The following is a 144,179-nucleotide window of genomic DNA, read 5'->3' as shown; positions in this document are numbered from 1 at the left end:
TATCTCTAAGTTAAAAAAAAAAAAAAGCAGTCTTTCAAAGTCTAGGCCATTCTTAACATCTGGCACAGCTGGAAGGAGACAACCCAACAGCTGGTAATCTCATGTACTAGTATTCATGCCTCTACCTACTGAAATCCAGCTTCCATTTCCATTACTGTATTGAAACTGTTCTAGAAACATGGCCTTCTCATCTTCAGTTCCTTGGACTCTCTCCCCTCTGCCACTGGCTCTCCGCAGGGGTTCTGAGCGGACTCTGGCTTCTTTGCCCTCTGGGTGGTGTCTGGGTTGCTCCATTCTCTCTGGCTGCCCCTGTTCAACCCACACCACGCTCTCTCTCCTCCTCAGTCCTGCCTTTATCCCTCTTCTTTTCTGGATATTTTCTCCAGTGAAAATAAGAATTCATCATATGACTTCAATATTTACATCCACCCAGAAGACTAAGTCTCTACTTCTAATTCTGAAGTCCCACCTAAGCTCCAGCCTTACATTTTCAAACTTTCGTTAGGAAATCAACTGATATTTTGCTGGCTTCTCCAAATGAATGCACCCAAAATGAAACTCACCAGTCTTCCTCCCAAATTTGCTCATTCTCCTAAATTTTCCTACAAAACAATGTTCCCAGACACTCATACTCAATGGCTAATTGTTATTTATTCATTCACTGAGAAGAAAAACAAATACTAACTGAACATCTGCTATATGCCAGGCACTGGAGACTGTGACAACTGCTGGATACACATTCTTGCCACAGTCGCCTTTAATTCCTATTTTCTTTATTATCCAACTAGAGACCTGGTGCACAACATTCGTGCACTGGAGGGAGGGGTCTCCTCAGCCCGACCTGTGCCCTCTCCCAGTCCGGGACCCCTTGAGGGATGTCCGCCTGCAGTGGAGGTGGGAGAGGCTCCAGCCACTGCTGCTGCACTTGCCAGTCGAGAGCCTGGTTTCTGGCTGAGCAGGGCTCCCCCTGTGGGAGTGCACTGACCACCAGAGGCAGCTCCTGCGTTGAGCATCTGCTCCTTGGCGGTCAGTGCGCATCATAGCGACCGATTGTTCCGCCGTTCTGTCGATTTGCATATTAGGGTTTTATTATATAGGATTAATTGCTAAGTTCTAACAACTTTATATCTTTCAGATCCATCCTACCCTAGGATGCCAGTTTCCACTATTCAAACTCAGACCTTCATAATTTCTTTGATGGATCATTGTTATGGACTTCTGAATGGACTGTTTTTCTCCCTCCTTTCTAACTCATTTTACAATCCTTCATCAGGTTAACTTTCTCTCTTGAAGTACATTTGTCACTCTGTCACAAGACAACATAGTGAGGTAGAAAGTTAACTAGCTTTCATCATCTTAACTAGCTGTGTGAAACCTTGGCAAATAACTTACTATTCCTTCTCTTGTAAAATGATACCTTCCTCACTCGGGATGATGTCAGGATTAATGAAATGATAACATTATTCCAACCACTAATGCATATTCCTTCAATAAATCCTTGCAACAACATCATGAAGTATTATTCTTCTCTTCCTTTTGTAAGTAAAAAAACCGAAGCACAAAGAGAAAGTAACTCGCCCAAAGTCATAATACTAGGTAGTAGCAAAACCAGGATTGACACCTAGGTCATATTGCCTGAGCATAGTAGGCACACAAAATTTTAGCACCTGCCCTAACCATTTTGGCTCAGTGGATAGAGTGTTGGCTTGTAGACTCAAGGGTCCCAGGTTCGATTACGGTCAAGGGCATGTACCTTGGTTGCGGGTACATCCCCAGTAGGGGGTGTGCAGGAGGCAGCTGATTGATGTTTCTCTCTCATTGATGTTTCTAACTCTCGCTCCCTCTCCCTTCCTCTCTGTAAAAAATCAATAAAATATATTAAAAAAATTTTTAGCACCTGTCATCTTCTCAAATATATGCGCTAATTTTTCCCTCCTTGCCTAAACTAGGTAGAATTAGGTTTCTGGCCCGTGCAATGGAAGAGTCTTGATTAACAACTCTGCAACCTTCAATGAATATTAGGAGGCACAGGAGAGTCTCTACACAACAACAAATCTATCTTTTTATGAAAAAAAAAATGTCATTTTAAAGCATAGGAAGCTTAACAAAAGCCTATTTCTCAAGTACATGCTCTAAATAAACACTCCGATGTTAACTCAAAAATATAACCTTTCTTTTTTCTTTTAAAAAATAAGTTTATTGGGGTAACATTGGTTAATAACATGTATTTCAGATGTATAATTTTATAATATATCATCTGTATATTTCATGTGTGCTCACCACCCAAAGTCTAGTCTCCTTCCTCACCATATAAACAAAAAATTTCCTGGTAGGGATTCTTTATTTAGTACATATAGTATTGGCATATATTAGCAGATATAGTATGTCCGAAGGGTTAATTCCTAATAGTGGAATGAATGAGTCAAAAGGAGAGTACTTTTTTGATAATTCTTAACAAATTCCTCTCCAAAAAGACTATCCCAATTTTGATCCCCCTCCCTCCCACCCCCGAAGGTATATGGGAATGCCCAATAATCCATGCCCTGGTCAGAGCTAGATATTTTCTTTTCTTTTTTCTTTTTTATTAATTTCTTTATTAATTAAGGTATCACATATTTGTCCTCATCCTCCCATTCCCATCCCAAACCCCTCCCCACGCTTGCCCCCAACCCCCTGTTGTCCGTGACCACTGGTTAAAAATAATAATAATAATAATAAAAAATATATATATATATAAAACCTTTCTAATGATCAACTTTACAGTCTGCAGTGTGCAGTTTTGAATTTGAGCTTCTTCTCTAGCCTGCTATTGCTAATATGTCATCTGAAATGTCAACTGTCATTAAGCAAATAAACTTAAACTTTACAGGTATTTAATCTATACTTGCTCACCCACTCACCAGCCAGAGAGATGCTGATCATGCCCATGGCATCTTTGTATCATCAAATACGTACTTTATTCAGCAAGAGCTTTGTCTATTATTCTTCTAAAAACAGAATTGTGGGGAGGGAATAATGGCGGCGGAATAGACAGACGTGTTCCGAGCCTTGTCCCGGAGCAGAAAGAAAGAACAGCTGAGGGTCGCGCAAGGAGTGTTTGTTGGCTGGTTGGGAGACAGCTGAATTCCAGAAGGAGGTGGGGGACTGCTGAACGGGGTTCCCCTGACCTGGCAGCACGAACTGCGGCTGGGTCCCCTCCCGGAGCTGCGGGCTTGGACGCGGAGTCTGCGCCATCTTGATCCGGAAAGTGGAGCTTATCTGAAGCCTGAGAATCCACAACGGCGGCACCCCAGGAACAGCTGCGAGCCCCAGAACAACGCTCCCCAACTGGCGCAAGCACACGGGTTCAGAGAAGCTCTACACTCCACCACGGAAAGGTCAGATTTCGCCTGGGATAAGGTGAGGTCTCTGGTCCCGGCGGGAGAGAGGAACGCGCGTTTTGCGGGAGCTGGAGGACCAGGGAAGTCTGTGCCTAGAAAAATCCGTGGCTGTAGGGGCTGGCGTGATCTGTGACTGTGGAAAGGGGTCCTCAGAGCTGCTAAGAGAAGGGCACTCTAAAAAGCAACCCATTTTGATCTGAAGTGCAGGGACACCCTAAGAATTTCAGGCAGTCCAGACTTACGCGCAGCCCGTGCGCTCCCTGGGTGCCTGGGCTTACTCGCAGTCCCGGAATTCGCACACTTGGGCTTTTTCCTCTTCAAATCCTTGCATCTGATTACTAAGCCCAATACATAGGATCACCCAGTTGGGGACACCCTGGGAGACTGCAGGGGAAGGTTGTTTTTCTGGAACCTGGGGATCGGAGCAGGGAGTGACCATCAGAGAGCCAGCTCTGAGGCAGCCCACTCCCACAGGCCCGTGGCGAGTGCCACAGGGAAAGAAGGCTCTAACACTGCCTAGAGAGGCCATAGATAGACCCGGAAGTCAATCCAGAAACACTGCCACCCAGGGGCTGAATCACAAATTGACTCTTGTGTAATCAAAAATAAAGGAATACGAGAAATTAAGACACACCGCCTGCTTAAACTCAGGACTGGCTTACAACACCGAAGAGCAGTGGATCGCAGGGAACTGCAATACTGTCTGGACTGAGAAACAGGCGTGCCAAACAGAAAAACAGAGGAAGTGAATGACCTTCACTACTCCACATTTTATTTTTACCTTTTATTTTTTTTATTTTTTTATTTTTTTTAAATTTTCATTTTTTGCATCTTTTAATCAAGAAACTTTTTTTTCTTTTTTCATCACTTGATTTTACCTTTTTAATGATTACATTTTTATTTTCAATCCGTATTATTACTACTGCTATTTTATCTTTTTTTTTTTTTTTTTAAGTGTCATTTTATTTTCTCTTCATTTTATTTTGGGATTAGGGTTCTACATTCTATTTTTTATCCTTCCTTTAGCATCGTTTTACTCTATCTCAACTCTACCTTTAGGCCATTACTCTCTTCCTAACCTCCCCCTTTTCAGTGTCCTGTTTGTCTTACCCTTTTACTGCTTTAGATTTTCCCTATTCTTTCTGTTTACCCCTTGTTAAAATTTCACCCTACTTACATATCTAATCTCCAATCCCCTGCTCCAAGTCCACATACACCTTTCCCTTCGCTGTCTGAGTTATCCATAAACTTGTCCTTATCTCTGTCCTTTTGTTGTTGTTTGCTTGAATGTAGATTATATCCAATTTTTATGCTTTTTTTGTGAGATTGTTTTGCTTATTCTTCTTTTATTTATTTTTTTGTTTGTTTTGTGCTTCAGCTTTCCCTTGCCTCACTCCATATTAGTTGGTGTTGTAGTTTGTACTAATCCCCAGGCACTTGTTGCTGGCATTTGCTGGGATTAGTGATTGTTCTATTGGAGTTTTATCCCCAATATATATAGTCTGTTCCCCTTTCTCTCTTAGTCAATTTCTTGTCTCTCTTACTTTTTTTTTTTCTCTCTTTACTTTCCCTTTTCCCAATTTCATTTTCACACTCCTTTTTTCTTTTTTTTTTTCTTTCTTTCTTTTTTCCTCTTCTTCTTTCTCTTCTATCACCTAATTTGCCTTTCTCTGGTGGTCACCTTTATTGGAGGTTATTAATATCGTGAATACATTCCTGTTCAGTGCCTTGTGAGTTGTACCTGGTAGTGCTGTATTTTGTGCCTTTAAATCAACCCAGGAGAGAGAGAACTACATAACCAGACACCCAGAGAAGAGAGACCATGGGGAGACAAAGAAGCAGCCCGCATATGAAAGAAAAGCAGGCATCACCAGAAAAGGAAGTAAACGAAATGGAGGCAAGCAACCTTCCAGAAAAAGAATTCAGAGAAATGGTCATAAGGTGGCTGAAAAGAATAGAAGACAAATTCGACAATATGAGCAAGAACCAAGAGGAAATGAAGAAGAACCAAGAAGAAATGAAAAATGACATCGCTGCTGTAAAGAACTCAATAGAAAGCATCAAGAGTAGACTAGAAGAAGCAGAGGACCGCATCAGTGAGCTAGAAGACAAGATGGAAAAAAATACCCAAGAAAAGCAACTTCTAGAAAAAAAAATTAAAAGGCAGGAGGAGAGTCTAAGGGAACTTTGGGACAACACGAAACAAAACAACATCCGCATAATAGGGGTTCCAGAAGGAAAGGAAGCTGAGCAAGGAATAGAAAACCTCTTTGAAGAAATAATGACAGAAAATTTCCCAGATATAGGGAAGAAAAAACCCACACAAATCCAAGAAGCTCACAGAGTCCCAAGCAAAATGAACCCCAAAAGACCGACGCCAAGGCACATTATAATTAAATTGGCAAACACCAACGACAAAGTAAGAATCTTAAAAGCAGCAAGAGAGAGACAGAAAGTTACATACAAAGGAACCCCCATCAGACTAGCAACTGATTTCTCAACAGAAACTCATCAGGCTAGAAGGGAATGGAATGAAATATACAAAGTCATGCAAACGAAGGGGCTGAATCCAAGAATACTGTACCCAGCAAGGCTGTCAATCAAAATTGAAGGTGAAATCAGGAGCTTCACAGACAAAAAAGGACTAAGGGAATTTATTACCACCAAACCAGCAATGCAAGAAATGCTAAAGGGTCTACTGTAAAAAAAAAAAAAGAAAGAAAGAAAGAAAGAAAGAAACAGGAAGCGAAGAAGTAACACAGGGGTAAAGAATAGGAATGGCGACAAATAAGTACCTATCAATAATAACTTTAAATGTAAATGGATTAAATGCCCCAATCAAAAGACATAGGGTAACAGATTGGATAAGAAAACACGACCCATATATCTGCTGTCTACAAGAAACCCACCTCAGAAAAAAAGACGCACACAGACTGAGGGTGAAGGGATGGAAAAAGGTTTTCCAGGCAAATGGAACTGAAAAAAAAGCTGGGGTAGCAATACTTATTTCTGACAAATTAGATCTCAAACTGAAGGACATAACAAGAGATAAGGAAGGCCATTTCATAATACTAAAGGGAGCAATCCAACAAGAAGAAATAACTCTGGTAAACATATATGCACCCAATACAGGAGCACCCAAATACATAAAAAAACTCCTGGAAGATATCAAGGGAGACATTGACAGCAATACAATCATAGTAGGAGACTTTAATACCCCACTATCACCATTGGACAAATCCTCTAAACAAAACATCAGCAAAGAAACATCAATCCTAAATGACTCACTAGACCAGATGGAATTAATTGACATCTTCAGAACATTTCACCCCAAAGCCACAGAATATACATTCTTCTCAAGCGCACATGGGTCATTTTCAAAGATAGACCATATGTTGGGACATAGGCAAAGTCTCTTCAAATTCAAGAAGATAGAAATCATATCAAGCATCTTCTCAGACCACAGTGGCATAAAACTGGAAATCAACTACAATAAAAACAACCCAAAGAAATCAAACACATGGAGACTAAACAGCATGCTATTAAACCATGACTGGGTTACCAGAGAGATCAAAGAAGAAATAAAAAACATCATGACAACAAATGACAATGAAAACACTACAATCCAAAATCTATGGGACACAGCGAAAGCAGTCTTGAGAGGGAAGTTCATAGCTCTACAAGTCTACTGCAAAAAACAAGAAACAGGGGTAATAAATTACCTAACCCAACAACTCAAAGAGTTAGAAAAAGAGCAACAAGAAAAGCCCAGTGTAAGCAGAAGGAAGGAAATAATAAAGATCAGAGCACAGATAAACGACATAGAGACCAAAGAAACAATACAAAAGATCAACAAAACCAAGAGCTGGTTCTTTGAAAGGATAAACAAGATTGATGAACCTCTAGCCAGGCTCACCAAGAAGCAAAGGGAGAGGACCCAAATAAACAAGATCAGAAATGAAAGAGGTGAAATAACAACAGATCCCGCCGAAATACAAAGGATTGTTAAAAAATACTACGAACAACTCTATTCCAACAAACTGGACAACCTGGAGGAAATGGACATATTCCTAGAAAAATATAACCTTCCAAAACTCAATCAGGAAGAATCTAAACAGCTTAACATGCCAGTAACTATGGAAGAAATTGAAGCAGTCATCAAAGAGCTTCCGGCAAACAAAAGCCCGGGGCCAGACGTCTTCACAGGAGAGTTCTACCAAACATTCAAGGAAGAACTAAAACCTATCCTCCTCAGACTATTCCAAAAAATTCAAGAGGAAGGAACACTTCCAAGCTCCTTCTATGAAGCCAGCATCACCCTAATACCAAAACCAGATAAAGACAACACAATGAAAGAGAATTATAGGCCAATATCCCTCATGAATGTAGATGCCAAAATCCTCAACAAAATTCTAGCAAATAGGATCCAGCAGTACATCAGAAAGATCATACACCATGACCAAGTAGGGTTTATCCCAGGAATGCAAGGATGGTTCAATATCCGAAAATCAATAAATGTGATACATCACATAAACAAATTGAGAGATAAAAATCACATAGTCATATCAATTGATGCAGAAAAAGCATTTGACAAAATCCAACACCCTTTCTTGATAAAAACTCTCAACAAGGTGGGAATAGAAGGATCATACCTCAACATCATAAAAGCTATATATGATAAACCCACAGCTAACATCATACTCAATGGGCAAAAACTAAAACCATTTCCCCTAAGAACAGGAACAAGACAGGGATGCCCACTCTCACCACTCCTGTTTGACATAGTACTGGAAGTATTAGCCACTGCAATTAGACAAGAAGAAGAAATAAAAGGCATCCAAATTGGAAAAGAAGAAGTAAAGCTGTCCTTATTTGCAGATGACATGATATTGTACATAAAAAACCCGAAAGACTCCATCAAAAAACTAACAGACTTAATAAATGAATTCGGCAATGTAGCAGGATACAAAATTAACACCAAGAAATCTATGGCATTTCTATACACCAACAATGAACTTACAGAAAGAGAGACTAAAAAAGCAATCCCATTTTCCATCGCACCAAAAAAATTAAGATACTTAGGAATAAACCTAACCAAGGAGGTAAAAGACCTATATGCGGAAAACTACAGGACACTGAAAAAAGAGATAGAGGAAGATGTAAACAGATGGAAGAACATACCATGTTCATGGATTGGTAGAATCAACATCATTAAAATGTCCATACTACCCAAAGCAATCTATAGATTCAATGCACTCCCCATTAAAATACCAACGGCATATTTCACAGACCTAGAAAGAACTCTCCAAAAATTCATCTGGAATAAAAAAAGACCCCGAATAGCCACAGCAATCCTGAGAAAGAAGAATAAAGTAGGAGGGATCTCAATACCAGATTTCAAGCTGTATTACAAAGCCACTGTCATCAAAACAGCCTGGTACTGGCACAAGAACAGACATATAGATCAATGGAACAGAATAGAGAATCCAGATATCGACCCAAACCAATATGCGCATTTAATATTTGACAAAGGAGGCATGAGCATACAATGGAGTCAAGACAGTCTCTTTAATAAATGGTGTTGGGAAAATTGGACAGATACATGCAAAAAAATGAAACTAGATCACCAACTTACACCATACACAAAAATAAACTCAAAATGGGTACAGGACTTAAATATAAGACGGGAAACCATAAAAATACTAGAGGAATCCACAGGCAGCAAAATCTCAGACATATGCCAAAAGAACTTTTTCAGTGATACTGCCCCTAGGGCAATGGAAGCCAAACAGAAAATAAACAAATGGGACTACATCAAAATAAAAAGCTTTTGCACAGCAAAAGAAACCATCAACAAAACAACAAGAAACCCCACTGTATGGGAGAACATATTTGCAAATGGTATCACTGATAAAGGTTTAATTTCCAACATCTACAGGCAGCTTATACAACTTAATAAAAGGAAGATAAATGATCCAATAAAAAAATGGGCAACGGACCTAAATAGAAGCTTTTCGAAAGAAGACAGAAGGAAGGCCAAGAGACACATGAAAACATGCTCAAAGTCACTAATTATCCGAGAGATGCAAATCAAAACAACAATGCGATACCATCTCACACCTGTCAGAATGGCTATCATCAACAAATCAACAAACGACAAGTGTTGGCGAGGATGCGGAGAAAAAGGAACCCTCGTGCACTGCTGGTGGGAATGCAGACTGGTGCAGCCACTGTGGAGAACAGTATGGAGTTTCCTCAAAAAACTGAAAATGGAACTCCCATTTGACCCAGTAATCCCACTCCTAGGAATATATCCTAAGAAACCAGAAACACCAATCAGAAAGGATATATGCACCCCTATGTTCATAGCAGCACAATTTACAATAGCTAAGATTTGGAAACAGCCTAGGTGCCCATCAGCAGATGACTGGATCAGAAAACTATGGTACATCTACACAATGGAATACTATGCTGCCGTAAAAAAGAAGGAATTACTACCATTTGTAGGCACTTGGATGGAATTAGAGAACATTATGCTAAGTGAAATAAGCCAGTCAATGAAAGAAAAATACCACATGATCCCACTCATTTGGGGATAATGAAAAACATTATAAACTGATGAACAAAAAGATAGTTACAGAGGCAGTAAAGCATCAAACAGACTGTCAAATTACAGTGGTAAGGTTAGGGAGAGGTGGGGGAAATAAGAGATCAACTGAAGGACTTATATGCATGTATATAAGAGTAACCAACGGATGCAAAACATTGGGGGGTGAGGGCATGTATGGGAGTGGGGTGGGGGTGGGGGACAATGGTAAGATATGTACACATATAATACCTTAATAAAAATTTGAAAAAAAAATAAATAAATTAAAAAAAATAAATCTGTAAAAAAAAATAATAATAAATAAATAAATAATCTTAAAAAAATAAAAATAAAAATAAAAACAGAATTGTACTTTTACTTCTCAATTTTCCTTCTCCCATCATAGGAGGGACTGAAGGCTCAGCCCCAGGAGCCCTCTCAGCATGGGTCTTCACACAAGACCTTGGGAGCCATCACTTAGACTGCTCAGGCATGTCTTTATCTTTCCATCCTCAGGCTTTGCACTGAGCAGACAGAATTTCCTTTTGAAGCATACATTTTGTTAAGTAGTTTCAGCTCTGCTTGGCATTGTATGCAGAGAATCCAGCATAGGGGAAATGCCTTTTGAATTGTTTTGCATAGAGTTTCTGCATATATAAAGATAATAAGTGCTAGCTAGCTTTACAAAAAATATTGTATAAAAATAAACCACCAAAATGAATATAATACAAGTCAGATGGAACAAAAATACACTCGGCTGTATCTAATTTTACAGGGTATTGGGTTTTCAATGCTCAAGACAAAATAAATAAAAATAAATAAAAAGACGTGAAGTTTGAACACTGAATCAATGTCTTTCCATATCCACTGCTGCTATGAGTAGAGAATGCATAAAGCTGAGCTGGATGCATTGTCTGAATTAGAATTAGTCTTTGGGCTGGCAGATGGCTTTTTATTTTCACGAATTTTATTTGGATTTTTCTCATCTCTGAAGTCGCTTCATTAGGATGTATGAGCTTTGTAAATACCTCTACAGATTTTATTGCACCACAGAGGTGGCCTGTGGAACAGACAACCCCCGTTTTGGACAAACAGATGAACAGGTAACTTAGTCACTTCCACATAACCTGACAATGAGAGAGTTGTGCTATCAATGAATAAGCTCATTTTTGGGGGTCAGCAGCTGTTCATTAGTTTACCTATCTGTGGATGACAAAACTACATCATAAGGATAGAGTATTTCATTTAACAGTTCTCTTAAACCTCCCTTTTTGATTCATAGGAGATTCAGGCAAAGCTCAAGGGAAGACTTTTAAGTAATAATACTAATCTTTATTAACCATCAAAGGAATTGACTGCTTAAAATCCTTCCACTGGCTTTCAATAATCTAAAGCATATAATTCAAATCCCTCAGCCTAATAAATTATTGATGACCCACCATCTTCCTTACCACTCACCTCTCATGGCAGCCAACTTATGAATTTTAAAAAAAAAATAATTATTCTTCCAACTAATCCACCCACACCCAACAGAGAGAGCAATGTTCCCAGCTGTTTCCTTTCTGTGCCTTTGCTGCTGCTTCATTCACAATGCCTTCTCCCTCCTGTTAGCCCAGCAAATAACAAACACTTTCAGGAATTAGGACAGCTGGACAACGTAGAAAAAAAAACAAATAAATTCCTAGAACAGCTACCGGTCATGAAAAAGTGAAAATTCTAACAGACCAATAACAAATAAGGAGATTGAAGCAATAATTAAAACAAAACAAAATAAAAAACTAACCACAGAGAAAAGTCCAGGACCAAATGGCTTCACTGATGAATTCTACCAAACATTTAAAGAAGAATTAATACCAATTCTTCTCAAACTCTTAAAAAAAAAAAAAACTGAAGAGGAAAGAGCACTCTCAAACTCATTTTACAAGGCCAGCATACCCAGACTAGACAAGGCAACCATCAGGAAAAAAAATTAGAGGTCAATACCCCTGATGAACATAGATGCAAAAATTCTAAATAAAATACTAGCAAACTTAATTCAACTACACATTTAAAGGATCATAAATTATAAAATAAGAATTTATCCTTGGGGTGAAAGAAAGATTTAATATACACAAATCAATAAATGTGATACATCACATTTATAACAGAATGAAGGAAAAAAAAAACACATGATCATCTCAATAGATGCAAAAAAATAACAAAAGTCAGCATCCTTTCAAGATTAAAAAACCCTTAAAAACTGAGTATAGAAGGAATGTACTTCAACGTAATAAACGCCACATGCGACAAGCACACAACTAACATCATACTCAATGGTAAAAATGGAAAGCTTTTGCTGTACGATCAGGAACAAGACTAGCATGCCCATTCTCACCACTTCTATTCACCATAGTACTGGAAGTTCCACCAGAGCAATCAGGCAAGAAAAAAATAAATGGCATCCAAATCAGAAAGGAAGAAGCAAAATTGTTTGCGGATGACATGATCTTTTTTTTTTTTTTTTTTAATATATTTTATTGATATTTCACAGAGAGGAAGGGAGAGGGATAGAGAGCCAGAAACATCGATCAGCTGCCTCCTGCACACCTCCCACTGGGGATGTGCCCGCAACCAAGGTACATGCCCTTGACCGGAATCGAACCCGGGACCCTTGAGTCCGCAGGCCGACGCTCTATCCACTGAGCCAAACCGGTTTCGGCAGACATGATCTTATATACAGAAAACCCAAAAGACCCCACCAAAACAACTGTTAGAACTAATCAGTGAATTCAGTAAGTTTCAGGATACAAAATCAGCATACAAAAAGAAGTCGTGTTTCTATACACTAATAATGAGCTAACTACCTGAAAAAGAAAGAATCCCATTTACAATAGCATCAAACACAATAAAATACTTAGGAGTAAATTTTGTTGGCTTGTAAACTGACCCCTGCATACAGAGGGCAAAGAGAGATCAAGAAGCAGATCATTTCAGATTGATAGGTGGCAGGTTTAAAAGGCAAGGGAACTTACTTACAAAGCTTATCTTCAGTGGCTGCAAGATAAGTAGACCTCCGCAGACATCTACCAGAATCTTAAGTTTATGTAGCAGCCTTAACTGGGTTCAGTCACCTATTCAGTCTAGATGTCTAAACAACACATTGGTCTTTCAAGGTTGCTTTCTTTCTCTTTCTTTCTTTCTTTCTTTCTTTCTTTCTTTCTTTCTTTCTTTCTTTCTTTCTTTCTTTCTTTCTTTTTTCCTTCCTTCCTTCCTTCCTTCCTTCCTTCCTTCCTTCCTTCCTTCCTTCCTTCCTTCCTTCCTTCCTTCCTTCCTTCTTTCTTCTTTCTTTCTTTCTTTCTTTCTTTCTTTCTTTCTTTCTTTCTTTCTTTCTTTCTTTCTTTCTTTCTTTCCTCTTTCTTTTAATATATGTTTATTGATTTCAGAAAGGAAGGGAGAGGGAGAGAGATAGAGATAGAAACATCAATAATGAGAGAGGCCCTAACCGGTTTGGCTCAATGGATAGAGCGTCGGCCTGTGAACCAAAGGTCTGGGTTCGATTCAGTCAAGGGCATGTTGCAGGCACCTCCCCAGCCCGGACCCTTGGTTACAGGCACCTCCCCAGCCCAGACCCTGGTCAGGGCACATGCAGGAGGCAACCAATCGATGTGGTTCTCTCACATGGATGCTTCTCTCTGTCTTTCCCTCTCTCTCCCACTCTCTCTAAAACAACAACAACAAAAAATGATCAGAGAGAATCATTGATTGGCTGCCACCTGCATGCCCCACACTGGGGATCGAGCCCACAGCCTGGGCATATGCCCTGACCAGGAATCAAACAGTGACCTCCTAGTTCATAGGTCGACACCACACTGGTGAGCAAGGTTACATTCATAAAATGTTTTTGGCTGTGGGAATGGTGGACAGAATGTATGTACCAAGGGCAGGGAGTAGGTGAGGGCATTTTGATTGCTGGCTTTAGCTCAGGGGTCCACCAGCAGTCACATGCTCTCCGTAACTTCCTTCAGCGTTCCACCCCTATGAGCAGGTCTTACACTCTTACACGACCCCTCTTCCTCAATGTGGCCCAAGTGTGAGCAAGGGGTTTCACTAGCAGAAAGGTGGCTGTTTGGCAGCTATCTGGCTACACTGGAGGTAGATACACAGCAATACAGGCACATGTAATTCCTCTTAGGAATATACCCCCAAAAGTCAGAAATACCAATGAGAAAGAACATATGCATCCCTATGTTCATAGCAGCACAATTCACAATAGCTAAGATTTGGAAACAGCCTAAGTGCCCATCAACAGATGAGTGGATTAAAAAACTGTGGTACATCTACACAATGGAATACTACGCTGCTGTAAAAAAGAAGGAACTCTTACCTTTGTAACAGCATGGATGGACCTGGAGAGCATTATGCTAAGTAAAATAAGCCAGTCAGATAAAGATAAATATCATATAATCTCACTCATTTGTGGATTATAATGAACATGAACTGATGAACAAAAATAGAGCCAGAGGGAAAAAATATTTTAGCATATAATAGAAGTAATGCTGTTATTTGCAAATTTTTAATATTTCCTACAACTTTTGTGATATTATACTATGTTAGTATAGTTTTGGTAGTATTATATTTAAAATCTTTTTTTCTTGAAATATTAATGTTTATTGCATATAAATGGCTAATTATTTTGTATCTACAATCTGGTAATAGATTTATTTTGCATGTTGTAAATAAAATGAAATAAAATAAAGAGTAAAAAGTAAATAAGAAAAGTAGGACTACATTAAACTAAAAATTTTTTTATAGCAAAGGAAACCATCAACCTACAGAATGGGAGAAATATTTGCAAATCATATATCTGGTAAGGGGTTAATATTCAAAATATATAAAGAACTCATACAACTCAGTAGCAACTAAAAAAACCAAACTTATCCAATTTAAAATTGGGCAAAGGATGTGGTTAGACATTTTTCCAAAGAAGACATACACATGGCCAACAGGTCCATGAAACAGTGCTCAACATTACAAATAATCAAGGAAATGCAAATAAAAAATTATAATGAGATACTGCCTCACATCTGTTAGGATGCCTATTATGAAAAATTACAAGAGCTAATAAGTGTGGTAAGAATGTGGAGAAAAGGAAACCCTTGATAGAAATGTGAATTAGTAAAGCTGTTATGGAAAACAATATGAAGGTTCCACAAAATATTAAAAGTAGAATTCTCATATAATCTAGCAATTCCACGGTGGGTATATATCCAAAGGAAACAAAATCATTATCTCAAAGCTATATCTATCCATAGCCCCAGTCCACTTCTGCATTATTCCCAATAGCCAAAATATGGAAACAACCTAAATGTTCATTGACCGATAAAAAGATTAAAAAGATGTGAGTGCACTCTCCCTCCCAGAGCATGCCCCTGCCTTTCCCTCTGCCTCTTCTTCCCACAGGCATGCATCTCCTAAACTTGAATGGCCCCCACAAGACTTGCAACCAGGAGAGCAATGGGAAGTGGCAGCTCGTCCTAGGCTAACCCCCTGAATCTCCAAGGTCCCCTTTTCTCTTCCTATTCAACTAAAGCTCACTTCTTTCCTATAACATTTTTAAAGAAGTAAAGCAGCCTAACCTAGGCTCTCCTGTTGCTTTTTCAAAGCTAATCCCTTCCTTGTTTCACTGTCCCCTGCTTTAATAAATGTACCCTTAAAGTTTTAAAAAGTGATATACACATTCAGACATAAAAAGAAGGAAATTCTGCCATTTATGACAATATTGATGAAACTTGAGGACATTATGCTACATGAAATAAGTCTAACAGAGAAAGATAGCTGCATCAATCTTGAGAAAGATGAACAAAGTAGGAGGGATCACAATACCAGATATCAAACTATACTACAAAGCCATTGTAACCAAAACAGCCTGGTACTGGCACAAGAACAGGCATATAGACCATTGGGTCAGAACAGAGATCCCAGAAACTGACCCAAACCATTACGGTCAACTCATATTTGACAAAGGAGGCAAGGGCATGCAATGGAGTAAAGGTAGTCTCTTTAACAAATGGTGCTGGGAAAACTGGACAGATAGATGCAAAAAGATGAAACCAGACCACCAATACACCATACACAAGAATAAACTCAAGGTGGATCAAAGACTTAGATGTAAGGCATGAAACCATAAAAATCTTCAAGGAGAACACAGGCAGTAAAATCTCAGACATCTCACGTAGCAATATGTTTATGGATAGGGCAAAGGAAACTAAGGAGAAAATAAACAAATAGGACTACATCAAAATAAAAAGCTTCTGCACAGCAAAAGAAACCACCATCAAAATGAAAAGGGAGGGGGGCAATGGGGGAATAAGGACACATACGTAATATCTTAACCAATAAAAAAATAAAAAATTTAAAAAACGAAAAGGGAACCCACTGAATGGAAGAACATATTTGCCAATGATACATCTGATACAGGATTAATATCCAAAATATATAAAATACTCATACAACTCAACAAAAAGAAGACAAACAGTCCAATTAAAAAATGGGCAGGTGACTTGAATAAACATTTTTCCAAAGAGGACACACAAATGTCCAAGAGACACATGAAAAAATGCTCAAAGTCACTAATCATCAGAGATATGCAAATTTAAACCACAATGAAATATCACCTCACACCTGTCAGAATGGCTGTCATCTAAAAATCAACAAACAGCCCTGCTGTTGTGGCTCAGTGGTTGAGCATCAACCTATGAACCAGGAAATTCGGGTTTGATTCCTGGTCAGGGCACATGCCCGGCTTGAGGGCTCAATCCCCAGTGTGGGGGCATGCAGGAGGCAACCAATCAATGATTCTCTCTCATCATTGATGTTTCTCTCTCTTTCTCCCTCTCCCTTCCTCTCTGAAATAAATTAAAAATAAATAAATAAAAATCAACAAATAACAAATGCTGGTGAAGATGTGGGGAAAAGAGAACCCTAGTTCACTGCTGGTGGGAGTGCAGCCATTATGGAAAACAGTTATGGAGTTTCCTCAAAAAATTAAAAATGTAACTTCTATTTGATCCAGAGATCCAACTTCTTGGAATATATCCTAAGAATCCCCAAAAAACAATTAGAAAGAATATATGAACCCTTATGTTCATAGCAGTGTTATTTACAATAGCTAAGATTTGGAAACAGCCCAAGTGGCCATCAGTAGATGAGTGGATAAAAAAGCTGTGGGACATTTACACTATGGAATACTATGCAGCTCTAAATTCTTTGGGACAGCATGGGGTGGATCTGGAAAATATTATGCTAAGTGAAACAAGCCAAACTGAGAAAGACAAATATCACATGATCTCACTTATTTGTGGAATCTAATGAACAAAATGAATTGATCAACAAAATAAGACTTGAAACAGAGAGGCATGAAACAGACTGACATACCTCGATGTGGGGCTGAGGGGACAAAAAGAAATAAACCAAAGAACTCATATACTTATATGCATAACCCATGGACATGGGCTATAGGGTAATGAAGAGTGGGAGGGGGGGTTAGGTAGGGGCTGGGAGGAGGGGGGGAAGGAGGAGGAAATGCTAGATATCTATAAAACTATCAACAAAATATAGTATATTTAAAAATGAAAAAAAAATGTATAACAAGTAGCAATAACATTATAATCTAAAAGAGAAAGTATTCTTTGTCCATTCATATATTCATTCCTCATTCAATTATCAAGCATGTGTTGAGAGTCATGTTGTGTCAGGCACAGAAGTTTAAGGATATACAGATGAACAAGAAATGGTTCATACTCGAGAAAGGAGAAAAAGCCCAATTTGAGGGGGTTCTAGATGTAATGAATGAGAGAAACTGTAGATAATGAATGCATCATTTGTAGAAAACAGAAACAGAAACATGGGATAGTATCCAAGGGTGAGGGATGGGATCAAGAGAGGATCTTTTTTTAAAAAAAAATGGGAACAGAAAAAAAACATGTTTCTATGTTTGGAGGTATTGTGCAATTAAGATGGGGAAATTGACATGCCAAAGAGGTGAGAGTAACATCCTTAGTAAGAGAGAAGAAATAGAATTTAATGTACAGATGGAAGGGATGGTCTTAGGCAGGAGCATGGACAATTCCTCTCTGGTAGCAGGAAGGAAGGCAGAGTGAAGGGAAACAGATACAGTGAGGAAGGCAGATGTGGTGGATGGAGGCAGGCTGGGGAAGGTCTCTTCCAAGTGACTGCTTTTTCAGTGGAATCGAGAACAAAGTAATCAGCTGAGTAAAGATGAGGATGCTGTATTAGAGTTTGGAGGAGAGGGGAAGGTATGGAGTAGTCATCAGGGTGAGCAGACCAAAAACTGTAGCACGACTGCAGGGGCACACTACAACCCATTTAATGTTAGTGGTCATGAATTTAAATGAGGCAGGCAGCTGGAAAAAAGCAGAGATAAATGAGGAGCAGGTGTAGTGACAGAATAGTGTAGTGCCATACAGTAGAGAAATGAAGATCTGGAGGGGTTTGTGAGTGATGTTTTGTAAGCCATATTAAGAATTTCATACTTGAATCTACAAAATAAAAAGAACTAATCCTGCTTTTCAAGCGAGGCAATGATATAATTTAGTTTGGTTTGCCAGTGAGACAATTCTGGTAGGTATGAACCTGATGGGCTGAACGTTTATTAGTGAATATATGAACTTGGTGGTACTTAAAACTTCTTTTTATAACCAGAAAATATAGTTCACTCTATAAAACAAAACTAGTAAGTAGAAGATATCCTAACAGAATGTCGTTGAAAAATCTGAACCCATCATGAGCCCCCATCTAGATTTTCTTCTAAGTGGCTTTCTTAATTTCCCTAGATACCTTACATATGGGCCATGTTTTCTAAAATAAATCTCCTCTTGCCTCGCAACGAGGTTAATAGAAAGAAATATTCTCCTATGACTCAGCTTGTTAAAAAGAAAGAAAATAGGAAAGGAAATCTATTTGAAATAAATCAACTATTTCTAATGATGGAAAATCCCCAGGATTACTTTGGACATAATGTATTACATTTGTTTCTGACTCTAGATTAGTTAAGGTTTTAAATCATCAAACACTGCACATTTTCACTCACACACACACACACACACACACACACACAATAGTATTAAACACAAGTAACTTGGATATAACATAAATGAACTAAAAACCTAAAAGATTCATTTTCCTGTAAAATGTGAAATAACTGCTTTGGGAACACTTTTCTGTTTGTTTTTAATCTTTATTGTTGAAAGTGGGAACACTTTTCTATTTGATAACTTCACAAACACATTTATCTTGACTTATAATCTGTCAACTACTTTGATAAATACTGGTTTTAATGATAATTCTAAATACAGATGTGATTAAGGTCCAGGGAGAGGTAAACATTTTTTAAAATGAGTTAATCATGCCAAAGTTGAAAGGATGTCAGTTTAGCAAACAGGCAATTCCAACAGACAATGTATTTGATATTTGAACTGTAATTTCTGTGAAAGAAGATTCGTAAGGTTGTATCCTTCACCCCAAATCACATATTTTGGAACCCAGAAACCCTCTTCTACTTGATGATTATTATCCAAAAATTGTACTTAAAAAAAAAATTCATTCTAGAGAGAGGAGGGGGAGGGGAGAGAGAGAGAGAGAGAGAGAGAGAAAGAGAGAGAAAGAGAGAGATGAGAAACATCATTCAGTTGCCTCCCCAAACGAGGATCGAACCTACAATCTGAGTATGTGCCCTGCCTGGGAATCAAACCCATCACCTCTCGGTGTATGGGAGAAAGCTCCAACCAACTGAGCCACACCTGCCAGGGTTATACTTTTTCACTGAAGAAAAGGAATGTTCAAATTACCTTTATCAAGACTCCAGGATGTGGCTTTTCTAGTCTAGATAAGCTCTAAAATGGATTTAATTAATTTGTTTAATTAATTAATTTAGCTTAATCCTGAATATCCAAATATAAGAGATAGACCTCAAATTAATTATTTGATTATTAAAGAAAATATGCCTTCAGTAATGATACAAACCAAATTCTACTAAACAGTATGCTTATCTCTTCAAGTTACTAAAACATTAATGCTTTCATTAAACTTAATGGTCAACTGCATTCATTTATATATCAGGAATTCCTAGGAAAACAATAGGAATTTATGCTTGAAAATTCAGGCTATTTCTTTGTTTTGGTTTCCATTAATATTAAGAATTTAAATGTCTATGGGCTTATTGTAGACCTATTTTCAATCCCCAAAATATTATCAGATTTCAAGTGTATTGGTAATTATCTAAGTCTTTAGTTCATTTACAATGTACATTTGCTTTGAACAAAATTAAATTTATTTGAGTAAAATGATCTCGTCTTTCATTTTTAGGAGGTACACATACACAGAAAGAGAAAAATAATAAACAGCTTCCTCAAACACAGCTTAAGACTCATCTCCGCACCCCAGATGCCAATTTAAAAATGATCATTAAAGGCCCACTTGATCAACATCAATACAGTCAGAGCAGTGGTTTGGGAATGCCAAATGAAAACTAGAGTTCAACAGCTATTCGTCACACTGTGATTTATATTATTTCTGTCTACAGATCAAAAGAAAATATATTGACAGCTATTTTCCTGTCAATCAAATTATTGCTCAATTCATACTCAATGAAATTAAATTTTTCAATGCAAACATGAAATACATTTTATAGCAATGCTCATTTTAAAGTATAAAATCTATGGAGAAAAATTATAATTTTTATTTTAAATAAACACCTACACCCAGAGAATGATATTCTCCAAACGATAAATAATTTGAGTTTCAAAGCCTGCCATGGTTTTTCACATAGAGCTCTGGCTTGTCTTCAAGAACATATGTTAAAACTCTTATAACAAAAGCAATGACCTTTCCCTCTGTACCTTAGAATAAAATAACAGCATTGCTTTGACATTAAACATTCATTGTATAATTCTGACACTTTAATAAGGAAATGAACTCTCTTAATACCCTTAGTTGATACATTTTACAAAGGGAAGAATAATTTTGATGATCATCAAGGACAACAGAATTGCAGCATTAAAATAACATAAATATGAGATTCAAATTCAACCTGTGGGTGTAATTATTCAGATTCTGTACTTAAGTCTCCTTTTCTGAACCGTAAGACCTACTTCAAAGTTAGTCTCACTCACAATATGTAAGGCAGAAGTATAGCTTTTCCCCATTCATCTTGATTGCAGTGTGGTATAGAAAAGAGATGCCCTAGCCAGTTTGGCTCAGTGGATAGAGCATCGGCCTGCAGACGGAAGGGTTCTAGGTTTGATTCTGGCCACGGGCACGTGCCCAAGTTGCGGGCCTGATCCCCGGTAGGGGGCATGCAGGAGGCAGCTGATCAATGATTCTCTCTCATCATTGATGTTTTTATCTCTCTCCCTCTTCCTTCCTCTCTGAAATCAATAAAGAAATATATATTTAAAATAAAAATTTAAAAAAGAGGTGTTTGCCCTGACCAGTTTGGCTCAGTGGATAGAGCGTCGGCCTTCGGACTGAAGGGTCCCAGGTTTGATTCCAGTCAAGGGCATGTACCTTGGTTGCGGGCACATCCCCAGTGGGGGGTGTGCAGGAGGCAGCTGATGTATGTTTCTCTCTCATCGATGTTTCTAACTCTCTATCCTCTCCCTTCCTCTCTGTAAAAAATCAATAAAATATATTTTTTTAAAAAAGAGGTGTTTGAGTGAATTAAATTAAAATCACAATGACACCATCTACTAGTACTGTGATCTCAGAAACATTACCTAATCTCTTTTGAGCCTCAGTTTGTATACTCTTAAAATGAGAGTAATCATACAGACCTTGAAGGGAGGTTATGGTGTTCAAGTTAAGAATATAATTGAAGTTTTGTTTTTTGTTTTTTAGTTAATCCTCATCCGAGGATATTTTTTCATTGATTTTTAGAGAGAGAGGAAGGGAGAGGGAGACAGAGAAAAACATCGATGTAAGAGAGACCCACCGATTGGTTGCCTCCTGCACACGCCAGGGCAGGGCCTGGGACTCTGCAACCAAGGTGTGTACCCTTGACCGAAATTGAACCTGAAGCCCTTCAGTCCTTGGGCCAATGCTTTATCCACTGAGCCAAACTGGCTAGGGCAAGAATATAACTGAAGTTTAACACAATGTCAGGAACTGAGAATCCTGAATTAGAAGGAATACACAGACACTATACAAATAAATATATAGATATATAGTTACAAACTAGGATAAGGGCAAAGAAGGAAAGACATCAGCACCAAGTGAGTAAATAATGAGGGGACAGAAATAACCCATCTGAGGAAGTGATTAAAAGGTAATAGAGGGGTAGACTGGATGAAAGAAGGTGAAGGGAATAGCCAAAAGACATATATGCATAGCTAATGGACACAGACAACAGTGTGGTGAGGGCCAGAGGGAGGGGAGGGTGGGGTCTGGGTGGAGGTGGGCAAAGGGGGACGGAGGATGTGGAACATCTATAACAGTTTCAATAATATAACAAATTAATTAAATAAATAAAATATATTAAATATGCATAAAATATGCAATATAGATAGAAACATGTTATGGAATGAACTGTATATCCCCAAATTCATATGTTGAAGTCCCTAAACTCCTCATGTGACAGTATTTAGATACTGGGTCTTTAAAGATGTAATTAAGGTTAAATGAGGTCATTAGGATGGGCCCTAATCCATTATAACTGGTATCCTTTTATGGATAGACTAGGACACCAACACACACAGAGGAAGGACCATGTGAAGACACAGTGAGAAGGTGGTCGTCTACAAACCAGGAGAAAGGCCTCAGAAGGAACCAACCCTGCTGATACCCTGACCTTGACTTCCAGCTTCCAGGACTGGAATTTCTGTTGTTTAAGCCCCCCAGACTGAGGTACTTTATTAAGGCAGCTCTAATAAACTAATAGAAAATCCCAACATTCATTCATTCAACAAATATTTTCTGACCTTTTATATGAGTTAGAAACTGTTCTAGGTCCCTGAGAAACCCCAGCAGTAAACAAAACTAATTTAAATTCTTGTCCCCCATGGAGCTTACAGTCTTGCAGGGACTGGAGCAGGGCACAGATAGTAAACAAGAAAGGAAAATAAATAAGCGCCATGAAGAAAAATAAAGTAGGGAAGGGACATTAGAAGTGTTGGGGTGGGAGAAGGGGAAGTTTTCAATTCTAGTCAGAGTAGCTAGGAAAGGCCCCACAGAGGAGGTGACAGATTAAAGAGCTGAGGGAAATGAGGGAAGGAGTCTCTTGGATATGTGGGAGAAGAACACTCTAGACCAGGGGTGGGCAAACTTTTTGACTCGAGGGCCACAATGGGTTCTTAAACTGGACCGGAGGGCCGGAACAAAAGCATGGATGGAGTGTTTGTGTGAACTAATATAAATTCAAAGTAAACATCATTACATAAAAGGGTACGGTCTTTTTTTTTTTTATTTCAGTAGTTTTATTCATTTCAAACATTTTAACAAGAAGAATGTAAACACTAATTATTATCATTTGAAACTTCAAAAAATGGAGGAATCATAGTACAATAACATACCTTATATTGAAGATGGCAAAGGCAAAATAAAATTGCCTAACAAAGAAAGGTACAAAAGCCTTTCAAATTAAACTTAAATATAATAAAATAATTTAAAACTAAAACAAATAGAAAAGAACAAAATGTGTAAACACTAAATTAAACATTTTCTTTAGTGCAACTTCCAAATTATGCCCGGGACGTAGATGTACATGGCAATGTAGACTGGGTTGAAAGGTTTTTGGTCTTTAAAACATCAACTTCAGTGGGAACAGTGTTGTTGGTCTCCTTTTTAGCTAATGCTCTGATACTGTGCTCTCCAGGGGCATGTCTCCCTCCCTCACCACGATAACATGTCTACGCATTCCCAGGGTGATGTCGGGGGATGTGTCCGCGGGCATTACAAGGAGCCTCTGGAAGATTGAGAGGTTGTTCCTTCTACTGAATGGGCGGATATAAATCCGCCCACTCAGAAGAAGGAGCTGTGGCCATGTTTCCGGACGTTGCCATGTTAACACTGCTGCTGGTGAAGGAGCGGAGGGGAGAGCAAGAGAACCCTCCGCTCTTTCGGCTCCGCGGGCCAGATAGAACAGCCGAACGGGCCGGATCCGGCCCGCGGGCCGTAGTTTGCCCACGGCTGCTCTAGACAGAGGCAAAGCAAGTGCAAAGACCTGAAGCAGGAGTGTGCCTGACATTTAAGAAATGGGAGGAGGCTAGTGTACAGCAGAGTAAACATCCTCCTTCCTATAAATTAAAAGGCTAAAATGCAAATCAACCGAATGGCGGAACAACTGGTCACTATGACACGCACTGACCACCAGGGGGTAGACGCTCAATGCAGGAGCTGCCCCCTGGTGGTCAGTTCACTCCCACAGGGCGAGCACCATGCAGCCAGAAGCACAGCAGCGGTGGCAGGAGCCTCTCCCACCTCTGCTGTAGCACTAAGTCGTCAGTCACACATCCCCCAAGGGCTCCCGGACTGCGAGAGGGTGCAGGCTGGACTGAGGGACCCCCTGAGTGCACGAATTTCATGCACTGGGCCACTAGTGGGGAGAATAATTGGAGATGACATCAGAGAGGTAGCAGAGGCCAGTAGATGTGAAGTGGACAAGTTTAGTAGGCAGATGGAATTATGAGTTTGAAGACAGGTAAGAGGTCTGGATAGGTCTGGGCAGAATACAAAGATTTGGGAGGCACAGGCATGTCAGTAGATTTGAAGCCTGAGGTTGGATGGGTAGAAAAGAGCTGTGGTACAAGAACAAGATTCGGGCTGCTCTACATTTTAGGAAGAGGAGGAGGAACCCACATAGACAATGGTAAACAATGACAGGAGGGGTGGGAAGAGGAAACAAGTAACATACCACGTTCTTGAGGACTGGTGGGAGGAAGTATTTAAAGAAAGTAATTTAACTGTGTCTATAAAATGATGTCAATTAGAATGTGAATGTCACTCACAAATTAGTTAAGAACCGTTTCTATGGACAAGTGGGAGTGAAAATCTACTCAGAATTAGATTTAAGTGAGAATGAGAGAAGAGTTTGCAGTCACTGAGTATATACAATACCATAATGTAAAAAGAGAAATAGGGTGGTAGTAGGTGGGGGTTATTAACTTTAACAGGGAGAAACAACTGTAAGTTGGTATGCTGATGTGAATGATCCAGTTCAGAAGAAACAAGTGGTGATACAGAAGAGAGGGAAGAGCTGCCAGAGCCGCATTTTTTATTAATGAGAGGGGATGGGAAGTGGTTCACAGGTGCCTCAGTTAGGAGCATGACACATCCATAGTAACAGAAGAGACACCAGAGTTGTGGGAACAGAGGTAGGAAGGTGGGCTGATGAGATATTGCTGTGAGTTTATGGAAGTTCTCTTTTGATAGCTTCAAATTTTGTTCAGTGAAATAAGCAATGCCATCTGCTGAGAGCAATCCAGTGCAATGTCAGGGGTTTGAGAGAGGGAGGAGAGGTATGAAACAGAAATTTAGAAGAACAGTAGACTGAATGAATTATAGTAGGATGACTCATGGGGTGGCCGGCTTGTGGTCAATTATCATGAATTTAAACTGAGATCATGGAACCTAGTTTTCTCCAGCCAGGTTCAGTTATGTGAGTGCAGGCACAAAATAAACAGAGAGTGGGTTTAACCAGGTTTGTGGCTTACCCAAATGTTTAACAAAGAAAGGGAAATTAAGATACTATGCAAGGAATGTTTGATCATAGAATTTAAAATGATCAAGAAAGCAATTAAGGACATGAAGAGAATAAGAGATAGTAAAACTGTAACAGGATCAATGCATTGAAGAATCAGTGAGATTAAGATTACTGGAGTCCATTTAGCAGAGGATTCGAGTTAAAGAGATAGGAGGTGGTTGGAAAGCAGGATGTCTGAAAATGAGGTGATAGATAGGTTACTAAGGTCCAGGAATTGCTCATGGAAGAAAATAGCTGAGGTAAGATGAAGAATGTTGGACAAGAGGTCAAGAAGCTGACACGCTAGAATATTGGGCTGATCATCTACATGTACATTAGAGTCACCAAGAGTTTACTAGTAATGTAATGGAGAGAGAGCGCCAAGGAATAGGAACAAGTGCCTCAGGTCCATAGGCAACTGCAGTAAGAAGAGACAGATGGTATGTGGAACAGATTGATGACATAAGGAACAGGAGAAAGGAGGGGCTAGTCTGAAGGGTTCATTAAGGAACAAGATGAGAATCTATGCCACCTCCAGGTCCAGTGGTATTAGAACAGTTGGAATACAAACAGCCACATTTGGGAGGTCTGGAGGGGGAAATGGTGCCCTCAGAAGAGCCACATCTGAATTAGAGCAGGAGAGTGGAGGGAATGTCAGAGGAAAGGTTGAGGATAAAGAGGATTAGCTAATGATTGATCTTGCATTCCTGAGGGCACTATAAAAGGGTTTCAGTAGATGGTGAGGGGTGACAGATGGAAACATATGGGGACAGCCGCCAACCTTCTCAGGGATGAACCTAAAATCCTGAGCTCCCAGTGACTGAAATGGGCAAACACTGGTGGGAGATTATTAATTTGAGGTGGGGGTTATGTCAGTCTGGGTTCAGTCAGGAAAACAGAAACCCCTCATTATTTCAAGAATAAAGGAGGTTTCTAATTAAGCTCTTTGACATAATTGTAACTTCACACACAGCTATAAAATACTAGAGATATTCTATCCTTTGCATGCAAAACTGTGGAACAGTATCAACAATCAGGATTTTGATCAATCAAGATGACATTAGCATCTCCACAAAGATCTATGTCCCACAGCCATACCCACGTTCTTTTTGCCCCCATCCCCCTCCTTAATTCCTGGCAATCACGAATCTGCTCTCCATTCCTATAATTTTATCATGTTAAGGATGCTATATAAATAGAAGCATACAGTACATAACCTTTTAGGATTGACCTTTCCTCACTCAGCATAATTCTCTGGAGACCCACCCAGGTTGTAGATCCAGGTTGCTGAGTTAGTGCCCCAGGGTATGGATGTACCAGTTTGTTTAACCACTGACCTGTTGGACATATTGTAGTAGCCTAATTAATGGCCCTCCAAGATATCAAGTCCTAATCCCTGGAATCTGTGAATTTACCTTTATGGCAAAGAGAGCAAAGATGTGATTTAGGTAAAGATCTGAGTGGGCCCTAAATGTACTCACAAACATCTCAGAGTGAGATTAGACACAAGCAAAAAGGAGTCAAGGTGTCCATGATGACAAAGATTGGAGTGATGTGAACAAAAGCCAGGGGATGAAGGCAGCCACCAGAAGAGGCAAAGAACAGAGTGCTAGATCCTAAGCCTCTAGAGGGAGTACAGCCCTGCTGACACCATCTCAGCCCAGTGACATGAATTTGCTTCTGGCCTTCAGACCTGTGAGAACACATTTCTGTTTTTGTAAGCCACTGAGCTTTGTTTCCACACAACAGACCCACATTCCCATCTCCCTAGGACTTTGCCCTTTATAGCATGCCAGGAAAGTTCTGACATTTCAAACCAGTTGACTGTAGGCAGCCATTGAGTCATTGTTATCTCCACACCCAGGTTCCCAAGCCAACACATGGAATCGTGTTTCCTGTGAGTACACCCATATCAATGTGTCTGGCCTCTCTTATATCATCATTTTTGGTTTAATACCCTTAGAATTCATTCCTACAGCTATTCCCCAAACTCCTACCAATGCAAAGTGATAATATCCTGCAACCCTTCTGCATCAATGCCTTCCCTTTGATCTGATCTTGTACTTCTGTTTGGGATACACTGACATCTAATTTATTATTATCATTTTATTTTTTTAATCCTCATCTGAGGATATGTTTTCATTGATTTTTAGAGATTAAGAGGAACATCGATGTGAGACACCCCAACCTGGGATCAAACCCCTAACATAGATATGTGCCCTGAACAGGAATCAAACCCACCACCTTTTGGTATACAGAAAGATGTTCCAACCAACTGAGCCACCTGGCCAGGGCTAATTTATTATTTTCTAGTAAGTAAAGATGGATGGAAAATATGGATCTGAGAAGTGATATTCCCTTATGAGAGAACTGTCTTAGGTGCAGTCATTGACACTTTGTTTCTTGAGAGTGTAAGGGTAAGACGGGTTCCCTCAGAGAGGAGGAGTGCTTCAGTCAGCTACAAAAGATAAGATCCTCCTCTATAAGTTGACATAAGTTTTGTGAAGTTTCACCCTTGCTTTCAATTTACTTTTTTTTCTGTGTGTATACCCTGGCAGTCCAAAACAACTGCCTCAAAGGAATTACTTCTTCTACCTCTGTGATTTACCAAATAAATTTCCTCTTACAAAACAAACAAACAAACAAAAACACCTCAAAACAAAATTATCCCCACCAAGGCCATAGTGACTAACTGCTAAATGTTTGAGAAGTTTGGGTTTAAATGAGCTCATTATTGACACCATTGCCACTTTTAAGTGACAAAGATTCCCATTTTGATGTTTCAATCCTATTAGGAAAATATAGGAAATAACACTACCCACTGGCAATGGTTGCATACACATATGCATAAAACTATAAGTGATAGGTTACTCCTCGAAAGAGGAGAGGTTACTGGGGTTGGGAGGTCTTTTAACTGCATCTGAGGGGGGTAATTTTCAAACAAGTATGGCAAAAATAGCATTATGTGTTAAACCTAGGTATTGGTTACAAGTGTGGCATTACTCTACGAAGTCAGCAAAAGCCATAAATAAAGGCTCCCAGACCTCGTCATCCCTGCTCCAGGATGCTCCTTGTTAAATTTGCCAGCATGCCACTGAATTTAGTATGTTAGGGCCCTGGATTGAGGCTGTATGGTTTGAAAATCGAGTCCCCTATTCAACGACATATGATATATAGCAAGTTGCTTAATATCTCAAGACCTTATTTTCCCTACCTGCCGAATGGGGAAAATAGAACCTGCTCTATAAGCTTATGAGGACTGAATAGCTTCATGCATGTGAAGCACTTACAAAGGAAGACAGCTGTTCGATTCCTGGTCAGGACACATGCCTGGGCTGCAGGCTTGATCCTTACATGTGGGCATGCAGGAGGCAGCTGATCAGATTCTCTCTCATCATTGATGTTTCTCTCTCTCTCCCTTTCTGAAATCAATAAAAATATTTAAAAGTAAAAAAGGGGAGAATCAAGAATGATGCTAATTTTTAGAAAATTTATGCAAATCTATTTAATTCCTGAATTTCAAAAGCAAAAAAGGTATGTATGTGCACATGCACACATACACAGACCCATTCTGTTTATGTTTTTATTGATTTTTTTCTTGTTTAGAAAGAGGGAGAGGGATAGAGAAACACCAGTGAGAAAGAAACATCATTGACCAGCTGCCTCCTCCATGCCCCCTTCTGGAGATTGAGACTGCAACCTGGGCATGTACCCTGACGGGGAATCAAACCTCCATCTCTTGGTTCCTGGGTTGATGCTTAATAACTGAGCCACATGGGCCAGGCCACAGATATATTTTTAAAATCAGTTCATCAGAGTTCCTATGCAGCAAACTATAATAGACACCAATACTTATGCTCTGGGTAATGTGGTACAATACAAGGAATAGTTTTGGACATACTATGGTCTCAAAATGTATCTTCCATGTCCTCTTTGTTCTCAGGAAGTTACTCAAGAATATGATACACTGCTGGAAGCTATCCATTGTCAACACTATCATGAAAGTGCAACCGGGAATTTGGAAGGCTGATGGACCTGGAGCTTTAGCAAGGGCTAAAGCTATGCATGGATTGTTCTGTCGAGATAATGGTGGCTCAAGCAATTTCCTGACCTAATAGTCTCAAAGTAAATTTTTACTAATATTTACTGACCTTTAAGATAGTCTGTCTGCTACTGGATTGCCTGCCTAACTAAAGGCAAGATGTGTATTCTAAAATTGAATAAAAGTTACAGGGCCAGGGCTTCAGAGAGCCTCTCCCCTAGAGGGAAGATTTCTGCCTGGCCCCCATGCCTTCTAAATTCATATTTCTTATCTAATGTATTTGTTTGTGCACGGCCCCTTTTCCAGATCCTGAACCCTAGCTGCAAATGGATGCGGCACTCACATCACACACAAATGAAGGAGTAAATCTCAGACAGACATGAGATACTGGAAGTGAGAAGTCAGGGAATCCCACATAGGGGAGAGGCAAGCAATCCTGGGATGATGGTGAAAAGAAATTATGACAGCTGTGTACCAGCCACAGGAGGCAAGAAGTCCAGACGGAACAAAACAGGAACAATTTCTTCAAGAAGATGGATGAAAATGAAGAACAACTGATATGTCTGAACATATGAAAAAGATATTCATACTTCTAGTAGATGTTTGGGGTTAAATTAGCAGTAAGTACATGGAAACTTATGCAAACAAAGTCAATTATTAACTCAAGGAAATAAATTTGCAGTATAAGGGGGCTGGTGAAAAACATTAAGGGATTAAGCAAAAAACAAACAGAAAAAACAACCACACACAGACAACAGTATTGTGATAACCAGAGGGAAAAGGGTGTAGGGAGAGGTAGAAGGGGTAAACGAGGGGGGTAAGTGGTGATGGGAGGAGGGAGACTTCTTTGGGTGGTGAACACACAAAACAATATACAGATGATGTATTACAGAACTGTACACCTGAAACCTATATAATTTTATTAACCAATGTCACCCCAATGAAAATTTAAAAATAAATAAAATGGATTTACCTACATTTCAAAGGGACAGAGAAAAAAGTAAAATAAAAAAAAATGCAGTATGGGGGGTGAGAATAATACATTCAGCTGTGCAGAGCATTAGATAATCTTAATAACAAACATTCTTAATTCAGTTATTAATGTAAACAATGAATTACAATAATTATGCTGGGGAAAAGGAGCAAGGAAGGAAATATGTGATGGTTGGGAAGAAGAATAGCAACGCTTTATATTAGGAATTACAGAACTGCCTAACATTGAAAAACCAAGCAAAAGCAATATATGAATGTTATTTGAAGATATGGTTATAAATAACAACAACAAAAATCAGCTAAAAGAGTTGAAAGAGCTTGCTCTGGAGACAGGAAATGGGAAGAGGTCAAGGTAGTGGTGTTTTTCATTTAGAAAAAAACAATTATAGATCTATTTGACTCTTTATATGTGTAATGTGCCACTTTGTTTCAGAAAGAATAGAAAAACAAAAACAAAATCTAGCACAATATCTGGCTCATAAAAATTTAATGTTCATCATTTTATTATTATAATGACAAGACAGATGACAGTTTTTCATATTACCATTACATTCATGCTAAGGATAATGATGCCATTTCTCCTATTATAAATGCCATTTGATCCATTTAAAACACGTTATTTACTATTCTTGGACTATTTGGGCATGCTTAATAAAAATGTTATAAAACATTCCAAATTTTTTTTTACTAAGCAAAGCATCTAATTTCACACAACTTTCAATTTTAGTAATGGAAACAAACTTATTTCACTTTTTGATATTAAGCAATAACAAGACTAATTCCCCAAGACATGCACTACAACCATATCATAGATCTGTCATCAATATGATGGTCTTGGCACTTTATATATTATGTTCCCACTTGAAATTAAGTCCTATTTACTGAAATGAAAACAGGCAAAGACAATGAACAGGCAGTTCATTAAAGAAGGAATACAAACAGCCAATAACAACACTGACATACCAATCTTATTTGTAATGAAAGAAATAGAAATTTAAAAAATAAGGTACCATTTTCCACTTATATTGGCAAAGATTAAATTAAAAACAAACAAACTAGAGTTTACCAGGGAGTAATATGCAGGTGGAGGGTGAAAGGGTGGGTCACACATTTAAAACTAACTTGAAGTGCAAGTTGCACCACCGTTTTGGAGAGCAATTTGGCAATTTTTATCAAAGCTCTACAAAAGTGTAAACCCTTTTGAGCCAAATCATTCCACTTCCAGAAACTTTCTCAAGGACATAAGCACATAACTCAAAATGTGTTTACAAGGATATTCACTGCACCACTGCTTACAGTAAATCAAATGTCTAACAGAGGAAAAAATGAGTTAATTATGGTATACCCCCTACCACAGGCGGTAACTTTCCCTGGATGCCATTCTTGCACCTCACTTCAGCATCTTCTTTACCAGGTCTGTTTCCCAGAGTCCACATTGGCTTTCTCAGTGATCTGACCTGAGTCCAGGGAAATTGAGGGGAAATCTTCTGGGGACTCATGGGAAATGTACTCCTCACTGACAAAACTGAGAGGTGAGAAGAGAAACAGCCTTCCCTATTTTTAGATGCAATTTTATGACGTGAAAATGGAAGTTATAGCACAGCAGCTCTCATAAGCATGAGACAAGTCTAAGGCAAAACAAATTGAGGCTGAGGCAAAAAAAGTCTCTCTAATGACCCCTCAACTGTGTATTGTATGAGATAATAAATTATATTTAGACACTGTTACCTCTGGTCAAAGCATCCTAACTGATATTAGCCATTCAATAGAATACTTTAGAGCCAGGAAAAGTTTTGCCACATAAGTATTTATGAACAGTAGATGAACAGTTAAGAAAAAAAAAATAGCATGTTCCCATTTTTTATTAAAAAACAAATACATTAATATGGACTCACTTGCCAATAAAATGGTTTAGAAATAGTTAACTCTGATATAGTTATGTCTGAAAGACAGGAATTTAAATGTTTCCTTACTGCAAATTTGCATTTTCTGTTTTTCTACAATAAACATGTACAGGCATGCTTCAGACATTGCAGATGCAGTCCCAGATTACCATAATAATCGTTTTGCTGGTGGAGGGTCTTGCTAACCATTTGTAAAAACCCAACACCTGTGAAGCACAATAAAGTGAAGCACAATAAAGCAAAGTGCAGTGAACCAAGGGGTGCCTGTGTCACCTAAAGTTCTGCCTCCCTTTTCTATTTCTTCTGTCAATTCATGAGATTCTGGGGAGGGAGAAAAGGTAAACATGTATTCTACTAAGCCATTTTGAACTGGGAGTAAGCTTTATAATAGGAAAAGTTGTTTTTCTTTTTCAAACTGTTTTGTGCAATAAAATTTAATAGTATAATAGTATCAGCATTTATTTTTTAGTGAATACAGAATATTACAAACAGCTTTCACTTCCCTTTGTTACTTGTCATATCATGACGTTGTACCATTTCGTATCAGAATTTCTTCTGTGAAGCAAAAACAGTCCCAAAATGAAGGATCTTCAGGGGTCATAGGAACAGCAGATGAGATTAAATCATTATATGTAAGAATAGTAAACTGCTTCTGGGATGGTTTAGAATCATCTTGCGATGAAGCCTAAAAGGGAAAAATTGATTACCTGACAGTTATACTGCATGTTAATCTTATGATCAACTTTATAATTAGGAAAATAACAAATAAGACCAAATTACATTTCAGTAATATTAAAGTACAACATAGTAGGATTTCTAATTGTTTTTTACTCCTTATATGTTGCCAATATAGCAAATTCAGAAAAAATATGAAATAACCCAATTCTCACACTTCTTGTACATAGCAATAACTTGTGATATTTGTTTAAAATGTCGACTTACTGAGTCACACATCCAAAGATTCTAATTCAGGAGATGAGTTAAAAAAGGGATCCCAAAATATATAACAAGAAGGTGGGTTACTCTGATAGAGGGTGGGGGCCACCAGGCAAACTGGAGAAATACTCTAGACTCATAACCACAGAGATGCAAAACTTCTTTAGGAAATGATTCATCAACACTAAAACTATATCTTATTCTGGTAAGATATGGCCCTTTTTCTTATTCTGTGAGATAGGCCCCTTGTTTACAACTGAACCCCAGAGACCTCTTTTTTAACATTCTATACATTCTAGTAAAAATAATACTTGGATTTTATATAGTGTTTTAATTAACAAGGTCAGTACCTATTTGCTGATATGGTTGTTATCTCAATTTTATAGATGGAGAACTGCGGCTTGGGAAGATCAACAACTTTGCACAAGCTCACCACACAGGTTTAAACCGTCAGCCTGGGCCTAGAACCCAGGTCTTCTGAATAGTATTCTCATCCTTTTCCCACTATGTCAATGCTGCTGCCTAAATAGACTCTCTCCAGTGAAATAAAAAGTGCCACGTGTGCAAATGTTACAAAAATATAAAGCTCTATGAAAATATTTGCTATTCAGAGAGAGTGCAGAGTTGAGGTAAAATAGGGTAGGTAATAAGGACAGGTAAACTTGGTCAGAACATCTTCAGATAACAGGGGTCAATTTTAATATGCCACCCCTTTTTAAGGAAGATAATCTATGAGGAATTTTAATCCTTTGTTAATCTATCTAAGGCATGGTCTCTGGACTGAACTACTTTTCTGCAGGTAATGGTGTGTGTGTGTGTGTGTGTGTGTGTGTGTGTGTGTGTGTGTGTGTGTGTGTGTGTGTGTGTGTGTGGCATGCCACAGTCTCTCACATGGGTTCCTTAAAAATGATATGCATGTAGATTCAATTATTATAATATTACCAATAGTCCTTACATAAATACTACTGCAGAATCACAACTATATATAGGCTAAGCATCCTTGGCCCTAAGTGTGTGTTTTTTTAAACTTTCTCTACTTACCAATTAACAGACGTTTACAGACCGTAATAGGAAGAATTAAGACCATGTTATGCCACAATATGATACAAGGATTCTCACATGTTTGATAGTATAACTTGAAAATAATTGAGGATAGTACTACAAAAAGGGGAAGGGGTTCAATTTGCCAAATAATTCCATTACTCACCACCTGTCAACTGGGTACCCTTATCTTCAAGATATTCACCAGGAAATAAACTACTGTTATGATGACTAAGGTTGTGAAAAGGGCGATAATACTATTTAGAAGACCTGGGTTCTAGGCCCAGGCTGACCATTTAACTACCTTCTTAAATGTTCTGTAAAATCTCAGATGATCTTAGGGATTTGATAACAAAAACACTTCTAAATCTATAATCTAAAAATAAACAAACAAAAAAAATACCTCTAAAGCTGATGTAAACCAAATGATTATTTCTACTAATAAAGAAAAAACTCCTAGTTGATTCATGCTTTTAAAATAGAAGTCAGAGAAATCTTAAAATCTTACATCCTCATGTCTAGATCCATCGGGTTTCCTAAGAGCTACTGCAACAAAATGGTGTTCATCTATTTTGCTTTCCTAAAAAAAAGAAAAGGTAAGTAAAAAATACAGATTATTAAATGTAAACTTAGATATACTTTTGTTTACATATTTAAAATCTCAACCTTTCTCTCTCTCTCTACACACACACACACACACACACACACACACACACACACACACATTTTCCCTCACTTCCCCCAAACATTTAAGGAGAAGTCAAATACATTTTGACCCTTTAGTCTGAAATATTTCAATATGTATTTCCTAATAGGAATGTTCTCTCACATAACCATAGAAGTTAATACCTTTGGTTAACATACATGGAAGTAGTACTTGAATCTACCATCTATATTCCAAATTTTTGAACTAATCCAATAAATGTCTTTTATAGCATTCCCCCCACTCAAGTACAGGAGGTAGTCTAGGGTTAATTTTACATTCAGTTGCTATGTCATGCTAACCTTTCTTTTGACAATATTTTAAAATACAAACCCCATTTTTCCCCTTTTACTGTTCATTTGGCGTTTGCTATTTCTTAATGATTGAAATAATACATTCTAAACCAGAGTACTACATAGATGAAGTGTCCTATCTAGGTACAGCTAGAGAGAGAGCCCTCTGCCCTAATTGGTGATGCTAATTTTGTACATGCTTAAAATTAACATTAAAAAAAAAAATCAGATTGCAACAGTTGTGTATAAACATGTAGTTAACTATATACAATAGCCTATGGAAAATCATAGTGGAATTTTATAAAGAATATGCAACTTTTGCCCAGTCATTGTGGCTTGGTGGTTGAGCATCAACCTGTGAACCAAGAGGTGACAGGTTCGATTCCCAGTAGGGGCACATGCCTAGGTTGCAAGCTCCATCCCCAGTAGGGGGTGTGCAGGAGGCAGTGGATCAATTCTCTCACATTAATGTTTCTCTCCCCCTCTCCCTTCCTCTGTCTCCAAAAATCAATAAAATTTTTTAAAGAAGTAAATAAAAATACTCAACAAAATTTTCACTAAAAAGCAACTTTACTAAAGCAAACTACAATTAGAAACTGAATTACTTAGGGACTTTATATCCTTTACCCTGTTTCTCTTATCTTCATATTTTAAGATATCCAAATTAATAAAACCTAAAATTCAATAAGAATAAATTTAGGAAAATGCATTTAAAGAAGGAAAAAATATAACCAGTTAAGTATTAGAAAAGTTTTAATATTTTAAAGTTATTTTCCCTTTAGCTGAAAACAAGCTCACAATCCTATATAATAAAGAGGTAATATGCAAATTGACTCTCACACCCTCACAAGATGGCTGCCTACGACCAGGCCGGCAGGGGGGTTAGTGAGGGACTACCAAACGACTGAACAGCAGGCTGCGTGGGGTGACCAGGCTGGTGGTGGTGGTGGGGGGGGGGGGGCGTGAGGGGTGAGCAGGCTGGCAGGGGGGGACAGTTGGGGTGACCAGGCTGGCTGGACGGGGAGAGGGGGGAAGGCAGTTAGGGGCAACCAGGCCAGTGTGGGGGGGAGGGATTAGGAGCTAGAGGTCCAGGATTATGAGAGGGATGTCCGACTGCCGGTTTAGGCCCGATCTAGGATCGGGCCTAAACCGGCAGTCGGACATCCCCCAAGGGGTCCCAGGTTGGAGAGGGTGCAGGCTGGGCTGAGGGGAACCCCGCCCTGGTGTACAAATTTCATGCACCGGGCCTCTAGTATTTATTATAAACCAAACTATTCTTTTTAACACATGGTTGTCCTCCCATTCTTTACACTAAATATATTAATAATGTGAACATTATAACATACAGAGATGTTTTGGCTACAAAATTACTTTTGGAAAACTACTTAGATCAGCAGGTCTACAGTGTCTGCATCTTAGGTGTGTATCAGAGGTAATCATGGGCAAGAACCAGTTTTCTCATTCAGTCTGTCCACTAAAATGCTAAGCCTATTCTCTCCTTAAGGCTCCCATCTTCCATTTCAGATATGCTCTTTTCTTGAATGTCAGTAAAGTCACTAAGTAGATATTTTTAAGAATCTTTTTCTTCACGTAATTTTCACTGATAGTGTTCTTTTGGGTCTTCAAGGAAATAAATGCCCCCTTTCTTTCAGCATATAGCATTTTACATGTATCCTATGAGACACTGTCTTTTAGTTCTGCTTGGATGAGGATAGTATCCTTTGCCTTCTGCATCATTTACTTGAGTGTCAGCAGATACCTTCCAAATGTACACCTGGAGTTAAGGTTGCTACATATATGCAGCTTTGACTCCTGCAGGTATTCTTTTTTAAATATATTTTATTGATTTTTTAGAGAGGAAGGAAGAGGGATAGAGAGTTAGAAACATCAACGAGAGAGAAACATTGATCAGCTGCCTCCTGCACACCCCCTCCTGGGGATGTGCCCGCAACCGAGGTACATGCCCTTGACTGGAATCGAACCTGGCACCTTTCAGTCCACAGGCCGACGCTCTATCCACTGAGCCAAACCAGTTAGGGCCCTGCAGGTATTCTTTTAAGGCTGCCTGCAGAAATAGGACCTTTCCCCTCTCAGCTTAGCTAAATCAGTTTTCACACTATGAAGAGAATGTATGTCTACCTTAGTTCAGATATTCATACTCTATGCATTAATGAAAACTGTAGTCTCTTGACATGTACTTTTTACTAGGAATCTGTCCTGTGTCCAACCCAGGCGACAGTACTTCCTCAAATGGCCTGTGTACTTAAATTTAGTCACCAAATACATATGGGAAAAAACCTGGGCATGGGGCTAATGGTGTTTGGTCATGACTCTGGTGTTTCAGGAAGTAGTATCTACATAGTAGGGGAAGAGGAAAGCAGACTGCGGCCAAGTTAATCTGTGCAGATCTTTCATTTAGAGTTACATGTAAAAAGTGGGGAAGGGTTGAACTTTCTTCACACCTTGTTCTCCATTTACTAAAGGAGCTAGACAACATAGTGCATGAATAGAAGGCAACTTGTTCTCTGTCACCATTTCCCTTTAAACAAGTTCTGACAATTCATTTCTCTTTCTCTGGATGACAATTCCTGCCCTCAGCAACTAGCAGACTGCCCACTGCCTCTTCCTTTTGGAGTTCCTTTTGAGTACGGTCCTTTCTAGACACTTCAGGCCCAGTGGCCACCATTCTCCACAGCATCTATTTGGTCCTAAGGAACTCAGCCATCTTTACCACCCAAAAAGGTGAAGCTCATCTGGCCCAGTCACTGACTCTTCCCTCTTCACCTTGCTACTAGGCCTACTCTCTCTCTCCCCATGAGTGAAATGGCTAAGGTTTAACCTTGTAAGTACTAAAGGTTTTTACATAATTTTGGTTACAATTTTTAAAATTGTACTCTTAAAATATCCTAAATATAATTTACTGTTTAATTGATAAAATCCCTACCTTACTCGGTATGTTAGCAGTTTTAACCCAGCTCTCACTCTCAAAATACTTTTTACCCACCTTGGATCCCCTAACACTACTCTCTTGTTTATTTCTAACTATTTTTGTCATTCTTTTTGTCTCCTCCACTCTACTTTTAATTATTCGTATTCTCAGGATGCTGTCCAAGGGCCTTCCTCTCTTCAAATTTAGGTAACCTCACAGCGGCAACTTAACCCCTCTGGCTTCAACTACCATGCACATGTCAATGACCACGATTTTTGCCCCTATCCCAGCTCTTCATTCTATTCACCGACACCTTCACTTGGGTGTCTCTACGGCATCTCAAATTTTATCGACTTGCTCCCTAGTATTCATTTTTTCAATAGAGGGTCCCATGTAAGTCACAGAATTGATCATAACATCGTAACATCTTTGACATCTCACTTCCTTAACCTCCACCTAGACAGAACTGGGTCTTAAAAATACAAATCCGATCTTATCACTCTCTGTTAGCAAACACTTGTTAAATTCTTTTTGAGAAAACTGGTGAACACTTCTCATTTTATCTACTCATCTCTAATTCTTTATTCTGGGCACCCACCTACTCTGAACTCAATTCAGATGATTACTGCAGCAATAACCGCATTAGTATTCAACCCCTTTGCTGGGCTCTGAACACCTGATACAAGCGGGACCAATCACAGTAGACCACCACTTCCTTGGCTACAGTGACTAGTCAGAAGCATCAGATCCAAGCTAGGTCAGGGAGTCCCTTCTCCAGGACTCTTAGGACTTGGAACAGAAAGAGAGCTCAACAATCTCTGTGGGGTTTTAACCTGTAAACTGTTACAGGTAAGAGTGGTAGGCAGTCATTCCTGCTACACAGACCAGAAGCTAAGAAAGCCGATGTACAAGATGAGAAACAAGGGTGGGAGAAAACTAAAGCCAGGATATATAGAAAGGCAAAAGTAAAATAGAAAAAGAGTTCTGAGTTTTCGAGTCCTTAATTCTAGTGAATCCTGTGGGCCAGTTACATGAAGCACTCTAGTAGCCTATATAGTATCTTTCTGGATGAAATGAGTTTATGTTGGGTTTCTCTCCTAGCAACTAAGAATCAATTACAGAAAGAAAACATCTTTAACCTGATCCATAATGCCCTGTATGATATTACCAATCTAACATGGAAGCCCCTCAGCATGGCTTCTTTGGCTGTGCACACACAGAGCTCTTTCCATTCAGGGCCTCTTTTCCTTCTCATTTTACTTAACTCACTCTGACTAATCTTTCCAGTATCAGCTTGAATATTGCAGATTCTCAGTTTCCCTGACTTCATCTTCAGAGCACCAGGATTCAATTCCAGCTGTGTTTTGTTCCAATGACTAGCCTCCCCAAATTAATCTCACACAAATGCACAAAATTAGCAAGTCCTTCCAGTTATAGCAATCTGGCCAATTTCCTACCTCAAATGCCCATTCCTTTTCTTCTTTTCCATCCAGAAACAAACGTGTTTCTTTATAAACCTGCCCTAAATCCAGGTTTAATGGGGACATATCGAATTCAAGCCGTTGCAATTCAAATCCGAGTCCAACACCTATGGCTTTTATGAAGCTTTCTTTCAGAGCCTAAGATACAGAAAAACATTTCTCTTAGAGCTTTTAGTAGATAACATTTTTCATAAACTCTACAGGCCCCTAAACATCTGGATCTTTTAATGGATGCAATAAAGTAGGCCTGGAGACAAACCAGCTGTATAATCTTAAGGCAAATCATTTAAGTTCACTGTACCTCCACTTTCTCACGTGTAACATGCTACAATAATAGTACTTTCCTCATAGGTCTTTCATAATAATTAAATTAGCTAACTTATAAAACACTTAATGTCATTCAGCATATGCTAAATTTTATGTAAGTGTTTGTTAAATAAAGCCTCATCTGTATGAGTTCCTTTAGGACAGAAAACAATTCTAAAAAGTGATAAATGCCTTGTTTTAGCTCCAAAAGTAAACCTTCTAATTGAGCATTAAATATTTTCTTAAATGTCATTATAATGCAATAATGCATACATAAGAATCAAGTTCCCAAGTAATAACCTAAAATTTTCTGCTCCTACTTTTTGCAAAGATAATGAAGTAATTTCAGTCGTTTACTCTGAAAATTAGAAAGATATTATACCCAATTCCTATAAAACATATCCAGCTGAGTCCATTCATCCTTAAAGCTTCTGATTGTTTCCCATTCTTTATTCGTAAACTTTCTCTTCATAATATGGAAGAATTCTGAAATTGAACCACGACCTGTCAATTGAGAAAATAGTGAATTAAAAATAGCGATTCTATTACCAAAACTGTTAAAGACAGCACATAAAACTATAGCCCAATCTTACTTTTGAATAATCAGAATAATCTTAAGCAAAATTAAGTTGGGAATTAAAAGAATAACACACAGTGACAAGCTGGGTTTAGCCCCCCAAAAAGATAATAGCAATAATGAAAGTCCGTGAATTACTCAATATTTAAGGAGAGAAACCAGGTGGTTATATCAATAGATGCCCTTAAAATTTTGAAAAAATTTAGCAGCCAAACATGTTATACATTTTAGACAAGAGAAAATTCCTATATATAATAGAATATCATAAATCCATAAGAACTCTTAAAATAGAGCAAGTCTACCCTGGGGTTTAAATTTTATTTTGCTATATATATAACAGGAAAAAGGGGGAATGATTTCTTTATTATAATTTATTAGAAATGGGTTGAATGCTGAAAGTTGTTCTTTTATAAGTTATTACCATGACTGGAAAATGCACTTAGTTCATTCAAAATAACTGTTTTAACGTTTTGTAATATTACTTCTCCAAATAAAACAGATTTTAATTTCAGTTCTTTTGGGGATACTATGAATTAGGCTCATTTAAAAAATATTTGCAGTATATCCCTAACTCACCTACTTCCACAGACAACAAAATATTACATAGCATTCTAAAAATACATGACAAAAAGGACAGAACTCAAAGAATCTGATTCCTAGAGTAAAGGGCTAAGACACAAATTAAAATATACAGTATGCCTTTCACATTGTATTTTTCAAAATATTATAATTATGTGTCTGACTCTTTTTACTATTATTAGGCAGGAACTTTCTATTATCATCCATTTATTCTACAGGTATGTAAAACATGTGAAAATATTACACAAATATGTACTGAACTAATGGTTAAAACAAGTCAGTCACAGTTCTTGCCCTCACACACTCAGAAAACTGGGCCCAAGGCAAGGTAGGTAAACACAAATGTTTACTATTGAATAAATGAATGTTAACCATTATTTGGTAAGTTATTTCCTAAATGTGCCCCATTATTTTCCAGAAAACCTCTTGAATGTAGTCCCTCTGGAGATTCTGTCAAAGTAGCTTATCTACTCTGCCTCCCATTTCTAAAATATCAAACTCCAAAATCTGACATTCTTAACTGATAGACTACAATTCTTAAAAAATGACATTTGCCAACACAGCATGTCTGGAAAAAAGATGTCAAATCCCCTTACTTAATGCTTTACTGGCATGTAATAACTATCTCTCCCATGACAAATGAACAATTAGCACTCTTATGATTATTCACACTCAAGTGCCCAAGTGCTAGACGCTGGAACTATCATGATGAGGAAAACAGATGTGATCCTTATCTTCATAGGGAGCTTAAAATTTCTCCTACAGCAGCAATTTTCAACCATTTTCATCTCATGGCACACATAAACTATTTACTAAAGTTCTGCAGCACACCCAAAAATATGTATTTTTGATGATTTGACATATAAAAACAATAGGTATAATTTTGATTCATTCACACTGCAAGGCTATTGTTGTATTGGCTGTTGTCACCTTTAAATTTAACAGTCTAAGGGAAAAGACGTTAGTACCCCTGACTAAATAGGTACTGCATGCTTTAAGAATTCTTGTAGCACACTGGTTGAAAATCACTGTCCTACAGTAAAGAAGTACCTTTCCCATAGTTATTTTCTACTAAGAGCAGTTCTCCCCAAAATTAAGATTCCCCCACCATCCCCACTTCAAGACAGTCAAAAGTCTCCTCTTGTTTAGCCAGGAGATATTTCCAACAACCCTACAATAATACATGGTCCTTTAATTCAAGACAAAGATCCTCTTTTATTTTCAAGTTCATTAAACTCACTTAATTCATCTATGTATTCCTAGCCCTCTCATTTTCTCAAGAATAACATTACAATTCATTTTATGAATTCAACTGATGTCTAATGTTTGTTGATTTAAAACTATTATTTCCTAAAGGTAGCCCAGCAAAGTTATAAAATCATTTCATGTAATAGCATTGTTGAAGTATTAAACTGTGATCTTAGGAGCCCCAGGGCTATGAATCCCTTTGATAGTTATGCTTATTCCTTAAGGCCCTTAATAAGAACTATCTTGTTAAAATGCTAGCATCACTACTACATACTGGCTTGATAAATTACACACTAAAGAAAGTAAAGCAAGCAAACTTGCAAAAGTGATGGAAGTACATCCGAAGATTTTAACTAAAGGGAACACAATAGCTACATAAATCATGAACTGTTTCCTCCTGAATAGATTCTGGCACAAACAGGGTAAATAATAACAATGGGAAGCTAGCTACCTTGGATTTGGAAGACAGCATTATATAATTGGAGCGGAACTGTAGTTTAACAATACTATATAAAAGCCTAAAACTTTAAAAGATATACTTGTTGTCATATATAGAGTAATTTTATTTGTTGGTTTCTTCAAGTTACAATTTCATAATCTTCAAGCCCTCTGATTTTTAACTAGATATGATGGGGCAATCAAGAAAAAAAAAACACATTTAAATATGCATGCCAATAAAGCTGATTAACACAAAAAGCAACCTAGCACAATCGCTGGAAAGCAATCATAACTGATTATGTACAACTAAAAGTATCTGATATGAGTGCATTTTCATATACTTTTGAGAGCATCTTATTTATTCCACAAAATAAGAGATTTGACGGCAAAAGAAAAAGATGATTTTGTAAACATTCAGCCAAAGCACAACAGTGCCACCCTGTGGCATTGTGGTGGAAATACAAAGTGGGTGAGTACTCAAGGATTTTATTTAGAAAATTTGAACAAAACAAAACAAAAAATCAGTGGTTGAACATCAACCATGAACCAGCTGATCACAGTTCGATACCCGGTCAGGGTCAGGGTCAGGGCACATGCCCAGGTTGCAGGCTTGAGCTTGGTCGGGGGGCATGCAGGAGGCAGCTGATCAATGATTCTTATCATTGATGTTTCTATCTCTCCCTGTCCCCTCCTCCCTGAAATAAATTTATATATACACACGTGTGTGTGTGTGTGTGTGTGTGTGTGTGTGTGTGTGTGTATACACACACACAAACACATATATGTATATATACATATATATATATATATAATGAAGAAAACAGCTAGAGAAACTGGACAAAATATTTAATAAAAAAATCAGTAGGAAATACCACAATAGTAATTTGTCCTTCAAACTATCTGAAGACAGCACAATTATTGGACATACCAACTAGCAAACCTGCCTAATAATACCATCACATATTCATGTTTATTACAATCTTCATTTTTATCATTCTACTACTGCACATGTAGAAACAAGTATACACATAAGATAAAATTACTTAAAATTTATATAGAACTATTATTAACCAAGTTTTAAAAAACCAGAACCCCCATCTTCTAGTTTAATCTTGAAGGAAAGCAGTATTAGATATTAACAAAATGTTCACAATAATAACTAATCAAGGTCATACAGCAACTTGGAAGCTTATTAAACTCACAGTATTAACCTACAAACACGGTAATTTATAGTCAATTCCACAGGCTGCTATTGCAAACCTACGGAAAAAAGAATCCTACTAATACCAGAACCTCAAGACCAACCAACATCAATCTCTCCTCACAATAAAATCAGCATCTCAGTTAAAGTTTGACCCCCTATTTTAGGAGGAATTGAGCAATGTCCACATGTGTGCTTCAGAGTAATGAAATTTAGCATTAGATAATAAATTGTATTAGAAACTCTAGTAGTTTCATTTTCTAAGTACTGAATTACATGTAATCTTGCCTCCATGGGAAGTGACAGTCTTCTAAAATTTGAGTTAATATCTATAATAGTAAGAGTTATATGCTAATTAGACCGGACGTCCTTCCTGACAAAGCTGGGTTGGAGGGAAGCCAGCCAGGTCCCAGGTGTCTGCAGGCGGCCTGGGGTAAGCCAGCCCGGGTCCTAGGTGCTGGCAGCCCAGGTCCCAGGTGCCAGAGGAAAGCCGGTGCCAGCAGCTGGGGGAAGGAAGGCCTACTCTTGCACGAATTTTTGTGCATTGGGCCTCTAGTGTATACAATAATGCTTGACTTACCAGCTCACTTGTCTGGGAATTTATCCAGATATAAACTCAGAATAAAAGAAAAATGTCTAAGCTGCTAATATAGGTTTCATAAACTACCACAAAGCCTGTAGCATGCTATTGACAAAGGAGCTCTTAAGCCCTCCATACAAGTGGCTCAGCACAAAACACTAGATCGAAATACGATGACACAGGCTTGAAACTCTCCACCACTTAGGCAGGCCCAAACTGCAGTTGCTTTGGGCTACTTGGCTGCAAAGGTGTTATCCTTCAAGTAAAGGGAAGGACTCCAAAAGCCGGGTAGAAGGGCAAAGGGTGGGGCCACCCTGAGGAGCCAAAGGACAAAACAGGGAGCCACAAAGTATTAAACTTAGGCCTTGACACCTAATGCAATTTGCTCCCCTGGGTTTTGAACCTGGTTGAGACCCATGCATGACCCCTTTTTCCTTCCAATTTCTCCCTTTTAAAATGGAAATATCTACCATATGCCTGCCCTACCAATGTGTTTTAGAAGCAGATGATTTCTTCTGTTTTACAGATTCACTGATGAGAGAGGAATTTTGTCCCACATGGCATCATACAGAGTCTCACCCAGGCCTAATTTAGATGATTCAGATGAGATTTAGAACTTTTTGAGTTGATATTTAGATAAGACATAGGTTTTAAAGTTAATGTTGGAATAGTTCAAGACTTAAGGATGCTGGGATGGGATGAATTTACTTTCTTAAAGCTATAAATCAGTGACAAAAAGTTGGGCATATCTACCTTATCTATCTATCTATCTATCTATCTATCTATCTATCTATCTAAGAGCCTAAGCGACCATCCAACCGGTAGCTATGATGCACACTGACCACCAGGGGGCAGACGCTCAACACACAGGCATGGAAATATGGAACAGACTGATGAATCTCAGAGGGAAGGAGGAGGGCGGGAAAAGATTAACCAAAGATCTTATATGCATACTAGAGGCCCGGTGCACGGATTCGTGCACTGGTGGGGTCACTTGGCCTGGCCTGCGAGGATCAGGTGAAACCAACTCAGTGCATAGATCTGTGCACCGGTGGGGTCCCTCAGTCTGGCCTGTGGGGATCAGGCCAAAACCAGGTCTTAAACATCCCAAGGGGTCCTGGATTGTGAGAGGGTGCAGGCCAGACCAAGGGACCCCACCGGTGCACAAATCCGTGCACCGGGCCTCTAGTTAAGAAATAAAGATGTAAAGTGCCCAGAACTATTAAGTACTTAATAAATATTAATCTGAAGTTGTTGGGGTAGTTGTTATATATAATTCCTCTTTTGTGAATTGTTTTCTCGGGTTCTTTGTCCATTCATCAAGTAAGTCTTAAGTGATTTTCCTATCAATACTCACAAGCATTGTTTTTTAAATATAGTTTTATTGATTTCAGAGAGGAAGGAAGAGGGAAAGAGTGATAGAAACATCCATGATGAGAGAGAATCATGGATCGGCTGCCTCCTCCAAGTCTCTCACTGGGGATCGAGCCCACAACCCGGGCATGTGCCCTTGACTGGAATTGAACCTGGGACCCTTCAGTTCGCAGGCTGACGCTCTATTCACTGAGCCAAACCGGCTAGGGCCTCACAAGCATTTTATATATTAACAACATTAACCTTTGTCTGTCAGATTTTGCCACAAATATATTCCCTGGTTTGTGAGAGAAAAGATATAATATGAAATTAATCACATCTGCTAACTTTGTGGTTTCTTGCCTTTCTAAGCTTAAAAGACATCCTTTAAGAAGTCAGATCAAATATACAATTCTATTGTGTTCTATTGTTATTAAAACCTAACTCTAACCATATTGTTATACAGTGTGAAACAAAGATCTAAAAGGACTTTGATTATTTAAATGTTGGTTGTAATCATTTTCTTTGCTGACTCTGTAAATTACATCTAATATGTTGTCCAAACGTTAATATGTCTAACCTGGGAAATTATCTATAATGATAAAAGCGTAACATGCTAATTAGACTGGATAGCCAAATAACCTTACAGATGTCATTCCAGATATCCTTCTGCACGAAGCCGCGGCAGCGGGGGCCTAGGCAGAAGCGGTTAGGGCAATGAGGCAGGCAAGCAGAGTGGTTAGTGGTGATGAGGCAGGCAGGCGAGCAGTTAGGGGTGATGAGGCAGGCAGACAAAGGTAGTTAGGGGCGATCAGGCAGGCAGGCAAGCGGTTAGGGGCGATCAGGCAGGCAGGTGAGCAGTTAGGGGTAATAAGGCAGGTAGGCTAGCAGTTAGGGACATCAGGCAGGCAGGCAGGCAAGCGAGCAGTTAGGAGCCAGTGTCCTGGATTGCGAGAGGGCACAAGCTGGGCTGAGGGATTCCCTCCCCTGCCCCAGTGCACGAGTTTGGTGCACTGGGCCTCTAGTTTATATATAGAATCCTTAGTTACATCTCAGAAATTCTGGTTCAGTAAGCTAGGTAGTTTCAAAAAAAATTTGAATTTTTAATAAACATCCACACTGATTTTAATATTCTTACCACCATTCTAGAAACAACATTATATACACACCAGAGGGCCGCGCAAAAAATTCGTGCACTCGGGAGGGGCGGGGGGGTCCTCTCAGCCCGACCTGCATCCTCTCGCAGTCCGGGACCCCTCAGGGGATATCCGCTTGCCAGGGGGATCAGGCCTAAGCTGGCAGTCAGACATCCCTCTAGCAGTCCAGGGCTCTCACAGTCCAGGACCCCTTGCTCCTTACTGCCCACCTATAGCAGAAGTGGGAGAGGCTTGAGCCACCGCCACTGCGCTTGCCAGCACTGAGCCCAGCTTCTGGCTGAGTGGCGTTCCCCCTATGGGAGCACAATGGCCATCAAGGGGCAGCTCCTATGTTGAGCATCTGCCCCCTGGTGGTCAGTGCACATCATAGCGACCAGCTGTTCCACCGTTCTGGTTGATTTGCATATTAGGGTTTTATTATATAGGACTAGAGGCCCGGTGCACAAAATTCATGCATGGGGGGGGGGGGCCCTCAGCCCGAGCTGCACCCTCTTCAATCCAGGAGCCCTTGGGGGATGTCCAACTGCCAGTTTAGGCCTGATCCTGTGGCAGTTGGACATCCCTCTCAGAATCTAGGACAGCTGTGGGCAAACTACAGCCCGTGGGCCGGATCCGGCCCGTTCGGCTGTTCTATCCGGCCCACAGAGCCGAAAGAGCGGAGGGTTCTCTTGCTCTTCCCTCCGCTCCTTTACTTTGAATTTATATTAGTTCACACAAACACTCCATCCATGCTTTTGTTCCAGCCCTCCGGTCCAGTTTAAGAACCCATTGTGGCCCTCGAGTCAAAGAGTTTGCTCACCCCTGATCTAGGACCTCTGGCTCCTAATCGCTCACCTGCCTGCCTGCCTGCCTTAACCGCTCTACCTGCCTGCCTGATCCCCCTAACTGCCCTCCCCTGCCAGCCTGGTCGCCCCTATTAACTTTTTTTAAAAATCTTATTCCCTTAACACACAATTGTATTTGACTTCCTTACTAGCTTCACCCTCTCACACAATTTTTCTCTCTCCTTTATGTAATACTTTTTCCTGACTCATCATTTACAAACTTTTCTTCCTTCCTTATTTCCTCCTTCTGTTCCATCATCCTTCTTCCCATCTTTCTCCTACCCTCCTTCCCTCCTCACATTCCTTCTTTCCTTTATATTTACTACTGCCCTCACTCCCCCTTTCCTTCCTTCCCACCTTAAGTTTTTTCTTCACTTTCTCCCTTGGACCTGCTTTGCTCCCTCCCCCATTTCTCCCTTCTTCCCATTCTCCTTTTAAGCTCTACTGGCTTCCCTTTTAAACTTTTCTTCCCTCCCCCTTTCTCTCTCATCCTACCTTTCCCATACATTCTTCTATACTTACTCCCACTGTTTTAATATCTATCTACCTGCCTAATTATTCACTATCATTTATCTTTTTTCTTTTCTGACTCCTACTTCTAAAATCTGTCCCCAGTACACAACTATACTTGATTTTCATTATAGCTCCTATAGTTCACTCATACATCCTCTTTCCTTCTTTAACTCTGCTCTCTACTGAATCCTTTATAAAGTTCTTCCCTCCCTCCCTTCTTAAAGCTTCCGTTCGGGGGTGGGGGGTGGGGAGAAGGGTGCGTTAACCCCCAGCCCAGGGCTCAGCCCGGCCAGGTGTTCGCTGCCCCTCCTTCCCTGGCCTCCTCGCCGCCGTCCTGCTCCCATTCCTGGCCCGGAACGCACAGCCCAGCAAGGGTGGCCGAGGCCTGCACAGCCTGGGAGCTGCTGCCGCCGCTGCAAAATAGGAGCGCCTCCGCCCACAAGGTCTCGGACCATCCACCACTCTGGCCTGGACGCATGGGCGCCTCCCTGCCAACGGACCGCGCCAAGGGCTACCGCCCTCCTCCCGCCGGGTGCACCTGCTCCCCCGCACCCCCTCCTGCGTGCAGTCCCACATTTCCTTCCCTTTTCCATTCCTGCATCTTTTTCTTGTTCCCTTTCTGTATTTCTGTTTCTCCTCTAGGCCTGTCTGCATGCAGGCCTGCCTTCCTCTCCCTCTCCTTTCTTATCCTCTCCTATCATATCCTATCCTACCCCAGGCCTTGCAGCTGCCTGAGCAGAGGGTGGGAACCCAGCCTGCTGATCCGGTCGTGATGTGATGCTGTAACGGATAATTAGTATATTTCTCTATTATTAGTATAGATAACAGTAACAGCCACCACAACGATCTTAGAGCTAACTTTATCAAGTACTTAAGAATACCATTCACTTTACATGTTTTTTCCTATCTACCCAACTCTGATGTTGGTAGAATTGTTTAGCCATCAGGATCTAAAACATACTATGTACATACACACACAAATACTACAGGAATACAGTTAAATCTAGGAGACTATAACCTACGATTGGGAGTAAATCTTTTACCAATTTTTTTTTCCAAACAAGACAGAATTCAGAATTTATCAGGGAAAAGACAAGTATATTTAGTCAAGTAAAATTCATATGGCAAAAAATAAAACCCAATTCAAAAGATAATGTATAAATACTGGGCTCTAATTCTTCTCTCTCCAAGTTGTCTATTCTTTTGCTAACACCACACTCATGTTTATAATGCCTCTTTTAAAAATGGTAAGGCAAGTCTTCTTAGATATCAATTCCTCTATAAAAACTTTAAATTTAAATTTAACCTAGCTCCAGAGATTGTAAATTCTTAAACATTATCAATAAAGCCTGGTATTGAGAGGCCGAGTGTAGTGCCCAAATACACAGGTTTTGTAGTATGGGATCAAATCCATGATCTTCTCCTGTTTAAGTTACCTTGAGCAAGTGTCTTAATCTAGTCTATAAAATAATAACATTGCTGGCCCTTGAACAATGGAGGTTTCAACTGCGAAAGTCCACTTACATGTGGATTTTTTCCAATAAATATTGTCAGTCCACCATATCCCAGAGTTACACACCTGTGAATTCAACCAACCACAGACAAAATCCTATCTAATAAGGGAGTAATATGAAAATTGACCATACCTCCACTACACCCACAAGCCACGCCCACCAGCCAATCAGGAGCGAGTATGCAAATTAACCCAACCAAGATGGCTGCAGCCACAGAGCGGGCAGGAGGCTTGGGTTTCCCCGGTAGCCAAGCTTTCCGCACACCCTGGCCGGCCTAGGCCTCCACTCAAGGTTATAAAGTTTCAATTACAGAAGATAAATAAATCCCAACAAAAATGGCCACAGCCACAGAACAAGCAGGAGGCTTGGCTCCGCTCAAGGTTACAAAGTTTCAATTATAGAAGATAAATAAATCCCAGATGCCAGGGCCTCCGCTTGGGTCGCCAGGGTGCGTGGCCGGCCTGAAAACCACCACAGGACCCTCACCCAGGCCGCCTGACACCCCAAGGGAACCCCCACCCTGATCTGGTACACCCTTCAGGGCAAACCAGCTGGCCCCCACCCGTGCACCAGGCCTCTATCCTATATAATAAAAGAGTAATATGCAAATTGACCATCACTCCAACACACAAGATGGCTGCCCCCATGTGGACACAAGATGGCCAGCAGGGGAGTGCAGTTGGGAGGGACCAGGCCTGCAAGGGAGGGCAGTTGGGGGCAATCAAGCCTGCAGGGGAGGGCAGTTAGGGGTGACCAGGCCTGCAGGGGATGGCAGTTAGGGGCAATCAGGCTGGCAGGGGAGCAGTTAGGTATCAATCAGGCTGGCAGGGGAGTGGTTAGGGGGTGATCAGGCTGGCAGGCAGAAGTGGTTAGGGGCAATCAGGAAGGCAGGCAGGCGAGCAGTTGGGAGCCAGCAGTCCTGGATTGTGAAAGGGATCCCAGACTGGAGAGGGTGCAGGCTGGGCTGAGGGACACACACCCCTCGTGCACGAATTTCGTGCAGCGGGCCTCTAGTATATATATACTTTTGGTTAATCCTCACTCAAGGATATTTTTCATTGATATTTTAGAGAGTGGAAGGGAGGGGGTGAGACAGAAAGAGAAACACAGATGTAAGAGAGACACATTGACTGGCTGCCCCCAAAACGCGCCCAACTGGGACCAGGGATCGAGCCTGCAACCAAGGTATGTGCCCTTGACTGGAATCGAACCAGGCACCCTACAGTCCGAGGCTCACTGCTCTATCCACTGTTAAACCAGCCAGGGCTTGCAGACAGTATTTTTTTTTTTTTATTTTACCCCCACCCCAGGCCTTCAGCACCCTATTGGTTATTCATATATGCATACAAGGTCTTTGGTTGATTACCTCCCACCCACCCGCCCTCCCCCATCTTCACTCTGAGATTCCACACTCTGTCCCATGCTTCCAGTCTCGGGATCCACTCTGTTCATCAGTTTATTTTGTTACTTAGATTCCACATATGAGTGAGATCACGTGATACTTTTCTTTCTCTGACTGACTTATTTCACTTAGCATGATACTCACCAGGTCCCTCCATGTTGTCTCAAAGGGTAAGAGATTCTTTTTTAATGCTGCATAGTATTCCATGGTACCACAGTTTTTTAATCCACTCATCTACTGATGGGCACTTGGGTCTATTTCCAGATCTTAGCTATTGTAAACTGTGCTGCTATGAACATTCTTTCTAATTGGTACTTCAGGTTTCTTAGGATATATTCCTAGAAGTGGGATCACTGGGTCAAAAGGAGATCCATATTTAATTTTTTGAGGAAACTCCATACTATTTTCCATAATGGTTGCACCAGTCTGCATTCCCACCAGCAGTGCATGAGGGTTCCCTTTTCTCTACATCCTCACCAGCACTTGTTGTTTGATTTTTTGATGACAGCCATTCTGACAGGTGTGAGATGTGATATCTCACTGTGTTTTAAATTTAAATTTCTCTGATGATTAGTGACTTTGAGAATATATAAGGAACTCATACAACTTAACAAAAGAAAGACAGACAGTATTTTTGATGCAAGGTTGGAAATCCCCAGATGCAGAAAGCTGACTGTATGCATTTTTCTATGCCATTTTATGTAAGGGACTTGAGCACCTGCAGATTATGGTATCCGCAAGGGTTCCTAGTACCAGTGACCTGCAGATACCGAGGGATGACTGCAGTTAAGTCTTTGGGGAGCCCAAAGTTAGACATAGATTTTCAATTGCATGGAAGTTCAGTGCTCCTGAGCCCGGTGTTTGTTCAAGGGTCAACTGAACTTACATTCTAGGCTTAAGTGGATGAAACAAGATGATGCATACAAGGCATTTAACACAATGTCACACACATACGAGTTACTCAATAAATTCCAGTTCTACATTATGACCCCACTGTACTCTGGGATAGATCCATTCAATAACAGAAGGAGGAATACTCCCTGCCAGTGAAGACCTGGTTCTTCAATAAGAAGTTCAGAAGTTCAGAGTACAAAGGGAAGTGGAACTTATTTAAACTACTTACAGGCTCTAAATCTCCAAGCTTAAAAAAAAAAGTGCTTTAATTAAGCATATCCTGCAAAAAACAAATCTAGAAGAATGTAGATGAACCTAGATCAGGGGTGGGCAAACTTTTTTTACTCGAGGGCCACAATGGGTTCTTAAACTGGAATGGAGGGCCGGAACAAAAGCATGGATGGAGTGTTTGTGTGAACTAATATAAATTCAAAGTAAAGGAGCGGAGGGGAGAGCAAGAGAACCCTCCGCTCTTTCGGCTCCGCAGGCCGGATAGAACAGCCGAACGGGCCGGATCCAGCCCGCGGGCCGTAGTTTGCCCACGGCTGACCTAGATAGAAATGACAGTGGAATAGACTGCAGCAGGAACAAAGCTGAAAACTGAATCTAAGCAGGATGGAAATGCAAGAGAAAAAAGCTAGGGAGATAAATGGAGAGTGAGGAAGACTCAAAGAAAGAACTATTTTTAATCATGTCACTGATGAGAACAGTTCACATTCTAACTAGCATCTGATATGAATACCAATTTTCATTATGGTTGTGTAACCATTTTTTTCATTTCTCAACAACTTCAGTATTTTCAGCAAAAGTGAGAACTCATATCATTTGTACATTCAATACATATTGAGCACCTGCTCTGTGCTGGACACTTTTAAGTACTAGGTATACTGTGGCAAAAAGGAAACAAGCATGGTTCCTGAACTTACCTAATGAGGGACAACAGATAATAATCAAATAACTAAGTCATAGTTACAGCTGAGAGGGGCATGAAGGAGAAGATCAAGTAGTCAGGAAAAGCCCTGCTGAGGAGGCACTGGCTACTTCTCATCCTTCCAAGGTACCCAAGGAAAGCATAGGTGGAAGAACAACAGAGGCACCACGTTTTTTTGCCACCTTGAACAAGACAAAGTATGCTACATTCAAGGTAATAAAAGAGTGAAGACAGAAAATAGTGAGCAGAGAGAGCAGTTAGAAATGCAAATGGTGGTAAATGAGAATAAGATGATAGGGTTATGTTAAAGGGATTGGATTTTATTAAGAGCCAACCTTCGTCCCGCTGGCTCAGTGGTTGAGTGTCAACCTATGAACCAAGAGGTCATGGTTAGATTCCTGGTCAGGGCACGTGCCTGAGATGGGGGCTTGATCCCCAGTAGGGGGTAAGCAGGAGGCAGCTGATCAATGACTGTCTCTCATTGTTATTGATGTTTCTATCTCTCTCTCCCTTCCTCTCTGAAAGCAATAAAAATATATTAAAAAAAAAAAAGAACCAACCTAAGAATTTTAAGAAAACTGCTGTATGTTTGTTTAAAGACCACACCAACTCTGTATTAACGGGGTGAGTACAAAAGCAAATTGGAAATCAATTAAGAAGCCATTAAAATAGTATAGGAGATGCTACATTAGAAGGAGATAAGAAACAGGTCCTACCACAGTCCTAGCCATCATATATACCACAACTTACTTTATACTTATTATACTTAATTTATGTAACAGTTGTTCTAGAAAAGTCCTATGATAGTCATTTCAAAGCTATTAAATTAGTATTAAATCTCAAAACATTGAGTAATTTTGTGCCAATTAATATCCAAAAAAAGTTTATAATAAAAATGTGAAAACCTTGGGGAAAAAGTATCATAGTTGTGGGGAAGCATGAGAATTGGTTGGAAAATTTGTAAGGACATTCCGAGAAAAGGGAAGTGTGCAGAAGGCCCCCACCCTGTTTATCGAATTCTGACTTAGGGGAGTGCTGAAGGCGGTGCCCCTAATTATTCCTTGATCTTTCCAAACAAGTCTGTGCACGTGCAGACCCCTGGGTGTCTACTGGAATCCTTATGCTTAATTTCTGGGTGTCCTTTCTTAAAGGACACTACAAACACATGTGTCCTCCCAATATTACTTATCCTAAAAGATAAACTTTATCTCAAACTGCTGCTGCAATAAAAGCCTAACGAGGCAGGCAATTGAGGCTGTCTGGTTCCTTTAGCCAAGCAATCCCTTAGCCCTCTCTTTCATAGCAAACATTGTGTTGGAGTAATCCATTCATTCGTTGCTCAGGGTCTGCTCGTCAGCTCCGGCAACACTCTTTTCCCAAATTTAAATCATAGTTTTTATACTATATCTATCTTGCCTTATTTTGTAAATATGGGAACAAAACTGAACAATTCATAAAAGTATGCTTTTTATTAAGGTATTACATATGTGTCTTCTTCCCCCCATTGCCCCCCCACCCCACCAATCATGCCCTCACGCTCACCCCGTTGTCTGCATTCATTGATTATGCTTATAAACTATGCTTTCTTTTACTTATGATACATAAATTATGATGACTTACAAAACACTTCCCCCACAAGGGTTAAGAAAGTACTGCACTGCTAATTTATTTTACCGAGGTCCTGAATATCTTATAATTGTTTTTCTCTAGACCAGTGGTCGGCAAACTGTGGCTCATGAGCCACATGTGGCGAGCCACCGTTTGCCGCTCTGTTGACTAATGAGTTTGCCGACCACTGACCTAGACTCTCGACTCCAGTAATTACAGGCTGCTGTTGTTCCTTGTCATTAAGCCCCTATCCCAGTGGTCAGCAAACTCATTAGTCAACAGAGCGGCAAACGGCGGCTCGCGAGCCGCAGTTTGCTGACCACTGCTCTAGACATTCATTAAACAAATATTTACTGAGTACCAACTATACACCAGCTACTTTTTTATCAGGGTCCTTTCTCCATTAAGCAAATAAAGTAGTGCAAATAGTGCAATAATCTCGACTGTGGGCATCTGGCTAGAAGGAAGAAACCCATTACTAAATCCATTACTATATTTTCTCCTGCCCTGCCATAGAAGCAATGGGAGAACTGGGAGGAGGTGGAGGGAAATGATCTGCATCTAGTAGAAATGGCTAATGTGACAAGACTCCACAAGTTCCTACATATTTCCTGCAGATAAAATAGGAGTAATGAAAATGAGTCTTTCAAATACAAATGATGCCCACACAAAGAATGACTCCATCCATCTCGAGAGTTGACAATCTAATAACATGTCCAGTACAAACTACAATGTACTTGAGGCTGTCCTAAATTTTACCCTCCATCATTTAGTAACTTTTGGCAATGTCCCTTAGCACAATTTCTTTACTTACTCTGATGAGCAGTGTGATTCAAATGATTCTCCAGTGAAATAAACCACTCTCTACTACCCACCCTCAATGAGAAATAATGTCCATCATTGTTATCACTAGTAGAAATTACTGACATGATAACAATACTAGTGCCGACTGGAAAGTATCGTGTGTCTTATGACTTTTTTAATATATCATAGCTTTTTGGCAATGAACCAAAGAATAGGAGAAGGCATGGCTACTATGCTTAATCAAATAAAATAACAAAAGTTGGGGGTAAAAAAAGTCTTAATAAAATAAAATTATCAGGAAACTAGATCTTCAATTAATGCTCAATTATCATCCTATCATTTATTAAAAGTTTCAATTAGTAATTACCTACTTATTTAGTGTTGATCAAAGCCAACATTATCCATCAAGGCAACTGGTAATAAAATATGTGTCTTAGAGTAAAGCATAATTTCCAGGCAGATGTCAACCTGGTGAGCCAACCTTTCTATATAATTAAGCTGACTGCATTCTGAGGAGCAATGGCCTCTCTGGTAATTTCTGACTTTAGGAAAAGTTCATATAGAGACAACAGAAAATTATGAAAGCTTAAGGGCTCATTCCAAATCCTCTACAGAGGTGGTTCTTTCAGAATAAGCCTTTTATGACACTGCTGAAAAACAGATCCTCTCCTGAGAAAAATTCACACAAAATATAGCAAATAATTTCAGTAGGTTAAAATAAATGACTTGATGCTTATGCAGGGTCTCAGGTCAAGAATCCCTGTCATTACTAGCAGAGCCTCTTGCTGAGCAAAGTTAACAATAGAGTTGTAAAAGAAAGGTTTTCTGAGCAAGTCAGAGAACAAGTAGCTGGTGGGAAAATTCAAGGTAAAGACAATTACAGCAAAAGTGAGAGGTGAGCCAAAACCGGTTTGGCTCAGTGGATAGAGCGTTGGCCTGCGGACTGAAGGGTCCCGGGTTCGATTCCGGTCAAGGGCATGTACCTTGGTTGCGGGCACATCCCCAGTGGGAGGTGTGCAGGAGGCAGCTGATCGATGTTTCTCTCTCATCGATGTTTCTAGCTCTCTATCCCTCTCCCTTCCTCTCTGTAAAGTATCAATAAAATATATTTAAAAAAAAAAAAAAAAAAAGTGAGAGGTGAGGTTCATAGCCATACTCTGAATGAAACCTTACTATAGCAGCCCATTTGACAAATATTTATTGGGCATTATTGTAACCTAAGAGGGTGCTAAGAGATGTGATAGTGAACAAACTCAGATGTAGCTTAACATAGTTCCTGCTCTCATGTGGCTTATAAGAACCAGGGGAATGGCAATCAATCATCCTGATAAATAATTATAAACAGATACATTACCAGAATGCAGGAAATACATTTTACAAGAGAGCTTACAAGGAGAAAACCTAGCTTAGATTAAAAGTTCACAAAGGCTTCCCTAAAGTAAGACTGAGGTGAAAGGTAACCAGTCAATAAGTTATCTACACAGAAATTGGGGTGGGGGATAAAAGTAATACAAATCTTCCAGACGCAGGAAAACATAAGCAAAGATGCTGAGGTAGTGTGGAGATGAAGGAGTTGCACTATGAAATAAGGAAGATGTTGTTTCTATTAATAGCTTTCTGCTTTGCTACTTATCTTTTGATAAAAACAACAGTATATCCATTTTAGGGTGGATGGGACAATTAAATTGGAGAATATATGCAGAGCACTTAATAAAATGCCTTGGCACACAGTAAGTGCTCACTAAATGTTAATGATGATAAAAATTATAGTTAAGAAAACCCTTGTTATATAAAATTCCCTGGGCATATTCAACCCACAATAAATGTTAGCAGTTCCTACAGCCACTAATTACAAATTTCCAAGGCAAAATATAAGCAACTTAAATATTTTAATAATTGCTTGCTCTTCATTTTTACTTATATAAATGTGCTAAAAGAGTTGTAGATATAGTATCTTTTCCTAAGAACTGCAATAAACTTTATCACTGAGATTACCTTTTAAATAAACCAGTTTACTAATTAATTTTGAGACATGCTTAAGTGAAATGAAGTTCTTATAATTAATATTATGTTTTTTAATAGAACGCCACTGAAAATTAACTCAAGCCCAGTTCGATTTAACATCATTTAAATAAGATAATAAGAGCTATTGAAAAACTTTTCTTTACACATTTAAGTCTTCTAAAATAGTTTCAAATTTAGTCTTTCTTAACAAGCTGAAGTATAATTAAAAAATCTTTACATTTCACTTTGTCTCTGACAAAACATTACATGGAGAATCTATTCTTTTTTTTAAATATATTTTATTGATTTTTTTTACAGAGAGGAAGGGAAAGGGATACAGAGCTAGAAACACTGATGAGAGAGAAACATCGATGAGAGAGAAACATCGATCAGCTGCCTCCTGCACACCCCCTATTGGGGATGTGCCTGCAACCAAGGTACATGCCCTTGACTGGAATCGAACCTGGGACCTTTCAGTCCGCAGGCCAACGCTCTATCCACTGAGCCAAACAGGTTAGGGCTATTCTTTTTTTAAGATATATTTTTATTGATTTCAGAGGGAGAGGGAGAGAGATAAGAAACATCAAAGATGAGAGAGAATCATCGATCGGTTGCCTCCTGCAAGCCCTACATATGCCCTGACCCGGAATGGAACCATGACCTCCTAGTTCATAGGTCAATGCCCAACCATGGAGCCACACAGGCCAGGAGAGAATCTATTCTTTATGTAGAAGTCCATTAATATTCAAAGAAATATACCATATATATATGGTATGTATATATTCTCTCAGATAAACTACCTTTGAGTATTGATCATATTTTTCCTAAATTTAAGTATGTACATCTCCTGGCCTGATTACTCAATAGGTATGAATGGAGTCAAGGAGATACAAACTCTTGTACAACAAAAATGCAACATTACCTGGAAAACTAGTTTTCATTATATCAATTCCAACTTGTAGCTCAGGTTCAGCAGCAAGTACAGCATAGTCCCCTTGATGAGAGATGTTAAAGTTGAAATTGGGGTAAGGATTCAATGAGTCTTTTGCAAGAACTGGTTTTCCTTTTGCAGTTCTTTGCAAACGAATATTATTCCAAGGGATATTCAATTTCTCTGTAATTAATTTCCTTATCATCAGACGACCAGCCTGTTAAGTAAATAAAACATAAACATTTGATATGTGTAAGTACACTGCCTGTAAGATACAAAGTAAAGTATATTTTGGTGGTTTCTAAAATATTTTTTAGGTTTTTTAAAAATAGATTGCATTAAGATGTAAGCAATGCTTAAGAAGATAGGAGAAAAAGTCTCTCCTTAGCAATTCTCTCCCCTCAACAGGTAACCAATATTAACAAGTAGGCATCCTTCCAGTCTCTTTTTTTTTTTTAAATACCTAAATATAAGTTCTTATGCATATGATTTTGCTATCATCTATCTACACATCTGTGATCCTACTCTATGTAGTATTCAACCATGTATAATCTTTTTAACTTGTGCTGGGGATTATTCCATATCTGCCAATAACCATCTGTTCTGTACACGTTTTAACTATAGCATAGTGTTTCACAGTATAAGGAAGTATAAATAGATTGACTTACTCCATTATTGGACATTTTAGGCTGCCTCTAGTTTTGCTATTATAAAAAATTCCCCAGTGAGTAACGAACCCTGTTGTACATACATCTCTGTGCATATGTGCAAGCATTTCTAGATCCTACACACCAGCGATTTCCAAATGGTGTGATGCAAGAATTTTTAAAACATGCAATATCAGACTAGTCAGGGGCACTGACCTCTTTGCCCTTAGATTGTCAAATTATAAAATGACAACAGCCAACACAACAACAGCCACAGGTGTGAACAAATCAAAACTATGCCTATTTTTTGGTCAGATTGTCAAAAAAATTACGTTTTTTGGTGTGCCGCAGAATTTCATAAGTTTATGTGTGCCATGATATGAAAAAGGTTGAAATTCGCTGCTATATACCCATCACTCACTTTCAACAATTAGCTAGCTACACATGATCTATCTTCACGAAATACACTCCCTCCTACTCTCCCCCACCTCCACCTAATACTTAAGAAATTACTATAATCACACAAAAATACTCAGGGGTATAACAAAGTATACAATATTTTATAAGATACCTTTCGTTGTTGTGTTGTTTTTTTTTTTGCTTCAATCTAACAATGAGTTTTAGATACTGCAATACTTTGAACTTCACAATTTCTTACAATTGAAAAAAAGTATAAAAATATTCACCAATATGCCTTCAAAAGATTAATGAATTAGCCCAAATTTCAAGTGAAGAAGTGTTTCAATATAGGAACAATTTCAAGAAATGACTGTTTTTGAAGGGATGGCAATTGCAGGCTGTTTCAAACTGCGCTACATAGAAATAATTTTGAAATCCAATTTTCCATTTGTTGCTTAAAAATACATAACTAAAACAAGTAATTCTATTTAAAATGCTGTTTTCCAAGCTATGTGGTCAGGAAGGTATACATGGGGCCGCATCCTCCGTGGGCTTCAGTTTCACCGGTAAAGGAGGCTGGTCGAGGCCTCTTCCAGCTCCGTGGTGTGCAAAGATAAACGCAGTCACACCGCCAGTATTTTGGGGGGTCTATCACGTGCAGGGTGCCCTCAGACAGTGGAGGGATATTTAATAGGCAGACGCCCAAGCATGCGCCCAGGCAAAAAAAAATAAAAATAAAAAAGATAACAAATAGAAACATAAAAGCATTCATTACGAGGAAAGAAATCCAAGTACTCCGTAGGCCTTCCCTACACCTTTTCACGGTTTCGCAGGGTCTTCATTTCAATGACAACGTGCGAGGGGCTAATTTTTGCCGCGAGCGAGGCCTCGGAAGCGACTACAAAGGCCGTGGAGACCAGGCCGAGGCTCAGACTCGCAGCGCCCACCCGCCTAGCCCGGACCCGCCCCGAGTGTCGCCTGCCCGTCTCCCCCAACAGTTGCTCCCTCCGCTCAAAATACCCAAGACCCATAGTACCATGGCTGCCTTAGCGTCCCGGGCGAAGACGAACTGGCCAATGCGCTCCTTCTCCTCGGGCTGGATCGATCGCACCGCCAGCAGCCACTCGGCGCGGCTCGGCAGCCACGTGCCGCAGGGAAAGGCCCAGCGCACGCCCTCCATCGCGGGCACCGAGCAGAACCGCCGGGCGTGCGGAACCATCCACTGGAAAAGAACCTCGCCGCCACCTCGGGCCTGGTGGCACGGACGCTAACCCGGCTCCACCCCTCTTCCCGGCGTCCGTGCGGAAGAGGCGGGGCGTCGCACAAGTTCGCGGGCACGTTCCCACCTCGACCCCTTACTTCCCCGCCCCCAGCGCCGCGGCTGGGCGGAGACAGAGACACGCCTCTGCGCTCTGCGGCAGCGTGTGACGTCACGGGGCGGTGCTTCGGCGCGAGCGGAAGGCGGGACCAAGGCCAAGAGCCGGCGAGTTATGCCACTCACACGCGGATAAAAGCTAACGGGACAGCGGTGCAAGCCAATCGCAATCAGCCCTCTGGAGGCAGACTGGGGTGGAAACTTCGGATACCGCTGTTGCAGGTGGGTGATCTCTGGGGTCGGTACTGAGTGGGGTGATTTAGCATCTTGTTCCAGGAGACCCCCGTGACCCACCGAAGAGACGATCCCCTTGGCCTCGGCTGCCTCTGCCGCTCCTTCGTGTTCGGGACCGGGAGAGGTTTCCGCGTCTGGGAAGGGACTGCCTGGTGCCCGTTGCCTTCCTCCCCCAGCCCCTTGGGTTGGACCCCTCCGCTCACCTAGGACACTTCCTGCCCTGAGTAGCCCAGTGGGGCCGAGGCTGCCCGCGAGCCGCTGGGCTCCTGTTGACCCTTTGTTCTCACCATCAAGTGACTCATGCTGTTTTGCGATTGCCAAGCCTGGACCAAATCCCGGGGGAGAAAACTGAGGATTCTCTTGTTGAGGCACCGGTGGGTCCACCATATCACAGGTCCTTGCTCTAAAAGCAGCAGAACCAAGTTAAATGACTTCAGCAACCCTTCAGAGCTACTCTGTCTTTGCTCCGTTATTTTTACCGATGTCTCTGTTTCCACAGTTGTTCCAGGTAGACGACTGTCGGTGACTTTATGACAGCCCTAGTGATCAAAGCCCCTTCCGGGTTTTGGTCCAGGGAAAAGTTGATCTCTGCAGATGAATGTAAATGCCTAACTTTGTGGTTGGTTAAATGCTACACACACTGTGGGATTCAGATTCTCTTCTTCCTTTGGTTGCCAAGGAATGTCAATAAAAGGCCAGCAAGTCATTAACACAGTCATCCTCTTTAACGTGGGTTGTATTTCATCTGTGCTTGTTTCTATTAGCTTTTCGTGATATCATGAGCCCCCTTCAATACTTTGCAGATAAATGGGGTTTTGAACATACACATATACAAGTCTGCAAAGAGCTGTAAAATGATTTACTCGCTTGATATATGAGTTTAGCTAATACTATAAAAGTCCGTGTCAATGTGTTATATTTAAGGTCTGCTTACACCTTGCAGAGTTTACAATCAGGCAAAACAGATAAAGCATGTACAGAAATGCTACAATAAGAGAAAATGTAAAGATATGTAAAGTGTAAGACATTCTTACTAATACTTGGTTTAGTGGGGTGAAAGGACCTTGATTATAGTGGTTTCTGCTAACTGGAGGTGAAGTACTACAGACTGTTTTTTGTTTTTAAATATATTTTTATTGATTTCAGAGAGGAAGGGAGAGAGGTAGAAACATCAATGATGAGAAAGAATCATTGATCGGCTGCCTCCTGCACACCCCCTGCTGGGGACAGAGCCCGCAACCCCTTACATGTGCCCTTGACCAGAATCGAACCCAGAACCCTTCAATCCGTAGGCGGATGCTCTATCCATTGTGCCAAACCAGCTAGGGCACTATAGACTGTTCTTTAAAGAAGTTTTTTGTTTTTTTTTCAATTAGGGAGTAGCAAATGGGATGATAGCTAGAGGGGAATAAAAGGTCAAACGATATAGTTTTGTTTGATGTTTATTTAAAAATGGGAGGTACTAAAAATTTGTACACTGATAGAAAATGTCCAGTAGAGTGGAAGAAATTGTTGATGTAGAGGAAAGAGGTGTGTGTTGTGTGTGTGTGTATATGTGTGTGTGTGTGTGTGTGTGTACCACTCTAAAGTTTATTCCAGAGTGTAGGACTTTGTATTGTTTTTGCTGTATTTGCAGTACCTTGGAAAGAGCTTGCCACAATATTAGCTACTCGGTAAACTTTTTAATATTTGTTGAATAAATGAGTAACTTGGACTCGATTTCTCTTACCTTCTTAAAATTCATTCTTCAAACATCAGCCAGAATGATACTTAAAAATATAAATCAGATCCTATCACTGTTCAGTTCAAAATCTTCTGTGATTCCAATTGCACTTAGAAAAACATTTCAGGTTCTTGTGGCTTATGGGATCCTGCATGAGGTAGCACTGGCCTTCTGGAGTCCTATCTCACCTACCTCCTAGCTCTCATTAACTATATTCCAGCGATGAAAGTGATAGGGGTGACTTATAATCCAATAGATAGGGCACCTGCATTAATATGAGAAATACTCATTTTAAATCTTAGGACATATACTTATGTGAATAGGGGGGTTAAATTTTTTATATGTGAACTAGAAGTCTGGTGCATATTTGTGAACTGGGAAGGGGGGGGGAGGAGAGGGGGGGGGAGGAGAGGGGGTGCGGGAGGAGATCCCTGGGCCCTTTCGCAGTCCAGGAGCTCTTGGGGGATATCAGCCCAGCTTCTGGCTAAGTGGCACTCCCCCTATGGGAGCACATTGACCACCAGGGGGCAGCTCCTGCATTGAGCATCTGCCCCCTGGTGGTCAGTGCATGTCATAGCAACTGGTCGTTGTGCCAGTTGGTCTATTTGCATATTACCCTTTTATTATATAGGATAGGAGGGTAAGTTTTTCTTAACGTTTCCTTTTCAAGAGCTGTGTGAAGTGATTAGGGAGGATACTCAGCTGTGAATCCAGCAAGCAGAACCGATAAGCAGGTTCATACCGACCCACCAGGAGTCAAAACATCACCATCTCATCAACATCATTTCACCCCCTTGATGACTAATTACAAAAGCTGACGTCTGCAGACCCCCAGGCCTCACCTTAGCCCCTTCCCCTTTATAATCCTGTCCCCTACACCTTGCTGTAAGACAGGATTTGATGCTTGTAAGGGCCCTGTCTTCTTGGGACCCTTTCCCACTTTAGGGCTTTATACACAATTTTGTTCAGCAGCCCCTCCTTACCTTCTCATCATTCAGGTGTCAACTTAAATGACACTTTTCTCAGAAAGGCTCTCGCTAATGTTGTAGTGGATGAAAACAAGGACCTGGGATCAGACTGTGAGTTTACATGCCAGCTCCCTTATTTATTTGCTACATCATCTTGGGCAATTAAGTTAAATTCACAAAGCTTCCTTTTCCCTGTGTATAAAATGGGGACAATAGTGGTTTAGAAGATTAAAGAGTATATAAAGTCTGGAGTACAGAGCCTGACACATAGTAACACTATGTACGTGTTCACTATTACCATTTTTATCTGAAATTGAATACTTCCCCTCACAGTGTTCATTTTTATTTCCTTTTCTCAGGTGTTTCTTCACAGTATTTATAATAATTTATAATTTGTCAGTCTTTCTCACTAGATACTAAATACCAAGAAACCAGGGATCAGGTCTGACTTTATTCTCCATGCTATCTCTAATTCAGTACCTGGCAATGTAGTTAGTACTCTACAATAAATATGGAATAAAATAGGCCAGAAATCATGCTCTTCATTAAAACATCAGTGACCAAACTCAAACTAATATCACTGGGGGGAACCAATGAAATCAAAGCCTTGATTGAGTGACTTTTTTTTGTCATTATATCAAAGGCTTGGTCCTTAGGCTTGATCCTTGAACTTTTATTGATTCAATTATTTAAATAAAATGTTAATGGAAAACACCAAAAGAGAACAAGAACATAGTAGTTTTGAAAATTGATTCAATGTTTTGAGTAGAAAGGTGAGATGAAGCTGAGATGCAGTTCTATAACATATACCATTGTTTTATGTGCTACTAAGAAGGAAAAATGCCATTTTAACTATGGCAACTTTTTATCACTTGGAATTTTTCATACTTATGGAAAGTCCTTTTCTAAAAAAAAATTATATATCCCCCTAGTACCTATATAAAAATATATATAAGCAAAATTAGTTGAGATGCTCTTAAAACTTCTTCACATTAAGAATCTAAAACTCTTCTAATTCACTTTCAACTCAGAGTCTTGATGTCCATATTTTACCACATACCGTTCTATGTTATGAACATTAATGATGTATCATTTTTTAAATGAGTATCCATTATTATCTATCACCAGGGTTTTCTATATATATATATAATTGATTTTTACAGAGAGGAAGGGAGAGGGATAGAGAGTTAGAAACATCGATGAGAGAGGAATATCTATCAGCTGCCTCCTGCACACCCCCTACTAGGGATGTGCCCGCAACCAAGGTACATGCCCTTGACTGGAATCGAACCTGGGACCCTTCAGTCTGCAGGCCGACGCTCTATCCACTGAGCCAAACCAGTTAGGGCTCCAGGGTTTTCTTTAAGATGCTGATACCCATTCTTCACCGTCTGAGGTGTGTACACATAGTTACAAATATGGCATGACTGCTCCCTGACCAAAAGTGATTTTAAGATACCTATCAATTTTAGATATGTTAAATGTGGAAAAAAGTGTCAAAATTAATGAAATATGATATTGAATTTGCAGAATGTTTGGAGGGGAAAAGTGCCTTACAGATATTTTGCCAAGAATTAAAATAATGTTACTGGCTAAGTACATATCATTATTGATTTTAACCATTAATATTTGCATACCACTTGACAATATTTAATATTCATGATATCAATTAAGCATTACAATAGTACAGTGTAATTGGTGTGTTCACTTGGCAGATGGGCAAGCCAAACCCTCAGCCTCAATAGAAGTCACTAGTAATTGATGAGCCATTTAGGACCCTTACTCAAACCAAATTTAAGAAATAAAAATTTCAGCTTTATAGATTTGTCATTAGGATATACATGAAAGGCTTTAACTTTTAGCAACTTAATACAAGTGAATAGCTACGTATGAGATTTTATTTACTTATTTGTTTAGAGAGGAAGGGAGAGAGAGAGAAGCATTGATATGAGAGAGAAGCATCTGTAGGCTCCTCCCCTACACGTCCTGACAGGGATCAAACCAGCAACTTAGGTATGTGCCCTGACTGGGCTTTGAACCCACAACCTTTTGGCACATGGGGTCATGCTCCAACCAACCGAGCCACACAGGCCAGGACTGTGTGGGCTTTTTAAAATTGATATTCTTAAGATTTGTGCCACTAGGCAGAAATACCGCTTTTATCCTTTTGAAAGTTTCAGGTTTGGGTACCTTTTAGCTGTTTTGTCTTACATTCAACTTGTTTTTAAAAACTGAGGAACCACAAATGAATACCGAAAAAAAAAATGTTTTCTTTGCATTTTCTATGTGTTTTAAATTAGAACAAAACTGGGATATCAAAATAGTTTCTGAACTGAATTTATATTTTATTGTATTTTTCTTTCAATTTTTATTTTGAAACATTGCAGATACAGGAATTTATAAACATAGTATAGAGTGATCACATGTATCCTTCACTCAGTTTCTTTAGTGGTTATAACTTATATAAATTATTGACCAAAATCAAAACCAGGAATTTGTTATTGGTACATATAGTTCTGTTGTTTTATCACATATATAGATAGATCCCTGTAACTACCACCACAATCAAGTTACAGATTATAGATTACTACAAAGGTCTTCTTGTGCCTACCTCACCCCCCCCCCCACCTTGTGCATACCCACCTCCTCATCTTCCTCAATCACAACTGAGGATTGTGAGCCATAATCTCAATCCCTGGAAACCACTAATCTGTATTCCATGTCTCTAATTTTGTCATTTCAAGAATATTATAGATATGGAATCATATGGTATGTGATTTCTGTGATTGACTTTTTTCACTCATCATAATGCCCTTAAATTCATCTGAGTTGTAATATAAATAATTTATTTCTTTTTAAAGGTGAGTATATTCCATGGTATGGATGTACCATAGTTGTATACTCATTTATCTATTGAGCAACATTTTGGTTGCTTTCAGTTTAAAGCTGCTATAAAAAAATCATCTATAAATTTTTGGGATTGAGCCTGCACCCTGGCATATGCCCTGACTGGGCCGTAACCAAGAATCGAACCATGACCCCCTGGTTCATAGATTGATGTTCAACCACTGAGGCATGCCAGCCTGGCTGCCCGTTTTTATTTATATTTATTTATTTTAAAATATATTTTTATTGATTTCAGAGAGGAAGGTAGAGGGAGAGAGAGATAGAAACATCAATGATGAGAGAGAATCATTGATCAGCTGCCTCCTGCACGTCCCCCTCTTGGGGATTGAGCCCACAACCTAGGCATGTGCCCCGACCAGGATTGAACCCAGGATCCTTCAGTCTACAGGCGGATGCTCTATCCACTGAGCCAAACCAACTAGGGCAACTGCCCATTTTAATTGGATTAGTTGGAGTTTTTGTGCTACTGAGTTGTTGTTGTTAATCCTCACCTGAGGATATTTTTTCCATTGCTTTTCAGAGAGAGTGGAAGGGAGGGGAGATGGGGAGTGAAAGAAATACCGATGTGAGCTAGGCACATCAACTGATTGCCTTCTGCATGCACCCCATACAGGAATGGGGCGGGAACCTGCAACCCAGGTATGTGCCCTTGATCAGGAATCCAATCCAAGACCCTTTGGTCCGTGGGCTGACACTCTAACCACTGAGCAAACCGGTGAGGGCTGTATATTATATATTTTGGATAGTAACACCTTAGATATGTGATTGCAGAATATTTCCTTCCATTTTACACGTTGCCTTTTTATTTTGTTGTTTCTTTTACCGTACAGAAGCTTCTTACTTTGATGTAGTCCCATTGGTTATTTTTGTTTTTGTTGACTTTAGATGTCAGATCCAAAAAAATCATTGCTATTACTAATGGCAAGGAGCTTATTCTCTATTTTTCTTCTAAGACTTTTATGATTTCAGGTGTTACATTTACATCTTTTTTTTTTAATATATTTTATTGATTTTTTACAGAGAGGAAGGGAGAGGGATAGAGAGTTAGAAACATCGATGAGAGAGAAACATCGATCAGCTGCCTCCTGCACACCCCCCACTGGGGACATGCCCACAACCAAGGTACATGCCCTTGACCGGAATCGAACCTGGGACCTTTCAGTCTGCAGGCCGACACTCTATCCACTGAGCCAAACTGGTTTCAGTAACATTTACATCTTTAATTGATTTTGAGTTAATTTTTGTGAGTGGTATGAGATAGAGGTCTAATTTCACTTCTTTTGCATGTAATTATCCACTTTCCCAGCATTATTTACTAAAGACAATGTTTTCCCTCCAATGAGTATTTGTGGCTTCCTGTCAAATATTAGTTGACTCTGTATGTTTGCTTCCAGGCTTTTGATTCTTTTCCATTAGTCTGTTGTGTCTGTTTTTATGCCAGTGTCATATGGCTTTGATTGCTATACCTTTGTAATATAGTTTAAAATTAGGCAATGTGATGTGTCTGATGTTGTTTTTTTCTAAGGATTGTTTTGGCTATTTAGAGTCTTCATTTCCATATGAATTTTAGGATTGTTTTTTCTTTTTTTGTGTGTGTGAAAAATGTCTCAGAAATCTTTTTTTATTTTTTTTTAATTGATTTTAGAGAAAGAGAGAGAAACATCTTTTGGTTTCCTCTTACACGTGCCCTGGCCAGGATCAAACCTGAAACCCTTTTTGGTTTTCAGACATTCCAACCTACTGGGCCAGTGCATGCCTTGGGAATCTCGATACGGATTGCATTGAATCTACTGATGGCTGTAGTGTGGACATTTTAACAATATTAATTCTTCTGATCCATGAACACAGGTTATTTTTCCATTTATTTAACTTCTTTAATCAGTGTCTTTTAGTTTTCAGTGTATAAATCTTTCACCTACTTGGTTAAATTTATTCCTGTGTATTTTATTGGTTTTGATGCTATTGTAATTGGAATTGTTTTTATTATTTAATTTTTAGATAATTTGTTGTAGTACTACTAATTTTTGTATGTTAATTTTGTATCCTGCCACTTTACTGAATTCATTTATTAGTTCTAACACTTTTTTTGGTGGAGTCCTTAGGCTTTTCTATATAGAAAATCATGTGATCTGTACAAAAGACAGTTTGGGAACAACCAAGATGGCGGCATAGGTAAACACCTGTACTTGCTGCCTCTCACAACCACATCAAAACTCCATGCCGAAACCGGTTTGGCTCAGTGGATAGAGCGTCGGCCTGCGGACTGAAGGGTCCCAGGTTCGATTCCGGTCAAGGGCACGTACCTTGGTTGCAGGCACATCCCCAGTGGGAGGTGTGCAGGAGGCAGCTGATCGATGTTTCTCTCTCATCGATGTTTCTAACTCTCTATCCCTCTCCCTTCCTCTCTGTAAAAAATCAATAAAATATATTTAAAAAAAAAAAAAAACAACTCCAACTAAAAGTCAAAACAAATATCATCCAGAGCCACAGGAAAGCTGGTTGAGTGGAAGTTCTACAACTAGAAGGCAAGAAAAAAGTGCATTGCATTGAGACTGGTAGGAGGTGCAGAGGTGTGGAAGTGCAGACATATGGAGGCGTGCGTGAAACGGGCTGGCAACTGGGTGCATTGTTGTTTTTTCAATTGGGAGGGAGATACAAGCTCCCAATTGCTCTGAACTCCAGTTCTGGGTGAGACTCTGGGGACCCAGACTCATACAGAGAGAAACTGTTCTGCCTGGCATTGGGCCAGAACGCGAGGGTGGCTTTCTCTCGGAGGTGCTCGCAGCGATTGTTATTCCTGCACGGGGCTGCAGAACACAGAGATGCCTTTTATTTATTTTTCTTGCCTGATTACTCTGGCTAGACCTCTCCAGGGCAGGGCTGACTAGCAGACATTGTTATTTGTTCTGCCCTGGTGACTCCCTGAGACCCCGCCCCATCCAATTACAACCCCACCCAAGCTGTGTGCAGTGGCTTTTGCATATGAATGGCCTGGCCTTTTGCAACCTAAAACATAACAAACTGCAGCTGGGTCAGAGAGCTCCAAAGCTTCCAAAAGAAGGCCTAAGGCCCTGCAGCAGCAGCCTGCATTGCTTCACAGCTGGACTCATCTGGGCACTTCCAAACCCCAAACAAAGAGGAGGAATCTGAAGATCTCTCTGTAGCTCCTGCTGGGTGGCCTTAGGCAGTGGCCTACTTTGCACCTACTTGGAGATTCAAGAGCCAGAGTACCCAGTGGTCAGTGTGAAACCATATCAGATTACAACTCTTCACATCCATAAGCGACACACTCAAGGGGCAGACTCAGTGAGCACCAAAGCCCCACTGAAGCAAGTCCTGCCCCATAAGGGTGTCTCCAGCACAGCTGGTCTCCCATTGTAGACACAGCTGGTCCTCACAGCCAATTTTCCTGGAGGTCGATTCCTCCCAGTGATACCAACAGCAATCAAGGCTTAACTACAACAAGACTGTGCACACAGCCCACAAAGGGGTGCACCAAGAGTGTCCACCTCAGATAATTGGGGAGGCTGAGCCACTGGGCTCTATAGGACACCTAGCACACAAGGCCACTCTATCAACACAGGGAAGCAGCCAAAATGTGAAGACAAATATGTCACAAGTGAAAGAAATGGAGGAAAGCAAAATACTGGATATAGAGTTCAAAACCACGGTTATAAGGTTACTCAAGAATCTTCTAGAAACCTCTGAGAAATTTAGTGAGACCTTCAAGGATATGAAAAAGGAACAATCAGAAATTAAGCATACTGACTGAAATAAAGAATAATATACAGAGATCCAACAGCAGACTAGAGCATCCCAAGAATCCAGTCAAAGATTTGAAATACAAAGAAGCAAAAAACACCCAACCGGAAAAGCAAAAAGAAAAAAGGATCCAAAAATATGAAGACAGTGTAAGGAGCCTCTGGGACAACGTCAAGCATACCAACATCCGAATTATGGGGGTGCCAGAAGAAGAGAGAGAGCAAGATATTGAAAACCTATTTGAAGAAATGACTGAAAACTTCCCCTACCTGGTGAAAGAAATAGACTTACAAGTCCAGGAAGTGCAGAGAGCCCCAAACAAGAGGAATCCAAAGAGGACCACACCAAGACACATCATAATTAAAATGCCAAGGGCAAAAGACAAAGAGAGAATCTTAAAAGCAGCAAGAGAAAAACAGTTAGTTACCTACAAGGGAGTACCCATACGACTGTCAGCTGATTTCTCAACAGAACTATGCAGGCCAGAAGGGAGTGGCAAGAAATATTCAAAGTGATGAATAGTAAGAACCTACAACCAAGATTACTCTACCCAGCAAAGCTATCATTTAGAATTGAAGGTCAGATAAAGAGCTTCACAGATAAGAAAAAGCTAAAGGAGTTCATCACCACCAAATGCCAAACCAGTATTATATGAAATGCTGAAGGGTATTCTTTAAGAAGAGGAAGAAGAAGAAAAAGGTAAAGACAAAAATTATGAACAACAAAGTGACAACAAATACATATCTATCAACAAGTGAATCTAAAAATCAAGTGAATAAAAAAATCTGATGAACAGAATAAACTGGTGAATATAATAGAATCAGGAGCATAGAAAGGGAGTGGATTGACAATTCTCAGGGGGCAGGGGGTGTGAAGGGTGAGGGAAGAGATTGGACAAAAATCTTACACCTATGGACAGGGGGCGAGGGGTAAGGGTATGAGGTGGGGTGGGAACAGGGTGGAAGGGAGCTATGGGGGGGGGGGAAAGGGGAACAACTGTAATCTGAACAATAAAGATTTATTAAAAAAAAAAAAAGACAGAATTCCTTTCCACTTCTGATGCCTTTTATTTATTTTTCTTGCCTGATTACTCTGGCTAGCACTTCCAGTACTATGTTAAATAGTGGTGAGAGTGTGGTCACCCTTTTCTTAAACCCAATATTAGAGAAAAAGCCTTTAACTTTGCACAATTGAGTATGATGTTAGCTGTGGGCTTGTTATAGTTTGCCTTTATTATTGTGTTGAGATTTTTTTGGTCTTTATTATTGAGAGTATTATAGATGTCCCTCCTTTTATCCCCATTGCTCCTCCATCAGGTTCCCGTCCTACTTCAGGCCTTCACAGCGCTATTGTCTGTGGCCATGGGTAATGCGTATCTATATATATAATCTCTATAAATAAAACCCTAATATGCAAATAGACTGGACGGTGGAACAACCGAACAACTGAACAACCGGTCGCTGTAACATGCGCTAACCACCAGGGGGGCGCACACGGAACATGGTGGGCATCGGCAGCAGGTGGCAGAGTGCGGAACATGGCAGGCATTGGCCACGGCGGGATGGTAGAGAAGGTGAGCGGAAGCACCAGACCAAGGCAGGGCGCCGGTCGCTGTCATCGAGGTGAGCCTCTGGTGGTTACTGAAAATTCTTTGCTCCTGAGGGGTGATTGGGGCAGCAGCTGCCACTCACACCCACTGCTGGCACCGGCCCCAGTTGCTCTGCGCTGTAAGCGGATGCAAGCAGGGCTGGCACCATTAGCACGTGGGAGCGGCGGCGGCCAGAGCAGGGCTGCCAGAAGACAGGGGACCGGGGTCCATGGCGGGAGGGTTCGGGTAGGGACATGGTGGGCATTGGCTACGGTGGGATGGTGGAGGATGGGCCGAGACCCGCCCTTGTGCCCACCACAGCCTTGCGGCCCACAGTTCCTTTTAAGGTGCATGAATTCATGCCCCTAGTGTGCATATAAGTTCTTTGGTTAATCTCTTACTGCCCGCCTCTCCCCTTCTCTCCAAGATTCCTTAGTCTGTTGCATGCTTCTATGCCTCTGGATCAATTTAGTTTGTCAGTTTATTTTGTTCCTTAGATTCCACATATAAGTAATATCATGTGATATTTGTCTTTCTCTGACTGGCTTATTTTGCTTAACATAATAACCTCTAGGTCTAGTTTGTTGAGAATTTTTATGAATAGAGACTGAAATTTCAAATACTTTTTTTGGATCTATTGAGTGATCATATGATTTGTATCTTTATAATTAATGTAATGAATCACATTTACTGTTTTGTTTAAGTTGCATACCAGGGATGAATCATGGAATATAATCTTTTTATAATGTGCTGTTGAATTTGGCTTGCTTATATTTTGTTGAGATTTTTTTGCATCTATATTTATTAGGGATTGGCATCTAGTTTTATGTAATGGCTTTTTGTGGTTTGGTACTACAGTAATGCTGGCCTTGTAAAATGAGTTTATGTGATCCTTCCTCTTCAGTTGTTTTGGAAATGTTTGAGAAGGATTCACCTTAATTCTTTTTTATTAAGTGTTTGGTAAATTTTACCCATTAATTTATCTGCTCCTGGACTTTTCTTTGTTGGAAGGTTTCTGATTATTCATTCAGTCTTATAGTAATTGGTCAGATTTTCTATTTCTTCATGAGTCAGAGTTGGGAGGTTGTTTCTAGGAATTTATTCAATTCATCTAGGTAATCTGGTGTGATGTATAAATGTTCATAGTAGTTTCTTATGATCCTTTGTATTTCTGTGATATCAGTTATTATGTCTCCTCTTTTATTTATAATTTTATGCATTTGTGATCTCTCCACCTCTCCCTTTCTCTTAGTTAGTCTAGGTACAGTTTTGTCATCTATTCAAAGAACTATGTTCTAGTTTTGTCAATCTTTTTATTTTTTTCCTATTTCATTTATTTCTGCTCTAATCTTTATTATTTCCTTATTTTCCCTAGTTTCTTGAGATGTAAAATTAATTTGTTTAGTTGAGATCTTTTTCTTGATTTATGCATTTATTGCTATAAATTTTTCTCTTAGGACTGCTTTTGCTTCATTCCATAAGTTTTGGTATGTTGTAATTTCATTTTTATTTGTCTCAAGATACTTTTTATTTCCTGCTTAATTGCTTATTTGATACATTGGTTGTTCAAGAATGTGTTGTTTAATTTCCAAATATTTGCCAATTTTCTCATTTTCCTCCTGTTACTGATTTCTAGTTTCATATGATTATGGCAAGAAAACAGAGTTGATATGGTTTTAGTCTTCTGATATTTGCTAAGACTTGCTCTGTGGCCTAACATATGTCTGTCCTAGAAAATGTTCTGTTTATGCTTGAGAAGAATCATTATTCTGCTTTTGTTGGACAGAAGGTTCTGTAAACATTTGTTAGTTCTCTTTGGTCTATAATGCTGTTCAAATCCTCTGTTTCCTTATTGATTTTCTGTCTGGATGATCGATCCATGTTGAAAGTGGGGTGTTAAAGTCCCCAATTATTACTGTTTTGCTGTTTGTACCTCCTGATAGTTCTGTTAATATTTGCTTTATATATTTTGATGCTCTGATGTTGGGTGTATGAATATTTATAATTTTTATATCTTCTTGATGGATTGACCCCATTGTCATCTTTGTCTCTTTTGACCATTTTTAGCTTAAAATCTATTTTTTTATAAGTACAATTACCCCTTGCTTTCTTTTAATGACCATTTGTTTAAAATATCTTTCTCTACATCTTTACTCTCATTCTGTGTGTGTCTATTGCCAAAGTGAGTTTTATGTTGGCAGCTTTATGTTGCATATTTTATGTTTTGTTTTGTTTTTGTTTTTGTTTTTAAATATTTTTATTGATTTCAGAGAGGAAGGGAGAAGGATAGACAGATAGAAACATCAATGATGAGAGAATTATCTATCGGTTGCCTCCTGCATCGCCCCCTTCCCCCCCCAACTGGGGATCAAGCCAGCAACCCAGCATGTGCACTTGGCCGGAATTGAACTTGGGACCCTTCAGTCCGCAGGCCGATGTTCTATCCACTGATCCAAACCGGCTAGGGCTGGATTTTGTGTTTTATCCATTCGGTCATTCTGTCCTTTGATTGGAGACTTTAATCCATTTACATTTACTAGTAAAGGTATTATTGTTAGGTAAAATCTTGATATTGCCATGTTGTTAATTGTGTTCTGACAGTTTTGTATATCCTTTGTTCCTTGCTTTTTATCTTTCTGTCTTCTTTGTGATTTGATGACTTTTTTTTTTTTAAATATATTTTATTGATTTTTTACAGAGAGGAAGGAAGAGTGATAGATAGTCAGAAACATCGATGAGAGAGAAACATCGATCAGCTGCCTCCTGCACACCTCCCACTGGGGATGTGCCCGCAACCAAGCCACATGCCCTTGACCGGAATCGAACCTGGGACCTTTCAGTCCACAGGCTGACGCTCTTCCACTGAGCCAAACCAGTTTGATGACTTTTTGTAGCAATATTCTTAGACTCCTATATCACAATATTTTGTGTAATTACTACAGGTTTTTCCGTATTGGTTACCATGAGGCTTACATAAAATATAACACCCTTTAAGCTGATAACTTAATTTTGCTAACATATAAACTGGACATTTTTGCCCCCTCCCTCTCCTGGTATATTTTAGGTTATTGATGTTTCAATTTATATCAGTTTTATATTGTATATTCAGTAACAAATTATTGTATTTATAGTTATTTTTAATATGTTTGTTTTTTAACTTTTAAACTAGAGTTGTCATTCAATTATGTAGCACCATTACAGTATTAGAGAATTTGACTTTGACTGTATATTTACCATTACCAGTTAGTGTTACACTTAACATTCATATATCCTCATGATTTTAGTTAGCATCCTATTTCTGCTTGAGGAACTTACTTTAGTATTTTTTGTAAGGCAGGTGTAGTGGTAATGAACTCCCTCAGCTTTTGTTTTTTGGGGAAAGTTTTTACTTCTCATTTTTTCTGAGAGGCAGCTTTGCCAGGTATAGTATTCTTAGCTGATAATTTTTTTTCTTTCAATATTTTAAATATATCACCTCATTCTCTACTGGTCTGCAGAGTTTCTGCCCATAGTCTTATTGGGGGTGTGGTGGTGGGGGAGGGGGTTGTATGTAATGTTTTACTCTTGTGCTTCTTTCAATATCATTCTGTCTTTGACTTTTGACAATGTCATTATGATGTGTCTCTGTGTAGCACTATTTGGCATCCTTTGGGCCTCATGACTCTGGATGTCCATTTCTCTCTGCAGGTAGGGGAAGTTTTCAGCCATTATTGCTTTATGAATACTTTCTGTCCTTTCCTCTTTCTCTTCCTTCTGGCATTCTCATAATGCATATATTGTTCTTTTGATGGTATCCTATGAGTCCCATATGCTTTCTTCACTTTTTCATTTTTTATTTTCCTCTCTGCTCCTCCTTCTAGTAAACTGATTCTTTCTTCTGCTTGACTGAGTCTGATGTTTAAACTCTCCAATGAATTCTTCAGACCAGTCATATATTTCAACTTTAAAATTGCTGGATATTTTTAAATAATTTTTAATTCTTTGTTGAAATTCTCATTTTGTTCATGCATTATTTTGCTCATTTATATATATAAAAGCTTACGTGACCGAACGACTGAACAACTGAACGACTGGTTGACCGGTCACTATGATGCACACTGACCACCAGGGGGCAGATGCTCAACGCAGGAGCTGTCCCCTGGTGGTCAGTGCACTCCCACAGCAGGAGTGCTGCTCAGTTGACAGATGGCGCCAGATGCAGGGCTCAATGCTGGCCTCTGCAGCTCAGAGACCACAGCAGAGGGGCAGCGAGCCTACTGAGCCACAGCAGCGGCAGGCACAGTGGGGCGGGGATGAGCAGAAGCGGCAGGCGGTGTTGGACTGCCAGTTTCGGCCCAATCCCTGCAGGCTACACCGAGGGACCCCACCAGTGCACAAATCCCTGCACTGGGCCTCTAGTTTTACTTAACTGTCTGTGTTTTCTTGTAGTTCAGTCAATATTTATAAGAGGATCATCCTGAATTCTTCGCAGACAGTTCATAAATCTCCTTTTCTTTAGGGTAAGTTATTGGAGCTTTATTACTTTCCTTTAGTGGTGTCATGTTGGCTCAGCTCTCCATTCCAGTGCCATTGTAAGCGGAGCTGTAGGTTGGGCTCTGCAGCTACACAGGTATTCTGGTTAGGCTGCATGGTTTGGTAGGCCTGGAAGCTGTTTTCAGCTCTACACAGGGCTTCAAATTTGCTTCCCAAACTGGTCTGTGTAACAGGTGCCACAGTTGATATGGCTTGCTGGCTGGGAACCTGAATAAGACAAAACTGCTCCAACCTTCCTGGCTATATGGGGTCACCAGCTGGGTTTTGCAGATGGGCAGAATCACTGGTCGGGTGCTCTGCTTACGTACTACTGGCCTACTTAGTTTTCCAGGTGCTCTGGCCAGGTTTCTTGGTGGGGTGGGATTGGAGGCTGCACTCAGTAGTAGACAGCTAAGAATTGGCATCCCTGCCCAACTGGGCAGCATAACTGGCTCCCAAGCCAGCAAGGCTCGTTGTTTGAGGTCTTGAATCAGGCAAAACTGTGCATCGAGTTTCCTGGCCAGATGGGATCACTATCTTGTGTTCATATTCTTAAGAAACTGTCAAGTAATTTCCACTGGCAATGTATGAATGATCCAGTGTCTCTACATCCTCTTAAGCACTTGGTGTTATCACTATTCTTCCTATTAGCCATTCTAATAGATGAGTAGTGGTATTTCATTATGGTCTTAATTTTTCAATTTCATAGATTTCTGCTCTTTACATTTCTTTCTGCGTATCTTGAGTTTAATTTGCTTTTTTTTTCTAGTTTCTTGAGATGGGAGCTTATATCATATCATTGACTTGAGACCTTTATTCTTTTCTAATGTCAGTGCTTAGTGCTATCAATTTTTCTGTGTTGTTTTAGCTACATCACACACATTTTGATATGTTATATTTTCATTTTTATTCAGTCTAATGTGTTGTGTGTTTTTTTTTTTTTCATTCCTTTGAGACTTTCTCTGACTCATGGATTAATTACAAGTGTGTTATTTTGTTCCCAAGTGTGGACAATTTTATGTTATCTTTTTCTTATTTCTAGTTTGATTTCATTGTGGTCAAAGAACATAGACTGTGTGATTTCAGTTCTTTTAAATCATTTGAGGTTTGTTTTGTGGGTCAAGATACTGTCACTCTTGGTATACCACAGTCACTTGAAAATAATGTGTATTTTGTTGTTTGGTGGAGTTTTCTATAAAAGTTTATTAGGTTGTGTTGGTTGATGGTATTATTGAGTTCTATATCACTGCTGACTTACTAACTTGATTAATGTTAGAAAGAGGTATTAATTTCCAGCTTAGTAGTATATTTGTCTGTTATTCTTTTCAGCTCTATTAGTTTTTGCTTCACATATTTTGCAGCTCTTTTGTTTGGTACACACACCTTTAGGTTTTCTTCTTGGTGGATTGACATGATGTAATGTTACTCTCTGTCTCTGATAATTTCCCTTACTGAAGTCTACTTGATAGAGCCATACCTGTTTTCTTTTAATTAATGCTTGCATAGTCTGTCTTTTTCCATCCTTTTATTTTCAACCTACTTAAGTATATAATTCTATTTGGAACGAGTTGCTTGTAGGAAGTATAAAGTTGGTTCTTTTTTTTTTCAATCTACTCTGCTAATGTCTGTCTTTTAATTGGTGCGTATAGACCATTTACACTTATTGATTTACACGTATTACAATTATTGATATATTAGTATTTAAGTCTGCATTTTTTGTTTGGTTGTAACATTGATTGGTTGCCTCCCATTTGCACACTGACTGGGGCCAGGGATCAAGCCTGCAACCGAGGTATGTGCCTTTGACCAGGAATCAAATCCATGACCCTTTGGTCTGAGGGCCAATGCTCTAACCACTGAGCAAAGCAACCAGGTCCATACTATTCTTAATATCAACTATCCAGTGAAACTTTATTTGTGCTGTGAAAAATAATAGGCACTAACCACATGTTGTGGGTTCTCCAGAGAAATGAACCAATTGGAGGGAGGAAGGGAGGGAGGGAGGGAGGGAGGGAGGGAGGGAGATAGGTAGATAGATAGATTGATTGATTTACTATAAGGATTTGGCTTACATGTTTATGAAGGTAGAGAAGTCTCAGTCAGCAAGCTGGAGAGCTGATAGTAAAGTTGTAGTCTTTCGGAGTCTTAGTTCAAGGAGAAGCCTGATGTCCCAACTCAAAGACAGTCAGGCAGAGAGAAATTATTCTTTCCTACCTTTCTGTTTTCTTCAGGCTTTCAATGGATTGGGTGAGTCCCACTCACATTAAAGAGGGCAATTTGCTTTATTCAGTCTACTGATTCAAATGATAATCTCATCCAGAAACACCCTGGCAGACACACCTACAAATAATGGTTAGCCAAATAGTGAATTTGACACATAAAAGTAACCATCACATTACCAGTATATATGGCTACTGATCACTTAAAATATCACTAGAGCAACTAAGAAACTTTAAAAAAAAAATTTAAGTAATTAGAGAGCTAAACATGGCTCATGGTTACTGTCCACAGCAGTAGATTGTCTCAGTCCTCAAATGGAGCTTTGATGCTGTAGGACCATTCAGACTACTTCTCTAGTGTCTGGTTTCCACCTAGGCTAGAAACATCCCCTTTGGGAGGACCAGCTTGGTGCAGAGAAGTCCAAATACCACATATAGGGAAGTATAAACTAGCCACATGGAGAGATCTCAGAGAGGGAGGTGGGGAACCCCATGTGTTCTAGCAATCCATTTGAAGCATCAGAAATGTGAATGAAAAAGCCATATTGGACCTCTAACCCAGTCAGGCCTTCAGATTGAAACAGGCCAGTAAGCCAGGACAAGTGGAATAGGGAAACAGACAGAGAGATGAGCAAATTGGCAGAGCAATTGACAGTAGATACAGAAAGTTACCACTCTAGAGATAACATTAGGCCTCAGTTGTATTTCAGTTCCAGGTCCAGAAAAGCAGGAAAACCTCGTGGGCAACACCAGGACCAGCTGCAATGACTAAGGACCCCCTGCCCTGACACTGACCAATCAGTGAAGACCATGACCCTGAAGGAGCACACCTGGAAAACTGATGAATAATCTGCTGAAACCCTTCCCTGAGATCTCCACTAAGATTCCCACCCACAAGAGAAAGATAAATGCCTCAAGGCAGAGGACCCAGCTTGCGCATTCCCTGTGGGGAGCAGCCCCACCATCCCCTTACCTTCTTCCCTCTCTTGTTCCCCATAGGCAGCATCTCCTAACCTTAAAGGACCCGGTGAGACTTGCAGCCAGGGGAGCAATAGGCAGCAGCAGCTCCTCCCAGGCTAACCCCTGAACCTGTTCCAAAGGCTCCCTTTTCTCTGCCTTCCTAGAGAGCTAAGACAGCCCAGCCTAGGCTCTCCTGCTGCTGCTTCTATGCAAAGCCCTTTCTTGTTTTACTGTCCCCAGCTTTAATAAATGTTCCCTCAGAGTCATCTGGACTCACGTTGTGAAATTTTTCCTGCACTAAGTCAAGAACCCACACACTACTGGTGGATCCTAGGAGACCCACCAAGGGCTAGATCCCCTTTCCAGTAACAAGATGACTTCAGCCAGAGCTGATGACTTTAACCATATGAAAACCCCCAAGCAAGAAGCTTCAGCTAATCCCACAGAACCATAAGAGATTATAAATTTTTGTCTTAAGCCACTCAATTTTGGGGTGATTTGCAAAGCAATAGATAACCAAAACAGAAATATACTAAGAAATCGAGGTTCTATATTTCTTTGCCTACTCTCATTCCTAGTCATCGTTTCCTGTTTCCTACTTCCTTGCTTTTGGTGGTGTCAACTTTCATGCTTAGAACTGAGTTTGTAGTTTGGAACAGTCACAATTATCTGGCCTTCAACTACCCAAGATTTCTGACCTCATGTTTAAAAGGCCTTTAAAGTAAAGTTATTTGTTGTTTCTTTCTGCTTTCAAATAAGCCAACTTGGATCAATGCTTGCCTTTTTCTTCCTTAGTAAAGGCCATAAATAGTTAATACAATTTAACACAGATTCCACCTCCACCCCCAAACCCTCCCCCCTGATCAGTTGTCTTTTAAAAGTCTAAAGGCATATAACTGCAAGGAGTGTCTTGGTCATGACTGTAAGAACTCACTGTTTACATTGGGAATTCTGCTTACTTGTGTCAGAATCAAACTTATTTGTGTCAGAATCAAAATCAATATTTAACATCTGCTTTGTTACCAGAAGAAAATGAGTGGGTGGGGAGAGGAATGTGTTGGGTATATACCCAAATGATTACTATATAAATAATGGCTCTTACATAAAACAAGACTAGTCATGTAGTGAGGTCCTATATAAGCTATTTATACAATTTATAAATTGTGCTACTTAACACATTTATATATTTTGAACTTTATCCTTAATAATATAATTTTTATTCCAGTGAGCACATTTATACAAATTTAAAAGGAATTTATTTTTAAATGTCATGAAAACAAATGTTTAGAACAAGGATTACTATTTTGTCATTGTTCTTAGTGAGCATCCTAGCTAATAAAAGTAACATGCAAATTGACTGTACCTCCGCTACACCCACAAGCCACACCCACCAGCCAATCAGGAGCGAGTATGCAAATTAACCCAACCAAGATGGCTGCGGCCATGGAGAGAGCAGGAGGCTTGTGTTTCCCCGGCAATGGAGGAAGCCAAGTTTCTGCAGCCCTGGTCTGCCTTGGCCTCCACTGAAGGCTAAGTTTCAATTATAGAAGATAAATAAATCCCAAATACCAGGGCCTCTGCTTGGGTCGCCGGGGGGCGTGGCCAGCCTGCAAACTACCACAGGCCTCTCACCCAGGCTGCCCCACGCCCCAAGGGAACCCCCACCCTGATCTGGGACACCCTTCAGGGCAAACCAGCCAGCCCCCACTGGTGCACCAGGCCTCTATCGTATCTAATCCTCTTATCTAATAAAAGAATAATATGCAAATTGACCATCACTCCAACACACAAGATGGCTGCCCCCATGTGGTCAAAGATTACTGCCCCCATGTGGACACAAGATGGCCACCACAAGATGGCCAGCAGGGGAGGGCAGTTGGAAGGGACCAGGCCTGCAAGGGAGGGCAGTTGGGGGCAATCAAGCCTGCAGGGGAGGGCAGTTAGGGGTGACCAGGCCGGCAGAGGAGGGAAGTTGGGGGCGACCGGGCCTGCAGGGAAGGGCAGTTGTGGGGGACCCACGCCTGCAGGGAAGAGCAGTTGAGGGGGACCAGGCCTGCAAGGGAGGGCAGTTAAGAATGACCAGGCCTGCAGGGGAGGGCAGTTACGGGCAAACAGGCTGGCAGGGGAGCAGTTAGGCATCAATCAGGCTGGCAGGGGAGTGGTTAGGGGCTGATCAGGCTGGCAGGCAGAAGTGGTTAGGGGCAATCAGGATGGCAGGCAGGCGAGCAGTTGGGAGCCAGCAGTCCTGGATTGTGAGAGGGATGTCCGACTGCCCGTTTAGGCCTACCTGGATCGGGCCTAAACGGGCAGTCGGACATCCCTTGAGGGGTCCCAGATTGGAGAGGGTGCAGGCTGGGCTGAGGGAGACACACACCCCCCGCCCCTTGCATGAATTTTATGTATCAGGCCTCTAGTTTTTTATAATTGATAAGAGGGCAAATTTTGATCTGAAAATTTTATTAGGACTCTACTTCAGTGATTTTTTTTTTCATTTCAGTTCTAAGTACAAATAGAAATTGGATATGGATAATTCATATGATTTCAATCAACGAAGCTCATGTAATGGAATTCCATCTGAGAAAACAAACAACTTACTTGTGTCAGAAGATCATGGACAGAAAATCTTGAGTGTACTACAGAATTTTAGAGAACAAAATGTCTTTTATGATTTCAAAATAATCATGAACGATGAAATAATCCCATGTCATCGTTGTGTGTTAGCAGCGTGCAGTGACTTTTTCAGGTACTTTACCTTGTGTATGCCTCAGATTTTATGATATGGATAATTAAATTAGCTTTTTAAACTCTCCTCAATTTTCCATCCACAGGAGCATGCAACAATAATTTTTATTTCTTGAAAAGAGCTCATTAGAGCCTAGATTAACTAATAATTTTTGAGTATAAAAATTTAGGACTATCTTTTGTGATGTTTTATAGAACATTAGTCCCTTATAATGTTCATGGGAAAATTGTTTTCATCTACAGTCATTTTATTTAGGGGATCCCTGCACTGTTCTTTCCTCTTTTTAGAAAAAGAGGAAAGAACAGATTCATCCAAAATGAAAGCAAAGTTCAAAGAAAATGAGGCGTCTGAGAGGAAACCACATTTCAGTCATGTATTGATTGTATCAATGGATTATCAAGAAGAGAGGGACTCCAATCCAGAGGATTTCAAGATTTCTCCTCTCTGGAACCTCTCACTATACTAGTGAGAAGTTCCTCCAGAAGCATTTCTGAAGGGGACCCAGCTTGTTCCAATTTTGGCAACCTTCTGAATATAAGTTGGTTCCCATGTAGATCATCTTACAAGGAGTGTCTTAGTCATGACGCTGTAAGAACCCACTGTTTACATTGGGAATTCTGCAAGGGTTGGGGTCAAACACATGACCCTGTGAGGCCTCTTGGTGGCATCCTGGGCTTCAGCCGTCCTAGTCACTCTGCAGTAAACTTAAGTCCTCACTGCAATTTTTTACATTATGTTCAAGTTTTAAGCAATTTTTATTTGAAGTAAACAGGGTTTAAATCTCTAATAAACAATGAAAGAGTAAGATTTAAGACAAAAAAATACAACTTTTATTAGCTGTTTGCCTAACTACACTGTATGTTTTCATCTGTTTTTTTCAGTTCTTTTCTCAGATAACTTCTGTTATTTTTCTTTATACTTCCCTGGAGCCCTAACTGTTCTTATGCTCTGTCACTCTCAGGTTCCACCAGTTTCTTCCCCTCTATCCTAATCCAGTTTTTCTTCCAAGTAGTTCTTTTCTGCTCCCTTATCCTCACGTCACCTCTTCATCAGAGGAAGCTGTATAGTACAGTGCTGCAGCATTTGGCCTCTTAATACTCATACCCTAAATCTAAATCCCAGCTCTACCATTTATTAGATAGGTGACCATAGGTGTGGGACATGGTTGCTGTTTCATTTTTTGAAATCACTTTCCCTTTTTCCTAAAGTGCTGTATGAAATGTGTCCTTTTAGATGTTTTTATCTTATTTGGTGGATTTCCCCACACAGACAGATGCACTTGTAACATCTGATAACTCACTGTATTCCATTTTCATAGGTCTCAGTACTGCCAAATCAAAAATCAATTTTTTAATATATATATTGATTTTTTACAGAGAGAAAGGGAGAGGGATAGAGAGTTAGAAACATCGATGAGAGAGAAACATCGATCAGCTGCCTCCTGCACGCCCCTCCTGGGGATGTGCTCGCAACCAAGGTACATGCCCTTGACCGGAATCGAACCTGGGACCCTTCAGTCTGCAGGCCGACGCTCTATCCACTGAGCCAAACCGGTTAGGGCCAAAAATTAATTTGAAAAAGACTTTTAAATACTAAACGCAGAAGCATTATGTACCTTAAATAATTTTAGTTATTACCTGCAGAGTTGGTGCTAATTAACCAACCCATAAATAAATGAATTCAGCCATAAGAGAGAGATTTTATGAATAATACATAAGAACATCAAATCAGTGTACAAAATTTGAATCTTTTTATAGCCTTCTTTGGATTAGTTGCTATAGCTCAGTTATAATGAATACTTTGCAATATGGGAATTATGTAATATGTAAGTTTTGTAGATAAATAGTATTGTATGTATCTATTCAAGATTTTAAACTAATTTATTAGGATGCTTTGAAATATATGTTATAAATATATTTTAAATCAACTTAAGGGTGAAGGAAATCTTTTCAAGGTAATACTGAAAATTTTCATGGAATAGATTATTTCTGTTTACTTCTTCTATGTTCTTTATTTTTGTAGGGCTATGTTTGAAGTAAACATGAAAGAAAGAGATGGTGGGAGTGTTACCATTACCAATTTGTCCTCCGAAGCGGTGAAAGCCTTTCTTGATTACGCCTATACTGGAAAAGCAAAGATCACAGGGGATAACGTGGAAATGTTCTTCCAGGTGTCATCATTTCTTCAAGTTCCCTTCCTATCCAAAGCCTGCAGTGACTTCTTAATAAAAAGTATTGATATTGTCAATTGTTTACAGTTATTATCTATATCAGATAGCTATGGCTCACCCCGTTTGTTTGATCATGCATTATACTTTGTACAACATCACTTTTCCTTGTTATTTAAATCCAGTGATTTCTTAGAGATGAATTTTGGAGTAGTGCAGAAATGCCTGGAATCGGATGAATTAGATGTTCCTGAAGAAGAAACTGTACTGAAAGTTGTCCTTAATTGGACTAAATATAACTTAGAAGCGAGGCAAAAGCATCTGCCTTATTTGATTAAAAAAGTAAGATTACATCAATTACCTGAGGAGACACTTCAAGACTATCTGCTCAATGAAGAGTGTTTACTCAAAAACACCAACTGTTTTGACATAGTCATGGATGCAGTTAAGTGTGTGCAAGGTTCTGGTGGACTTTTCCCTGATGCGCGACCATCCACAACTGAAAAATACATATTTGTTCACAAAACTGAGGAAAATGGCGAAAATCAGCACACATTTTGCTATAATATTAAAACCGATTCGTGGAAAATACTGCCACAATCACACCTGATTGATTTGCCCGGATCTAGTCTGGCAAGTTATGGAGAAAAAATATTCTTGACCGGTGGTTGCAAGGGGCCGTGTTGTAGAACAGTTCGGCTTCATATTGCAGAGTCATATCATGACGCCACTGATCAAACCTGGTGCTATTGTCCAGTCAAAAATGATTTCTTCCCAGTATCGACTATGAAAACACCAAGAACCATGCATACATCGGTTATGGCTCTCAATAGATTGTTTGTCATAGGTGGAAAGACTACGGGATCTCAGGACATTAAAAGCCTCTTAGATGTTGAATCTTACAACCCTCTTTCCAAAGAATGGATGTCTGTTAGCCCGTTGCCCAGGGGCATCTACTACCCTGAAGCAAGTGCATGCCAAAGTGTAATTTATGTTCTCGGATCAGAGGTAGAGATTACAGATGCCTTTAACCCATCACTTGATTGCTTTTTCAGATACAACGCTACAACTGATCAGTGGTCGGAATTAGTAGCAGAGTTTGGGCAGTTTTTTCATGCCACACTCATCAAAGCTGTCCCAGTAAACTGCACGCTGTATATATGTGACCTTTCCACCTATAAGGTGTATAGTTTTTGTCCAGATACTTGTGTCTGGAAGGGTGAAGGATCTTTTGAATGTGCAGGCTTTAATGCAGGTGCAGTTGGAATTGAAGATAAAATTTACATATTAGGTGGTGATTACGCCCCCGATGAAATCACAGATGAAGTGCAGGTCTACCACAGCAGCAGGTCCGAGTGGGAAGAAGTGTCACCAATGCCAAGGGCCTTAACTGAATTTTATTGCCAGGTGATTCAGTTTAACAAATACCGGGACCCCTGGTTTTCTAATCATTTCTAAAAGTAGTGTGTGCTTAGACATTGTAAAACTATTCCGGTTCTAAAAACCTAGGGGAGGTTTGTTAAATAACAGTTGGTAAAAAGGTCTTTACATCTTAAATTAAAATTTACCTTCTATTAGAGAATTACTATGAATGTTCACTATGTAAGAATTAGCAGTTCCCAGAAACTTAAAATATAAAATGCATTTTACCAAAAATTATACTGAATATAATTTAATCTTGGAGAATCCAGAATACTTGTATTTCCTTCTGTAAATAAAACTCATAGGCTTGAATGTTTTAATTTTTAACAATGAAATACAAAAACAAATAGTAAAAACAATCAAAGTTGACAGATTTGTACTATGTAAATGGGAGAAATCTCTTTAGGTAGTAAAAATGAATTATGTACACTATATTTTATGAAGTGAAAAATCAATTAAAAGGTGAGAATCCTACCCTGTTACTACAGGTTTAAGAGTTGTTGAATTCCTATCCTTTCTGATCATAGTTAGCTTCTTTTAAGAACTTTTTTCTTTCACCATTATTTGGTCAGAAATTTTTCTAAAATGCAATGTGTTTCCCTAGCATCCTAAACTGTACACTAAACATGAACATTTTTTATAATTCAACTTTTTTATGACTCAACTCCTCATTAAGAGCATAATGTACCATATTATACTTTCATAATGCTACCAGCAGTTACTGAAATGTTTTTAAAATTGCTGTTCCTATTAGTTCTCAGTGTTAGTTGGCTTGGATGTCTAGCAGTATAATAGCTCCCTTATTTTCTGGCTCAAGCTCAGTAAATTAACATTCTTGATTTAATTATTAGTTCTAAGTTACACTGACCTGAACTTACTTAACATGTAACCCATTAGAGTGAAGTTCTCGGATTCTTGGATGGAAATGCTGAGATACTTTTTCTGTATCATTGCCAGGTTCCAACATAATTGGGGACCTCTGGCTAAGTGAATCATTATCATTGTATTTCTTAAACTATTAAATGTCCAATTTTGTGTTGCAAATAGGAATTTCAGCATTTAAATTAGTACCATATGAGTTTCCTGTGATGATATCCAAGTGTAAAGCACCATATTGGTTTATTACTTTAGTAAATTATTCATAGTGAATTATTTTCTAAATTTAGAACAAAATTTAAATTTAGAAAATGTTGGTATTGATAATAGTATTCACAACCAACATCTGTTTAGATGTTAAATCACCTTTAACCCAAACAGTGGAAGAGTATTGATCATCCTTGTTCTCAGGTAGGATGATTCTGGCTTTGCAAAAGGATATGTTTCTTTAATCAGTTTAAAAGATATAAGCCTTTTCGGTTTTAAGACCCCCTATTTACATCTCAGGCAATGTGTAGATTGGATTTCTCAAATGTAGTTCCCATACTCTGTAGTAAACGTTAATCTGTTGTAAATGTCCATATTCTTTAGAAGTATGTTCCAAAGTGGAAATATACCTAAGTGAAGGTTCTTTTATTTTACCATATAAATGTATACAATCATAAGTTCAAATGTATTTTTCAAAATACAATAGGATATTAGAACACATTATCATACACTTACAAAATCAGGGACTGGCCCTAATCAGATAGGAAGTATTCTGTAGAATTGGTGGCCTTCCTCCCTGCCTACCTTAGTTAGCTCCATCTCTCTCTCTCTCTCTCTCTCTCTCTCTCTCTCTCTCTCTCTCTCTCTCTCTCTCTCTTTCTCTCTCTCTCTCTGAAACAGAATTCAGGCCATAACAGTGGGTGGCCTATATGTATGTGGATTCACTGAACTCTATCACTCTTCTCATTAACCATTGATTAATGGTAATGTTTCTGGAAATAGCCTTGTAATCCAGGCCTGGGTGGCTCCCTCTGCATTTGGTATAATATATTTTCTAATGCACAAGGCTTCCTGCCTTAGTTTCTATAATTGCTGCAGGTTACTTAATCACTTTTCCTTATTGCCATCCCTTTACATCTGTACCTGAGTGCTCTTCATCGTTTATATCTGCCAGAAAAGCACTCTCTGTAGTCACAAATCCCCAAACTCTTCCTTTACTATTCCTTTTCCTTAGCACAATTGTAACCTGTGCTAGGCTTGTCCCTATTAGTAGTTGATGCTGTTCTAATTTTGTGCCTTCTTATAAGATAGCACTTTAATTTGATCTATCTGCGCTGGTTCTGTGTGTTCAAAAATCCTCAAGAACCCAACCACACAGACACATGGTCAGTGACTGAACTGGTTATATTTTTCTGATTTTGTCAATCACTGTGGCTTCACTGTCCAAGAACCATATATATATATAAATTCAGATCTCACTCTCCATTCTGGACCTCTGACGTGCAAGTTTCAGTGATCTCTTGTCTATGCAGTACCCCCAGAAGGAGCTATTTTTTCTGCCTATAAGATTAGGGAAGAGGGAATCGGTGACCTCTTTTTAAGTATTTTTTTTTCCTCCAAGTCTGATTTTCTTTCATTATCATTCTTCAGCCACTGCCGCAGTGTAAGAGACAAAATGATTGTGCTCATTATCCAGATTGCTTTCAATCTTGTGGAAGAACTCTATTTAACATTTTTAATCCTTTATCAATTTCTCTTGCTCCACTACATTTGGATTATGCACACACAAAAAATGCTGATATTGTAATATCTTCTAAAATTGAAAGTAGGTATATGGCATTATTAAATATAAAAAAGATTGCATTTTAACATTTTTTTGAAATAAATTCAAAGTTAATGGATATTCCTAGAGTGATCTTCAAACTTGATTTAAAATGTGGAGCACCTTTTGTTCATCTGTTGCCTGGGAGATGGAGCATATGAAGAATATTTGAATAATCAAAATTAACTACATTCCCGTAACACTCAACTCTAGTTTGGGGATGGAAAGAGGTCTTTATCACCACATCCTGCAACATAATTCCATTTTCCCCGGATACCAAGAAGAGCAACTGAGTATATGTTCAGTGTACCCAGTTCAAGTTACACGATTTGGGAATCGGAATCAAGTATAGAGGGAAGCATTTGTTTGCATTTTGAGATATGGAAGCAATAAATATAATGTAATGATTAAATATATTGTTGGCTATATAATGTTACTTTTAGATCACCATTCACAGTTTAGTTGGATCCAGTGTTTGGTATATCTTTTCTCATATTTAGAATAGAATTTGTAGACTCAAAAAATGTCTCCCAATAGGCAGCTTTAGAGAGCAACATAAAAACAAAGGCTAGAATTTGTAGGGAAGCAGATTTCTGTTCGACATAAGAAAAAACTTTACTCCAAATTATAAAGCCTTATTTATTTATTTATTTATTTATTTATTTATTTATTTATTTTTAAAGCCATATTTATAACAAGACAAATGATCAAAGACTGGGGCATGTGGCACACGATTAGTACAATAAATTCCTACACGGGAATGCACAACCAAAGATTTCTACATTCTATTTACATACACCTTTTTATCTTAATAGTTTTTTGACATGTGACTAATTGCTTTCTCCTCCAGTTTATTCAGGATTTTTGTAACGATTTCAATGGTTCTGCATACTTAAGATTTAAATAGGATTTGAGTCTTAAAACTACATCATTTCAAGAGCATTCCTATGAAAGAAAATTTGTTCTGTGTTCTTTAATTACTCAGGAAAAAGTCTGCAAATGGTGCTGACATTATATTAAGCTGCTAATAAGGATTTTTCCTTCTGCCTACCATAGGTGCACATTTGTTTTATATAAATAGAAACTGAAAGACCAGTACCTAACATTTTCTTCTGAATTATTGTTCTTATTTTGCTGCTAATATACCTATATATTTAAATGTAGTGATTCTCATTAAAGATTGTGTGATTTAAGAGAAATCTTTATATCTTAAAAATGTAGATGTATTTATAAATAATATTTGATGGCACTATGATGCTTAATCAAATTTAATATCTAAATAGGGGATATAATCAGAGGATGATGTTATTACATCAAAAGACAACTATTCTAAACCATATTGAAACTTCAAAATAACCAAAATAACCTTAGCATCTAATACAGCTTTCCACCTGTTATAGAAAGCCCCTCTAATTTTTAAAACATCCTTGAATGATGATTTTTTAAAATGTCTAAGTCAATGTTTTCAGTGGTAAAGAGCTCACCACCTCCATTTTTGAGCAGTTCTATTGGAAAGTTCTTCCTAACATTAAAAGCAATTCTGCCTCCTTGTAATAATTTCCAGCCCTTGGTCCTAGGTTGCTGTCTCCATAAGTGTCCCACTTCTCTAAGATCAAAGCCTCATTTCCCTTCTTATTTAAATGTTTAGCACTTCAAAACCTGCCACAATGGTCAGGATGGCATGCTTCTCCTTGTCTAATTGCCTCTATTTGGTGGGTTGCACCTGACCAGCATTGCAGACACTCTTGATAATTCAGGCATCTCTGTAGATCTTATTAATCCAATTTGAGCTGGAGCTTTCTCTCTCTCTCTCTCTCTCTCTCTCTCTCTCTCTCTCTCTCTCCCTCCCTCCCTCCCTCCCTCCCTCCCTCCCTCCCTCCCTCCCTTCTTCTACTCTTATTAACATAATCACATCATTTTCTGGGAGAGGAATTCTAAAACCAAATTTTAATGTCTTTAAATCATTTGTCATTGGATATGGTTTTCAGAATTTTAAAAACACATCTAAAACAAGACCCTAAAAAGTCTACAAAAAGAAGAAACCAAAGCAGTCACATCCTTGGTGGTTAATGAGGACAATTTACTTGCAAATTAATCAAGACCAGCCTTATGGTGATAACAATCTAAGTTTGGAGATTCATCTGTGCTGTTAACCAGTTGGGTAGAGTATATTTCCATAAAACAGTGCCATTATTATAAAAACTTTATGAGTCATGTAGCTTTATTCATTTCAATATCTTTGACCACATTCCCAACCATAACTGTCTAGCTCAACAAATTATGAATTTGGTTCCAAGAGTAACAAGGTTGCTGGAGTAATGAGAATAGTACAGTTCTCTGAGTATCATGATTGTGTAAATATTTCTTTAAATATGTCTTCCTCATTAAATTGGAAGCTCTTAGGAATAGGGACGTACATTCCTCATTTCTGGACCTAGTAATTAGCACAGTGTCTGCATATAATAAGTCATCCAATAAACTTTGATAATATATTGAGCCAATATGTGTAGTAAAATATATTTATTAGTTATATTGTTACTGAATGGGTTTGATATAATTGTATATTTTGCAACTTTTTTCATCTACAAAGGACATTAATTGGATTTACATTAAGATTTTATATTTTAGAATGCTATCTCATTGTACTTGAGTTATTTATGTGTTCTTTTAAAAATATTTGATATCTTTTTCATTTAAAGTCTGAGAAATTGGGTTAGGTAACTCATACAACTTCAATTTTTGTTAGTATATGAGAAAGTTAATAATGAAGCTTTTTTTTTTTTTTTTTTTTTTTGAGAGTGAAATTGCATTACCCAGTGCACTGCCCACCTTTGGAGAACATGTATAGTTGATTATATAACTGTATAGGATATGCATAGTAGGTTCTTGAAAGTGAAATTATAGATCAAAGTCATTTATCCACCTAATTTTTTAGTGCTTATAGCTTATTTATCCTCAGTGAATTTTATTTATATTAATTCTCTGTTTCCTTTCAAAGGCAATAATAGATAAGATGACTACAAATTTCATTATTAGTCAACTATTTCTCCTATAAAAGCATGATAGTTTTAGTGGCCTTTTTCCCATTTCTCAAAGCTACTTATATTGCATACACAAGTAATTTGCTTAATTTCTGTCAGTGGAATGTGGGCTTTTCTCATAGGCTGTGAGAAATAAAATCAGCATTTTTGCAGGTTCATGTTAACAAGATTAACGTAATAAAACATGTCAATTCTAGAAAACAATTATTTATTAAAATGTATCTCAGAAAAGAGTATGTTGTTTGTATTTGTTGTCATTAGAAACAAAAGGGGTAGATAAAGGTGGATATTAAGGCTCTTGTTTTCTTGACTCCCACTTCCCCAGATGCCCTGCAGGGCTGTGAAGAGTCAGAATTATTGAGTTTGCAATGATCAAGGTGGGGGGCTTCTGTAGCTCTGATGACATGTCCTGTAATATAGACTTCAGGTGGACACCCCGGTCTGAAAGAATGGAATACCTGTTAGAGTTCAGATGAGTCATGGGTGGGAAGAGGCCTCCAGCCCCTGACTGAGCTAAGAACAGACCTGATACTTATGAACCACAAATGATGGCTGCAGAAGCTAGCTGAAGATGCAGGACCAGGTCCTGGCCCACCCTGGACCAGACAGCTGCCAGGGTATAAGCCTTCTTACCTCATGTGCCCAAATGCTCATGGAGTAGAGCTAGTGATTGGGATCAAAGTCTGAGAGACTGTGGTACCATGAAAATGCTTTTTAAATGTTTACATTGAACAGGTGCTGTCAATTGCAGTTGCTATAATGTTTCCTCTTTCTGGACAAGCCCATTTTTTTGTTGTGTTCCTGGTTTTCCTAGGTGATGAGCTGTGATTTACTAAATGACCTTGGCTCCCATGTCACTCTCTGAAGACTACTGCCCAGGTAGAAATAGAGTTCCTCCTTGGAAACCCACCCCTTGAAAACCTAGCTCTGTTTTTATCCCACCTGGCTGCATAAGGTGTTTCCTTCCCTGAATTTCTGAGGCTCTCCGCTGCTCTCTTGTTAATCCTTGGTCCAATTTACCTGCTCCAGACTTTTTCCCTTATCATCTCCAAATCTCTGTGTGCCTCCAGATTTCTCCAGTGCACTTTGCCTTCAAACTTTGACTGATCTCCTTCTCTCTAATCCCCATAGGCAGAAGCCTTTAACAAAATTTACTAAAAATGTAAGACCTGGCCTGTTACCATGTTGTTGGGGATGCCCCCTCAAATCGGGGGTATCCTCTCTCAGTCAACATTTTCACTCGCAGGCCCCCAGTGAAGCTGTCCTCTTGAGTCACTAATCAGAATGGTTAATCACCGCAGTCTGATGCTTTGGCATTTGAAGTTCTTTCCCTGAATTCCAACCCTGCCCGTACTTCTCCCTTTCCCCCCACTACAGGACAAAAAAAGGTAAAAGCCCCTTTTTAAAATTTTATCTCCATACTTACAGAAAATAAATTGCAAGGAGCATATAAACTAGCGATTTGTCCCTTTCAAATCACCAAGATTTACTTAAAATTGTGCTGCAGGCACTTATGCATGCAATATGTTACAAAATATGTTTTGTCAAAAGCTATTTGTAGCAATTAGCCAATATAGAGATTTTAATTAATTTATATATATATATATGTGTGTGTGTGTGTGTGTGTATATTTTTTTTTTCCAGAGAAAATAATCCTTAAAGAGTAATACTCTTGGGGGGAGAAAAAATGGCGGCGGAATAGACAGACGTGTTCCGAGCCTTGTCCCGGAGCTGAAAGAAAGAACAGCTGAGGGTCGCACTAGGAGTGTTTGTTGGCAAGTTGGGGGACAGCTGAACTCCAGAAGAAGGTGGGAGACTGCTAGACGGGGTTCCCCTGACCTAGCAGCTCCCACTGCGGCTGGGTCCCCTCCCGGAGCTGCGGGCTTGGACGCGGAGTCTGTGCCATCTTGATCCGGAAAGTGGAGCTTATCTGAAGCCTGAGAATCCACAACTGCGGCACCCCAGGAACAGCTGCGAGCCCCAGAACAACGCTCCCCAATTGGCGCAAACACACGGGTTCAGAGGAGCTCTACACTCCACCACGGAAAGGTCAGATTTCGCCTAGGATAAGGTGAGGTCTCTGGTCCCGGCGCGAGAGAGGAACGCGCGTTTTGCGGGAGCTGGAGGACCAGGGAAGTCTGTGCCTAGAAAAATCGGTGGCTGCTGGGGCTGGCGTGATCTGTGAATGTGGAAGGGGGTCCTCAGAGCTGCTAACAGAAGGGCACTCTAAAAAGCAACCCATTTTGATCTGAAGTGCAGGGACACACTAAGAATTTCAGGGGTGTGCTAGACTTACGCGCAGCCACGGAGTGCGCACACTTGGGCTTTTTCCTCTTGAAATTATTGCTTCTGATTACTAAGCCCAATTCATAGGTTCACCCAGTTGGGGACACCCTGGGAGACTGCAGGGGAAAGTTGTTTTTCTGGAACCTGGGGATCAGAGCGGGGAGTGACCATCGGAGAGCCAGCTCTGAGGCAGTCACTCCCACAAACCAGTAGTGAGTGCCACAGGGAAAGAAGGCTCTAACACTCCCTAGAGAGGCCATAGATAAACCCGGAAGTCAATCCAGAAACACTGCCACCCAGGGGCTGAATCACAAATTGACTCTTGTGTAATCAAAAATAAAGGAATACGAATTAAGACACACCACCTGCTTAAAATCAGGACTGGCTTACATCACTGAAGAGCAGTGGAACGCAGGGAACTGCAATACTGTCCGGACTGAGAAACAGGCGTGCCAAACAGAACAACAGAGGAAGTGAATGACCTTCACTACTCCACATTTTATTTTTATTTTTTATTTTTTTATTTTCATTTTTTGCATCTTTTACTCAAGAAACTAATTTTTTTCCTCACTTGATTTTACCTTTTTAATTATTACATTTTTATTTTCAATCCGTATTATTACTACTGCTATTTTATCTTTTATTTTTTTTTTTAAGTGTCATTTTATTTTCTCTTCATTTTGTTTTGGGATTAATGTTCTACATTCTATTTTTATCTTTCCTTTAGCATCATTTCACTCTATCTCAAATCTACCTTTATGCCATCACTCTCTTCCTCACTTTTCCCTTTTCAGTGTCCTGTTTATCTTACCCCTTTCCTGCTTTAGATTTTCCCTATTCTTTCTGTTTACCCCCTTTTAAAATTTCACCCTACTTATATATCTAATCTCCAATCCCCTGCTCCAAGTCCATACACACCTCTCTCTTCACTGTCTTAACTATCCAAAAAATTGTTTTTCTCTCTGTCCTTTTGTTGTTGTTCGTTTGAATGTAGATTATATCGAATTTTTATGCTTTTTTGTGAGATTGTTTTGCTTATTCTTCTTTAGTTTATTTTTTTGTTTGTTTAGTGCTTCTGTTTTCCCTTGCCTCACTCAATATTAGTTGGTGTTGTAGTTTGTATTAATCCCCAGGTACTTGTTGCTGGCATTTGCTGGGATAAGTGATTGTTCTATTGGAGTTTTATCCCCTATATATATAGTCTGTTTCCCTTTCTGTCTTAGTCTCTTTCTTGTCTCTCTTACTTTTTTTTCTTCTTTTTTTCCCTTTTCCCAATTTCATTTTGACACCCCCTTTTTTTTTTCTTCTTTTTTCTTTCTTTTTCCTCTTCTTCTTTCTCTACTATCCCCTAATTTGCCTTTCTCTAGTGGTCACCTTTATTGGAGGTTGTTAATATCGTGAATACATTTCTGTTCAGTGCCTTGTGTGTTGTACCTGGTAGTGCTGTATTTTGTGCCTTTAAATCGACGCAGGAGAGAGAGAACTACATAACCAGACACCCAGAGAAGAGAGACCATGGGGAGACAAAGACACAGCCCGCATATGAAAGAAAAGCAGGCATCACCAGAAAAGGAAGTAAACGAAATGGAAGCAAGCAACCTTCCAGAAAAAGAATTCAGAAAAATGGTCATAAGGTGGCTGAAAAGAATGGAAGACAAATTCGACAATATGAGCAAGAACCAAGAGGAAATGAAGAAGAACCAAGAAGAAATGAAAAATGACATCGCTGCTGTAAAGAACTCAATAGAAAGCATCAAGAGTAGACTAGAAGAAGCAGAGGACCGCATCAGTGAGCTAGAAGACAAGATGGGAAAAAATACCCAAGTAGAGCAACTTCTAGAAAAAAAAATTAAAAGGCAGGAGGAGAGCCTAAGGGAACTTTGGGACAACACGAAACAAAACAACATCTGCATAATAGGGGTTCCAGAAGGAAAGGAAGCTGAGCAAGGAATAGAAAACCTCTTTGAAGAAATAATGACAGAAAATTTCCCTGATATAGAGAAGAAAAAACCCACACAAATCCAAGAAGCTCACAGAGTCCCAAGCAAAATGAACCCCAAAAGACCGACGCCAAGGCACATTATAATTAAATTGGCAAACACCAACGACAAAGTAAGAATCTTAAAAGCGGCCAGAGAGAGACAGAAAGTTACATACAAAGGAACCCCCATCAGACTAGCAACTGATTTCTCAACAGAAACTCATCAGGCCAGAAGGGAATGGAATGAAATATACAAAGTCATGCAAAGGAAGGGTCTGAATCCAAGAATACTGTACCTAGCAAGGCTGTCAATCAAAATTGAAGGTGAAATCAGGAGCTTCACAGACAAAAAAGGACTAAGGGAATTTATTACCACCAAACCAGCAATGCAAGAAATGCTAAAGGGTCTGCTGTAAAAAAAAAAAAGAAATAGGAAGCGAAGAAGGAACACAGGTGTAAAGAATAGGAATGGCGACAAATAAGTACCTATCAATAATAACTTTAAATGTAAACGGATTAAATGCCCCAATCAAAAGACATAGGGTAATGGATTGGATAAGAAAACATGACCCATATATCTGCTGTCTACAAGAAACCCACCTCAGAAAAAAAGACGCACACAGACTGAGGGTGAAGGGATGGAAAAAGGTTTTCCAGGCAAATGGAACTGAAAAAAAAGCTGGGGTAGCAATACTTATATCTGACAAATTAGATCTCAAACTGAAGGACATAACAAGAGATAAGGAAGGCCACTTCATAATACTAAAGGGAGCAATCCAACAAGAAGAAATAACTCTGGTAAACATATATGCACCCAATACAGGAGCACCCAAATACATAAAAAAACTCCTGGAGGATATCAAGGGAGAGATTGACAGCAATACAATCATAGTAGGAGACTTCAATACCCCACTATCACCATTGGACAAATCCTCCAAACAAAAAATCAGCAAAGAAACATCAATCCTAAATGACTCACTAGACCAGATGGAATTAATTGACATCTTCAGAACATTTCACCCCAAAGCCACAGAATATACATTCTTCTCAAGTGCACATGGGTCATTTTCAAAGATAGACCATATGTTGGGACATAGGCAAAGTCTCTTCAAATTCAAGAAGATAGAAATCATATCAAGCATCTTCTCAGACCACAGTGGCATAAAACTGGAAATCAACTACAATAAAAACAACCCAAAGAAATCAAACACATAGAGACTAAACAGCATGCTATTAAACCATAACTGGGTTACCAGAGAGATCAAAGAAGAAATAAAAAACATCATGACAACAAATGACAATGAAAACACTACAATCCAAAATCTATGGGACACAACGAAAGCAGTCTTGAGAGGGAAGTTCATAGCTCTACAAGCCTACTGCAAAAAACAAGAAACAGGGGTAATAAATTACCTAACCCAACAACTCAAAGAGTTAGAGAAAGAGCAACAAGAAAAGCCCAGTGTAAGCAGAAGGAAGGAAATAATAAAGATCAGAGCACAGATAAACGACATAGAGACCAAAGAAACAATACAAAAGATCAACAAAACCAAGAGCTGGTTCTTTGAAAGGATAAACAAGATTGATGAACCTCTAGCCAGGCTCACCAAGAAGCAAAGAGAGAGGACCCAAATAAACAAAATCAGAAATGAAAGAGGTGAAATAACAACAGATCCCGCCGAAATACAAAGGATTGTTAAAAAATACTACGAACAACTCTATTCCAACAAACTGGACAACCTGGAGGAAATGGACATATTCCTAGAAAAATATAACCTTCCAAAACTCAATCAGGAAGAATCTAAACAGCTCAATATGCCAGTAACTATGGAAGAAATTGAAGCAGTCATCAAAGAGCTTCCAGCAAACAAAAGCCCGGGGCCAGACGGCTTCACAGGAGAGTTTTACCAAACATTCAAGGAAGAACTAAAACCTATCCTCCTCAGACTATTCCAAAAAATTCAAGAGGAAGGAACACTTCCAAGCTCCTTCTATGAAGCCAGCATCACCCTAATACCAAAACCAGATAAAGACAACACAATGAAAGAGAATTACAGGCCAATATCCCTCATGAATGTAGATGCCAAAATCCTCAACAAAATTCTAGCAAATCGGATCCAGCAGTACATCAGAAAGATCATACACCATGACCAAGTAGGGTTTATCCCAGGAATGCAAGGATGGTTCAATATCCGAAAATCAATAAATGTGATACATCACATAAACAAATTGAAAGATAAAAATCACATAGTCATATCAATTGATGCAGAAAAAGCATTTGACAAAATCCAACACCCTTTCTTGATAAAAACTCTCAACAAGGTGGGAATAGAAGGATCATACCTCAACATAATAAAAGCTATATATGATAAACCCACAGCTAACATCATACTCAATGGGCAAAAACTAAAACCATTTCCCCTAAGAACAGGAACAAGACAGGGATGCCCACTCTCACCACTCCTGTTTGACATAGTACTGGAAGTATTAGCCATTGCAATTAGACAAGAAGAAGAAATAAAAGGCATCCAAATTGGAAAAGAAGAAGTAAAGCTGTCCTTATTTGCAGATGACATGATATTGTACATAAAAAACCCGAAAGACTCTATCAAAAAACTAACAGACTTAATAAATGAATTTGGCAAGGTAGCAGGATACAAAATTAACTCCAAGAAATCTATGGCATTTCTATACACCAACAGTGAACTTACAGAAAGAGAGACTAAAAAAGCAATCCCATTTTCCATCGCACCAAAAAAATTAAGATACTTAGGAATAAACCTAACCAAGGAGGTAAAAGACCTATATGCGGAAAACTACAGGACACTGAAAAAAGAGATAGAGGAAGATGTAAACAGATGGAAGAACATACCATGTTCATGGATTGGTAGAATCAACATCATCAAAATGTCCATACTACCCAAAGCAATCTATAGATTCAATGCACTCCCCATTAAAATACCAACAGCATATTTCACAGACCTAGAAAGAACTCTCCAAAAATTCATCTGGAATAAAAAAAGACCCCGAATAGCCACAGCAATCCTGAGAAAGAAGAATAAAGTAGGAGGGATCTCAATACCAGATTTCAAGCTGTATTACAAAGCCACTGTCCTCAAAACAGCCTGGTACTGGCACAAGAACAGACATATAGATCAATGGAATAGAATAGAGAATCCAGATATCGACCCAAACCAATATGCGCAATTAATATTTGACAAAGGAGGCATGAGCATACAATGGAGTCAAGACAGTCTCTTCAATAAATGGTGTTGGGAAAATTGGACAGATACATGCAAAAAAATGAAACTAGATCACCAACTTACACCATACACAAAAATAAACTCAAAATGGATACAGGACTTAAATATAAGACGGGAAACCATAAAAATACTAGAGGAATCCACAGGCAGCAAAATCTCAGACATATGCCAAAAGAACTTTTTCAGTGATATTGCCCCTAGGGCAATGGAAGCCAAAGAGAAAATAAACAAATGGGACTACATCAAAATAAAAAGCTTTTGCACAGCAAAAGAAACCATCAACAAAACAACAAGAAACCCCACTGTATGGGAGAACATATTTGCAAATGGTATCACTGATAAAGGTTTAATTTCCAACATCTACAGGCAGCTTATACAACTTAATAAAAGGAAGATAAATGATCCAATAAAAAAATGGGCAATGGACCTAAATAGAATCTTTTCGAAAGAAGACAGAAGGAAGGCCAAGAGACACATGAAAACATGCTCAAAGTCACTTATTATCCGAGAGATGCAAATCAAAACGACAATGCGATACCATCTCACACCTGTCAGAATGGCTATCATCAACAAATCAACAAACGACAAGTGTTGGCGAGGATGCGGAGAAAAAGGAACCCTCGTGCACTGCTGGTGGGAATGCAGACTGGTGCAGCCACTGTGGAGAACAGTATGGAGTTTCCTCAAAAAACTGAAAATGGAACTCCCATTTTACCCAGTAATCCCACTCCTAGGAATATATCCTAAGAAACCAGAAACACCAATCAGAAAGGATATATGCACCCCTATGTTCATAGCAGCACAATTTACAATAGCTAAGATTTGGAAACAGCCTAGGTGCCCGTCAGCAGATGACTGGATCAGAAAACTATGGTACATCTACACAATGGAATACTATGCTGCCATAAAAAAGAAGGAATTACTACCATTTGTAGACACCTGGATGGAATTAGAGAACATTATGCTAAGTGAAATAAGCCAGTCAATGAAAGAAAAATACCACATGATCTCACTCATTTAGGGATAATGAAAAACATTATAAACTGATGAACCAAAAGATAGTTACAGAGGCAGTAAAGCATCAAACAGAGTGTCTAATTACAGCGGTAAGTTTAGGGAGAGGTGGGGGAAATAAGAGATCAACTGAAAGACTTGTATGCATGCATATAAGAGTAACCAACGGATGCAAAACATTGGGGGGTGAGGGCAGGTATGGGAGTGGGGTGGGGGTGGGGGCAATGGTAAGATATGTACATATATAATACCTTAATAAAAATTTGAAAAAAAAAAAGAGTAATACTCTTCACTGTGAATATAGGGTTCAAGATCATGTTTATTTTTTATTTATTTATTTTTATTTCTAGCTCTGTTTTTATCCCACCTGGCTGCATAAGGAGCCTCAGGATCCAAAGAGGAGTTTTACCATCTCTTCTCTGGGTTTTATGGAGACTTGCTTTATTTACCCTTCTGTGTTAGCCTCTTCAAGATCATGTTTATAAAGTGTTTTGAGGTTTTTGAAACTACAAAATATTGAATTTTTCAGCAATGCAGCACTAAATCTACCTAATGAACATTAATTAATTAAAACTACAGACTATATTTTTAAATATTTGTATAAAATCCATGTTTCCAGGATAAAGTTTCTTTGTACTTATTGGCTTTTGTAATTTTAAAACTTCCAGAGGGTTAATGAAACTAAACTTAAGGTAGCAAATTAATTATTCATGAAAAAAAAAATCAAGATATCTGTGGGACCAATCTTAAAATGGGGGATCTAGGCATACATATTAAACAGCTCATCCTAGTATTTACAGAGTTAGATTCCACTGCACCTGATAAATACTTTTGCATTTCTTCCGAGTTCAGGGCTTGTTGAACCTGATTTTGCTCTAGTGGTAATTAGTGAATCTTCCACGGGAAGTTAATTACCCTTTCCTAACCCTGAGCAAAATGTGTGCTATAAAATGAGTTTAAATTTTTTAATCAAGGAAACCCTTTCCCTGTAGGCTTTTTCAGATTTAAGAAATCCAATTAGCCTTAATGTTTTTCTTTTATAGATTAACCACTCTTTTATGTTATGAAACATTAATTGAAATTCAAACTATTTATAGCTCCTCTTTTAAACACCCTTTTAACAAATCAGTAAAATTTTGTTTCTTTTATAAATGGTATTCACCTTCTGGCTATTCCTGGAGGAGTATATATTGCCACAGTATTCTTTTTAAATGTAGTTCTCTTACAAGCACAAATTATATGCACTACTAGACGCCCGATGCACGAAATTCACGCAAAAGTAGGCCTTCACAGCCCCGGTTGCCTCGGCCCTCGCAGCCCTGGCTTCATCCGCACGGTCGTTCCACTGTTTGGCCATTCGGTCGATTCACATATTATGCTTTTATTATTATAGATGGTTTCTAAGAATTTTTATGAAGAAAATTATTCAAAGGTTGAAAGCATCTGAATTTCTTCCATTGATGAGTGAAATGACATTCTAAACAATACTTTTCGTAATGGTATGTCTACCAGCCACATACAGTGTCAGGCAGTATTCCTCAATCCTGCTTCAAAAACAAGTCATTTGTGGTGCCTGTTACAAATACCAAATCAAGGACCTGATTTAGTTAGTTCTAGATTCAGGTGCTGGAACTCATATTTTTAACAAGCACTGCAAATAATTCTTATTGCTGAGCAAGTTAGGAAGTATACTGGGTAAATGCTGAGACCCCCGCTCCGAAGTCAGACAGGCCTGTGTTTGAATCTTAGTCCTAGCATAGAGAGTGGTTTAAAAGCCATATAAACTTGAGCAAGTTACTTACTAGTAAACATTCTGTGCTCCAGTTTCTTTATTGGTAAAATTGGACAATAGTTGTACCTGCCACAAAATCTTATTGTGAGAATTAAATCAAATAATATATGTGACGTACTTGGCACAGTACATGGTGATGGAAAATGTTCAGTACATGTCTGTCTCCTCCCTCTCTTTTTTCTTGTTCAAGTTCAGCAGAAGCCATCTTCTCCTAACTCTCTATTATGCTACCACAGTCTTACATTCTACAAGTAGAGATAACATTTTAAATCTGAAAAGTACCTAATTCTACTTTGACAGAGGGACTTGATGGAACACAGTAAAACTTGGCCTGATCCACAGTTTGGCTTTGACTTGGCCCTAAACATTCCCTAAGGCTCAACCATGAGTTTCTCATAGATTCATTTAACAACCATTTCCTGAGCTCCTCCTTTGTGCCATCACTATACTAGGATTGAAGGTATAATAGCGAGAAAATCAGATGTGTCCCCTGATCTCCAAGTACCTGGCTACTTCTGGAAGTCTCTCCAAATTTGATTTTGCCTGATTTCTGTTGCTAACACTTTCAATTTGGCCCCATTTTTTGTTTGTTTTCCACTCTCTCTCAGTTCCTTAGCTTCTACATCTGACCTGCCCAGATGAGAATTCCATTTTGCATCTCAACCCACAGCTTCCAAGTTCAACCATGGCTCCTGTGCCTGATGCCAGGTGGAGAATAAAGCTCACATCTCCTGCACACAGAAGTGGAGGGGTCACACAACCAGGTGGTCTGACCCCTAGAGTGTTCCTAAAATGGCTAGGAGTTCTTAGCAGTCTACAGGGAATTTCAAATCTATCAAATATTTTATTTCACAAACTGCAATGTAGACAAATCTTTGAACAAAATTTTAAAAAACATTTTTTTCTCAATAATCTCCTGCCTTGGTATATCTATATAATATGCCATATTGGCAAACTCTCAGGTATCATGCAGAGTAGTACTTTAGTATTTTTTCACCTGGTAAATATGGTGCAATTACCAATTCTCATCAGTTCCCCAAGCGTACATCCTCATCACAATAGAACAGACCTAAGAAAATCTGCAAAGGTCAGCTTATTTATATTTAGAAATAAAAATGGTGATGGTCAGTCATGAAAAATTCCTCTTATGTATAATGATCCCTCTCATCAATGATTTAAGAGACCTCCTGGATCCTGCAACTATAATTAATGCAGCACTGGGGGAGTCAAAGGAAGCAGAGGCAAGCAGTATAAATTCCAAGTGACCCGGAATATTGAGGGGATCTATACAGTGTTGAGTCAGGGCCACAGTGGAAAGGGGAGGGCTGAAGGAGAGAAACCAGTGTTTCTATAAGAGGCATTATTTCAACAGCTGCTGTAAACTGGCATTTCTCTACCCTTCTCTGCTCAGCCAACATCTCTGGCCTTAACTTGGCTATAATTCCTTATGGCCAACAGTTATGCCAATCTATGTATTGGGGCGGAGGGCAGGAAATGAGTGTAGGGTATCTTATGAGGAATAGGAGGGATCTGGACTTATAGATTCTGTTGAGGTCAAAGAAGAGACATTCAAATCCAGTGGGTGGGCCCAGACTTCCTTGTTATAAACTTCCACTGTATCATAGCAATCTCAGGAGAAGCCTGCACATGCAGACCCTGATGTTTAATAAATGAAGATGGTTCCCTCTGGCACATTCTGCTTCAAGCACATTACTTTCTTCAGCTGGGGCCTAGGTGCAGTCAACATTTCTGTGGAATAACACTGTCATAGTCTGAATGAAAAAGCACCTGGCATTAGGTGTCACTGTCACCTACAAAAAGCCAGAGGGCTACCCTACACAGGTCCTCATACAATGGCAGGAGCATGTAGCCGCCATGTCTGTGTTAATTATGTATTTCTACATGACAAACTACATCGAATTTGATGGCTTAACACAATCTTCTTGCTCATGATTCTGTAGGTCAGGAATTTGGGCAGTGCTCACCAGGGACAGCTTCTCTTTGTTCCACATGGTGTTGGCTGCAGAGATTCACCGAGGGCTGGCGGCCTCACGTAGCTGGTGCCTTTGTGCTGGCAGACAGTGGGACACCTCAGTTCTCTTCATGTGGCCTCTTTCCTCTAGGGCTGCACTATCCACATGTGGCTATCTACCTAGTAAAAGAGTAACATGCTAATTGACTATACCTTCGTGATGCCCACCAGCCAATCAGGAGTGAGTATGCAAATTAACCCAACAAAGATGGAAGGTTAATTTGCATATGCAGGCACTGAGCGGCTGGGAGCGTTCCGCACCACCCCAGCCGCTCGGGGCTTCTGGGCAGCGTGGGAAGGTTGAAAGGCGGCTCTAGGCCAGAGCAGAAAGGCTGCTCTGGCCAGAGCGAAGGCAGTGCCAGCAGCCAGGAGAAGGAAGGCCCATTCCTGCACAAATCTTCGTACATTGGGCCTCTAGTTTACATAGAAAATTATATTCTTCAAAAATTTTAAAAATTAACCATTTAGCTTCTATGTCACATTTCAAGTTCTCAATAGTTATATATGGCTGGTGGCTGACACATTGGATGATGTATAGCATTTCCATCATAGCAGAAGTTTTTCTTGGAAAACACTGTTCTCGGGCTCTTCTCCCCCTGTGGTCTCTCTCTAGCAGGGTAGCTTGGACTTCTCATGGTGCCTGGCTTCTCTGACAGCAGAGCAATAGGGCCTCAGGACCTGGCCTTGGATGTCCCAGACACCACTGCCGGGGTTCTTTTCCCCAGCCTTACAAAGGGTTCACCATTCTGGAGAAAGGGGCTGTGCGTAGATGATTAAGAAGGAGTCCGTGAATGAAAGATATTTTTGAAAGGCATTGGGGGTCAGAGGAGCTTCCAGCTGAAGGAGCTAGAAGACTCTTACCTTGACCAAGGAACCTGCTTTTTATTAGTACAATTTGTCCCAAGGCAAGGTGGAAATATATACTTCAAAGGGTACGGTATCAAAGGGTTTACAGAAACATTGTCAGTCTGGGGAATAGCCTACAGCTGTTCAGGTGTTTGGCCAACAGGAGGCAATAAAATGCCCTGAGCTGTCTGGCAGCTAACAATCATCCTATTCAGGTTTGGGGGAGATGCCTTTTAGCCATTTCCAACAGGTAAATTACATATGTGGCTCACCCTTGTTGAGCCTCCCAAGATTCACCAACCTTTTGGTAAAACTCTTGTAATTATTAGATGCTGGAATTGGTTCTCGGCACACCACATCTACATTTTATTGGTCAAAGCAATCCACAAAGCAACAACAAGAGAGGGGAAATAGACTTTATAGCAAATAACAAAGATGTATTGTAAAGGATGCAGAAGCATAGAGGTAGGACTGATTGGGTGCCATTTTTAACACAGTATCACCATATCAAATTCAACTGTGAATTCTCCCTGGGGAGTAGGTACTCAGATGTCAGAATGTGGCCCCTTTCAGCCTCATCTCTCTTCACTTGCTATCTTGCATTACATGTACTATCTTTGTTTGGCAGCCATATTCCGTCTAACCTCTGCCTCTATATCCTCTCTCTCTCTTACCATTGCAAGGTAAAATTATGTTGTAAGGTAAACTCCACTATCAAACTTTATGATCACTCCCATGCTTCCATGCTCAAATTTTTGCTCCTCTCTTGCTTTGTCAAAACTGAAGTGATCTGATGAAAACTTCTATACATTCCCACACATGTGCTCACCTGCCAGCATCTTTATTCAAATACTCTACCTTCCCCCTTTTCACAATAGATGAACTGTTCTTGTGTCCACTCCCTACTTGTGAAGAGATCATATCCTTTCTCCTTTAGCATCCATTTCCCCATCTTTGTGGGTCATTGCCATCAGTTTCCAAACATGTTGATCCCATATGCCTCCTAGCAACTGCCCCATTTCTCTTTATGCATCCATTTCTTATCTTTTTTCTCTCAGGTTTGTGCCAATCATTTCACCAAAACTGCTTTTAATACTTCTCTTACCTGACCTACCAGCAGTTTTTTACCTAGGACATCACTCCCCTCTTCTTGATATTCTTTCCTCATAGGGCTTCTAGAACGACACCCTCTTCTCTCTTTTCTTCTTCCTCACTCCATCTCAGTCCCTATGCTTGTTCCTCATCTCCTGATGTTAGAGTGCCCTGGGGATCAGCTCTTAAGACAAGTTCTATTTTCTCCATCTACACTAACTCCCTGAGTGATCTCATCCAAGTCAAGGACTTAAATACCATCCATTTGCTGATGACTTCCAAATATATAGTTCTAATCCACACCTCCTTAAATCTGTACCTTAAAATTCTTACATATTACTCTTACTTGATATTGAATAGACATCAAAAACTTAAAATTTTCAAAACTAAAATCTTATTGTACTCTCTTACAACCCAGATACTCAGTAATGGCACTTCAAGCTTTCCATGTCCTCATGACAAAGCTTTTGTAGCAATTTTCAGCTGTTCTTGTTCACCCCTGCATGCCATCTACCAGGAATTCCTGTAGACTTCCCCTTTGGAAAATAACCAGAATTGCCACTTCATCTGCCTCCATCTGGGCTAACATCATTTCTGACATGATTAGTGTAATAAGCTCTTGACTAGTCTCTGCTTCCACTACTACCTGTACAGTCTGTTCTCAACACAGCAGCCAGAGGGATACCATTAAGATATCCACAGATCAGATTATTTCACTCTTCTGCTCAAAACCTTCCAATGGCTCCAAATCTCTCTAAGAAAACGTATGCCCATGCAATGGATCCATTCCCTCTTCTCTCTCTACCCGCTTTCTTATTTGAGTACTCTCTCCTTCACTCACTCTGCACAGGCAGTTCCTCCTCAGGGCTTTTGCACTGCCGCTTCCTTTGCTTAGAATGCTCTTCCCCCAGCTCTCTGCAGGGCTAAATCCCTCCCCACCTTCAAAGCTGAACTCAAATGTCACGTGGTCAACTATGCTTACCTAGTACTTTGTTTAAACCTGCAACCTTCCCCTAAAGCCTCCAGACCTCACACTTTACTCTTCCTTTATTTACTCCACAGGTCTGCTCACCTCATACACCATATATTTTATGTCTCCCTCTGATAGGCTTTAAGTTCCTTTAAGGCTGGGATCTTTGTCTATTTTGTTTCCCTGATATCTTAAGTACCTAGTACTTGGAACATCATAGGTTGCTAATAAATGTTTGTTGAAAAACTGAATTAGATTTTAGAAACCTGCATATTTACTTGTACTAATATCAGAAACAATGCTAAAACCAATTTAAATACATTATAGAGCAGTTTGATACAACATTAACTATTCCAGGTGATGAAATTATCTTCTGAGGGTAAATCATATCTTATTTAAGGCTAGTTCGAGGCCAAATTGTCAAGAAGGGTTAATTACCCTTTTTTTTTCTCTGCTAACTTATTTTATTTTATTTTTATATTAAATTTATTTGTGTGACATTGGTTAATAAAATTATGTAGGTTTCAAGTGTACAATTTAAGATACTCATCTGTATATTGCATTGTGTGCCACCAACCAAAGTCAAATATTATTTTTTTTACCTATATATTACTTCCCCCAAAATCTGCTACATAAACTAATTCCTGCTAATTTATTAATCTATAATGGCTTAACATAGGTACTTCATCAGGAAAATGCCTATAACAAAAATTTTATTTTTAAAACACGTAGTTTTCTTAACCTAGTGTTTTCTGTATTATACTTCCAGCTGTTCTTTATTTGTGAATATTTGAGAAACTTAAAAATCAATTTTGCAATGTGAAATTATTTTTATTTGAAAAAGTCATTCCTCTTTTACTCTAATTCCCTTCACTAGAAATGTGGGGTAAGGAGCAAGAGGGCTCTATCGCTAAGCTATTTAGCATCTTAGTGGCTCAATTTCTTCTTTGAAAAATGAGAATAATAGAAGTGTCCTCTTCATAGGATCATTATAATAATTTAGTGTGTGAACAGGTACAGAACCCTTTGAATAGTGCCAGGTCCATAATAGCAACATGTAAGGGTTATGTTTTATTATTAATCCTCTTTTTAATTTTGAAATTTTAAGTTATCAATTTATTTTCAAGTATAAAAATAATTAATTTAGGATGCAGATTTAAAGATAAAGAGAATAATATGAAGTAACCTAATTTTTAAATAGTAGCTTTGCTCAATGGTCTAAGAAATAATTTTTAGAGCTACTATTAAATAAATTAATATATTATATACTATCTAATGTTTACCTGCTTCTTTCCTTATTGTAGTCTACATTTTCTGAGGGCAAGAACTACTCTAACCAAAATGACAGTGGTCCCAAAGTACCTATAGAGTACAGTCCATTCTGTGGATGCTCTGTAAATACTTAAGCATTCTCCAAAACAGGGTTTAATATTTTGTTCTGATATCTTTTGGTAAAGTAAGTTGCATTTTTGACCATCATATCTTTTTAGTAGTAGGATATGCAAATGGTATTTGCCAGGTTAAAAATATTTAAAATCAAGGGCTCAGCCTTTCCTCTGAACATTTTGTCCCTTGACGACTAAATGCATCCATTAAAGACAACTCAGATTGGTAGCTTGTCTGTTTAATAGCTTAATGGATTTTTATTTAATTACCGTATTGATTTAAATATTTAAAGATGCAGTATGTGTGGCCTACTTGCTGAAATGTTTTTTTCTTAAGTGGAATAAAATTCAGGCACTGTTCTCTTTCTTTCTCTTTTTCAGTCTGGTTTCTTTTTAACCATGTTAGAAAGGCAAATCAAAGAAGAAACATGTCTATCTAGGCTGAGTCTTCACAGTCATAGGATACTCTCAAGGCAAGCCTAGCCCCAGGTCTGACCTCTGGCTTGATACAGTAGGTGATTTCACAGTAAAGACTAGAAGTGCCAAAAGAACTGCCACATAGAAAATCATCTACAAACTATCAGGAATCTTTAGTTGTGAAGGCTTTAGGAGAGAGATTACACCTACTGGAAAGTCTGACACGATGAGGGGTAAGTCACTAGGAGTACTGTTCACATGCACCTACAGACTTAGGACTGTCAAATAAGAGACACAAGAAATAAGAGTCTCAAAGAAGTGTGTTGTATTGGATGAGGTAGGAAGGAAGCAGTACTGGCTGCCCCAACCTCTGAGAGCTCTCCTGGCACTCTGATTGTGCACTGGCATGGGGATAGATTGGGGCAGGATTCAAGCTTCCACTACCAAGCTCAAGGGAAGCTTTTCTAGAAAAAAAGGACTTTAAGTAATCTATACTAATAAAAGGGTAATATGCTAATTAGACCGGATGTCTTCCAGACGTCCTTCTGGACAAAGCCACAGTGGTGGGGGCCGAGGCAGATGTGGTTGGGGGCGATCAGACCAGCAAGGGAGAGCAGTTAGGGGTGATCAGGCCAGCAGGGGAGAGCAGTTAGGGGTGATCAGGCCAGCAGGGGAGAGCAGTTAGGGGTGATCAGGCTGCAGGGGGAGAGCAGTTAGGGGCAATCATGCAGGCAGGCAAAGAGTTTAGGGGTGATCAGGCAGGCAGGGGAGCAGTTAGGGGCATCAGGCAGGCAGAGGGGTTAGGGTTACCAGGCAGGCAGGCAGAGTGGTTAGGGGTGATCAGGCAGGCAGGTGAGTGGTTAGGAGCCAGTGGCCTCGTATTGTGGGGATCGGGCCTAAACTGGCAGTTGGACATCCCTTGAGGGGTCCTGGATTAGAGAGGGTCCAGGACAGGCTGAGGGAACCCACCCTCCGTGCCTAAATTTCATGCACCGGGCCTCTCGTGTTAAAATATGGGGTTATCCTTTCAGGAGCCCCTGGTGACTCAGCAGGAGCAATAACAAGGAGTGGGAATATGGCTGATAACAGTGGTTATAGAAATGACAGGGCTGATATTGGTGACACAGGTAGCAACATGGCAGTCTTGTTTTCAAGATAGATATACTAGTACACACACTTCAAATAAAACTCTGAGACATAAAGCATAATGGTAAGTACTTTACATACATTTCTTATTAACCATCATAACCCCATTCCTATAGGTATCATAATCTCCATTTTATGAGTTGAGTAAACTGAGGTTTAGATGGTTGTGCACCTTGCTTGAAAATACACAACTGGTAAGACAATCAGCTCAGGATGAAACCTAGAACTATTTTCTTGAAATCCCACTACAAAAATTTTTATTAACCAGACTATTAAATTGAATAGAACACTTAACTCCAGGAAACTATAGTTGGAAGTAGCACAGTTTTGAAACTACTTGGTCAATGTTTTTCTATTTTATAAATAGAAGAAATGTAGCCTTTGTTCAACATTTTAAGGTCTTATCCATGGGAATTATTATTAAAAAGTGAGCCCTTCCTTCATTAACTAGAATGCCTCAAAGTTTGAGAATAATTGAACTACATTATTGACCAACTCTGCAGATTAAAAGTCTTTTAGCTGACTGTAAATTAAAAATATGCTTGCTCTATGGAAATAAAAACAAATAGCCAATACATTTTTACTGCTTTCTTGATTTCTGCTTTGCTTTTCTATTATTTAGAGAAGTGCAATTGATTTTTATTTCCTCTTTCAAATTACCTTAGTCATGAAACAATAAGCCATAGAATTCCTTTAAGGCTTTATCATTTGTTCAAATGATTGGAAAATCTTTTCAATGACTTAAATTATGTAGAGATGCTTTCTAATCATATTGGAATGAAATGTAAAATATACTTGCAAGGGAAAATGCTAGTAATTGAAAGACTGTTATTAAAATAACATGATAGGGTAATTCCTATCTATATATATAAAAGGCTAAGTGTCTGACCATCTGACCGGTAGCTATGATGTGCACTGACCACCAGGGGGGAAGACACTGAACGCAAGAGCTGCCATGACGTGCACTGGCCCTTTAAAAAGATATGGCACCACAGACCTGGCACTGACAAACCAACACTTGGCTTCCCTCAAGTGGAACACAGGCCCCATCACCACCCCAGAGTGACACCCCACCAAATCATAGCCAATACTGCCAAGACCCCATGGCGCAAAATGCAGCCCACAGCCCAGCCCAGAAACAGTTGCTGTGAGCACTAGGTAATGACGTCACATAATAATGCCCGGCTTCCTCTCCCTAGAGACTAGCCTCCTTGGAATTTCTTCAGCCCAGGAACCCAACTTGCTTTATAGCCAGGTGCAAACATTTTACAGTTTAACCAAATGTTTGTGAAGCATTTTCCCATGCCTCATCTCATTTGATCCTCACAGAAGTCCTGGAGTAGGTAGATAGGAGACTCAGTGGAATCCCATTTTCTTTTCATTAGCTGGAAAATGGAGATTTAGAAAGTTTAGAAACTTGACCTGACTGAAAAGAAGTAAGAAATGGTGGAACTTGAAAATGACTTCAGGTTTCCTCACTGCGCAGAATATAGTCAAACACTGCTACAGTTAAATATTTTACCCTTTGGGTTTCCCTGCATGATCTACAATAAAATCTGCTTCATCTTGATATTTACTGCTGTGTTGCTGACAGTTACCTGAAAGAGAAGATGGGGTGCTTCACTGGGCTGGAAAAAGTTTAACTAAATCAGAAAGGTCTAATTAAGCAAGTTTATTCTAAAGATATAAAAGGCTAAGTTGACTCACGCATGTGTGATACATATAAAGCTCTTGCTGGCACCAAACACAGGTGTGTGTTTCAATCTGTCATTGTCAATCGTGAATTTGGTTGACACTTGTATTATAGAGAAAGGGTGAATAGTGATATTAAAATATTTCTTCTAATTAATTTCCTTTCAATGTTCATGAATCTGTGCACTGGGACACTAGTCTACACTAATAAAAGAGAAACATGCAAACTGACCGTACCTCCGCTACACCCACAAGCCATGCCCACCAGCCAATCAGGAGTGAGTATGCAAATTAACCCAACCAAGATGGCTGTGGCCATGGAGCAAGCAGAAGGCTTGGGTTTCCCCAGCAATGGGGGAAGCCAAGCTTCCCGCCCTGGCCGGCCCTGGCCTCTGCTCAAGGCTACAAAGTTTCAATTATAGAAGATAAATAAATCCCAACAAAAATGGCGGCAGCCACAGAGCTGGAGAGAGCAGGAGGCTTGGGTTGCCCCCGATGATGGAGGAAGCCAAGCTTCCCACCCGGCCTGGCCTGCCCTGGCCTCCACTCAAGGCTACAAAGTTTAAATTATAGAAGATAAATAAATCCCAGATACCAGGGCCTCCACTTGGGTCACCCGGGGGCATGGCCGGCCTGCAAACCACCACAGGCCCCTCGCCCAGGCCACCCCACGCCCCAAGGGAACCCCCACCCTGATCCAGGACACCCTTCATGGCAAACCAGCCAGCCCCCACCCGTGGGACTCTATCCTATCCAATAAAAGAGTAATATGCAAATTGACCATCACCCCAACACACAAGATGGCTGCCCCCATGTGGTCAAAGATCCTGCCCCCATTTGGACACAAGATGGCTGCCACAAGATGGCCAGCAGGGGAGGGCAGTTGGGAGGGACCACGTCTACAAGGGAGGGCAGTTGTGGGCGATCAGGCCAGCAGGGGAGGACAGTTGGGAGGGACCAGGCCTGCAGGGGAGGGCAGTTGGGGGGGGACACAGGCCTGCAGGGGAGGGCAGTTAGGGGTGACCAGGCTGGCAGGGGAGGGCAGTCAGGGGTGACCAGGCCTGCAGGGGAGGGCAGTTAGGGGCAAATAGGCTGGCAGGGGAGCAGTTAGGCATCAATCAGGCTGCCAGGGGAATGGTTAGGGGATGATCAGGCTGGCAGGCAGAAGTGGTTAGGGCCAATTAGGAGGCAGGCAGGTGAGCAGTTGGGAGCCAGCAGTCCTGGATTGTGAGAGGGATGTCCAACTGCCCGTTTAGGCCCGATTCTACTGGGATCAGACCTAAATGGGCAGTCAGACATCCCTCGAAGGGTCCCAGATTGGAGAGGGTGCAGGCTGGGCTGAGGGACACACCCCGCCCCCGTGCACAAATTTCATGCACTGGGCCTCTAGTGTTTAATAAAAAGCTACATAAATTGAAAGCTACCACATAAATTAAAAAGCCACCACAAAGGCTGTAAAAGAAATATAGTGACCTAATCTCTAGTATCTAGGCTTATAATTGGAAAGAACAATCATGAAAACATACATACATGTAGACACAGAAATAATTATTACATACACATAGGCATATTCAAGGACCATTAATAATATCTTGTCTCCACAAAACTTACACCTATGTACCTTCTTTGAATGTCACATCAAGCGCACGAGGTAGCCTAGCTGGTGTGGCTCAGTGGTTGAGCATCAACCCAGGCACCAAGAGCTCACAATTCTATTCCCAACCAGGGCACCTGCCTGGGTTGTGGACTCAATCCCCAGTAGGGGATGTGCAGGAGACAGATAATCCATGATTCTCTCTCATCATTGATGTTTCTATCTCTCTCCCCCTTCTTCTCTCTGATATCAATAAAAACATACTAAAAAAAAGTACATGAGGTAAATAGCCAAGGATCAGTGTCCACATATTATAGAGGTGGATGAAGAACTTTATCTACTGGATTACTAAATGACAGAAATTTAACAAGATCCTTATTTTGGTTATCTATTGCTATGTAACAATACATGTCAAAATTTAGTGGTATAGAACCACTATTATATCTCCGCCTCCCCCACTTTTGTGGATCAGAAATCCCAGAATGCTTTGGCTTTTGGGGTTGTTTCTGATCTATGAAACATCAGCTGGGGTAGATGGTAAGGATTCAACTTCCAAGATGGTTTGTTTCTTCACCCACATCTGCCATCTTGGTGCCTTTTGGTGTCTTTCCATCTCCACATTGCATGTTGTCCTCCAGGACCTCTCCACTGCCTGTGGACGTCTCACATGCTTGATGACATTGGGGTGCTCATGCTTCTTATGCGGCGGTTGCCTTGCAAAAGGCAAATGGAAGCTACATGCCACCTAAGGGCTATGTCTGGAACTAGCATAGTATGACTTCTGCTGGTTTTGTTACTATTATTTTGTTTGTTTTTGTCAAGGTAGCCACAGGACCTGCCCAGATTCAAGGAGGAGGAGAAATAGACTCCTGCTCTTAATGGGAGAGTAGGAAGGTCACATCGCAGAAGATGGGTGATGGGAGATACTGTTGTGGCCATTGTTGGAAAATATAATCTCCCACAAGCTCAAATCTCTTTTAATATATAGCCAGTGATATCTCCACCACACCATATGACTCCATGGGAACAACAAAAGTGAATTAATAAATGTGTTTCATTTTAAACTTGCATATTAATGGCTACCTATATGCATCTGGTTAAATTTCTTTCAATCATGGATTGTATAGTATTTTGTACTGCTTTTCCTAACCAAGTTGATTTAATTATACTTAGAGAAATGGCCAAAACCCTCTTTTCACACAGCCTCTACTCTAAATCCTTGTGTTGCTGTGATTCCTACACCCATTTGTCTAACGAGGTCTAGTGTACTACTCACCAGATTTTCAACTCTGCCTGCTGTTCCTTCATCATTTCTCATTTAAACCACATAAGTTCCATGAGTTGTGTGTGTGTGTGTGTGTGTGTGTGTTTGTATCAACCAAACTCTATTGTCTTGTCTACTCTTCTCACCAACTTTCAATGCTTGACAAGACATTAGCCCCCCTTCCTGCCAAACAGACAGGAACTCACTCATTCATTAGAATGTATACAGCCTAAAAATACATAGACCCCCCCTTTTCTCACCACCCCCTTTCTCCACTAAGCAAACAATACACAGAGACAAACATCCCACATGTATAAAGTCCCAGATAAAGGTATAGGAAGGGGTAAAGAACTCAGTTAGTGGTAAGAAAACTACCTTGTAAAGACTCAGAAGTTGTAAATGAGATGTTGTTAAGGAAAAAACAACAACAGGAAGCAGGATGAGAGATAGAGGTTGAGGTTCTTGAGGAAGAGAGTGACAAGATGGGATCTATGCTTGGAGATGAGAATCTTGACGGCAGGGAACGGATGATTTGGAGCAGGGAGATTATTTAGGAACCATTCCTTTCTATAAGCAAAAGATGTTGAAAACCAGAACACAGAGGAGATGGAATGTAATAGATAAAACAAAAAGTGAAGAAAGAAAATCAAAATATTAAGTTTGGAGGTAGGGAAAAATACTACCAGTCTCGTTAGAATGTTGAACAGGCCCTTCCTTTGTTGGCTGTGAAACTCCCTGTGGATTAGTTTATGTTGATTCAAATGACATTAGGTATCTTTTTTTCTCAGCAAATGTAGCACCTCATGCTTTAAAAAAGTGCCTTGAAATAACAGTTATTATTTAGTCAGTGATGCTGCAAAACCATTTTGTTTTCTACATAAAATAAAAATCATGTTCAGTTTTCTTTATGACATAATTTAAAATAATGTCGGAAGTTCACATGCATGAATGGAAACAAGTATAATCAAATGGCCAACTCGAAGAATGCTGGGTGATGTGCTTCCTAATTAATTGTCCTCAATAATGCGCTGCTGCTGTTGTTGTGGCAACTGACTACAGAGCAATGCTTAGGTCTTATATTTGTGCATCATTTCTTCTTCTTTTCATCATTCTTAAAGTGCTGAGGTAGTGTCTTGTTTTGTTTTGTTTTGTTTTATAAAATAGCTCAGTATAGTTCTGCAGATTTTCATTCAATGTTACTTTTTTAGGGAAGGAAATGAAATAGTTAATAATTCTGAGTTAAATGACAAGCGTAAAAAGTGGATAAAAATATTTTCAGTTAAAGATGTTTACTGTGTTTTGTTTGGCTCAGTGGATAGAGTGTTGGCCTGTGAACTGAGGAGTCTCGGGTTCGATTCTAGTCAAGAGCACTTGTCTGGGTTGCAGGCTAGATCTCCAGTGGGGGGTGTGCAAGAGGCAGCTGATCAGTGATTCTCTCTCATCATTGATGTTTCTATCTCTCCCTTCCTCTCTGAAATCAATTAAATTAAAAAAAAGATGTTTATTGTGAAAAAATGACCATCCTTACACATGGTAAGCCACAAAGTCTTTAAAAATGATTTTGTTATGCCCAGATTTCGTGATTCCCAAAGACCACGAGGGAGCCGAGTCCGATGCAAAAGCAAAGAGCCTTTAATCGAGCTAGCTCAAGCTCAGTCACACACACACACACACACACACACACACACACACACACACACACACACACACACACACACACACACACACCCCGGCGCAGCGGCGAAGTGGAGAGAGAGAGAGCCCCAGACCCCAAACGCGCTGATTTATAGGGGGCCTGGGAGAGGTAGGAGGGGTGAGGTAGTGTGGCCTCCACTGATTGGTCGGGGTCAGGTTGCACATGGGGGCAGGGCGCGGCTTACTTTCCCCTTGCATTTCTATTGGCTAATTCAAAAGTGTGGGTTGGGCTCTTGGAGAGGTTCTAGGGCGAAAACCTGACTCCATGAGGTGGAAGACATGGAACAAAGGGAACATGGAGTCGGTCTCTCCCCACCCTTTCATTCCCCCCTTGTCTTGAAACTTACAGGCCCAATCATGGGTTGGTTTGTATTTCTACTGAACAACATTCCTGGGTCACGAGGGTACACCATCCCAAATTCCCTGCACTGATAAAATCGGAGTCCCCAAGTCTTCCCGGTGTCCCATCCGGTAGTCTTCCTTCCCCCTCCAGCATCAGGCAGGTTAAGCACACCGTAGCTTGAGCTTGAGCGGGTTCCGTTGATCTTGATCGATGCTCCATTTGGTGACGAAGTCTTCCCGGATCACAGATGAGTCCGCTGACCGGACGTGAGTGTGATGGACCCAGGTCGTGACGCCGTCTACCTTGAGAGTGGTGGGGGTCGTCAGCACCACAACGTAGGGACCCTTCCATCGTGGCTCAAGGGTCTCCCGGCGGTGTCTCTTCACGTAGACCCAGTCCCCGGGCTTATGCTGATGAGGAGTCGGGGCTGGGCCGGTCTCGTAGATAGCGCGGAGGCACGGCCAAATGTCCTCGTGTGCCCTCTGGAGCCCTCTCAAGGAAAGAAACAGTTCTTGACTTTCAAATTCTGTAAGAAATTCGGCTTTAAGGTTAGGGATAATAGGGGGTGGCCGGCCAAACATGATCTCATAAGGAGTAAAACCCAGGGTGTAGGGGGAGTTCCTAACCCGGTAAAGGGCCTATGGAAGGAGAGCCACCCAGTCCCCGCCAGTCTCCATGGTCAATTTGGTAAGGGTCTCTTTTAGAGTTCTATTCATCCTTTCTACTTGCCCTGAGCTTTGGGGCCTATAAGCACAATGCAATTTCCAATTTGCCCCAATGGCCTTGGCCACTGCCTGCGTTACCTGCGAGACAAAAGCTGGTCCATTGTCTGACCCTATCTCAGCGGGAAAACCGTACCTGGGCAAGATGTCTTCCAGCAGCTTCTTAGCTACCGTCTGAGCTGTTTCATGCTTAGTTGGGTATGCTTCTACCCATCCGGAGAAGGTATCTACAAATACTAAAAGATATTTATAGCCACACTTTCCTGGTTTAACCTCAGTGAAGTCGACCTCCCATTGTGCCCCAGGCTTGGTTCCTCGAACCCTGGTTCCTTTTTCACTCGGCCTGATTCTCGCATTTGTGGGTTGACAGGTCTTGCAAGCAGATACAACCTGCTCTATTTTAATGTCCTGCTGGTGGATCTTAATTCTGGCGTGTCGGATTAAGTCCTTTAATTTACGTGCCCCCAGGTGAGTGGACCGGTGCGTGTGTTTTATCATGGAGACTCCAAGCTGGTCCGGCAGTATGAGCTCCCCTTGTGGTGTATACCATCACCCCTTCTCCTCCTTTGCTTGGGGAAGCTTCCTAATGCGCTGTAACTCCTCCAGGGAATATCCTGGATGAACTGGCAGAACTGGGTCTCTTGGGTCTGGGAGCTGTAAGGCCATGGTGGGGATCGGAGAAATGGCTACTGCCTTGGCCGCCTGGTCAGCCCTGCGGTTTCCTCTTGCCACTGGGTCGTCAGCCTTCTGGTGTCCTTGGCAGTGTATGATGGCCAGTTTGGCAGGGAGCCATAAGGCTGAGAGTAAGTCGAGTATCTCCTGTTTATTCTTTATAGTCCGCCCCTCTGCTGTTAGTAACCCTCTCTCTTGGTAGATTGCCCCATGAACATGAGCGGTGGCGAATGCATACCAGCTGTCTGTGTAGATGTTGAGCCGCTTTCCAGCTCCCAGTGTCAGGGCCTTGGTGAGGGCCACAAGCTCTGCCCTCTGGGCTGACGTCCCGGAGGGTAGAGCCTCTGCCCATACAGTGTCCGTTTCAGTGACTACAGCTGCACCCGCATACCTGCTCCCGTCCTGTACGAAGCTGCTTCCATCTGTGAACCAGGTGACGTCTGCATCTGGAAGGGGCTGGTCGGTCAGGTCCTTCCGGAGCCCATGCACTTGCTCTAGGATTCCTGCACAATCATGTAGGGGAGCATCTAGGTCTGGGTCGGGCAGCAAGGTGGCAGGGTTGAGGGCTGCACTGGGATGAAATCGTACTCTGGGAGGGTTGAGAAGGAGACTCTGATAGTGGGTTATACGTGCGTTGCTCATCCATCTATCAGGAGGCTGCTTCAGGACTCCCTCAATGGCATGTGGGGTGGTGATCCAGACTTCCTGCCCCAGGGTCAGCTTGTCAGCGTCTTTGACTAAAAGCGCCGTTGCCGCAATAATCCTTAGGCACGGTGGCCAGCCAGCAGCTACAGGGTCTAACTTCTTGGACAAATAAGCCACCGGGCGGCTCCAGGGGCCTAGGGTCTGAGTTAGGACCCCTTTTGCTATTCCTTTGTGTTCATCTACAAAGAGATGGAAGGGCTTCATGATGTCTGGCAGGCCCAGGGCTGGAGCACTTGGGAGGGCTTTCTTTAACTGCTTAAAGGCTGCCTTCTCTCTTTCAGTCCATTCAAAGGCCTTTCCCTCCTTGGTTGCCTCGTATAGGGGCCTGGCAATCTCTGCGAAACCCGGTATCCAGAGGCGGCAGTAGCCAGCCGATCCTAGGAATTCCCTTACTTCCCTTCGGGAGGTGGGGGATGGGATTTTCAAAACAGTCTCTTTTCTGGCATCTGACAGCCGCCGCTGTCCACCCTCCAGGATGTATCCCAGGTAACTCACCCTTTCTTTGCATATCTGAGCCTTCTTCGCAGAAGCCCAGTATCCAAGGGCCCCCAAGGAGGCCAGCAGGTCCCTTGTCCCCTCCTTGCAGTCCTCAGCCGTGTCTGCTGCAATCAGGATATCGTCCACATACTGAAGGAGAGTGAGGTTGGGGTGTGTTCTCCGGTACTCACCCAGGTCCTCGTGCAGGGCCTCATCGAAGATGGTGGGCGAGTTCTTGAACCCCTGAGGCAACCGAGTCCACATCAGTTGTCCGCTGTAGCCCTCTTCCGGGTCATGCCACTCGAAGGCAAACAGGGGTTGACTGAGGGGTGCGAGCGGCAAACTGAAAAAGGCATTCTTCAAATCTAACACAGTATACCAGACACGGGAGGGCGCCAGAGAGCTTAAGAGAGTGTATGGGTTGGGGACCGTTGGATGTATGTCCATAACTCTTTTATTTACTTCCCGGAGGTCCTGCACCGGCCAGTAGTCATTCATGTGGGGCTTCTTGACTGGCAGGAGGGGGGTGTTCCAGGCAGACTGGCAGGGGACCAGCACCCCTAGGCCCCTCAGTCTCCGAATGTGTGGCTGAATTCCCTTCCGGGCTTCCTGAGGCATGGGGTACTGTTTGATTCTCACAGGGCCTTCCCCTGGTTTTAACTCTACCAGGATTGGGACCCTGTGGGCGGCGAGCCCCACTCCCCCTGTCTCCGCCCAAGCCGTGGGGAACTCCTGCAGCCATTCGTCTGTGCTGCCCTCTATTGGAGAGGCTTTTTGGTGAAGCCGGTACTCATCTTCCAGCCTTATGGTCAGGACCTGAATGGGGTGGCCCTTGCCATCAGTAACCTGAGGCCCCCCCTTGTCTGAAAGTTATCTGAGCTCCGATCTTAGTGAGCAAGTCTCGTCCTAACAGTGGGTAGGGGCATTCCGGAATTACCATAAAAGAGTGGGATACCCAGCCCGTCCCTAAATCCACCATTCTTCGGGTAGTCCATGAATACTGGCTCATACCAGTTGCCCCTTGTACCCAAGACTTCTTATTTGTTAATTTTCCTTGAGGTGTACAGAGGACCGAGTGTTGCGCTCCGGTGTCGACAAGGAAGTCAATGGGGGTCCCCTCCACTCTAAGAGTTACCCTGGGCTCAGGGAGGGGATCCGAACCCCGACTCCCCTAATCACTCAGTTCATCTAGCTCCAGGACCCTCACTAGATCCGCTTCGCCTCCCTTTTTGCTGGCCCTTTTCGGGAACTCTTGTTTCCAGTGCCCTATCTCCCTACAGTAAGCACACTGATCTTTCTGCAGCTTCCGCCTCCCGCCCTGGGCGGTCCCCTTACCATCCTCCTGGTTGCCGGCGAGTCAGCGGAGATGGCGGTTCCGTTCCTCAGAAGAGTCCGTGGTGGTGGCGAGCAGGATCTTAGCTAGGTCTCGGGTTTGTTTGCTGCTCGCAGCCACTGCAGTGTGAGCCTGCCTTTCTTCCGGGGGCTCCCTGTTATTATACACCTTCTCGGCTACCTCCAGTAGGTCCTTTAAACTCTTCTCCCCCAACCTATCTACTTTTTGCAGTTTCTTTTTAATATCCGCAGCCGATTGGTTTACAAAGCTTATGATCACAGCTGCCTTGTTTTCAGGAGCTTCTGGATTCATGGGGGTGTAGGTGCGGTATGCCTCCATGATCCGTTCTAAAAAGACAGCTGGAGACTCATCCCTTTCCTGCTGAACATTCCCTACCTTGGCCAAATTAGTTGGCTTTCTAGCAGCCATTCAGAGACCCCCCATTAGAGTCTGGCGGTAGACCCGGAGCCTCTCCTTACCTTCTGCCATGTTGAAATCCCATTCAGGCCTAGTTAAGGGAAAAGAGACATCTATCTGGACCGGGTTGGTGGTTGGGTTCCCGTCCATGCCTGGAACCACTTTCCGGGCCTCATTGAGGATTCTTTCCCTCTCTTCAGTTGTGAACAGGACCTGTAAAAGCTGTTGGCAGTCATCCCATGTGGGCTGGTGGGTGAAAAGGACAGAATCTAACAGATCAATAAGCCCTGCTGGCTTCTCAGAGAACTTAGGATTCTGAGCCTTCCAGTTGTAAAGGTCACTAGTGGCAAAAGGCCAATAGTGATGGAGTTGATTGCCATCCGCATCGGGGGGGCCCCGCGGCTCGTAAAGGTAGGGTTTTAATAGTGGAGTCGGGGGCTGTGACACACAGTTCCCTCTGAGCCCTTTGTCTAGTAAGAGGCGGGCTTCCCACCGGAACCGCAGCCGCTCCCGGAACTCCGCCCCCAGCCGCTCCAGGAACTCCGCTCCCAGCCGCTCCAGGAACTCCACTCCCGGCTGCTCCAGGAACTCCGCTCCCCGTGGTGTCCGCTTCCCTTTGCGTGGGAGGATCGCCCCCCTATGGACTCCTAGGGGGCTGATATGAGGGAAGAAAGATTAGTTCCTCTTCAGTCCCCCCCTGAAAGACAGGGTAGAGGGGAGCTGATGGCGGGGTAAGGGCCTTCTTCTTCTTCACCTTCTCCGTTTCCTGCAAAGCAAGTATGGGTTTCAGTTCCAGGGGGCGCGGGGACAGAAAGGGCTTAAGCCAGGAGGGTGGATCTTCCATGAGGTCCTGCCAAGTAATAATGTAAGGGAGTTGATCAGGATGTTCCTTCTTGGGCTGAGAGACGATGTCCCTCACCCGGTGGATGGTGGGGAGGTCGAAGGTCCCTTCCGGTGGCCACCCGACACTAAAAGTCGGCCACTCCCTAGAACAAAAAGTTTGCCACCAGCCCTTCCGGACCTCTACACTGAGTTTGCTAGCTCTTCCCTTAACCTCTTTGAAATGATCAACCATAATGCTTAAAGGAGTGGTTGAAGTCTGTCCCATGATGTCCGTCAAGAGAGTCCACAAAACAAAACAGAAAAACACAGACACAGACAAACAAAGGGCCCTTGAGACAAGCTTTCCAACGCGAGTCTGTTGGAACAAAACTGACAAAACCGAAAGTGCGGACGACAGCCTCACGCTGATCGGTGGGAGCGACCCACCTCGTCCCAGAGGTTTGAGGGGAATACACGTCCCTCCTGAAGGAGGATCGGGATGTCTCCCGATTCCTCCCGCCCGTGGTCCTCCGGTGCATCCACCTAGACTGCTTCGGGCACTGCCAGAGATTCAGAAATGAGCTCACACAAAAGAGACAAGGAACAGACAGACACCTACCGTGGCCAGTCAGACTCTCCAGATCAGGGGTCCCTTGAGGTTCTTGGGGATCCAGGACGAGCCCCCAAATGTTATGCCCAGATTTCGTGATTCCCAAAGACCACGAGGGAGCCGAGTCCGATGCAAAAGCAAAGAGCCTTTAATCGAGCTAGCTCAAGCTCAGTCCCACACACACACACACACACACACACCGGCGCAGCGGCGAGGTGGAGAGAGAGAGAGAGCCCCAGACCCCAAACGCGCTGATTTATAGGGGGCCTGGGAGAGGTAGGAGGGGTGAGGTAGTGTGGCCTCCGCTGATTGGTCGGGGTCAGGTTGCACATGGGGGCAGGGCGCGGCTTACTTTCCCCTTGCATTTCTATTGGCTAATTCAAAAGTGTGGGTTGGGCTCTTGGAGAGGTTCTAGGGCGGGAACCTGACTCCATGAGGTGGAAGACATGGAACAAAGGGAACATGGAGTCAGTCTCTCCCCGCCTTTTCAATTTTACAATAGAACAGTAACAGACATCTCATGGGCAAGCAGCTGCTTATAGAGGGTGTAAAACTGACAAGAACTTGGCTGAGTGGATTTCAAAATAAATTTAGAACTTTCACATTTATATGTCAGTGATACAGAGCAAGGATTTTTGTTTCTTGTGTTTTCATAGCAGATCCTCAATAAATTTTTATTGTATGAAATGTGTCAATCAAAAGAGATGAACAACAAATTAATGTAATCTTAGAATTCATTATCAGAATAAGAAAAATGATGATCCAATTATTCTGCTATGGGGAGATCCCATTTCATATCTAGAATATTGCATATTACATTTTAAAAGAGAACACTAGAAATAGTCTAAAGAACCAAGGTATGAAGATGCTTGAAATACTATTGTGAAAATGAAAGAAAATGGGAAAATTTAGGTAGAAAATTCCTTGTGGTGCTGGGGAGATGGGATTAAAACATTCACTTACTTGAAATAGATCACCTGTAGAGAACCTTCCACTCCTGTGATTCAATGGCTCCCATCCTAATATTTGGAACATCTATTATTAGTTTCCTATGGAGTTTTTCTAAAATACAGCATCACAACCACATTTTTATCTGGCAGGTAACTCTAGATTAGATTGTACCAATTAGATTGTTAATTGTGTAAATGATTATAATATTGTATTATTTATCTTCTAGAGATACATTTGGAAATATTTATAGATGAATAAAAAACAAAAGTTCAAAACAAAGTGTTCCAAGGAAAAGAATCAGTTTATAATGACCTATATAATGAATGGGATCATATCTCAGGAATCAAAATTTCAAATTCTGTTACTTCACCTCCCTTCAAAGCTTCTTTTTAGTTCCTCATCTTATGCACACAATGGGCATTTCCTCTTCAATTCATTACACAAAACCTGCAGGGAGAATGATTATGCACTGTTTCTCAAAGTTTTGTCTCATACTTTGTCCTAGAGGTGTTCCAAATTAAGACTGTTTTTTTGTTCTTAAGGGTCCATTTCAAAGGTTTTACTTTTTCATATGGATATGGGCTGATTCTGAGTAACCTACCTAGTAAGTTATCAAGGGTTAATAAAATTGGATGCTCATAAACTAAAACTAGTACATCATGAGTTCACTGAGAATTCACATAATGCTTGGCAACACTACCAACTTTCTTTTTGTGTACAGGCATATGCAGATTATTGGAATAGCCAACATTTTCTAGAGGGAAAATTGTTATTAAGTCATCTGTGTTAATTTGACCTGGTTGTGGAAATTAATATACTTATAAAACGTTTACTTTTGTGTTTTTTTTGTCTTTAATGATTGCTATTTCTCATTCTTATTGTTACTTTGTACATTTTTAATATGAGTGAAGTTCTTTTGCTCACTAGAAAGGATAGTATAGTGGCTGAGGGAAGAGTTTTAACATGGTAATTGGCCAAATCAAAATCAGAACCATGGCTCTTTGAGAGCTCATATCCTTTATGTAGATATTGAAGTTGCATTAGTTTCCTATGGCTGCTGTAACAGATTAATACAAAACTGGTGGCTTAAAACAATACAAATTTATTCTCCTATAGCTCTTGAGTTCAAAATTCTAAAATTGGAGTCGTAGTGTTAGAATTCATTTCCTTGAACTTTCCAGCTTCTAGAGCCTAATCACATTCCTTGATTTATGGTTCCCTTACTCCTTCTTCAAAGCCAGCAATGGTGGTCAAGTTTTCTCACATGCATCATTTTGACACTCTCCTCCTCCCTCTTTTATTTTCAAATGGAATTGGGCCCACCAAGATAATCCAGAACAATTTTCCCATCTCAAGATCCTTAATCACATGTGGAAAGCCTGTTCTCCCTTGCAAGGTAACATGAACATAGTCATATGTTCTGGGAATTAGGACATGGACATCTTTCAGGGAACGTTACCTGCTACTAGTTAGCCAACATATTACTGGTACCTTAGAATGTTCTCTGTTGCCAGAACTACCATTATTGGCTGGTGGAGGTAAGCTACTGAAATCCTAAAATGAAATGGAAGTTAATTTTGGAGAAAGGTACAAATCAAGGGAATTCATTAAGTTGTGGGAAGGGGAGGGCTTTGATGAGTTAGGACAATGAGAATGTTTTATCAGCAAGGGGAGGAGGCTGCTGAAAGGAAAAGGAAGATAAGGAGCTAGAATCAATTACTGCCTGCTTGAATGATTTTGTCTAGAGTTCAGTTCTTTGGCAGCCATGAGCCCTTAAGTGCTACAGCTTAAAAAGTTTTCCATTTCAAAGTAGCAGAATTCCCTATTTTCAGAAGCTCAGAAAAAAATTGCTTGAAATAGCATGAAATGACAATACAGACATGCCTTGCACTTCATGCTTCAATTTCCCTGACTGAAAATAGAAAGAATACTTTTTTTTTTCCCCAACAGAAATGAGAATTTCTTTTTTCCTTATAGCCTTTGTGTGAACTCTGTGAGTTTCTTATTAAATAATGGACAGTGAAACAAATTGCTTCCATCTCTTGAAGGGCTTCTTTCTTTCTGAAATGAGTTTAAACCTTTTCTCCCCTTTTTGAGCATTTATATATGGTAAATAAGCATATTTTAAAAACTGACCAGAATGGAACAGTAAACATAACTGGTAAAGCAACTGACTATCACTATAGCAACATTGAATGTGTTTGACATTTAATCTTTCTATTTGCTGTTGCTATAGTAATGAATCCTTGGATTCTGACACCATTTCCAAATTCTATTAAAATAAAACCCCTTTCAAGTCCCCAAGAAAAAGGGAGGGCCAGTACTATTAATGCCCAAGATGTATGAAAATGTTTTCTAGACCTAGGACATAGATAAGACAGCTTGCTGCACTTTAATCAAACTGAAAAAATGCTTAAAAAATAGAAAAATATAGAAGAAAATACTCAAACTAGAACAAAAGTAAAGCAATTTTTCTGTTTTTAAAAATTAGCCTTTTATATATTTATAAAAATGGCTTTAATTTATGGCATGATGAGATTAATGTCAAATATTAATGAATAAAGAAGAATAATTTTGTTTCCTTTCAGGAGAATTTAACAGTCAAATATTGGCAATTAAGAGCCTAAAAATTAGTAAAGAAGTTACTTGGGATTTTGAGGAAATTTTTGTGTTTAAGGAAGTATTATCACCTACTTTTCAACCTATGAATATTATTACATGATTATTAAATTACTAGAGGCCCGTTGCATGATATTCATGCAAGAATAGGCCTTCCTCCCCCTGGCTTCACTCCCAGCCGCCCAGGAGCCGGCAAGTCCTCGCTTCTGTATGGAGCACCGCTCCTGTAGCTCCCTCCGCCGCCCTCCTCCCCCTCATAGCAGGCATCCCTCCACTCTCAGCCGCTCTGCGCCTGCATATACAAATTAACCCACCATCCTCTTTGAGTTAATATGCATACTCACTCTGATTGGCTGTGGGCGTAGCGGAGGTATGGTCAATTTACATGTTTGTCTACTATTAGGTAAGATTATATGTAACAATAGAAATATACTTCAGCTATACATTTTTGGTTAATGGAGAAAAATAGGAAGACATTTAGTAAGAATTCAGTGTAGAAAGGATATTAAAGTTATGTTTGTTATAATGTAACAGAACTAGGGATAATATAAAAATAATAAAAAAATATGAGAATGTAGACAGAGTGATCTGAATGAAGACAGAGCCAACATTTCTGAGAGGGATGTTTTATGTAACTTATAGCTTAACCAGTGGTCGGCAAACTCATTAGTCAACAGAGCCAAATATCAACAGTACAGCGATTGAAATTTCTTTTGAGAGCCAAATTTTTTAAACTTAAACTTCTTCTAACACCACTTCTTCAAAATAGACTCACCCAGGCCGTGGTATTTTGTGGAAGAGCCACACTCAAGGAGCCAAAGAGCCTCATGTGGCTCGCGAGCCACGGTTTGCCGACCACTGGCTTATGCTATTGGGGTTTTGGATAAATTATCAACTTATTTGGAATTATCAACAGCTATATACATTGCCAATGATTTCTAAAAGTTTATTCAATAGTAATTTAGTAATTTAGAAAAATTACTGATTGCTCAGAGAAAAAGTCTTCATAATGGTTAGGTGAAGCATGGGGCTGGGATCAGAAATGTCTTAGCTCCACCACTTCCTTGTTGTGTGATCTTGAGTAAGCCTCCTAACTTTTCTGAGCTTTGTTTTCCTTTTTCATAAAGCAGTAACATATCCTAAATTCCAGGCCTCAGTTTCCCTCGCAGTAAAGCCTTTAAAGAGATAATATATACAAAGCACTTAATAGTGTCTAGTACTTAGTAAACATTTACCCAGTGCAGTGGTTGTTATAGTATTTCCAAGCTAGGAATTCTGGGAATGGGGCGAATTTGGAAAGGATACAATGTGAGTCAATTTTATGTTTTTTATCTTTTGCTTCTCAAGTCAGGAAGTTTTCAAGAAATCAGATAATTTGATGTAGAAGAATATGCTATTTGAAGTGGCAGAACATGACTCTTCGAAGTAGAACACGGTATGGTGGAGAGAACTCAGAGCAGATGCTAGCAGACTCAGGACGTGGTCTTGGGCTGACCACTGATTAGTGACTAGACAATCACATACTGCTTCAGACCTGTTTTCTATTTTGTAAAATGGAGATTAAATATTCTGAGAAAGAAATGAAAGAATACAGATTATAAATCAAAGTATAATAATAAAATAGTCTTTTATCTTTTTAGGATGTTAGAAATTATTTTGAAAAAAATGAGTAATTAACATGAGCCCCCATATTACTAGTATCTTGTTAACTATAGTTTAAATCTGTATTTTTCATATTTGGACTTATGTATACATATATATAGTATAATGTATTAAATGGTATAAATACAGTGTTTGTAGGTTAAAACTTGAGGTATTCCCTATTTTTAGATCTTGTGAAATGCAATTCTCCCCACTTTCCTATGTCCTCTTTGTCCTTTCTCTTGCTTCTATAGCTGAATAACCAAAAAAATATTTCCAGGAATCACAGCTTCTGTCTCTAAAACATTTAAATGAGTTAAGTCACCAAAGGCAAGTTTTGTAGGCCAACGCAGGATCCCATTTACATTTGTGTTATTGTTAATGTATCTTGATCACAGCCACTATTACTCCCCAAAAACAATCTGAAAAAAAAAAAATCAAGAGCTTTGCCTATGGACAAAACAGGCTGTGGTGTTTAAATTATTCCATGGAAATTGGTGAAGAAGTGAAATAAAAGCAATAGCTAGTTTAGTACAGAAAAGCTTTCAATCAGCTGCTAACCAATGACAAGTTCACTAACTAAGCCTACTGGTTAAAGGAATTATATGACCATTGTTAATTCCACAACACAAAATCTAAGTTTATTTGGGAATAAACGTAAATACAAGGTTTGTGCTAGGTGCTGGGGATAAAAGAAAGATAAGTGACATGACCCCTGACTTTGAGGAGCTTATAACACAGTCCAACAAATTTTAGGAAAAAGACAGTGTTTTATGGAGGAAGTTTTGTTGTTCTCTTACTCCACTATAATCTCAAATGTTGTGGCCACAGCTGAAGTAATCTCCTTCCAGGTCGCAATCATATCCATTTTGAGTGATAGTACATCATGGGGTTTAAGTGTAGACTATTTGGGTTTAAACTCCAGCTCTGCCACTTACTAACTGTGCAAACTTGAGAAAAAAATCTTATCATTTTGCTTCAGTTTCTTCATAAAAAAATATGAGGAATACTTGTAACTTCCCCCATAGGGTTATTATAATAGTCAAATGGATTAATGTACATGAAGCCCTTAGATCAGTACTTGACATAGGATAGTATTCAATATTTATTTTTAAAAATAAGTTGAAGAATCCTAGCTCGTTTGGCTCAATGATTGGAGCATCAGCCTGTAAACTGAAGGGTCTCGAGTTCGATTCTGGTCAAGGGCATGTACTTTGGTTGCAGGATCCATCCCAGGCCCTGGTCAGGGCATGTGCAGGAGGTAACCAACTGATATTTCTCTCACATTGAAGTTTTTCTCTATCTCTTCCCCTCCCTTCTATTCTTCTTAAAACTCAATGGAAAAAATATCCTTGGGTGAGGATTAACTAAAAATTAAAAAAAAATAAAATGAGTTGAAGAAAGAGATCTAGCCAATAAATGAAAAGCTCCTAGTTCTGTACAATTCTTATTAAAGAAACTCAAGAAAGCACATGCATAAACACAACCAAGAGGTTACAAAAAGTCACAGTAATTTCTCAAATTGAGAAAACAATATGATTAATTTTTACTACTAAAATAAAATTTATGCATATGTTTTCCTGTTGATACATGATGCAAAAAGGACTAGATCAATTTTCACTAAATATGCAACAAATCAACAAACGACAAGTACTGGTGAGGATGCGGAGAAAAAGGAACCCTTGTGCACTGCTGGAGGGAATGCAAACTGGTGCAGCCACTGTGGAGAACAGTATGGAGTTTCCTCAAAAATTAAAAATGGATCTCTCATTTGACCCAGTAATCCCACTTCTAGGAATATATCCCAAGAAACTAGAAACACCAATCAGAAAGGAAATATGCACCCCTATGTTCATAGCAGCACAATTTACAATAGCTAAGATTTGGAAACAGCCTAAGTGCCCACCAGCAATGAGTGGATTAAAAAACTGTGGTACATCTACACAATGGAGTACTACGCTGCTATAAAAAAGAAGAGACTCTTACCATTTGCAACAGCATGGATGGAACTGGAGAGCATTATGCTAAGTGAAATAAGCCAGTCGGAGAAAGATAAATATCACATGATCTCACTCATATGTGGAATATAATGAACAACATAAACTGATGAACCAGAATAGATCCAGAGACATAGAAGCATTGAACAGACCATCCAAACTCAGGAGGCGGGGAGAAGGGGGGGAAGGAGTGAAGTGCTGGGGAAGCGGGGAGAGATCAACCAAAGGACTTGTATGCATGCATATAAGCATAACTCATAGACAGTCAGTAGGAGGGGTGAGGGCAAGTGCGGGGGGGTGGGTGGGAACAAGCAGGGAGAGGTCAATGGGGAAAAAGGATTCATATGTAATACTTTAAACAACAAAGAATTTAAAACAGAAATAAATAAATCTTATATAATAAAAGCATAGTATGCAAATTGTCTCCTCAACCTGGAGTTTTCTAGGAGTTTGACCAGGGGGTGGGGCCGGCTGGGGGAAGGGAGAGAGGCCCTGGCCAGTGGTGGCTGCTGGATTAAGGGAGGGAGGCCCTGGCCAGCAGCAGGCAGCTGAATGAAGCAAGGGAGTTCCCGGCTGGCAGCCAGCACCAGCTAGGGACCCTACCAGTGCAGGAATTTTGTGCACTGGGCCTCTAGTAAATAAATAAATATGCAAGTTGTATTTGGGATGGGTGATTTAAAATATAGGCTAGCCCTAGCTGGTTTGGCTCAGTGGATAGAGTATCGGCTGGCAGACCAAAGGGTCCTGGGTTTGATTCCAATCAAGAGCACATACCTCAGTTGCAGGCTCCTTCTCAGCCTGGGCTCTGGTCAGGGCTCGTGCAGGGGGCAATCAATCAATGTGTTTCTCTCACATTGATGTTTCCTCTGTCTTTCCCTCTCCCATTCTCCCTAAAAATCAATGGGGAAAAATATCCTCCAGTAAGGATTAACAAAATAAAGAAAGAAATAAAAATAGGCTATTTTGCATAAATAAAACTAATTCTGCAGGGGAATCAAAAAAACAGATGTCCTCCTACAAAACTGCTAAAATTGTTATTCAACAAGAGGCCTCTTTTGACAAACAGGAGAGAGAAACAAAAATGTATTTATACCAAAAGTGATTTTTAAAAATGAGCTTTAAAGAGAAAGTTACCAGCGCACAAGTTTCCAAAGTGCAAGACTAGATTTGCAATTGATCTATTTCTTCCATGGGCAACTTCATTTATAGGTACTGAAATAAAGAACAGGATGATTTTTTTGAAAAAGTATTGTTACTGATTCTCCACTGGCCCATCCTATTTCATAGGCTATCCCATAGAAACCAAATCTCTCACCATAAAAAAGGCAACCTAACCACAGTTGGTGATGGTTGGAATGTCGGGACCATTTGACTTCCCAAGATTTGATACCAGACTGACCTTTGAAACTAAAATCTACCAGTGCTACTTCTTGCTATAATGATTACCATTTTTAAATAGCTCATGTTCTAACCTTTCCTATTTCTCCCAGTTATAAGAAAAATAGTATAAAGAAAAATAATTGCCACAATATCTATAGGATCCATACTGGCTTTCCATTCATAAATTTTTTAGAAACAGAAAATTTGCTGGTGAAAAGCCTTCAATGTCATTTTATTAACCATTATAATTTACCTGATGATGAAAATTGCAAACAATTTGGTGGAACACCACAGAGAACAAAGCAGAGTGAGTTTTATCATGTCAGTGTTCAGTTCAATTCATCAAATATATTTTTGCCAGCCTAAGTGCTAGGTAATATGCTGGGTGCTGGAGATAAAGAGGTAAAAGGTAGTGGCAATACGGAATGGTATCTCAATAGAATATGCATAAGCATAAAATTCATATAAAAAAGGAAAATCTTTCCTAAGGTTGTTAGGGAAGAGCAGCCTTGAAGGAGAAAAGAGTGTGTAATAAAGACAAGACAAGGAAGAGGCAGGGCATGTGAAAGCAAGGGGGGGAAAGCATGTGCAAAGGCAAAAACAGAGACTGAAAACAGCATAATACTGTTAAATGTAATTGCTGGAATATGTTATAATATGTTCACTGGGTTGTTTTATTTTTAACTAAATTGAATTTGGAGAAAAGATGGGAAAAGTGACTTTGTTCTTTTGCTTTGGTTAAATAATAAGCAATGATATGGAAATATTTTAGTTAACTTATATTTTCATTCTAAGAATTTTAATAAGCTGTGGCCAGGCACAGTCTATAATAGAACTGTCTAATAGAAATACACCACAAACCACATGTATAAGTTTAAATTTCATGTTAGCCTCATTTCAAAAATAAAAAAAAACATTGAATTAAAAACAATTTTAATAATATATTTTCTTTAGCCCAATTGTGAAAATACAGTAATTTCAACTTATAATCATTGTAAAATTATCAATGATCCATTTACATTTTTATAACAAATCTCCAAAATCCTGTATATGCTTTATACTTACAACATATCTCAAGTCAGATGCTATTTTTTTTTTTTACCAGAAACACTGGATCTGTATTTATATTTCAAAAAATTTAGTTGACAAAGTAGATTCACATAACTCAAGTTTTCCTAACATACTTAGAAGTGATCTAGTCACTAAATTGAATATCAGTTTTTTAAATTAAAATTAAATACAATTAAAATTCAGTTACCGTATTTGGTTATACTAGATCTGACTAGTGGCAACTGCCATTGGACAGGTCAGTTCCAGAATAAGTGTGGTTCAAACCTCTAGCCTGAAATTAATATTAACAAAAACCAAATCAATAAACACATTATCAGGTTGGTAATGGGATACTAATATTAGGCATTTTGGTTTACCTTCAATCTCTCTTGATGGTCCACATCATCTCAGACAAGATATAGCTGAGAAAAAAAGTGAGGATATCTGGAAAAGGTCTTGCAACCAGCAAGAAAATTGAGGTTAACTGGAAAAAAGCTTAAAGAGTTCTGATATAAAAGCAGAAGGTTCTGAATATTTACTCATTCTAGGCTTTATCCCTGTTATTGATGCAAATAAATAAATTTAAGTGGTGAACAGACTCTGCAAAAAGACAGAAAGTGACTGGTCATAATAGGGATAGATAGTTCTTTTACAATCTGACTGCATTCACCTCACAATCATCCACCATACCTGAAAACAAAAATTATGAAATACACTAGAGGCCCAGTGCATGAAAATTCATGCACTGGAGGGGGGGTCCCTCAGCCTGGCCTAACCCCCTCTCCCAGTCTGGGAGCCCTCAGGTGTGGGAGGCGACCTGGCGATCAGGGGAAGGCGACACCCTCATCACACCTCTGCTGCTGCCACTGCCAGTAGCGCAAGCCTTGCCCGGCCCTGTCTAATTGAGCTTGGGTGGCCCTGGGCGGCTGGGCAGCTGCCATCGGTGGCTTGCCTATGCCTCGGGCTGGCTCTGGGTGGCTGGGAAGCCACCATCTGAGGCTTGCCTGTGCCTTGGGCATTGGCTTGCCTGTGTCTTGGGCGTCGGCTGGGCAGCTGCCATCCGAAGCTTGCCTGCATGCCTCCATTTTGTGGCTGTGGGCGCCGCCATCTTTGAGGGTGTGGCAGTCAATTGGCATATTCCCTCCTTATTGGCTGTGGGCACCACCATCTTTATGAAGGCATGATGGTCAATTAGCATATTCCCTCTTTATTAGATAGGACAGTGGTCGGCAAACTCATTAGTCAACAGAGCGGCAAACCGCGGCTCGCAAGCCGCATGTGGCTCACAAGCCGCAGTTTGCCGACCACTGAGATAGGATGTTCTCATGTTTTTCCAACAAAAGTGTTTTTTTTTCTACTTAGGCAAAAGTAAAGACATGCTTCATTCACAAAATATATGTAAAAATCTGAAAGATTAAACTGATCATTATGTTTCAAAGAGCATATTTCATAAGTTTCTTATTTTATGGAAGACAGTTCCTCCAGGAATATCCACCAAGGATTCATCATTCATCCAGAATATTCCTCAAATCTCTTTTGAGGATCTATTATATTCTTGGCAAGATGCTAAGCAAAGAAATTACAACAGTGAACAAGAAAGACCCAATAGCATGTAACATGTGATAAAGCTGTTAGAGGGGAGGTACTGGTTATGATGGGAGCAAGCCAGGGTTGCCAGATTTAGCAAATAAAAATATAGGATGCTAAGTATATTTATACTAAAAATTATTATTAATCTGAACTTGAAACTTAGCTGAGCTTTTCTTTTATTTGGCAAACCTACATTAGTGGGACAACTTGGAAGTAGAGGTAGGATGAGTGGAAAAATAAAAGACTTCCTTCACAAAGTGACTTCTACCAGGAATCCTGGGCATAGCAGGGAAGAGGCCATGAGAAATCTTTCCACGTGGAAACAATGCAGTGCAAATTAAGTCCCAAAGTAACTGTCAATTTAGGAACTGAAGGAGGCAAAGGAATTGGGGTAAAGAAGAAGGAAGAGGCAAAGGAATTGGGGTAAAGAAGAAGGAAGAGGGTGGAGAGGGGATGTTGGTGAAATATAAAACATGAGATTACATAAAAACACTTGAAGCAGCCCGTCTGGATTACAATGTGAAGAATGGACTACAGTAGAGCTGGCAGGATACTAAGGCCAGTAAGAAGGCGACTGATATAATTGGGGGTCTCAATAGGGTGGGGTAACAGATCCATTAGTAAAACCAGAAATGGCAATGAAAGAGAGACGACTGCAAAGGGGGATAGAAAAGAGCACCTAATCTGGGAACAACCCAAGTGCCCATCAGTAGATGAGTGGATAAAAAAATGGTGGTACATTTACACCATGGAATACTATGCAGCAGTAAAAAAGAATCTCTTACCCTTTGAGACAGCATGGAGGGACCTGGAGAGTACCATGATAAGTGAAATAAGTTAGTCAGAGAAAGACAAGCATCACATGATCTCATTCATATGTGGAATCTAAGTAACAAAATAAACTGATGAACTGAGTGGATCCAGAGACGTGGAATCATGGAACAGAGTGAGGAATCTTGGAGAAGGTGGGGGAGAGTGGGTGGTTGGGAGGTAATCAAACAAAGACCTTGTAGACATATATGCATAACCCATGGACACAGACAATAAGGTGGTGAAAGCCTGCAGGGGGTAGTGGGGGGGAAAAAAGGACATATACTAGTATAATACTTTCCACAATAAAGAATAAAAAAACCCAAACAAACAAAAAACCAGGATATACTCTGCCCTGGCCAGTATGGCTCAGTTGGCTGGGCATCATCCTGTGCAGTGAAAGGGCACTCATTCCATTCCAGATCAAAGCACATGCCCATCTCCATCCCCGGTAGGTGGCGAGCAGGAGGCTAAAGATCAATGTCTCTCTCGGTCTTTCCATCCCTCTGCTCTCCAAAAACCCTGAATAAAAGTATTTTAAAAATATTAAAAAAAGAAACGAGGACCTAGAGGGAGGAAACCCCGGAGAAGCACGTATTATGGAAAACAGTGAAGAAACAGTCAACAAGTCAAATATTTTTTGAGGAGTCAAGTAAAATAAAAATAAGGACTGAGGAGTGATGCCTAGATTTAGCCATAAGGAAAACACTGGTGACCCTGGCAAGGGAAACCTCAGAGAAATGGTTGAGGCCAAACTATGTTGGAGTAGCTTGAGCAGAAAGTGATGCTGGGCTCGGAACCCGCGGAGGCCGCACAAGGGTCCTACTTCCTCTTTGCCCTTTTAAAAGTTGAGGGTCAAGGACAAGAGTAGAGTTTGGAGAGGGCGCGGCTAGCGACCCAACCAGGCGGAACCGCGCGGCGCTGATCGTTAAGGTCCAATCCTGTCCTAGAGCACACTTGACTGACAGAGCTGCGCGCCAAAGACTGAGCGCAGGGCGGGAGGCCGTGAGTCACGGGGGAGGAATTCCAGGGCACTAACCCGGAACCGGTTTGGGACTCGTCTCCCATTGTGAGGCCAGACCTGGGGCGAGCCGTCAGCCAGAAAGGCAGTACCCTCCGGGCCAATGGACGAGCCGGACCAAACGAATGGCAGCCGAGCCAGCCAATGGGTGGTGGTAAGGGGGCGGGCGAAGTAGGGGGGCGGGGAGTCAATGAAGCATCTTTCTTTCTAGACCTCTTAGAAGCGGCAGGGCGGAGGTGCCTCAGGGTCGCTGGTGTGTGGCTCCGACCCGGGCTAGGCGGCAGCTCCGCAGACGGTTGGTGCCCTCGCAGCAGGGAAGGTGCCCACGGGGTCAGCGGCAGGCGGCTGGGTTCCCCCGCAGCCGGCTCTGCCCTGGCTCTGCGGCGTAGCGGGACTACGACGCTGGGGAGAAGTACCAGTGGTGGCTGCAGCCTGACCAGGAGGGTGGGGAGGGCCCAGGCTGCTGCTGGAACAAGATGCAGAAGTTTACGGGCACCTGGTCGGGACACTAATTTAGTATCTGGAGAGAGGCTGTCTTTCCCGGTCGCCCCGTCTCCTATGGGTGCAGCCGAAGCGCTGTGACCGAGGCAGGTGCGATTCCCGGCTCGCGAGGCCTCCTGGGAATTCAGTTCTGGATTCTTCCCAGGGATTGTCGCCGGGCGGTCCCCAGGGAAGCGGCAGGAGGGAGTGTGGGGTACTTTATTAATCAGGTATCTGGCGACCTTAAGTAAACTTTAGTTATTTACCTACTGCAAGTTCTAGAGAAGAGCATTTTATATAGCAAGGTAGTGAATAACAGCGATTTTCAACCCCTTTCACCTCATGGCACACGTAAACTACCAAAATTCTGGGGCACACCAAAAAATATATATATTTTTGCCGATTTGACAAAAAAGGAAAGGTATAATTTTGATGTCTATTATTGAATTGGCTGTCATATTTTAAAAATTGACAATGTAAAGGAAAAGAAGTGGGTGCCCTTGACTAGTCAGGTATTTCATATTTTTAAATTTCTTGCTGCACGTCGGTGTACCCTGGCGCACTGATTGAAAATCGCTGTCCTACATGGTTGTTGGGGTGGCGGGTCAGGTGGGGGCAGCTTGTAGATGTTGTGATGCTTTTTTTCTTGAATAGCCTAATGAATTACCCCCCCCCCCATTTTTTGGGGGGGCCCAGAATTTACTGCCTGATTTTCCTCAGATCTTTTAATTCTGTCTTATTATGCAATATTTAGGAACTTCATTCTCAAGTGTTAGTCCTTGAGAAAAATTGACCAGTTATAATATGCCATTGGCGGTACATCATCTTCAAAAGGATTACGTAAGTGAACTACTTATTATACCGACTTCCAGCCAGTAAAGAATGATTGTGAGATTGGATTCAGGAAAATGGCTGTTCGCTGTGACTGAGCATGGAAGATTTATGAATTTTTAGAGGGTGCAACTACTGATTTCCCTTCTGTAAAGATAGAGAAGGCCACCAATATAAAAGCGATAGCATTTGACATGTAAAATAGCATCTTTTCACATTTTATGAGGCATTATATACCCAAGAATATGTGCCTGGCACATAGCAGGAGCTCGACAAATATTTTTGAGTAAAAAATTGGATAATGGCTGAGAGAAAACCCAAGCTCTGTTATATGAATACCAAAATGTAAAGGAGAGGATAGGAAAAAAACACAAACAAACCACAGTAATGGAAATAAAGGTTAGTTGGTTAGCAAGCATAGCTACCAAATTTAAACTTAAGGTGCTTTCCACCATTCATCAGAAGATGTCAAAGGATTTTATACTACTAAGCCATGACTGACTAGAAATCCAATATACATGCTAATATCAAGTGCATTTGGTCAGTGAAATAGTCCATCAGTTTAACATAGAACGGTTAGGGACAAAGAGATACCGCTTTTGTAAGATAGAGGCATGGAGCTACAGATCGTTGGGAAAAAAATAGGACATGCGAATAACAATGCTGCCAAATTGTAAAAACATGTTGACTCAGGCATAGTTTTAAGAGGACTGTTATTTTTACCAGGTACTGGTAAGTTTACCAGAGTCCGATTACTAAATTGATCTCATAGTCTAAGAGCAGCAAAATCTGAGGATGGATATCTGCATAAATTAGGATTCTCTTGACAACTGTAATCACTGTTTTTTATTATTATATACTTTTATATTTTATGTATTACAGTTATGTATTAGTACAGTAACATTGCCTCCATATAGAAGGTAACCTGCTTGAATTTCAAAAATATATCTGAACTTTCATAGATATATTTTTCTCTTGTAGTAAGTTTTCTAGCAGAGTAAAAGGTCTTAGCCAGCATTAAAGATTTGTTGACATTTGGCCCCAACCTAGTTTCTCCTCTTTATTACTGTCTCTATTAAGTCTTCTTGTTTTATAAGATCCAAATTAAATGCTGATTTCTGCTCACATCCTTGATCCCACCAAACATGTCTACTTTTTCTGAACACCCAGTGTATTTTTTTAGTACTTCTCTTGTTGCACTTTTTATATATTCACATTCATCCAGTAATGAAATATTTGCTTACTGTATCCAGACACTGTACTAGGAAATGGCTAATAGATGGTATTTCTTGAGGGCTTACTATATCTTAGGCATTGTAAGATTCTTAATTGGTTTATCTCTTTTAATCATTAAAACATCATGCATATTAATTCACTATTTTTCCCATTTATAGATGAGGAAATAAGTTTAAAAGGTTAAGTAATTTGCTTAAGAACACAGAGCTAGTAAATGATAGAATTAACATACAAGCCTAGGTAGTCTGTATTCACATCACAACTTCCAGTTTGTAGTCTTCATTATAATTTTTCATGTAAATTTTTTATGTACAATGTTTTACAAGATTATAAATTAATAGCTGGAGTACTATAGTCTTCTGTGATCCCTTATTGCTTCTAATGTAAAATAAATGACTATAATACAGCTTGATAGTGGAAGCATGTAGCAAAGACGTTAGATGAATGAGAACAGTGAAGGCATCTTGAACAGATATTTAAGCCAAGGGTTGAGGATAAGTAGTCATTGGCCAGACAAAAGAGCATAGACCCTGAGAGTTGGGAGGCTGGGCTAAAGGAATGCATTATGATAGTCCTGAGTCAGGGATCATGAAAGCTGGAACTGTGCTGTTTAATACAGTAGCCAATAGCCACATAAATCTGTGTGGTTAGGCCAAATTGCACTGTAAAATGTAGCATAAAATACCCACTGGATTTTGAAAACAATGAAAAAAAAGTAAAATATCTGCATTACTTTTTATATTGATTATGTATTTAAATGATAGTATTTTGCTATATTAGGTTAAAGTATAATAATTTTTACTTATTTCTTTTTTTAAAATGTTTTTTAAATTGATTTTTTAAAAAATATATTTTTATTGATTTCAGAAAGGAAGAGAGGGAGAAACATCCATGATAAGAGAGAACCATTGATTGGCTGCCTCCTGTACTCCCCCTACTGGGCATTAAGCCCACAACCCAGGCATGTGCCCCAACTGGGAATCGAACCCGTGACCACCTGGGTCAATGCTCAACCACTGAACCACGCTGGCCAGGCTAAATTGATATTTAGAGAGCGAGGAAGGAAGAAATATAGAAAGGTAGAAACATCAATGAGAGAGAGAAACATCATTGATTGACTACCTCCTGCATGCCCCCTCCTGGGGATGGAGCCCGCAACCCAGGCATGTGCCCTGACTGGAAATCAAACAGTGACCTCCTGGTTCATAGGTGGATGCTCAACCAGTGAGCCACACCGGCTGGGCTGGAAGTCTACATTAGAATTGATTTGCTTGCAATCTTTTTTGTTTTTGAATGCTTTGCCCTTTTTATAGGAGTGTGAAATTGACTGATTTTTTGAGAGTTCATTTTCTGCTCTTTTGAAATTTCAGTTCTCTCTGACCTCCATTTCAGCAGCAAGTGGCAGTTCATATAATTATGCCACATGAGTAATTGGAAACAAAAAGTTAGTGATGGGCATCTTTTTGGTGATGTTATTACATACATAGAGTCAGTTAAACAAAGATTACTGGGAACTTGAAAAAGTTCAGTGAAATTGTAATAAAAAATACCTTTTTATTTGAGTTTAGAAATAAGGAATTTACATTCACTTTTAAGTCCTAAACAGAAAAGACTCAAACAATGGTAAAAAATATGTGTGTACTTGTCAATTAACTTTAGTTAACCATACTCAATTGTTATGTTTTGCTTCAGTAGGAGATATTATTTGAATTGCCAATACTAGAGAAATATTTTTTACATTAATAAGAATTTTAAATTGGTCGATATTAAAGTATTTAAGAGAAGAAACCATGGTAGAGTGAAACCTACCTGGTTGAAGCTTTGAAGGGTTTTTCTGCCTATATACAGAACTTTATCAGAACCTTCCACATATATTAGAATCTGCTCTTTTTGAAAATCTTCTAAAATAGTTGAATCTCAAAACTTAGCAATACATTTCTAAGATTTAGGGATCACAAGCTGCTGCTAATAAAGTGGAAGGAGATGTAACTTAAGGGAATCAGGATATACACTGAGTGGCCAGATTATTATGATCTCTGAACGCATAATCTGGCCACTCAGTGTATATCCTATGTAATAAAAGGCTAATATGCAAATTGTCCGTTAGACCAGCAGGCAGCCCGGCCAACCACCCATGTCCCCGTCCCCTGGCCAGGCTGGCTGAACCCCACCCATGCATGAATTCATGCACCAGGCCTCTGATATATACACTGAGTGGCCCAATTATTATGACCTCTGATATATATATTAGAGGCCTGGTGCATGAATTCGTGCATGGGTGAGGTCCAGCCAGCCTGGGGGGAGGGGACATGGGCGGTTGACCAGCCTGCCTGCTGGTCAAACTCCTGGTTGAGGGGACAATTTGCATATTAGCCTTTCATTATATAGGGTTATTATATAGGATATACAATGACTGGCCAGATTATTATGCGTTCAGAGACCATAATAATCTGGCCACTCAGTGTAATTGTATGTAACTGTCTTTGTGTAGTGAACAAATTATGTAACTTCTGAATTTTATTTCATAAATAGAAATGCTGGTATTGCACATTCCATGCTGTGGTGGGATTAAACTTAGTGGATATTTGATGTTGTGTTTTTTTTCATGTTGGTAGGAAATGTTTATGATCATATAATGATAGACCTGAAAGGTCCTTAGCAATCTCATCCCAACCTCTTTGAGGAAAGAAAAGTCAGCTCTGTCACAGTAATCAGTGAGTGAATTTGAAGTAAAAAAACATTATATATATATATGTATATATATATATATATACACACACACACATACATATACATATACATATATATATATATATATATCTATATATATATATATATATATTCTTTATTCTTTCTGAGCTCTTCTCTCCCATTACCTACCTTTAAAATCTCTTTTGTAAAGAAAAGACTCAGTCAACATCTTTTCCAACTTCCTACTGTGCCTTCTCATACTGCAAAGGCTAGATAACAGAGAGAACTACATTTCCCATCTCCATTGTAATGAGGGATTTGGGCTGTGCTGTAGATTCCACCAACCAGATGCACTTGTTTCAACCTGAAATCAAAGTATGGTAGAGAGTCGGGTGTGTTAAGTATTTGTGTTATACTTGTGTGGGTCTTGCACAGTGGTTCTCAAATTTTAGCATGCATTAAAATCATCTGGAGGGCTTATTGAAGCATAGGTCACTACACTAGGCCCCACCCCCAGAGTTCCTGATTCAGTTGGTCTGGGGCATGCCTGAGAGGTTTATTTTTCTAACATAAACTTCAGTGCATATACCTTCTTTGATGTTTTGACAGCATGAGTTTCTGGAAACTGGACAAACATTCTGTCTTGCATCCATGTAAGAGAAATGTTTACAAGAGGATCATTCCCATTCAGAATTTATATTAAAACTTTGCTATGTCTGTTTTAAAATTTATTTCATGGAGGCTCCAAGTACAGTTACTTGCCTGTAACTTTGCTATTAAAATTGTCTAGGACAGTGGTTGGCAAACCGCAGCTCATGAGCCACATGCGTCTCTTTGGCCCCTTGAGTGTGGCTCTTCCACAAAATACCACGGCCTGGGCGAGTGTATTTTGAAGAAGTGGCGTTAGAAGAAGTTTAAGTTTAAAAAATTTGGCTCTCAAAAGAAATTGCAATCGTTGTACTGTTGCTATTTGGCTCTGTTGACTAATGAGTTTGCCGACCACTGGTCTAGGATATTTGTAAGGTACTGAGAAGTTCTTCAAAGAAAGGCAAATAATTAAAAGCATTAATTAGAAACAAATAGAGCCTTCAACTTTGTTTTGCTTGATGTTAGGAGCTTTTGTTTAGGTGGTTTGGATTGAAGGAGGGAGAGGATGTGATGAGCATTGAGGGACAGAATTTCAATGGGGAACCATGAAAATGTGCACTGGTTTCCACAAGGTTTAAGAATATAATTTTTAAAAAATTTAATTGGTGATCTTTTTCTTTAATTGATTAATTAGGTGGGGTGGCTTGCCACTTTAATGTTACCCCTTTAATTCCTTACAATAGTTTTATTGTTTTCAGGAATTTTATAACAAGCTTGGTATTTATGTGTAGGTGTAACCTAAAAATGAGTTTTAATTTGAGAAATAGTAAAATATAAGTAGTTGTCATTTCTCTGATCAAATTACATTGTCTATAGTTGTTTCTGAATTTTATAGATTTTTTAGCCAGCCTTTTAAAGTTCCTTTAAAATTATTCTACAGAGTCTGAATTTTTCTTTTTGATATCTCAAACTAGTGGTCATTTTGACAAATTGGCTCATTCATTCATTAAAAAATTATTTATGCTATGTCTGCCATGTGCCAGAAACACTGCGAGACTCTGGGAAGGTGACGGTGAGCAGAACCTTGCCACCCTCACGAAAATTCTAGTGAAATGGGGAGAGAGATTCTTGGCTACATGTTAACACAAATGTGACATTTAGCGAGGACAGGGAAGGAAGGTGTGTAGTCATAGCTTTTGTTAGAGCGATTTGACTTGCCAGGGAAAGTTTCACTGAGGAACAGATGTCTAGTCTGGGAGCTGCAGCATGAGGAGGAATTAGTAGGCCAAGAAGAGAGCAGTCCATTCCTAGGCAAGGAGAACAGTGCACAAATGCCCTGAACAGGGAAAGAGCTGGATGAGAAAGGGTGACTAAAGTCCAGTGTAGTTGGACTAGAGAGGATGGATTGGGGAGAAGGAGCTGGAGAAGTAGGAAGTAGATCAAGAGTGAATATTACCAATTAGTTAGGAATCATTACAGAAGCCCAAGTGAGAAGATGATACTGGAGGGCAGAAGTAAATGTCGGCAGTTTTGAGCCATATTTAGAGGGTTTAAAAAAAAATGTATATAGCTGAGTGGGTTGAAGTACATTGCAGAAGTTACAGGTTGATTGATTTTACTTTTTTCTCTAGGAATTATCCAGCCTGCCTTTGCTACTATGGAACAGAAACTGATTTAAACGAAGTACCTTGATTTTTGTACTTTGTAGCATTCCTAAAATTCTAATCCTGTCTTCTCTTACATTAAAAACTGCATTTAAGTTAGAAATATGAAGCAGTTGAAAAGGAAAAGGAAAAGCAATTTTAGTGTTCAAGAAACTCAGACTCTTTTGAAAGAAATTACAAAAAGGAAAGAAGTCATTTTTTCCAAGCAACTCAACACAACAATTAATGTGATGAAGCGCATGGCTTGGGAGGAGATTGCACAGTGTGTGAATGCCGTGGGAGAAGGAGAACAGAGGACAGGGACTGAAGTGAAAAGGAGGTACCTTGACTGGCGAGCACTTATGAAGAGAAAGAGGATGAAAGCGAACATTAAGCTGGTTGGTTCTGGGTTTCCCCTTCCTTCATCTGATTTAGATGACTCTCTTACTGAAGAGATAGATGAAAAGATTGGATTCCGAAATGAAGCAAATTTTGATTGGCAAAATGTGACAGATTTCAGGGATGCAGGTGGATCCTTAACTGAGGTGAAAGTGGAAGAGGAAGAAAGAGATCCCCAGAGTCCTGAGGTAAGTATTAGCCTGTGAGCCCTTTTATTCATTTAATTTCTTCAGCTGTGATGTGTGAGTTCATTATAGTCCAGGAGCAGTTAAGAAGTTCCCAGATTTTCAAGCTAACTTCAAAATAGAATATAAACTCATTCCATTTTCTTTTCTTTATATCTTTACTCTCTTCTCACCTAAATATACTTCTCTCAATTATTTGTTAGTGACATCAGCTAATTCATTGCAAAATTATTCAAAATGCAAAGTAAATGGTTTTATGTCC

The 144,179-nt window shown here is 40.1% G+C and overlaps 3 protein-coding genes across 10 annotated transcripts in view; 2 read left to right on the top strand and 1 right to left on the bottom strand.

The window, feature by feature from the left end:
- Positions 1–31,201: 31,201 nt before the first annotated feature.
- AASDHPPT (aminoadipate-semialdehyde dehydrogenase-phosphopantetheinyl transferase) lies at positions 31,202–61,820 on the bottom strand. Its single transcript, XM_080642495.1, has 6 exons — positions 60,965–61,820; positions 58,874–59,099; positions 40,707–40,828; positions 39,995–40,156; positions 35,121–35,192; positions 31,202–33,320 (listed from the first exon to the last, which is right to left on the bottom strand). The coding sequence occupies exons 1-6, from the start codon at positions 61,145–61,147 to the stop codon at positions 33,156–33,158; spliced, it is 930 nt and encodes a 309-aa protein (XP_080498621.1). The 5' UTR covers positions 61,148–61,820; the 3' UTR covers positions 31,202–33,155.
- On the top strand, positions 61,361–87,543 carry KBTBD3 (kelch repeat and BTB domain containing 3). Of its 4 annotated transcripts, XM_080642493.1 has the most exons (5): positions 61,419–61,525; positions 72,214–72,519; positions 76,914–76,984; positions 82,674–82,919; positions 84,942–87,543. In XM_080642493.1, the coding sequence occupies exons 4-5, from the start codon at positions 82,699–82,701 to the stop codon at positions 86,542–86,544; spliced, it is 1,824 nt and encodes a 607-aa protein (XP_080498619.1). In that variant the 5' UTR covers positions 61,419–61,525; positions 72,214–72,519; positions 76,914–76,984; positions 82,674–82,698; the 3' UTR covers positions 86,545–87,543. The 4 variants fall into 4 exon arrangements, with proteins under 4 accessions (XP_080498618.1, XP_080498617.1, XP_080498620.1 ...); XM_080642492.1 differs by lacking the exon at positions 72,214–72,519 and having other exon boundaries at positions 61,361–61,525; XM_080642494.1 differs by lacking the exon at positions 76,914–76,984 and having other exon boundaries at positions 61,414–61,525.
- Positions 87,544–135,942: 48,399 nt separating this feature from the next.
- The window catches only part of MSANTD4 (Myb/SANT DNA binding domain containing 4 with coiled-coils), an 11,539-nt gene continuing 3,302 nt past the window's right edge, over positions 135,943–144,179 (top strand). Inside the window, exons 1-3 of one of the 5 annotated variants that reach the window (XM_080641400.1) lie at positions 135,943–136,018; positions 137,099–137,184; positions 143,322–143,920. In XM_080641400.1, coding sequence (XP_080497526.1) covers positions 143,459–143,920 — 462 coding nt within the window. In that variant the 5' untranslated portion in view covers positions 135,943–136,018; positions 137,099–137,184; positions 143,322–143,458. The other 4 variants (XM_080641396.1, XM_080641399.1, XM_080641397.1 and 1 more) reach the window with 4 other exon arrangements.

The sequence above is a fragment of the Plecotus auritus genome (assembly GCF_963455305.1).
Source record: "Plecotus auritus genome assembly, chromosome: 9".
NCBI lineage: Eukaryota > Metazoa > Chordata > Mammalia > Chiroptera > Vespertilionidae > Plecotus > Plecotus auritus.
Note: the sequence above shows the minus strand (reverse complement) of the source record. Positions and strands in the feature narration are given on the sequence as shown.

Excerpts from the sequence above, each read along its gene's own strand:
- AASDHPPT (XM_080642495.1), bottom strand. The coding sequence starts at position 61,147 with ATGGTTCCGCACGCCCGGCGGTTCTGCTCGGTGCCCGCGATGGAGGGC. Across the intron at positions 40,157-40,706 it reads ATATGTTTTATAGGAATTGG|GCTCTGAAAGAAAGCTTCAT; the intron begins GTATAATATCTT and ends TCTGTATCTTAG. Across the intron at positions 33,321-35,120 it reads ATGGATCTAGACATGAGGAT|GCTTCATCGCAAGATGATTC; the intron begins GTAAGATTTTAA and ends TTTCCCTTTTAG.
- KBTBD3 (XM_080642492.1), top strand. The coding sequence starts at position 82,699 with ATGGATAATTCATATGATTTCAATCAACGAAGCTCATGTAATGGAATT. Across the intron at positions 82,920-84,941 it reads GCGTGCAGTGACTTTTTCAG|GGCTATGTTTGAAGTAAACA; the intron begins GTACTTTACCTT and ends TTATTTTTGTAG.